We start from the raw sequence: 144,179 nt of genomic DNA on the forward strand, positions 1-144,179 counted from the left end.
GATTTGATCCGCTGATCTAGCACTCAGCTGTAGTAGTTACAAGTACTGCACTCTAACCACTGCGCCACCTCGGCTCGTAATTCCATTTGTGGCCGGCGGTCCCTTTCCTTTTCGCCAACCAATCCGCGGTTTTGGGGGCGCGGCCTCCATTCCCTTCCCCCTTGTCCAATCAAAAGCCGACCTCCCTTCTTCTCCGTGTTACGGTGCCTCTTCTTTTTTTTTTTTTTCCTCCCCGCCCCTCTCGCACGCGCTTGGTCCGCTGATTGGCGGAGGCGGTTGTCCCACCCAGCGGGTGAGGCGGCGGCGGCGGCGGCGGCGGCAACCGCAAGAGTCAAAAAGGCACGCGCGGCGGTTGGCCAATCGGGAGGCGCGAGATCCCGCGGTGGGCGGGGCCGCCTAGCCGAGAGGCGTGGCCGTCGAGAGAATCCCGTTCTGGGGACCATCCGGGGAGAAAGAGGCGGGGCGAAGGAGCGGCGTCCAATGGCAGCTGGCGAGGGGCGGGGCGTTGTTGTGGGGGGCGGAGGGGGAGAGAAAGAGAGAGAGAAGAGCCGAGCCGAGCTGAGGCGAACGAGAGAGAGGCGGTTGGAGCGCCCGCGCGGGGCAGGCTGTGTGGGTGCGCACACGCGCTACGGCCGCTGCCCAAAAATGCACTCGGATGCCGCGGCTGTCAGTAAGTGGGTCGCCGAGCGGGCGCGGCCTGGCAAGCGGCGGAACGAAGGGAGAAAGCGCCCGGTGCCGGCGGAGAGAGAGAGAGAGAGAGAGAGAGAGAGTTCGGAGGGGATGCATTGAACCGGGGGTCGTGTATGTGTGTGTGTGTGAGGGGGGGGCTCCCTTGTGACGCAGTTCGACCGAAGGAAGCTCCGGGCTCCGTTTCCCTTCCCTGCCCTTCTCAACGGCGAGCCTGAGGCGGCGGCGGCGGCGGGGTTGGTGGTGGTGGGTGAGGGAGGAATCCAGGGCCGCCGGTGAGGGGGGGCAAAGAAAGAAACACCCCCCACCTCCTCTCCGCTCTTCTTCTCTCCCTCCCGTTGCATGGTGGGAGTTGGAGTTCTCGCGCTCCGTGGCTGCGAGGCCCGGCCTGGCCCCGCGGACTACAATCCCCAGAATGCCTCCCGCGGACAGCTGTCTGCCTTTCTCTCTCTCTCCCCCCACCACACACACAACCCCTCCCCCCCCACTCCCTCCTTTCTCCACCATTCGCCCCTCTTTTGGGTCAGGTTGGGTCAACAACCCGGGGACGCCCTGCCCCTCTGCAGGTAGGAGATGAGGGGTGTGTGTGTTTGTGTGTGTGTGTGTGTGTCTGCATTGACCCCCCCTTTTTTATTAATTTTTTAAAAATATTTTTTAATCGATATTATGCATTGACTCCCCTTTTTTAATTTATTTATTTATTTATTTTTTAAAGACAGACAAACATTTAATACATCAATCCTCCTTTCCCTGTGATGTGATGCCTCGGTGTTTATCTTCTAGTCTTCTTTTCCATCTTCCCACAAGTTTCTTCTATCTTCACATTCATCCAAACTATTCTAACATTTCATTTCTAAATCGATATTATGCATTGACTCCCCTTTTTATTTTATTTATTTATTTTTTTTAAGGCAGACAAACATTTAATACATCAATCCTCCCTTCCAGTTCTCCCGAAGTGGTGCGAACTGGCTGAATCCCATCACTGCTCCCTTCCCTGTGACACCTCGGTGTTATCTTCTAGTCTTCTTTTCCATCTTCCACAAGTTTCTTCTATCTTCATATTCATCCAAACTATTCTAACGTTTCATTTCTAAATCAATATTATGCATTGACTCCCCTTTTTTTTTATTTTTTTTATTTTTTAAGGCAGACAAACATTTAATACATCAATCCTCCCTTCCAGTGGTGGGATTCAAGTAATTTAACAACCGGTTCTCTGCCCTAATGATTTCTTCCAACAGTCAGTTTGTCAAACTGCTCAGAAAGTTAACAACCAGTTCTCCCGAAGTGGTGCGAACCGGCTGAATCCCATCACTGCTCCTTTCCCTGTGACACCTCGGTGTTATCTTCTAGTCTTCTTTTCCATCTTCCACAAGTTTCTTCTATCTTCATATTCATCCAAACTATTCTAACGTTTCATTTCTAAATATTATGCATTGACTCCCCTTTTTTTTAATTAATTTTTTTTTTAAGACAGACAAACATTTAATACATCAATCCTCCCTTCCAGTGGTGGGATTCAAGTAATTTAACAACCAGTTCTCTGCCCTAATGATTTCTTCCAACAATCACTTTTGCCAAACTGCTCAGAAAGTTAACAACCGGTTCTCCCGAAGTGGTGCGAACCGGCTGAATCCCATCACTGCTCCCTTTCCTGTGACACCTCGGTGTTATATTCTAGTCTTCTTTTCCATCTTCCATAAATTTCTTCTATCTTCATATTCATCCAAACTATTCTAACATTTCATTTCTAAATCAATATTATGCATTGACTGCCCTTGAAGGCATGTGGGGTAGTTGCATGGGGTTGGGGGGGTTGTCCCCCCTTTTTTTTTGAGAGGGGAAGGAAGCTGGGGAGGAGATCCCTTAAAACATGTTTTTCCCTCTGTTCTTTGCCTCTTCGTCTGGTTTTAAGCCTGGACGTTTCCTACTAGGGGATGTGGTTTGCCCTGAATAAACTTCCCCATGGTTTTCCTTATTTAACATTTTTTTTTAAAAAAAATTGAGTTGTCATAAGATAAAATAAGGTACAAAATACAAAAATAAATAGGAAAGCGGTGGGGGGGGGGAAGAGAAGTGAGGAAGGGTTAGGAAAAAGAAAAAGAAGTGTTCGACTTGCGATGCTCTCTGTTGCAGTAAAATAAGGCATTAACAATCAAACCACAACTTTTGGGTTTTTTTGTTTTGTTTTTTTCATAATGATATAAACTAGCCTTTTCTATGAGGGATCTGTCAATCTAATTGGTAAAACCCAAAATCAAAGTGTCATTCTTTTCCCACATCAAGCACAAAGGTCAGAAGCGGTCTCCATGTGGAAACAAAAGTACTTATATTCTTTTCTTTAATCAAAATAGTCAGTTTTGCCATTTCAGCCAACTCCATCAGTTTCTGCAACCATTTGCCCATGGTCCTTCCATTTTTTTTGTGTTTATAATAATCTTGCTGCTGTCAACATATATACTGTCCAAACTTCCCCATAGTTTGATTGACATTGATTAAAGAAAAAAAAGGTGGTGGTGGAAACTGGAGGACGCATTCTTTCCCCTGTCCTTTAATAACTTTCTTTGAGGTCAACAGAAGCCAGTGGTTTATTTCATGATAAAACTTACTTGAAAGTTGCTGTTGAAATTTAATTCGTTGCTGGACAGCCCTTCCAAAAGAGAAATCCTATTGGATTGTTCATTGATCAGGGCTGTTCTAATAGTTGGATAGATTTTTCTAGGTCAGTGGAGAGTTTAAAAAAAAAATTCCTGATTTTACTAGGCTTTGTAAATGGAGAACTTACATTCTTGATTTTATAAAGAGGCTTATCTGAATATGCATGGTAGCCATAGAGCTAAGGGGTTTCTCTATAGCTGGAACAGAATAACAAGCTGGTTGTTGAAGGTTAGTAAAAATTTAACAGTGATGGAGAAGAGACTAGAGCGGCAGAGAAGATCCAAATCAATCTATTCCTCTCTGGCCTCTTGTCACCTGCATTTATTTCTTGTCTATGGTGACCAGTGAGTTTTTAAACACAAGGCTATTACTTGCATCAAGCTTGTCCATGCACAGTACAGGACATAAATATTCTTCTTTAGCATTATGGCAAGTAAAGGATAGTCCACGCTGTAGCCCATAATGTATTTTTCATTGTATGTGAACTTAACAATTCTCTTTCGTTTGTTCTGGGCTGAAAACACTGTATTTATCTTACTTTAAAGGTAAGAATATAATTAATTTGGTGTTGATAAAAATAGGATCTCCAACATGATCGCCAACGTCCGATGACGGATATGGCTCAAGAAGAAGAAGAAGTCGATTGGCGGCTCCTATAGATAAAGGTTAAGTTCTGCAAAATCTCCCTAATGCTTATTCAGAAATAATATTATTTCTTCATGATATTGGTCAGTTTATTTTTATGAATATTCTGTATTCATTAAAAAAAAAAGTATGGAAGGATTTCCTGTAACAACTAGCTGCTTCTGAAATATGTGTGATTTAGTTACACTTTAGTAAATAGAAACCTACTCAAAAAGTAACTTCTTAAATTTTGTCTGTGTAATGTAATCATGTACTACTAGTAAGCATAATTATCCACCCCCTATATCTTGTTAGTAATATATTGTAGATTTATATCAAGTTTCTTTAGTTTTTTAAACTAGGCCCAATACTTTCAACAATAAGTAGCAGTAAACTAATTTAGCTGACATCCATTGAACGGTTGAAGAATAAACATTAAGTGCAGAAGGGACATTGGAGGTTCTTCTGATCTGGACTCTTGAGCAGATTATTGCTGAATGCCTTGAATGCTTGGAAATTGAGAGGAAAGTGGCTATGTTGTAAGATTAGAATGAAGAATGCTTATCTGGAATTAAGGCTCACTAAAAAAAACCAGATTACTTCCAAATAAATTCTCTTTAAGAATTCAAGCTGCAGCCTTACAGTTTTTATGACGGGATAACCCCTACTGAACTTCAAGGACAGACTGGAAGTAATTCTGTGGCTCGATGGTGTTTTCTTTGAGTAGGCATGTGCTGTATAGAAATGCATTCTCATAGTAACATGTAAAATCACACTTCAGCATGCTTATTAAGAAATACTGAACTTAAGCATGACTAGAAATAAAGTACTCTGTTTAGCCTTGCCGATCTTTAATTTGAGGTGCCATTTTAACACATCACATTTTAAGCTAATTTATTTATTTTGTTTTCTGTTAAAAGAAATAGGTTGAAAACCACTTCTGCAAAAGATCTCAAGGGGAAACTTGTTTCAGAGGGCAGGCACTGTTCTAGAGAAGGCTCACTTCCAGGGTCCCAACTGATGGCATTGCTTAATGAAAGGAAAACAATTGGTGGCTTAAACTTATTGTAGGCCTTTACATAAGTGCGAAAACGTCCTGCAAAGAACCAGTTTCCCCCAAAAACGTTCCCTGGTTATCTGGAGACTTAGCATATATAGTACGTGAATAGTTCAGTTTCTATAACAAGCTTATGTAAAATAACACAATGTCAACAACTTCATGATAATTTACATTAATCATTTTAGGCTCAAGGTTAACTCAGCCTTCCATCCTTCTGAGGTCGGTAAAATGAGGACCCGGATAGTTGGTGGCAATATTGTATATTGATCTGATGTGTGTGTGTGTGTGTGTGTACATATGTAAATACAGTATATGTATGGGTATGGATATATATTTTCTTTTGAGAGTGGGCATCAGAATTTCATTTTTTAATGTGTGCCAGTGTTCACAGTAAAAAATAATAATAAAGGTGATCTTATATGTGACCCGTAAAACTGGGAACTGGTTATTTTAAAGTCTACCCCTCATAGTGGCTAGTCTCAGTTTCATTTCAAGAATTTTCAGAAGCCGCATTTCTTAAACATACAAGTTAAGTTTGGAGCTTGTGAAAACTTTGGTGGCTACTCCTAGGTTCTCAAATTGCTTGGCACAGGATGCCAGATTATCTCCTCATTTGGCATCTTTTAGCCTGTCAATTTTGCTGCAAATGGGTTTGAAATGAATACTTTTTAACATTGTCTTACTGGTACTTTTTGAGCCTATTTGCTATTTCGTCATGTTCTTGTATTTTAATGTTATTTTACTGTAATATAGTGTTTTAATGGTGACCTCTTGAGCACTGCTTGTACTGGAGCACCCGGCCATAAATATATTAAAAGTAAAATTAGTAAGTGGAGATAAAGCTTTTTGAGCAGAGAGCAGGGGTAGGTTGCTCTTGTTGGCTCTGAAACTAATTATGGTTTAACCTTGTTGATATTTCGATAGTCCTCCAGATAATACCAATGCTGAAGTTCGAAGTTGAGAAAAACACCCTAGAAGAAGGCAGAGGAACACTATTTTCATAATATCAGGAAATTACACAGATTTATCCAGATAGACACCAGCTCAACTGAAAGTTTTATTTTTGTGCCTTTCTGATATACGGGCTTGACTTTGAGGTTGGAAGCTAAGCGGCACCTTTTCTGATTCATATTTAGATTTCAGGGCTGTGAGGTGGAGGAATGCCAATAGCAAACCAATTTTTTTTTTTTTTAAACGGCTGACACAAAAATATCATGAACAAATCCGTGAATCATCAGGGCCACGCTCAGTTTGAAGGAGAGATGTGGAAGCTTGATTGAAATAAAAAACATTCCAAGCAGACATGGTTAGGCAAGTAAAGATGGCTATAGACAGCAATTCAGAGCATATTTCAGAGCTCCGATGCAATCTTTTCAGGAACCTTTGTCGCATGTAAGCGAATGAAAGTAGCTCAATATAAGAAAGCACCCTTAAGCTTAAGTTAAGCAGGCTTGAACCAGATGGTAATTTCAAGCAATGGCCTTTGCAGAAACATCATCCCCACCCCCACCCTCAGATAGGCAATATTAGCTACCTTTTGGCATCTTTAGGGAACTCCCGAGTTACAAGAGGGGTGCTGGGAGGCCATGTATTTCCTTGAACTGTATAATGCATCTGTTGCCTAAGGAAAACTAGGAGAATCTGAGTTAGGCTGCAACCCTCTGACCACAGAACGAGAGCAGAGAAAATAGCCCAGTTTTGGAGGGGCTAATGTAACATTGAATTATTTTTCCTATGCCCCTTGGAAATAACTGCAGCTCTCCCTCATTGTAAAGCTCTGGTTTTAGGAGACAGAGGAAGGGAAGAAGAAAAGGAAGTTATTGAATGTGAAGTATTCAAAGGCTTCTCTCATATGAGCCCATCCTTCGACAAAATGTAAATCCTGAGTTCCTGAGGTGCTGAAGTATTTCTCCTGTTGCTTGCAATTGTCTTTCCATCCTCATTTCTGCCCAGGTGGCCTATTGCTGATGAAATCTTTAAAATGTTGAAGCACTGTGATGGGATAGAATATAGAATATTCTTTATTGGCCTCGTGTGACTAGACATACAAGGAATTTGTCTCAGTAGGACAAGGAATAAGCTCTCGGTATATATATATACAAGCAACAGAGTGAAAAATGGTCAAATCATAAGATTCGATCATAAATCATAAGATACAACCAACAGTGATAAGTCATAAAAAGCCAACAGAAGTAGGTAATAGGAAAGATAAAAAAGATAATAGTAATGAAGTGCTACTACATGGTTAGATATCCTTTGGCATAAGGCAGTGCTGTGGAATGTGATGTGTTTAGCAGAGTGATGGAATGGAGGAAAAAACTCTCTAGTTGTTCCGGCATGCAATGCTCTATAGTGGCATTCTGAAGGGAGAAGTTGAAATATGTCCAGGATGTGAGGGGTCCGTAGATATTTCCTCAGCCCCCCTTTGTAGCTCGTACAGTATACAGACCCTCAACGGAAGGAAGGCTGGTTGCAGTTGCTTCTTCTGCAGTCCTAACTATCTGTTGAAGTGTGTACCTGTCCTGTTTAGTGGCTGTACAGATACAAACCAGACAGTTTCAGTTACCCAATTCTAATTCTTGTTGACAAATTAACCGCACAAGGAATCCTGTGTATAAACATTGACATCTTCTGTTCCTGTTTTGTGAACGTGTTTGTTTTCAGATGCCCACAGAAACCATTTTAAAAAAATACAGCACATTCAGGATACTTCCGGTACCTAGAACAGTGGTGGGAAAAAATGTCCTTGGCTCTGGCGTTACCTGCATTTAAAATGGAGCCCTGGGTTAATCTAATTGAAATAGATTGTGCTAAACCAACACTTTGTTTGTGTGATTCACACATCTTGCTAATCAAAACAATCTGTTTCAAATTAGAATTTCGATGAACTAGGGCATTTTGCTTTATTCAGTAAATTGTGGTAAAAATCCTGAATTAAACTGTATGAATATAGATGTGTAAAAGAAATGTTTAGCTGCGGCATCAAATCTGTAGTCCCTGTAGTATCCTTATAGTGTAATTTGTTTTGGCATGATCAAAATGTCCTTACTGCAGGGGTGGGTTCTAAATTTTTTTACGATCGGTTCTGTGGGCGTGGCTTATTTTGTGGGCATGGCTTGATGGTCATGTGACAATCCTTTAAGATTTAGCAGAGGTACTGGTCTACCAGGCTTTTAACTGCTTGCAGAGCTGTACCGGTCTACTCATTTGTTTTTGGAGGCACCGGTCTACCCATTTGTTTTTGCAGGCACCGGTCTACTCATTTGTTTTTGGAGGCACCGGTGTACCACCAAACTGCCTTTTACCACTGATCAGCTGTAGGGTGGCCCTTTGAAGCCCCGTGGCAAGAGTTTAAACATTTTTTTTCCTTCTAGCCCATCAGCTGGGACTCAGGAGGCAGCAATAGATTGGGGGTGGGGCCAAATAAAAGGTAAGAATAACGCGGGGGGGCAGAACTGGTTCAGTGACGTCATATCGTCACCGCTACTGGCTTGGCGGAACCTGGAGGAACCCACCACTGCCTTACTGGCAGAATAAATTAATACAAGTCTTGTTTTGATTTAGTCTTCCATTATTGCATTGAACTTGATGAAAAGATCTGAAGTGCAAAGCCCTTGACGTATATGTATATACAGGTAGTCCTCAAGTTACAACCACAATTAAGCCCAACATTTATATTGCAAAGTGAAACATTTGTTAAGTGAGTTTGTCCCATTTTACGACTTTTCTTGCCTCGTTTGTTAAGTGATTCACTGCAGTAGTTAAATTAGTAACACAGTTGTTCAGTGAATCTGACTTCCCCATTGACTTTGCTTGTCAAAAGGTCGCAAAAGGGGATCACATGGCTCCAGGACACTGCAACCGTCGTAAAAGGGAGTCAGTTGTCAAGCATGTGTATAACTTAGGTTGAATTATGAGCCCTTGGTCTCTGGCCCTGATTGTTTGCTTGCAGATGTTTCATTACTCAAATAGATACTGATAACATCATCAGTGCTAGTGAATGTAGGGTTTGTTTATATACAGTGATTTCACCTGCCAATGTTGGTGGGCTGATCTGAATACCAAGGAATATGAAAAATTGCACAATCACTCAAGAATTTTTTTAGATTTACTTTTTGAACACATTTTTTCTTATTTGGAGACAGGGTGGATTTGATTTAAATCGAGTTGATTTAAATCACAATTTAAATCATGATTTAAATCACTAGTAAAAAGGCTTGATTTAAATCAACTCGATTTAAATCATAATTTTTAAAGAGCAACTGTCATCTCTGCTACTCTTTTGACCCACTGTTGACTCACCGATAGTCCTAGTTTTGCAGAATATACAGCCTCCTGCTACATAACTAAGCTCCATTTCATGCTGAATAAACTAAATTATTTATGTATCCTAAATAGAAAACTATCTTACGATAGATTTTTACCCCCAAAGTTTTTTATTAAAATAAATTCGATAAAAATAAAAAAAAATCCGATTTAAATTTAAAAAAATCTGATTTTTTTGATTTTTTTAAAAAAAATCATTGATTTTTATCCACCCTGTTTGGAGAAAGATTGCATTTGCATAGTACTAGAATTCATTTTTTTAAATGTTTTAATTCTGTACACATGTTTTTATTGCACTGTATGCATTATAGTTTTTACTTACAAATAGTTTTCTAGTGCATGCTATAATCATAACTTGTCTGCATATATGGGGATATGGACCCATTTTATAACAGATCATGATAGATTGCCAAATATAATTCATAATGGTTTTAACAGGTAAAGTTCTCTGCATCTTGATGCCAAGGTATCTTGTGGACCATTTTTTCCAGTCTGAACTGATCCATCCAATACCTTCTTCATAGGAGATGTCCTCAACTTACAACAGTTTGTTTAGTGACCGTTCAAAGTTGCAATGGCATTGAAAAAAGACCATTTTTCAGATATATGACAGTGGCAACATCCCCATGGTTATGTGATCAAAGTTCAAAGAAGCTTGACAACTGACTCATATTTATGATGGTCACAGCATCCTGGGATCATGTGATCCTTTTTGTAACCTTCTGACAAGCAAAGTCCATGGAGAAGTCAAATTCACTTAACAACTGTGTTTACTAACTTAACAACTGCAGTGATAACACAACTGTGTCAAGAAAGGTGGTAAAATAGAGCAAAACAACAAATGTCTCGCTTAACAACAGAAATGTTGGACTCAGTTGTGGTTGTAAGTCAAGGACTATCTGTATAGGGGCTGAAACCAAGAAACCTTGGTCCTAACCTAATGGAACTTCCCTTTTCACATTAGATGAACCTCCATCATCATGACCTTCTGGAAAGCATAGAAGACAGAATTATTTTGGAGGAGTTCTAGTGGTTTAGTGTTTTCTTATAATTTTGGATGGTAAACATTGGAAGTGTTAATGTGTTGTTTTTAAAAGAGATAATTTATAGATAATGATTACATAACTGTTGAAACATTATTGTTTTGCTTTGTCTCTTTCTTACTTTTCCTACCATTTACGGTACTTTGTTTTATGTTCTTACCATGGACATTTAATTATTCGTTTTGTGTCATGAGAACTATGGTTTTTATTGCCTTGTAAATTGCCATGAGTCTGAATTGACGATATCATCATCATCTCTTTATAGACAGACACATGTATATTTTTGTTTTTACTCATTGTTTTTTTTATCTAATTGTGTGTTGCCCAAGTTGCTTTCGATGAGATGGGTGGTTATATAAATTTGATTAATAAATAAACTCTCAACGTTGAAGCGAACATGGCTGAAGCCATCTTTTGCTGCCTTACAGTTGCCACGAACCTTGAGATGGGGAAGGGAGGGGGGGAAGTAGATAGACCAGCTACCAGTCAAAACAGAAAGTTTTCTTGTGGGAACCAAGGTCATTTCAACAGGTTGAAGGGGGAGAGGAGTGACCAAGCAGCCTGCCAGCTATTTTCATTGGACAATGTGACCGGTGACATCTGGGATAAGGAACTTTTGCTCTTTTAATTAGGTGAAAAACCTCAGAGTGTTTTTTAGAGTTGGTTTTCACCGGCTGTGCCGATATGATGTATCCAATAAACATGCTCTTTGAGGAATCTATATATCTCGGAGTTCTGCTTTTGGTGGGTGCATTACTGACATAACGCTGACATAAACATATAAATAAAAGACATTAAACTCGGTTTAGCGTAAACCATGGATGAGAGTTCAACCCAAAGATCCCATAACATATAACATAGACATCACGGAAGTATGAAAATAGAGCAAAGAAAGTTCTCTGTTGACTTAACCAGTTTCAGATAGCAAGCCACATCCTGGTTAAGATAAACTAATCATGCTTCTGCCTTAGCCATGATTTAATGTTACATATTTGAGTGTAGACTCAATGCATAGGATATTGTGTCTATTGGGTCTGTATTTGTTCTAATATTTGTGTTTAAGAAGCACAATAGAGCTCTTTCTCAGCATTGCTGATAATTAGGAAGTTTAATCTCTTTTGGGAATGCTTGTCATATTTTTATCTAGCTCTGGCTTAGGGTTGATTGCTGGGAGATATTTTAATGTTTGATTCTGTTTTGTACTGTAAGACTATCGTGCTTAGTTTTCATTTATCTTAAAAGAATGTGAAACTGACTGTTGCCGAGTTAAATTAGTCTTCTCTAATGTGGTAGTCCTGAATTCTGTGGTTTTTTTTAAGAGTGCTTATTTTTACAATACTGTATTACTTTGAAAATGTTTGTGCTACCTGGAGTTCCTCCATATCTACACTTAGTAAATTAAGTGGTGTAGCCTTATTTATTTTGACCATGTTAAATTTTGTCTGCCTTTGATAAAACAGTTCAACTTTGGGTAAACTTAATATGTGTTATGTGAAATGTTAATTTGTTGAGTCTTGTTTTGAGACAGACTATGAGAAATTGTTCTCTTCAAGCTGATATTTTCTTGTTCAGGAAACTTCTTTGGGACTGAAAAGTATTCAGACTAGCCAAACACTTATAAAAAGCAAGCATGGCTGTTCAGTCTTTACAGAATGCGAGCTTCAGAATGCTGGAGGAAAAGAACGTATGTTGCAAACAAAACAAAACAAAACCCTGCTTTGGCTATTTTTTTCCTACTGTTTACTTGCAATTATATTGTTTATTCATATTAACATTTTTTTTTCCTGTACCCAACAACTTCGATTTTTTTATTTTGTATAATGAGGCCATGTTTTGCTTCGCTAGGGAAATCTATTCGAGGCATAACTAGCTATTTAGAGGAGACCATGTTGGGATCAGGGGTCTTTTTGGAAATGATTCAACTGAATTTAAAAATACTTTTTGGAGCTATAGTGGGGTTTTTTTGGGGGGGGGGGTTGATTCAGGGAATTACTCCAAATGTATTATTGGTTGCTTTTAATTTTGAGGATGTATCAACAATCCTTTTTGCTCCCAAGTTCATACTTCGCTCTAGAGCAGTGTTTCTCAACCTTGGTAGCTTGAAGATGGGTGGACTTCAACTCCCAGAATCCCCCAGCCAGCGCTGGCTGGGGGATTCTGGGAGTTGAAGTCCACCCATCTTCAAGCTACCAAGGTTGAGAAACACTGCTCTAGAGCTTCCTGGCTAAAGACACCACTGTTTCTGCAGGTCAAATCGGATCAGAATCTTATGATACTTTTTGTTTATGACATCAACAATAATTTGATCATTCTCTTCAATTCTAGCTAGCCTATACATTTAAAATAGCTGTGCAGAAAAAAAAAATATTCCATATTTTTTTGCAGAACTAATACAATATAAATTTTATGTTATTTTTTTTTCCACTCCTAGATTTTCAGCTGAACTCTCATCTATCAACACTGGCAAATATTCACAAGATTTATCATACTCTTAATAGGCTGGTAATTGCTTACATTTTTGAAAAATCATGGTTAAATAGACATTTAAATATTCTTCCGTTATTATTTTGCAATCGGCAACAAAGACCTGTGTAAATTCAACTGTGTGTACTTTCTTTTGAGCTAATCCTTTCTTCAATATTCATCTTTAGATTAATATTCAAACTTTAGATGCGCAACTGGTATGTTCATTCATTCTTCCATTAAACAAATACCCCCTGAGTCCACATATCTTAGGATTCTTATCCTGCTATTCCTATTACCCTATGTAGTCTTGCCCACTTGTAGGTTGCATATTAGTATAATAAGCATGCTGTAGGATTATCAGAAAAGAATGAAGCCAGAGCCAAAGTCTTTCTTAATAAGTTTTAATACTTTGAGGTTTTAGGTAATAGTTCTATTATTTAGATATATACTTGTTTGTGTGTTTTAATATGATAACTCAATTGAATTTCTGACCCTAAGGACTCTTAGCTTATTCAGAGTTGCTTATTCCTTTCAAAATACATATATAATGTATCGAATTTAAATAAGACATTAAAACACATATCAAGCTATTACTCTGCCCCTTTCTTTTTGGAAGCATTAGGAAGCTTGCGTATCACAATGATATGGTCAATTGTTGAAGCGTTTACAACAGGAGCTGAGAATTATCAAAGCGTTGATTTTTGTCGTGGTTTCACAGATAGAGAAATGAAGCTAATTCATTAATTACTAATGGGAGAAGATGGCAAGGGAGTGAGGATCACAGACAGAAAGCAGAGCTACCTAATTCATTCTTTGCATCTGTCTTCAAGCCAGGGGGAAAAAATAGCACAAACTGCCAAAAACAGAACAGTAAAAGACAAACTAGGAATACAATTTAAAATAGGCAAGAGAATGGTAAAAGAATACCTGTCACTCTAGATGAATTCAGATCACCAGGACTGGATGTATTACATCCCAGAGGTCTGAAGGAGTGGTTAGAGGTGATTTTGGAACCTTTGAACCAGTTCTGTCAATGATCCTGGGACATTGGAGAACCACCAGAGAACTGGAAAAGAGCTGATATAGTTCCCATCTTCAAAAAAAGGGAAAAATCGATCTAGGAAACTACAGTTCAATCAACCTGAAATCAATACTTGGGAAGATCCTGGAAAAGTATAGTATAGTTTACTTTATTGTCATTGCACATGGTACAACGAAATTAAATGCCATCTTCAGTATACATTATAACTATAAATATAAAAACACAAACATACAATCCTTTACATTCTATATAATTGAAATTGAAAACCCAATATTGCGCTATGACTATACCATAGAATTCAATATGGTTATTGCCCTGGGATAGAAGCTGTTTTTCAGCCTATTTGTCTGAAATAATAAAAAGATAACAAACAATTGATCTCCGAACACTTAGAAGCAAGCAAAATTTATAATCGGAAGCGAGTATGCGTTTGTCAAAAACAGATCATGCCAAGCAAATTTTATTTCATTCTTTGACAAAGTGACTAAATTAGTGGACCATTGAAATGCTGTGGACATAGTATTCTTAGATTTCAGTTAGGCATTTGACAAAGTAGACCACAGCCGTCTTCTTAGTAAGTTAGAAAAATGTGGGATAGACGGCATCACCATCAGATGGATTTGTAACTGGCTTACAGACCTCACTCAACGTGTATTCCTTAATGGAACTACATCTATATGGAAAGAAGTAAGCAGTGGGGTACCCCAAGTTCTGTCTTAGACCCAGTACTCTTCAATATCTTCATAAACGATTTAGGTGAGTGAATAAAAGGGAACTCGGTCTGCTGCACCCAAAAAGATCAGGTCAGTTCTAGGCTGCGTTAACGGGGATAGAATCAAGATCACATGAGGTGTTAGCCTCACTTTATAAAACCTTAGTAAGACCGTACCTGGAATATTACGTCCAGTTTTGGACTCCACAATATTAAAAAAAAAATATAGAGACTCTGGAAAAAGTGCAGAGAAGAGGTACAAAGATGATTGGGGGTGGGCGGGCGTGCTAAAACATATAGGAATTGGCTATGCCTAGTCTAGTGAAAAGTAGGCCCAGGGGTGACATGATAGCAGTGTTCCAATATTTGAGAGGCTGCCACAAAGAAGAGGGGACCAACCTATTCTCTAAAGCACCTGAAGGCAAGACAAGGAAAGAACCAACCTAGACCTAAGGAGAAATTTCCTCACAGTGAGAACAATTAACTAGTGGAATGGGTTGCCTTCAAAAGTTGTGAGGGCTCCATCACTGGAGGTTTTTAAGAAATGATTTGGCAGCCAGAATGATACAGGGTCTCCTTGTGCAAGGGAGATTAGAAGATCTCCAAAGACCTTCCAACTTCTGTTAAGCTGCTTTTCGCACTCCCTGCTCTTTGGCTAAACCAGCGCCAGCAATCTTTTCCCCACATGCTTCCAGCTAATGGTAATAACTCCCTTGGACTTCCAATGGGTGAACCAAGAAAAGGAGATAGGTTTAAAACCACGCACGCAGGTCTTTGAGGGAAATAAAACTCCAGCATTGCCTTTGTTCATTTGATGGATCTCATATTTTACAATTCAGAGATTTTCACTCGCATCTTTTCAAATAGACTTGTAGCACATGCTTGAGCTTGCTCTGGACCTTCCTTTACTTGATATAATCCAAAACTTAGGGAGGGCACTTGGTTGCTTAGTATCTGCTCCAAGACTAGACCATTTATATCCCAATTCCTGTATTTAATCCAAAGGAGCATTTAATTCCACTGTTAATATCAGTTACAAAATCAGGCTGCATTCATCTTGCTGACTTTGGGGGGAAAATCAGTCTACAATGTCTTATTCATTATTTGCTTATATGGATAAGTTGTTGGAAAGTGAGATGAAATCTGGAACTTCGTTGAACCCATGCATATTGCAGTAATTAAAGGGAAATAACAGAACAAGAATATTAACGACAATTTTTATGATAAAACACTTAAGAAATTTCATCTAGAATAATTTAAAGCAGAAAGTTCACATGTTTTCCCTCAGATAAGAGAGGCAGTCATAACTTTGACATTTAAATCTGATGAGGGAAAGTAGTAGGCCAGAATAAGATAGCTGTCAATATATGAATCTACAAAGCAATATCGAAACTCCCAGTTAATTAATTTAATTTTTTTTTTTCAGAATTTGACAGAAGATACTAGTCAAGACGATCACCAAACAGGTAAAGTTCTTACGTTTATATGCATTACAGAATTTTTAAGAATGTTGAGTGAAAAGGAAACCTTATTAAGTTTTTATTTGCTAGGCAAATTTGTATCATCCTTTAATTTCTATCAAAATGGAGGAGAAATCCTTCCCAGGATTTATAAAATGATGTGATAGATTGTTTTGAAGGTGTAACAATGTGTATTCCGTTATTTAATATTATAGCAATTACTTTTTATATCTAGTAAAAGTTCAGTTAAAACAGATTGCTGTAGGCTATGTTAAAAACATTTGATTAATCATGGTTTGTTTAATTATCTGCAGTGAATAAATCAGAGTGGCAAGTTCCCATGACATATAAATTATAACCCCCAATACACAAACTGTTGTAACTGAGTTCGCAAAATATGCTAAAAAACCTTCCAAACAATTCCCATTACAGATGCTAATATATTATACATTTGTATATTATATTAGGCCTTTAGGGGCATTGCACATCTGAATGTTCTCTGCTGATGTTTCAGTGTGGTTTAAAAAGTCTTCAGTTTGATTGATAAGTTTTGCGAGAAAGTATAACTTGATGAAATAAGATAATTAAATAACATCTACCTATTTTCATGTCTGTCTCTTTTTCCTACATTCCCTTGCAGGAAACCTGAGATCTTGCAGTTCATCAGACAGCTTTAGCAAAGTGATGCCTCCAAGAAAAAAAAGGCGACCTACAACAGGAGATGATCTGACAGCTAAAAAAAGTAGACACGATGGGTACGTAACCTTTCCTATTCGGTCATTATTCAATTAAGAAACATGACATTTGGAAGAGCAGCGAACCAGGAGAAGATGGTTGAACTTTCAACTCATGAGCAGCTTATTTAAATGAAATTTCTAGGCTTTCTTATGCTCTGCAGCCTGGCATAATATACTGTCATTATTTTAAGAGTTATCGTCAATGCTACTTATTCCTCCATAAGAAGTTATTTAGGAGGACAGATTTCTCCATAGATTTTATAATTTGACCTATGTAGTCTACATACTTTGATTATGGTGGGCGAGTGGCAAGACGATAAAAAACCCTATAAAGCAGAAATCTCACAATGGTGAGCCTCAATTTGTAGTAAGTAAGTGAAGCAGGATTTGGTAAACAAGATTTGTTTCCTGCTTCTGGTTGTACATGAAAATAGTTGGGAAGAAATATTTTGGATCTCAATTCAGCACACAGCATTTCTGTTCATTAAAGCAGCCTAATCTTTTTTCCCCTGGGCTTCAGTGCAAATCAGAAAAAAGATCCTTGTGCTGTAAGGTCGCAGCTGATTTCATAAAGCAGCCGCTTCTTTTTCTAGGATCATGCCATCTGTTGCATCTGTTTAAGGCCTGTCTTGAAAGTGCTTTAAATTTCAGTGTAGAATTTGGAAGTTCATGTAAATGATCTTATAAAATTATTCAGTGTCAGAATTCTGAAAGTGAGTGGGTTGACCAGGGACCAGAAGTTACTTGGAAGGCTTGCAATCTATCGACATTGGCATATCGTTTTATAGAACTGTGAAACGCCCATGTTCTTAAGCTTTTTCTCTATTTTTTTTCAGCGTGTACAGAAAATATGATTCTACCAGAATAAGGTCAGAAGATGATATGTTTTCAAGTAAAAGGTGTTTAGAATGGTTCTATGAATATGCAGGCAAGTGTTCGCATCTGCACATTTCTTAAATATTACTAGCCAAGAATTTGAAAGGAAAAATCAATTTGAAGTATTAAAATAGTCAACTTTTTAATTAAATGAGGATGACTTCAAATAATTGTATCTTTCTCCACAAGTGCATCTTAACTTTTGACTTGAAATTATAGTCAGTTTTGCAGATACTTAATAGATCCATTTTTGAAAATTCAAAGGTGGTTTTGAGGTGCTGTATATTAAACACTTGAAGAGTATTTCTTTTTGGTTAATTGGAGCAGTGGATGTGAATCTGCAATAAAGTAAATAATAACATTTGATTCTGTTTTGAGGAACCTTTGGGCTCTTTGAATATTTGCATGTTGTGACAGCTGTATCTTGTGGGATTGAGATAGAGAAAGGAGTTTTTGATCTTTGGACCTGCACTTCCTCCTGTGTGCTTAAGCAATGTTCAAGAAATCACATCCTTGTAAGAGCTGCTCTTTTGTATGGTCCAGTCATTTGGACTTTACTAATCAAGCGATTGTAACTTTTGAGTAGAAAATAATCTTTGTCATTTACTTGTAGGAACAGATGATGTTGTGGGTCCTGAAGGAATGGAGAAGTTCTGTGAGGACATAGGGGTTGAGCCAGAAAACGTAGGTTCAGGTTCATTTATCGGTGGTAGGGAACCAGTTTGTGCTTCACCCATTTCCATTTTTAAAAAAATGTGATTTATTCGTTCTGTCGCTCTATCCTAAACCTGATGAGGAACTTAGCACATTGATAGTGCTGGCATAGTGTGTTTATCCATTATGTAATTAAATGGCAAATATGGTTCTGTTACCCTCTAGCATGTGGGCAGCTCTAACGCACAACTTCCATTTGTGATTAGATAATTGTGGCTCAGTGGCTAAGACGCTGAGCTTGTCGGTCGAAAGGTCGGCAGTTCAGTGGTTCGAACCCCTAGTACCGCGTAACGGGGTAAACTCCCGTTACTTGTCCCAGCTTCTGCCAACCTAGCAGTTCGAAAGCACGTAAAAAATGCAAGTAGAAAAATAGGGACCACATTTGGTGGGAAGGTAACAGCGTTCCGTGCACTTTTGGCATTGAGTCATGCCGGCCACATGACCACGGAGACGTCTTTGGACAGCACTGGCTCTTCGGCTTTAAAACGGAGATGAGCACCGCCCCCTAGAGCCGGGAACGACTAGCACATATGTGCGAGGGGAACCTTTACGTTTACCTTAATTGTAGCAAATGGTTCCATATGTCCATGCATGCAGGATGTATGTGATAGTGTATAAATGTATACTTTCCAGTTTGTTTAGGAATACATACATCCAGAAACAATGTTGACTTGCATTTGGATGGCATACTTAAAAATTTGCTCTGTTAGCAAGCTATCACAAGAAAATCATTCCTTCACCTACCAATGCAATAAAACATTGGGCATATGTGGAGCAGAAATCAGATGCATTTACCGTTTGACTGTTTTACGCTAATCATGATATGAAAGTGGCCATTGAAATGATTCAATATTATATTTATTATGTTTTCTGAACAGAAGAAATAAATTTCTGGAAGTCATTTTTCCTTTTTATAGTTGTTGTTGTTTTTATTATTATTATTATTTATTGAATTTTTATACCACCCTTCTCCCGAAGGATTCAGGGCAGTGCACAACCACGATAAAACCAATAGTAAATAAAAATTAAAATTAATTAAAACAAATTAAATAATCTGGTCGAGAACATAATTAAAAATTAAAATTTCCCAATTAAAATTAAAAAAATTTTTAGGCCAGCCCAGCTTGCTGGAATAAAAGCGTCTTGAGGGCCCGGCGAAAGATGCAAAGGTCGGGGATCCTCCGTATCTCCGGGGGCAATTCGTTCCAGAGGGCAGGTGCCCCCACAGAGAAGGCTCTCCCCCTGGGGGTCGCCAGTCGACACTGTTTGACCGACGGCACCCTGAGGAGTCCCTCTCTGTGGGAGCGTACTGGTCGATGGGAGGCTATCGGTGGCAGAAGGCAATCTCATAGGTACCCAGGTCCTAAGCCATGGAGCGCTCTAAAGGTGGTAACCAACACCTTGAATCACACCCGAAAGGCCACCAGGAGCCAGTGCAGCTCGCGCAGGCAAGGTGTTACATGGAAGCGCTGCGTCGCTCCCATAATCACCCGCGCGGCCACATTCTGGACCAGTTGAAGCCTTCGGGTGCTCTTCAGATATTTTTGTCTTTCCACTCATCCCTTGAATGCCAACACTGGCAATAATATCCCCTGCCCTTTTTCAAGTCTAAATAGTTGAAAAAAACGGAGCCGTGTATCCCTTCTGCCCTATCCCTGCTTGCCAATACAAGGCTTTGAAAACGAGATGCATTAAGAAAAGCGTCGAAGAAATAAAAATTCTTATGTAAACTTTGGGATCTTTTGTTTATTTTTATACCAGGTAGCCATGCTTGTGTTGGCTTGGAAGTTGGATGCTCAGAACATGGGCTATTTTACATTGCAAGAATGGCTAAAAGGAATGACATCCCTGCAGTAAGTATTATTTCTTTTAACAAATGTGAAATAGCTCCAGTAGCGATCATTGTCCTCTTGTAAAGTTAATCTTGCATTAAAAAAAAAAAAAACTGTACTGTCTTATCCAGTCATTTTGTGAAGATGGATGTAACATCTAAGAGCTGTGGTGCAGTGGTTAAAATGCAGTTGGTACTGCAGGCCAACTCTGCTCACTGCCAGGAGTTCGATCCTGACCGGCTCAAGGTTGACTCAGCCTTCCATCCTTCCGAGGTCGGGTAAAATGAGGACCCAGATTGTTGGGGGCAAGATGCAGACATTTGTAAACAGCTCAGAGAATGCTATAAAGCACTAGGAAGCGGTATGTAAGTCTGACTGTTATTGCTATATTTTTCTGAATATTTATTTATGTGGTTTTATTTACTGTTCATTCCACGAGACTTGAGGCAGATGATAAAGAATAAAAGAAATATATTCAATAAAATTGGGAGCACTCAGTATTTAAAATCTTATACTTTGGGGGCCTAAAACATTGTGGAACAACTGGTTTTTAAGCACTTCCAGTTGTAATCAGAGTCTCACCATGCCATCATGGTGAGACTCACCATGCCCCCCTCCCTGGCCTACTTGCCACTCATCTCACTTGTACAGTTAGCGATGGTTAACTTTTTTGCTGTCGCATGCCAAAAGCGCGGGTCACACGGGGGTGTGTGGTGTGGTCGTGCGCACGCATGCCCACACCCATAATTCAATGCGCCCCCCTCCCGCACAATGCGTGTGCAACCATCACCCTCTTGTTCCCCACGCTTTTGGCATGTGATGGCACGGTGGGCCCAGTAGGCCCGTTTTTTGCCCTCCCAAGGCTCCAGAGTCTTTCTTGGAGCCAGGGGAGGGCAAAAACGGCCTCCTCCCCCGGAGTCCCTCCAGAGGCCGGAAACAACCCATGGGACCGGAAGACCCGTTTTTCGCTCTCCCCAGGCTTGCCGGAGCTGAGCTAGGGAAACGTTCGCGTGCTCAGCGATATGATTCCGCGTGCCACAGTGGTGGGTTTCAATTTTTTTTACTAACGGTTCTGTGGGCGTGGCTTGGTGGGCATGGCAGGGGAAGGATATTGTAAAATCTCCATTCCCACCCCACTCCAGGGGAAGGTTATTGCAAAATCCCCATTTCCTCCCGATCAGCTGTGACTTGGGAGGGAGGAAATAGATGGGGGCGGGGCCAGTCAGAATTTTTACTACCGGTTCTCCGAACTACTCAATATTTCCGCTACCGGTTCTCCAGAACTGGTCGGAACCTGCTGAAACCCACCTCTGGCGTGTCACTTGTGGCACGCGTGCCATAGGTTCACCATCACAGCACTATCTGCTTCCAGAACCTCTACCAGCTAATGATCACTCTTTCCCCTGAAATCCTTCTCCCACTAGGTCCCAAGTAATGAGGGTTGAAGCCCCTTCCCTCCTCCTGGGGGTGGGGAGCAATTTACTGTGCCCCACATGTCTTAGGAGACTGCCCTGGACCTTCCCCTTATGTGTGCAGTAGATGGGTTTCTCTCACATGCTAAGTGAAGAAACTGCTGTTGCGCATTGTCATTTTGTTTTGGAAATAAGACTTTTCACATCTTAAAAACAAGGGATTTACAACTTCTGGGGTGATTTGCAGCAATCTTGGCTCGTAACATTTGAATCGCTGTTCATGACGATTATTAACTTTACAGGTGTGACACAACAGAGAAGCTAAGAAATTCTTTGGATTACTTGAGATCTTTATTAAACGAGCCTATGAATTTTAAGCTTATTTATAGATACGCGTTTGACTTCGCACGTGTGAGTAGCCTGAAATTCTGTTAAATCTTCTAGTAAATCCTGGCCAGAATGAGAAAACCTCAGGGGTGCTTTATTTTCTCTCCTAAATTGTTTGCTCTTGGTTGGAAATGGAGGGAAGAAACAAACCTTGCTTATCTGAAAGGCAAAATACATTACATTCTAGTTCGAAGCATATAGTGAGGAGGAACCCACCTCTGTTTCTGACCCATTGCAGGCCATCAGGATTTGCAAAATACAACCTGTCCAAACCATGCATGTTGTCCCAGAATCTTCCCTTACCAAAATTGTATTTTTTTAAAAATCACGTTAATAATGTCATTGAATGTTCTACCCACCGTTTTTGCCCTCAAACCAATCTTGTATGTCATGAAGTGATGTTATTTTGAAACATTTTCATATCTTCAATATTTAATAGGACAGGAAGGGGAAGTATTAAATATATGGGAAGTTGCCATATGATGTGTTAAATGAAAATTAAAATACTAAAGTGTTAATTTTTTAAATGGTTTCTCTTGGCTCTTCCTGCTTCTGAGATTGTGGAGTCCAGAAGAGGCCTTTAGTCTAAAACATATATATATATCCCTGGTCTTTGAAGTTGATTATTGTAACAATAAAAAATCACTATTCCTTTGTATTATCTTAATCATAGGATGGAACGATATAATGCATGCAGATAGGAATATGTCTCTTAGTATGTGAACAAGTCACTTCCTGGGGTTGGATGTATGTCTTCATACTGAAGATAACATTAAATACTTTAACAAACTCTAGAAAGAGTGCAGAGAAGAGTAACAAAGTTGATAAGGGGTCTAGAGGCTAACCAGTATCATTAATGGTTAAGGGGTCTAGATATTCTTAATCTAATAAAGAGAAGGATTAGGTAGCTGTCTTTTGGTGCTGGAGGGCCTATCACAGGAAGGAGAGGGTCAGCTTATTCTCCAAAATACCAGATTGCAGGACAAGAAGCAATGGATGGAAGTTTGTTAAAAAGAGATCTGGAACAAAGGAGGAATCTCCTGAAGTAAGAACAATTAATTAAAATCTTTAGGAAACCTAGCTTGACTGCACATCCATTGATGAAAACAAAAAACAAAGGAATGCTAGATAAAGATAAGAGCTGGATTAGACTTTTTTGAGGAATAAATTGATGTGGGTTTTAGCTCAACTAAGCAAGATTACAAGTATTTTTTTGTTCCTTCTGACAGGAAAAAGATCAGCGAAGCCTAGATATGAATACTGCCAAGTGTATGCTAGGACTCCTCTTAGGAAAAACATGGCCCCTCTTTCCAGTATTTCATCAGTTCTTAGAGGTACAAGTAGAAAATAACTTTTTCTATGTGTGTTTTTTTAAATGCAGCATTAAAATTAAAATTGAGAATTGACAGTGAATTAATTGAAAATATTGTTACCCAATATTTACAATTACAATTAACACAAATACTTATATATGATTTTTATTTATTTTTTTTGGCTTGGAATTTTTGCTCGAAGTGATGTCCATTAACTTGAGGTTTGCTTCTTAAATTGTGTTTTTATTGTAATGATGTCTTTTACATCAATTACCCTGTTTCCCCCAAAATAAGACATCCCCTGATAATAAGCCCAATCGGGCTTTTGAGCACATGGCAATAAGGCCGAGCGCTTATTTCAGAGTTCAAAAAAATATAAGACAGGGTCTTATTTTCAGGGAAACACGGTAGGTAATTATGCAAATGTAGTAGATGTAAATGATGGACATCTGGATCTAATGGATGGACACTCCATTCTCTAAAGCAGGGGTGTCAAACTCCCGGGGTCAAGGCAGCATCGTGATGTATCATGACTTTTTCCCCCTTTGCTAAACTTGGCGTGGGCGTGACCAGCGCGTGACGCATCTGGCCTGCGGGTCATGAGTTTGACAGCCCTGCTCTAAAGTGATCCATTATATTGAGGCTGATACGGAAAGTATCTATTTGTGATTTCTGAAAAGGAAGAGCAGGCAACAGTATTATGCAGGCTTGCTTACTGTGAAAGAGGCAAAGATTTCTTTAAAATTCCCCGTGCAATGTATCCCAGAAAAATGGATTTTTGATGATACCTTCCTTTCATCTGGTTTTGTCTTGTTTTTGGGGGGGGGGAAGTTAATTTCTGTTATGCTTGGTAGCCTTAAAGATTATTGCTATAATATTTATATTATAGAATATCACACCGTCTACATTACATTTGCAAAATTAGCTTTTGCATTTTAAGATCCCGACGACTTTGTTCAAAAGGCGTTTTGAATAACTGCTGTTTTTGTTTTAAGTAGCAATCTAAGTACAAAGTTATCAACAAGGACCAATGGTGCAATGTTCTGGAATTCAGCAGATCCATTAATCTTGACCTCAGCAATTACGACGAAGACGGAGCATGTACGTATATACGGTCAGGAAAGACAAAGAATCATTTCACATCATATCTGTGATCTCTCTATGCCTTTTTGTGTTTCTGTAATACATATATATATATATATATATTTTACAAAAATGTTTCCTTCTTTCTTTAAGGGCCAGTGTTGCTGGATGAATTTGTGGAGTGGTATAAAGAGAAACAAATGACATAGGAATTTTAACTATGCACAGCTGCTCAAGAGCCTTTGTTACTACAGTTAATGTCAACCATTAGCCATAAACTTCTCTTTGTATATAAAGCGCATGCGGCTTTTCCTGCACTGTATCCCATTTTCAGGGATTTTTTTGGGTGTTTGCTGTTTAACAAGCCAGCTCTGCTTGCTGTGTACCATTGTTCTCTCCGAAAGGCTGCTTTGCATTTTGTCTCTACACTACAGATGGTGAAGTTGCCAGCATCCTCACTGTGACTAATGTGAATATTGCTGTCTAAACTTTGTATATGTGTATAAAAAAAAAAAAAAAAGCTTCATCTAGGAATGATTTCAGCAGGAAAGGTATTATAAAAAATAATTTTGTCGCATTCAAGTAACCATGTAACTTAATTTTTAATTGACTTGGTCTCGGGCCTAGCATTTCAGGGAAAGTGATTGTGGGGGGGGGAGGGGTTTGTCTAGGTAGAACTATTGCTAGTTTAGTAATAGTTGTTTTAGGATGCCAGTTTTTGAAGGAAAATCTTGCAGCATGGTTTCCTTGGCAGTGCCCAACTTCATTTTTATTTAATAAGCAATTATTGGCTACCGTTTTAATTGAAACTCTTAATGAATTGTTACAGCTTGAACAGAGTTGTACACGCCATAGTAACTTCCATTGGGTGATAATAGTCAGATGCTGTAGTTTAGTAAGAGGTACAGGTGATCGAATTAAACATTCTGATTTAAAAGGGTTTTAGACTTGTAATGTGGCATATTCTTCTATTTTACTGTTAGTCTTGTTCCCAGAGTGTTTTGATGATCTGGATAAAGACAGAATGAAGTCTTGTTTCAAAACACAGCCTAAATGTATGAATGTATTTCAGAGACTGGAATCAAAGCTTAGCCTGAAAACTTGGCATGGCTGCGTTTAATGTTCCAGGGATTGAATTTCCTGGCAAAATGCCAATTACAAGCAACATCTAATCAAGCAGCATCACTATTTATTTGGGATCATTTTATCTGTTTGGACTGGAAAGTCCAAAGAAATAGATGAATGAAGTAACTTCCTGTGTCACCTTTTCATCAGTCTTCATAATACAGCTCAATGTACATTTCTATAATTTTTTTTTTTTTACTAAGGTAGCTTATAGACTTATTGAAAATGCACTCAAAAATCCATTGGTCTTTGTTCAATCAACCAAGAGTTCATTGTGAAATTTGCAATAAAACATGAGCTTGCCTTTTCTTTTACAGAAAGTTAAAACTACATGAACATTCAGAATTTAGGAATATAAATTAGCAATAGCAATAGCACTTAGACTTATATACCGCTTTACAGTGCTTTACAGCCCTCTCTAAGCGGTTTACAGAGTCAGCCTATTGCCCCCAACAATCTGGCTCCTCATTTTACCCACCTTGGAAGGATGAAAGGCTGAGTCAACCTTGAGCCTGGTGAGATTTGAACTGCCAGATTGCAGGCAGCCGGCAGGCAGCAGAAGTAGCTTGCAGTACTGCACTCTAACCACTGCACCACCATGGCTCATCCAAATTAAGCTTAAATAACAAATTAGTACAAACCACTTATTTTTATTTTCAAAGTACTGAAGGCATTTGTAAAGAAAAAAAAAAGATGTATATCATAAACAAGCATAGCTTCTTTAGGATTGGACACTTCTAAAGAAACAAAATAAGAAAAATAAAGGACTGGAATCCAAAGAAATCCACATGCAAATGTGAATTCTTCCCAGAACAGGAGCTGTGGGAATGGAGCTTTTCTTTCTTTCTTTTTTTCTTTTGATGCCTTCATGAGCTTCAGAAGGCTTGGGAGCAGGGATTGAGTGGGACAGAACTACACAATCTGTTGACCAGGTAGTAAGACTGGAAATGGATGCAGTTATAGTACTTAGATGGACTTTTCACAGGCTATCACTTCTGTTGTCCATTTCCCGCCCCCCGCCCCCAAAGTAGAGCTGGAAGTTGGCTGTGCCAATCTCTGTTGAGAACAGACAAGTAATACCATGAACCAGTTTGTGCTCCCTCCAATACCTCCTGACCTACCTTATTATTTAGTATAGCCATAGTCAAAACCTGATAACTGTCCAACTGGGAAGATACAAATACTGGATACAAATACTGGATTAGAGGCTAATTTTGTTGAGACCTAAAAGGATTTTCAGTAACAAAAGTAACAGCCAAAGAACTTTATGAGATCTAGTTTTGATAAAGAAAAGTATAAGGTTAACAAACTTGTGTCTAGTTCATTCTTGGGAGTGACTCTCACTTTTTCTATTTGCATGGGAATATTAATATACAAAGCAAAAACACCTGATCAAGTGGTAGGGAGGACACACTTCAAAATTGTACTGTCTTCCATTTAAAAATGAAGTATCAATTGGGGGTCAGTTAAATAATGACCAAAGGGCAGAAACTGTTAAAATAATGGCCAAGGGGTAGAAACTGCAGTCTCTTTTGCTTTGTTCGTGACAGGCCTCTTCTGTTTATCTGTTTATGGCTCCTATTACAAAGTTGATCAAGAGACTTGTGTGTCTTATGTTTTGCTCTCAACAATCACACACACAGAGAGAGAGAGAATTGGCTTTGCCTGTAAAAGCAGGCTCATCTAAAACGTAATTATTAAGGACACTGTGCTCACAACTTTTGTGATATACAAAGGAAAATGAGAAAAGATCCACTTGGTATATGGGTCAGAATTGTATTTTTTGAGTTTTTGAAATTCTGACCTCCCTATTTAACCAATCATGCTCAGAATGGCCCTGATTCCTTGGGGGGGAAATGGCATTTTCTGGAAAACTCTTTATGTAATGCTGTCCGAGTAAAGTTAATCAAAGTTGTTCATTTTGCATACATTTTGAATTTTTGGCATCTTTTTAAAATAGTGTGATTGATTTTGTTGTTGTTAAAGGAAAAAAGGCCGTACATTGAATTGGTTAAAGTTGAAAATATCTTTTCTACAGAATGCTATCAAGATGTGTGTGCATTATTCTAATGTGAAATTCTTAAAGCTTTTTAAATGACCAAGTGAATAAAGATACATGAATGGTCGAATGGCCCATAATAAGACTGTATATTGTCCAGTACCAAAGACTGATGAATCTTTTATGCTTTTTACCTTTCAGGATCAGAAATGGTATTATCAATTCTAATACCTACTATTATTTTTACCATTTTCTTTTTGGGGTCATGGTCAGATAAATTCAAATTGAATACTGAAAATGTAACCATCTGAAAAATTTTTGGTTTGTACAAAACCAAATGATCTGTGCTTTTTGTAAACGTGAGGAACAAAATTGTGAAAGCGTTCCATAAATTTACTTTAGTATAAATTTACATAAAGCATTTAATTAAACGTGAATAGTTTTCTGCTTTCCTTTTTAAATTCATATCAGTCTCATGCTGAGACTTCGCATACATTTTACTACATAAACACATTATCGTTTTAATTCTGTGCTTGTAGTTAAAATTTTCTCCTACTCTCTTAAGTATTGGCAACTTTTCCCCCCTTACCACTTTTAGAGAAACCAGCATATATTGTTGAATTCATAATGGGAGAACTTCTAACAATGCTTAGATATTTGGTAATATTAATTACTGATTCTTAAGTGCTTCATAATAATAAAGATTTGGTTTGTGTCTGAGTAAATGGCAAGTGTTAAAATACCTACTGATAGCCTTAAACTTTGTCCTTCTCATATGGTTGTTTAAATGCATAGTTACTTCACTGATTTACACTGACTTTCTGGGAAACTTTAAAAAAATGTGTTCTGTAATACCCTGTTGTGACAGATGCAGTTTACCTGCTTTTTTGTCTTTAAAGTTTCCATATGGCATACCTGAAGTGCGCACTTTGGCTTACTGCAATTGTGTCACCTCCTTGGAATTTGATAGTGTAGTTGTGTACAAATTATATTATCTCGCTAATAAAAACTTGATTCAGTCTTGATAACATGCATTTTAAAAAAAAATTCTAGAGCGGCATTTTTGAAACTTTTGGCAACTGTAAAGTCCCAACATGTGGACTTCAGTTCCCAGAATTCCCCAGCCACTTCCAGGACACATCTTAAACCTTCCAAGTTTGAAAAAAAATATTGCTCTAGTCTAGAGGTATGTGTGTTGTGCCTACAGCTGTCTATGCCAGCCGATTTTGCCCAAGGAGAGAGCAGGAATTGGTCAATCCCAAAGTACCTATATAGGATGTTATTGGTTCTAATTTGAAGATCACAAGCTAAGTCTACTTCATGTTCCCAATGCATTCTGATTCACGCTGAGTAATGTTTCAGCAGCTACATAACAACACTTATTACACAGGACATGGGCAGTTGGAAGAGAGAATCATTTTAGAGCTACGTACATCCCCATGTACAAGTTTGGGGACAATTCAGAGTTAAACAAAACAGATCAATTTATATTGTTTATTTAAATGGACATTTTACAAATACACGAGGACTTCCTTTGGCACTTGGAAATCCAAACTTCATAGTGACAGGATGAAATCTAAGGCATAAATGCAATCTTTAAAAACCCTGCTTTAAAACATACACAAAGTAGCGCAGTTTAACAAATTAATCCATTTTATATAAATTAGTAGCAAACCTCAAATAAGAACAGCACCACAGTAGAAAAATAAATTGATAAGTGTTCATCGTTCAGTTTAATTTTGAACTGAATATTATTTATTAAATACCATTAATCATATCGAAAAAGATTCTGAATTTTCTTGTTATCTATTCTGTGCCTATAGATGATTTGAATAAGACCAGAAGCTTTTAAGTTAATTGGAATATTAACTCTCATTCTAAGCTGTCAGTATAACACTGCAAAACAGCAAAAATATTCCTTTACAATATGCTCAATAGATTGTAGCAATAAGTACAATAATGTTTTAATCCCAATATTTCATTAAAAAAGCTAATCCCATTAATGCCTGGCCAATGTCCTCCCCCAAAAAGCATGAGGAAGAATTTATCCTATAAGGCTGTATAGTGCTTCAGATTAAATTTAGAAGAGTTACCTCAGAATTTAATATAATTCATAGGAGTGTGAAAGCAGCTATATCTGTTTCCCAGTTCACGCAGCTGCAGTGAGGAAAATTTGGAGGGAGACTTCTGCAATTGCCTAAAATCTGGGAACAGACACAGTTACTTTAATGAGACTCCAACAGATGCGGTTCTTACACTCTTCATTCTGAAACACTGCACATTCCTATTCATCCAATCTTCACAACAGTATCAATACCCTGCCGAGAACATGTTCGATATATGTGTGGGCTTTTTATTAGTACTGCACATTGGTTTACTAAAGAGATATGTTTTATGAATCCAGTATTAAATATTGGAACCTGGCACAGCAAACCAGTCACTTAATTTTTCCTTTGTAAATATCTTTGTAAAAACCCAAAAGTTTACTTGCAAATCTTACTGCAATTCTTTCCTCTTTCATATGGCCTGTTGAAGCCATAAGACCAAAATAATAATACATAATTTAAAAATGTATTATTCTAATCGAAAGCAAACCTTGACATGTTTATTACATATATCCTGTGAATTTTGATGAGAAGTATATCCTATTGCTGAGGTTAAATATTCCAAACACTTCATATACAGGTAGTCTTCGTTTAGTGACTGTTCAAAGTCACAACAGCACTGAAAAAAAGTGAGTTATGACCTTTTTTCACATTTAACAGCCACTGCAGAATCCCAACTGTCGTGTGATCAAAATTTGGATGCTTAACAACTCATTTATGACCGTTGCAGTGTCCCGGGGCCACAAAGCCCCCTTGTGACCTTTTGACAAGCAACATCAATGGGGAAGCCAGATTCATTCAACAGCTGTGTTACTAATTTAACAACCAGTGATTCATTTCACAACTATGGCAAGAAAGATCATAAAATGGAGCAAAACTCATTGAACAACTGTCTTAGCAATAGAAACTTTGGGCTCAACTGGGGGCGTAATTCAAGGACTATTTACTCATATTTGAACATCCTTTTAAGGAAAATCATTATCTACATGTATAATATGTTAAAATGTAATTATGAACAATTAAATACAAAACAATTAAGATACCCAACATCAAATATTAGAATTTGTCAAAGCAGTTGTCAAAGCCTAGTGGCAGATACCATTTTTGTTGTTAAATTTTCATTGTGACATTAAAGCAGTGTTGCTTAACCTTAGCAACTTTAAGATGAACTTCAGAAATCCTGCATTAATACAGTTCATAACAAAATATTCCTCCAAATACAGTTTTTCATATGTTATGAAATGAGTAAATCATGGAACAATAAACTTGCATTTAAAATGTTGCAACTACTATTTTAACGCTGTATTTTTAATAGTTTTAAAGATCATGAGGCTTTCAACTTTTCTTCTTTTAATATTATCTACTTTTAGCCTCTGAGATGTCTTTAAATTCTTCCACAGATAAAAATGATTGCAAACCATAGAACAGAAGCACCTCTAGTGTTATGTGGATTTGAGGATTGGTTTATTTTTTTTATTTTAGCAGTTCTCATACCAATTTCTATAACTTTATGAAACATTTAAACAGGATATAGCTTTAAGGCATGGATGAGAACTGTGGATCGAGAAGAACTGAACATTAAATCAAGGGCTTCCGTAACATTGGAATACTAATTTTTGTCTCGTCCCTACATGGCGTGCAAGTATATACTAACAGTATTCCAATTAAAATTAACTCTGAAATGAAGTAAAAAAAACAACACCCGGATTTCAAAATAACGTTCATCAACAACACTATTACAATTTTATTACACAGGGTGGCTTACAATTAAATTAGGGTTAAATCAAACTACAACAGTAGAACATAGCAGATTTGGTGTTCAATAAATTTATTTGCCCGTGTTAATTTTGTTAATTTAAGAAAATTTATATGACTGCCTACTCACTCTCAGTGACTCTGGGTGTATTAATACTGCTGCATAACAACAGGGCCAAAGAGCTAAGAATGGGGCAGAGAATTGCTCACAAGACTTAATTCCATGCCACAAAATATGTGAAGCTATAGATTAAAACGTTCTCTGTGAACTCCATTAAAGCTGCAAATTTGTCTAGCATCATTTTATTGCACCACATTTCCATTTATCACTTCTCCCCTGTTGCGAGTAGACCACAATTCCCTGCATACTATTACCCTTACCAAGTTCTCACTTCAAGTACCATTCATGCATTGGATAGTCTAGCAGCAACCCGATTTCTGTGATAATCGGTTCCAAATGACAAATTTCTTCATATATGTCAACCTAAGTACTAAAGCCTAGATATCTAGTAGTATTCATTACTTTACCAACAACTTTCAATGTATTCTCTGTATAGAAATTGATTAGGGAAAAGGAATATTTAATATTTAGCAAAATGTAGTTATCGAGACCTGCATAACTTGATAGAAACAAATAGAGGTGTGACCCCTTCAGAAATGAATATAAAGATAACAGTACGAATACTTGAATTCTACTGCTTGCTAAGATGCCCTGCTATATTTGAGGTAACAGTAGCTTTGGCCTAGCAGTTTTAAATATTCCACATTCCTGTACCTTGCTTGTATACACAGCTACATCTCCTCCCTCTGTTCCTGCAGAAGCAGCATTCGGTGCTTCTAAAGTAAAATTGCAGCCACTGTTGCTTCAGCCCATATCAGATAGTGTCAAGTCGTTTGCCTATTAAGCATATAGTCAAAGTTCCAGATGATGCTTTGTGGCTAGCTTCTCATTCGTGCCCTTCCATTGACTAGCCCATTTCAAAACAAGCTGGGGATGGAAAGACCGAGTGAAGAAGGACGCAACATAAGCAGAGAAGATACCTTCAAACTGCTCAATCTCAACTGGCAATAGAGCAGAATTTTATTTGCAGTAAACAAGTGTATTTTCATGCACTCTCGCAAAGCACCTTAAATGTTTTTAATTTTGTTCGGTTTTTGTGGGACCTCTGCCAGAAGCATTTTCAAATGCCATGCCTATGAAACTGACAAACCAAAAGACTTAAAACATTCTAAACTGTGGGATATTTTCCAAAATGAACCAACGGCTCTTTGGGCAGAAGCAGAGGTTAATAATCCTATTATGAGTTTTGCCAAACTCGAATTATTCCCACGAATAATTCCTACTTGGAAAAAACTTGATTTTTTGAACTTTGTAGAAGAAGAGCAACAGCAATAGAATTTAGACATATACCACTTCTCTAAGCGGTTTACAGAGTCCGCATCTTGCCCCCAACAATCTGGGCCCTCATTTTACCCACCTTGGAAGGAGAGAAGGCTGAGTCAACCTTGAGCCCGTGGGAATTGAACTGCCAAACTGCTGTCAGTCATCAGAATTATCCTGCAGTAATGCATTCTAACCACTGTACTACCAGTTCTGGTACTCCAACAACTTGCAGCTGCTCAACCATACATATAGACTCTGTTTCCATAATCAGTTTCCAGAATGACTTGAATTCCCCAGCCAATATTAGAACATGGAATTCAGTGCATCTAAATTTCAGAAAACAGATGCCTCAATATAGTGGGACCAAATAAAGGTCTAAGTATAATGTCTGAGAAATACACATTTGCAAAGGTAAAAGTACCAGAAACAAAAATGAATTATGTATTCATGACGCAAGAGGTCTTTGCCAACAGCTGTAGGGGCCATATTAACAAATCAGCGGAAAGATGCTTCCCTTGGCAAACTCCAAAACAATTCTTCCAAATTATTTTTGAAACATACATAGCCTGTTTGGTAATTTTTTATTCAACAATACCCTGAAGTACACTCTGCATTTCTGTTTAACTGCCTTACTAAAATGCACTTCTACGCAGCAAGGAACATACCTTAAAACATGATTGGCCTAATCAACAGTGCTACATGTGGAGATTGGTGTGTGAGAAGTGCTTCATTTAATATTTCTACAAATAACTAAAAACATCCTTGCAAACATGCAGTGGCTTGAACTTAAATATAGTGATTTTTCTTTCCATAGTACCCACGTTTGCCTTTAATACGTATTACCACAAGGGTTGATAGAGGTTTGGCAACCCATATTACGACTCTTAACTGGAATACGGAATAATGTCCCATCCGAACACATGCAAAGTTTGTAACGTTCCCAGTCACCATTGTTGAATTGTTCCTTGTGAGAAGAATTTGGCAGTCGGGATACGCTGATCATCACACTTCCATTTAGGATAATGGAGTTGTCCTAGGAAAGGAATATGTCTAAATCAATGAACATGTAACAGTCTTCATAGTCTTCTTTTAATATTATCTACTTTCAGCCTCCGAGATGCCTTTAAATTCTTGCACAGATAAAAATGTTAGCAAACCATAGAACAGAAGCACCTATAGTGTTATGTGGACTTGAGGATTTGTTTTTTTTTAAAGTAGTTTTCATATCAATTTCTGTAACTTTATGAAACATTTAAAGAGGATGTAGCTTTAATGCATGGATGAGGACTGTGGATCGAGAAGAACTGAACATTAATTCAAGTGCTTGCACAACATTGTCGATACTTTTAGATCATATGATTCTTTTTCAATTTGCATCAATGGAAGATTTCATGTAGTCCTAGTCTTAAGAGTAGAAACACTTTCCTAACTTATTACATATCCCTTAATATTAAACAGCAATGGAGGGAGAGATCGTGAGATCTTATCATTGGATTGTGTTCTTCCTGCTTGTTTATAGAGTAGGGATGCTTGCAGAATACATTCATAATATAGTCTGGCACTAACTGGCCTTCTCTGGATTTCCTGAATTAATGTGTGGAACAGAATTATCAATCTTCATGCTTTCTGAGTATTATAAGGTTGTTCACAGTTTAAAATACAGGTAGTCCTCACTTAAAGACTGCAATTGAGCCCAGAATTTCTTTCATAATTCATTGTAGTCATTAAGTGGGTTACCATGTGACCTTACTGTTTTACAACCGATTTTACGATGAGGGTATAACTGGTCATCAGGTTATTAAGTAACACTGTTGTTACTAATCCATTCTGAATAGGCATTTTTTTTGTGGGAAGCTGATAAAATCCCACCAGAAACCAACTAAAAAATGATGGAAATTGCAGTCATAAATTCAAGCCATTGCCAGGCACCAAAAATGCAATCATGTGTCTGGAAAGGAGGTACCAATCATAACTGTGATGATGGATCCTAATTTTCTTTTAGGGGTCTGTTGCATTTTTGAACAATTATCAAGCAACTGGTCAATAAGCCAGGACTACCTGTAATATCAAAATTATACATTGTAAGAGACAATATTTTAAATATTTTACAGAAATAATATAAACCACTTTTAATTTTTTAAGTAAGAAGCAATACTATAATATGTAAATTGTCATTATTTGTATGCAGTCGTTGTGCAATTATTAAGCGACCATGAATGTAAAAATAAGAATGGTTTACCAGTAAACACAAGCAAAATAAAGATAGTAGACTGATACATTCGTCCTTATTCAAAATAGATTTTAAAGCAGTTTACTGCCTAGTTGTCTATTTTCTACTCATCAGAAGAGACATATGAGTTACAACTAAATATAGGAACAAACTGGTCTCCAACCTTTCTTTTCTTTTTTGAAAGTGTTCAAGTGGAAGCAGCCATCTGGGGTGACTAATTTGGACTCCTGAAAATTAAAGCGGTTTGGACTTCATGGTCTAAATGGGCCAATCCAATGTTACGTTTGCCTGAAATCGCAATACCTTATTTTATACGGTATTCCTTCCCTCCCTGCAATCTTATAGTTACCTGCATTGTACTCCAAATATTGAGCTTACTTACAGCTACACTACAGGTAGTACTTGACTCACAAGCATTCGTTTAGGACACTGTCTTCTTATTCGTCTGCAAAGACGCTATTTAGTTTTAATATTCAAATATCCTTTATTTGCTTCAAAACATAGCTACAAGTGTTTGGGTGCATATAATTTATTCAGGAATTCAACAGAGCATTGTGTGTATGAAGTAGAAAGCGTTTATGCACAGAACAGATTTAAAGGCCAACTGAAACATTAAAAATACAGTGTGTGTGTTTGGGTATGCATGCAAGTTTACGTTCACAAATGACAAAACTGAGCCAATGTCTGACCAAAGGACATTTCCTTAGTCGAGCGACCACATTATAAAATAGCTGAAAATCCTGGAATTACTTACGGCTTTCAGTTCCAAGTTGCGTCCCATAGAAAACTTTATAGTTTTGCCCATAATAAACACTCCTTCATTTCCACGGACAATAGCACGCCCATCAACTTTTATATTGAGATCACTGGTGGCGTTGCTTGTAATCTAAGAAAAAAAAAGAACATGGCTATACAATGTGTTTACTAAATTAGTATCAAATTTACATTACAGAAATCAAAATATCTTGTGTAAAAGAACCCTTGTTCTTAAACAGTGCTATTCACTATTTGCACATAAATAATTGTTTAGGATTACCAGCTATGGACCTAAAAATGCTCTGAGATCCTAATTTTAAAGTTCTAGATTTCTATTCTTATTCGTCTGCTGTCTTTATTGGTTGTTTGCATTCTTGTTTCAGAAACTTAGTCGCTTTATCTAGAATCAAAATTTGTAGAATAGAATAGAATAGAATAGAATAGAATAGAATAGAATAGAATAGAATAGAATAGAATAGAATAGACTAGAATAGAATAGAATAGAATAGAATAGAATAGAATAGGAAGGGACCTTGGAGGTTTTCTAGTCCAGCCCCCTACTCAAACAGGAGAACCTATACAATTTTAGACAAGTTACTGTACAGTCTCTTCTTAAAAACCTCCAGTGATGGGAACGCCCACGATTTCTGGAGGCAAGCTGTTCCACTGGTTAACTGTCCTTACTGTTAGGAAGTTTCTCCTTAATTCCGGGTTGCTTCTCTCTTTGATCAGTTTCCAACCATTATTTCTTGTCCTGCCCTCTGGTTCTTTGGAGAATAATTTGACCCCCTTTTGAATATTAATTTATTCAAAATTTGTTTATTTGTTTACAGAAACTTAGCTTTATCTAAACATTACAGAGCAGTACCAACTGAATTCTGTATGGTTTCTATTTAAATGATATGCTTAGAATTGGGTTCCTTCATGTCAGTATCATCCCGACACCTGACCTGAATTGCCCTTACTCATTTTTAAAAGGTCTATGAAATGGCTTTTTCTGAGTCTTAGTTCGTTCGTTCTGAGTTAGGGTGGATGGCAAGTCTGTTGCAAGGGTGTTTGGGGGTGGCTTAGTTTAAATGTTTCCTCTTTTGGAAGTCAATCATTATTTTTATTGCTCTATTTTTTTTCTTACAGATAGTCCTCAAGTTACGATCATAATTGAGACCAGAACGTCTGTCACTAAGCAATGTGATTGTTAAATGGGTTGCACCTAATTTTATGACCTTTTTTTTTTGCTGCAGTTGTTAAGTGAATCACATTGTCATCAAGTAATTCTGGCTTCCCCATTGACTCTGCTGGTCGGAAGCAAGGCGGGAAGTGCATAAATGATGAACTACCATTGTAGAAACATGCCAATTGCCAAGTGCCCAAATTGGGCTCATGAGACCATGGGGATGCGGAGATGGTCGTAACTGTGAGGACCATTCTTAATCATTTTTCCCAGCACTGTTTGAAACTTTGAAAGTTGCTAAATAAATAGTCCTAAGTTGAGGATTACCTGCACTGTTTTTAATGGTCATAGACTGCCCAGAGTCTTTACAAAGTTGGGTGACTGTCTACATTTGACAAATAAATAAATTATAATTAATAAAGTAAATAGCGTGTAAAAGTAATTGTAGAATATAGTTGTAGTAAACTGTTTAAATACAGAGGTCTAATCAGTGGTTTAAATGTACAATTATTCCAAGTCTTTCTGTTAACCGGTTAACTAGATACATCTTAGTTATTGTTTGCTTGCTTATTCTATGTGCAGATCATTGCAAATTTATATAAATCTCAATAAAAAATATAAATAAGATTATGAATTTTAGATGTCATTTATTTAAAAAAACCAAACATATTATACGTTTACAGTTGAAAGTGAGCAAAATATAATCCATACCCTTTCTGTAGATGCTTTTTGGACATTTAAAATTTTTACTCCACTTGGCAAATTAAACTCATGGGTATTGTAGTCAGTGCTAAACAAAGTGTTTTGAGTTCGTGGGTCAACGAATTCCATTCCGATATCGCTGGTAATTGAAGTTTTATTTTTCTCCACACTAAGTTTTGTTTCGCCCTGCTGAAATACAATCTTGAAAAAAAGAAAGAGGGTGCTGAATTTAATAACAGAGAATTTATCATACTGCCTTAAATTATTAATTGGTAGTGCTTTTTCATCTTAATAAGCAATTTATCCATTTATTTTAAAAGGTATAAATGCAAGACAGCATCCAACAAATTGCAGTGAAGAAAACAATTAAAACTGAAACAAAGAAAACTGCGATATCCAGCATCATAGAAATAAAAGTCCACGACCAAAAGAATTTCACTAACCAGCAAAGCAAACAAGTGATCAATAACTAAAACCCAGATTTTTGACTATCAGAGATATATTGTATCAGAATAAAGGTCTCTTAGGAGGGTATGTCACAAGTACCATTATTAAGAAGATTCTCCTCTTGGTTAGATTCCAGCCAAACATAATTCAGCAAGATAATATGAAGCCTGTTCTGACCTAGGCTTCCTGAGTCAGTAAAACACGAGTAGTCCCAAAAACCTGTTTTATTTTAACAGCTGTGAATTCTATTCATTCACAGCTGAATCCCAATTAGTTGTAAAGAGTCCTTCGGGATAAGGCTGATAATTACCCACTTTTATCTCCCTTGACACGCTGCCAACGACCTAATTGGCAAAGCCACACGGAGTCCAGAATCAAACAGAACTTCAGACTTTAAACTGCACAGAATTAACAAGGTTGCTTCCTGCAAAGGCCCACGTCCTCTTTTAAGTCTTATGGGAGGGGCCAATCATCTCCAAGCCCTACTCCCAAGTCATCCCTTTTATTTCAGCTGTTCTTGCCTTCTGGCAGCTCTGCGCATGCACGCACTGGGAATAGGCTCCCCCTGTTCCTCTGCCTCACTGAGGTCCGACTCTGGAGGCTCTGGAGGCAGCACGTACCTCCCAGATGGCCCTTTCTCTGCCTCCGACGCAGAGCCCTCGTCCGAACCTTCCCCAGACTCCAGGACTGGCCCATGGTCCTCCCCAGCCTCCTCACTGTCCGCAGGCTGCTGGCAGACCACAACAAAGCCAAACCTTAGATACTGAATGTAATATGCCAGGAGGCACACACTTACTGGCTGATTTTCTCCAACAATCACCAAATCTTCGTTCCGTCGGCCTCCCACTGTGCTCTTATACAATGGATGTATAATTCCCATATCAGAATCTTGTTTAAATCTTAGTAATCCGCTATCATGAAATTCCATGCTATCGCAGCCGTTGGGTCCAATACGAATTACAGCCCAAATTATGACGGTGATCTAAGAAAATAAACATTGTTTGTACAGTTCTGAAAGATTTATGTCGCTTGGGAAATAAATTAACATTTGAACCATTTGTGAAGGTTTTGACTTTCTCCAAAACTTTTGAGAAATGTCTGTGGTACAACAAGCTTGAATGATGTCCATGAAAGGCAACTTCCTATAAACAGTATAGGAAACAATTTATAGGTATTTCTCAACTTACAAACATTCACTTAATGGCCAATGTTATAATGGCACTGAAAAAAGTGACATGATTAGTTTTCATACATACGAACATTGCAGCACCCCCCCCCAGGGGTCATATGATCAAAATTCAGGTGCTTGGCAACTGGCTCATACTTATGACCAGTGGTGGGATTCAAGTAATTTAACAACCAGTTCTCTGCCCTAATGATTTCATCCAACAACCAGTTCACCAAAATGCTCAGAAAGTTAACAATTGGTTCTCCCGAAGTGGTGCGAACTGGCTGAATCCCACCACTGCTTATGACCATTGCTGTATCCCAAGGTCATGTGATCCAGTGGTGGGTTCCAACTGGTGTTACCACCGGTTCTCTTCACGCACGTGCTTTGCGCGCAATCACCACTACCGACTCGCCTGAACCGGGAGCAACCCACCACTGATGTGATCCTTTTTTGCAACTTTCTGACAAGCAAAGTCAATGGGGAAACTAGATTCAATTAACAACAGTGTTACTAACTTAACAACTGCAGTGATTCACTTAACAACTGTGTCCATAAAGGTCATAAAATGGGACAAAATTCACTTAACAACTGTTTCGCTTAGCAACAGAAGTTTGGGCCTCAATTGTGGTCACAAGCCAACTGAGCCTGGTGGCGCAGCAGACTAAAGCACTGTTATTAACATCAAGCTGTCTGCAATTACTGTAAATTCAAATCTCGCCAAGGCTCAAGGTCGACTCAGCCTTCCATCCTTTCTAAGGTGGGTAAAATGAAGACCCGGTTTGTCAGGGCAATAAGCTGACTTTGTATAAATATACAAAAGTATGAAGGCTATTGCTTAACGCATTGTAAGCCGCCCTGAGTCTCCAGAGACGGGCAGCATATAAATCAAATTAAAAAAAAAAAAAAAAGCCAAGGACTACCTGTAAGAGGAATGGCTAAGACTCTTTCTTTCATAAAATGAAAAATAAAAGGTATATTTAAAATATGATTCCCCCCCCCCCCTTGCATTCAATACTTTAGCTATCAATCTTAAGGAGATGTAAATGTTCTAGAATCTAGATGAAATTCTGGAAGACCTGAAAACCATGAGTGAATTATACCTTTGTTACCTCCTGTACTTCAAGGCATTGTACAGCGGGTTGCCTTTGAAGACCACTCGAATTTTGCAGCTGGTTCAAAATGCAGCAGCCCATCTCTTAATGAGTAAGAACCAACCATCATATATTGTGCCAGATTTGTGGGCACTGCATTTGCTCCTATGGAGCTTCTGGGACAATACAAACTGTTGGTTTTGACCTATAAAATCCATAGTGGCTTGGCACCCGGCTACCCGCAGGACAGAAGTGGTATTCAGCAGGTTCGGACCAGTTCTGGAGAATCGGTAGCAGAAATTTTGAGTAGTTCAGAGAACCGGTAAATACCACCTCTGACTGGCTCCACCCGCATCTATTCTCTGCCTCCCGAGTCCCAGCTGATCGGGAGGAAATGGGGATTTTGCAGTAACCTTCCCCTGGAGTGGGGAGGGAATGGAGATTTTACAGTATCCTTCCCCTGGAGTGGGGTGGGAATGGAGATTTTACAGTAGCCTTCCCCTGCCACGCCCACCAAGCCACACCACGCCCACAAAGGCACGCCCACAGAACCGGTAGTAAAAAAATTTGAATCCCACCAATGCCGCAGGATTTTCTGCTTCAAACAGAACCTATCACACATCCAGTGTGAGAGATCTGGGGAGGGCTCAGCAGTCAAACCTTCTGGAACAGCCTCTTCCCAGAGATTTGTAGGATGCCCTCCCACCTAGTATTTAGGAAGTATACGGATCACCTTACAGGTCCAAAATCAGGTGGCAGGCTCAGGTGCAGTTGAGGGAACTTCTATCTGCTGTTTCTTTAGTGCATGGAATTGATAGGTTGACTCGTTCTGTCCCTTGATCTAACTGAATATCGTCAGCTAGAATGCATTTTATAGATTGTTATACTTACGATTAAATTAACAACAGCCAAAATGAAAAGGAGGACTAGAACACAGATCGCCAAATTGCCTTTTCTGCCTCGCAAACCAGTTTTGTGTAGACGATCTTCATCAATCGGGATGTATCCAGCCTTGAAGTTACTGTTATGCTCTTTGTTAATATTTCTGCGTTCCACAGCCTTTTCTCGCATCGATTTCTTCACGGGGCCATTTGAGCTTTGCTATAAATTTCAGCCAAACACACAACATGGGAACCAGATTAGATAATATTTCATTTCTGCCGTAATATGATGATCGCAGAAAGAATTGCTCACTAATATTTAAATGTTTTAAAATGATCAGGAAGCATCTACATGGAGTATACCATTTATTTTATTTACAAAATGATTATGTCCTGGAGAAAGGGAGCAGAAGTTGAAAAATATTTCAACGATCCTTACAGAGCAGGTAGTCCTTGAATTATGACCATGATTGAGCCCAGGAATTTTGGTTCTTAAGTCATGATGGACATAAAGTAGATCACATTATCATTGGACCTCATTTTATAACCTTTTGTTGCAATGATCATAAAGCCAGAATCCAGCTTGCAGTGGTTCACTTAGCAACTGTAGCAAGAAAGGTCGTAACATGGGACAAAACTCACTTAAAAAATGTCTCACTTAACATCATAAATTTTGGGCTGAATTGTGGTTGTAAATTGAGGACTATCTGTCCTCTTGATTTTTTTTTTTTTTTAATGTCATGAAAACGAAATCTTTTCAGCCCCCAACAATGCCTTTCAAAGGGAGTGTTATTCCAGGTCAACCTTTCTCAGTTTTGCAAAGCTCGCCGGCCCTTTTCTGTCCTCTCCAATTCTTGCTATCTGAGTGCGCGGCGGTCTGGATGGGCCGCCCGGTTTTCCACATCTCCTCCACCGTCCTTGTTAGACTTTAGACTTAGAATAACTTTATTGTCACCTTGAATGGACACTAATCGGCATACATTAAAATAAAATTGCATGCAGCTCTCAGAGAGGGTCACTGCTTCCTACATGCACTACATAAACATGACTAAAAAAATAAATACAAAATTATGCATATACCCACATATATTACATGACATGAAGAAACAACACAGTTTACTCTAGATAGACCAGGGGTATCAAACTCAAGGCCTGGGGGCCGGATTTGGCCCGCGGGGTGCTTAGACCTGGCCCATGGGCCCATCCTGGAAACATGGACATGGAGAAACAACACAGTCTAGAGATCAACCAAAATTAGTACCTTTTGGTATAAAATATAAATTGTAATGCAAATAAAGACCATTCATACAAATTAAAACTCTAATTAAACTCAAGATAGCAAAATGCTATACTCTAAGGACTTATCTCATGGTTTGTATCAGGTAGTAACACAAAAAATCAAATCAAATCAAATCAAATCCATGCATACAAAACTATGCATATACCCACATATTTTATATGACATGGAGAAACAACACAGTCTAGAGGTCAACCAAAATTAGTACCTTTTGGTACAAAATATAAATTTAAATGCAAATAAAGACCATTCATACAAATTAAAACTTAATAAACTCAAGACAGCAAAATGCTATATCCTAAGGACTTATCTCATGGTTCCTATCAGGTAGTAACACAAATAATAAAATAAAATAAAATATAATACATGCATGCATACAAAACTATGCCTATACCCACATATAAGGGGCGTGCATAAGCGCCCCAGCGTGCCTACCGTCCCTGTCCTAATGTTTTCTTTTATTCGTATCCTTTTCATGTATTTATGTGACCCCCCTCCTGCGCAAGCTGCACTGGCTCCCGGTGGTCTTCTGGGTGCGCTTCAAGGTTTTGGTTACCACCTTTAGAGCACTCTATGGCATTGGACCGGGGTATTTACGAGACCGCCTTCTGCTACCAATAGCCTCTCACCGACTAGTACGCTCCCATAGAGAGGGGCTTCTCAGGGTGCGGCCGGCCAAAGTGTCGACTGGCGGCCCCCAGGGGGAGAGCCTTCTCTGTGGGGGCACCTACCATCTGGAAGGAGCTCCCCCCAGAGATACGGAGGATCCCGGATCTGCGCACGTTTCATCGGGCTCTCAAAACTTTTTTATTTCAGCAGGCTGGCCTGGCTTAACTCTCCTCTTTTAAATTTTTAATTCGTTTGATTTTATAAATTGGGTGTTTTAATCTGTATTTTGGCCAAAATATTTAATAATTTTAAGGGACTTTTAATATTTGTATTATCTGTATTTTATCTTGGCTGTTCACCGCCCTGAGTCCTCCGGGAGTAGGGCGGTATAGAAATTTGATTAATAAATGAATAATAAATAAATAATTACGTTTACACTTGTACCTGTCATAAAATACATGCTTGACGAAATAAAATAAGTAAAATAAAAATAAAATAAATAAAAATAAGTAAAATAAAAATAAAATAAATAAAATAAAAAATAAAATAAGTAAAATAAAAATTAAAATAAGTAAAATAAAAATAAAATAAAATAAAAATAAAATAAGTAAAATAAAAATAAAATAAAATAAAAATAAAATAAGTAAAATAAAAATAAAATAAGTAAAATAAAATATATTTTACGACACAGAGAAACAATACAGCCTAGGTCCGGCTATATCCATGTACAGGGCGAGAAAAACACGAATTTTGCGGCAGTTTCTTCCACCAGGGAGCCCTGGAGCAACAGGACCGGCCGGGGCTCTGACGAGAGGCCGCCGCTCGTAGCGGTCTATTTTTTGCTTGCACGGAGGGCCGGGCGCGCTTACTTGGGCAGGAATCTCCCTCTCGGACGCCGCTCCGGGCGTGGTCCTCCCTCCGCCAAGGGGCAAGCCGGCCAATACACTCATGTTAAGAATTATTATTATTATTATTATTATTATTATTATTATTATTATTATTATTATTATTATGGCGGGTGAGGGGGGGGCAGAAAGGTGTTTTAAGGATTCCCTCAGGATTCCCTCAGGAAGCGCAAAAACATAACGGGCGGCGAGGTGAGGCGCGCCTCAAAGACGCGCTCGGTTATTACCGGAGCCGCCGAAGCGTTTCTCCTCCCTCCGGCCGCCGACTTAAGGCGCTCCTGAAGGCGGACTTCCAGCGCCCTCCGGCCGCTGCGAGCCCCGCCGAAGCGAGCTCAGACCCGCCATTTGAAACCCAAACTGGGGTTTTGAGGGGAGAGAGAGAGAAGCGGCCGCGACCCGCCGCCGCGGCTCTGCTTTGGCGCCATATTTGCCCATCGCAAATCTTCGCAGAGGGTTTCCCCCTCGGCGGCTTCCCGAATTTCCCTCCCTCCGCCTGGCTACCGACCTGCTCGGAAGCCGCCGTGGACGCCGCTCCGGCGGCTGGAAGAACCGCCATCTTCGGCTCTTGTCCTTCCTTGGCCGGCAGGGGGAGCGAGGCTGGAGCGAAGAGAGGCCGCTCATCGAAAAGCTGACGCGGAATCCCTTCCTCCTCCTCCGGTCGGGGCAGGCGGGTGGTGGGGAAGGGGAGAGCCACGAAAGGCCCCGGGTGGGTCTCTCTCGCCAAGAGAGCCCCCGTGGAGGGAAGCAGCGCAGGCCGAAAAGGAGGAGGAGGAGGAGGTAAAATGCCGGTGGTCCTCGACTTACGGCCTCCACGGAGCCCAGCATTTCTGTTGTTCAGCGAGGCTTCTGTTCAGTGAGTTTTGCCCCCCCCCTTCAACGACCTTCCTTGCCCCAGCTGTTAAGTGAAACACCGCAGTCGATAAAATTAGTAATCCGGTTGTGGAGTGAATCTGGCTTCCGAATAGAATAGAATTAGAGTAGAGTAGAGTAGAGTAGAGTAGAGTAGAGTAGAGTAGAGTAGAGTAGAGTAGAGGAATAGAATAGAATAGAATAGAATAGAATAGAATAGAATAGAATAGAATAGAATAGAATAGAATAAGAGTAGAGTAGAGTAGAGTAGAGTAGAGTAGAGTAGAGTAGAGTAGAGTAGAGTAGAGTAGAGTAGAGTAGAGTAGAGTAGAGTAGAGTAGAGTAGAGTAGAGTAGAGTAGAGTAGAGTAGAGTAGAGTAGAGTAGAAGTAGAGAAGAGTAGAGTAATAGAATAGAATAGAATAGAATAGAATTAGAGTAGAATTAGAGTAGAATAGAATAAAATAGAATTAGAGTAGAATAGAAGTAAAGTAGAATAGAATAGAGTAGAGTAGAATTAGAGTAGAATAGAATAGAATTAGAGTAGAATAGAATAAAATAGAATTAGAGTAGAATAGAAGTAGAATAGAATAGAGTAGAGTAGAGTAGAATTAGAGTAGAATTAGAGTAGAATAGAATAGAATAGAATTAGAATAGAATAGAATTAGAGTAGAATAGAATAAAATAGAATTAGAGTAGAATAGAAGTAAAGTAGAATAGAATAGAGTAGAGTAGAATTAGAGTAGAATAGAATAGAATTAGAGTAGAATAGAATAAAATAGAATTAGAGTAGAATAGAAGTAGAATAGAATAGAGTAGAGTAGAGTAGAATTAGAGTAGAATTAGAGTAGAATAGAATAGAATAGAATTAGAATAGAATAGAATTAGAGTAGAATAGAATAAAATAGAATTAGAGTAGAATAGAAGTAGAGTAGAATAGAGTAGAGTAGAGTAGAGTAGAATTAGAGTAGAATTAGAGTAGAATAGAATAGAATAGAATTAGAGTAGAATAGAATAAAATAGAATTAGAGTAGAATAGAAGTAGAGTAGAATAGAGTAGAGTAGAGTAGAGTAGAATTGGAGTAGAATAGAATAGAATTAGAGTAGAATAGAATAAAATAGAATTAGAGTAGAATAGAATAGAAGTAGAGTAGAATAGAATAGAATAGAATAGAAGTAGAGTAGAGTAGAATTAGAGTAGAATAGGGTAGAGTAGAATAGAGTAGAGTAGGATAGGATAGAGTAGAGTAGAATTAGAGTAGAAGAGAAGTAGAGTAGAAGTAGAGTAGAGTAGAATAGAATTAGAGTAGAAGAGAATAGAATAGAAGTAGAATTAGAGTAGAATTAGAGTAGAATAGGAGTAGAGTAGAATTAGAGTAGAATAGAATAGAATAGAATAGAATAGAATAGAATAGAATAGAATTAGAGGAGAAGAGAAGAGAGAAGAGAAGAGAATTAGAGTAGAATAGAATAGGAGTAGAATAGGAGTAGAATAGAATAGAATAGGAGTAGAGTGGAATGGAATAGAATAGAGTAGAGTAGAGTAGAATAGAATACAATAGGAATAGAATACTTTATTGCCACATGTACACTAATTGGCATTCATTAAAATGAAATTATGTTGCATTACAATTACGTCGAAATTACGTTGCATACAACTTTCAAAGGGTCTCCACCTGTAATAGAAACATAAACATGACAAGATAAATAAATAAATAAATAAATACAAAATTATGCATATATACCCACATACAGAACACAGAGAAACAACACAGTTGAGTTTGGATGTATACATTCCACATTGACTTTGCTTTACACAGTATAATTGTCCACTCTTTTTCATAGTCCTTCTACAGGTAGTCCTCGACCTACGACCACAATGGAGCCCAGCATTTCTGTTTTTCAGCGAGACAACTGTTCAGTGAGTTTTGCCTCATTCTACGACCTTTATTGACCCAGTTGTTAAGTGAAACACCGCAGTGGATAAGTTAGTAATCCGGTGGTTAAGTGAATCTGGCTTCCACATTGACTTTGCTTGTCAGGATCACCTGACCTTGGAACACACAGCAATGGTCATAAGTATGAGCCAGTTGCCAAGCATCTGAATTTTGTTTACATGATAATGGGGATGCTGCAAGGGTCGTAACTCTGAAAAACGGTCCTGAGTAACTTTTTTCAGTCTCGTTGTAGATTTTGAATGGTCACTAAATGAATTGTTGTAAGTGGAGGACTAACTATGAGTTGGAAGGGACCGCAGAGGTCTTCTAGTCCAACCCCTGCTTGAGAAGGAGACCCTATATCATTTCAAATAAATGATTGTCTAGTCTCTTTTTGAAACCACAGCTGTCATGTCACCCCTAGTCCATCTTTTCATTACACTAGGCATGTCCAATTCCTGCAACCAGTTCATATTTTAGCCTCCAGCCCCCTACTCATTTTTGTTACTGTTCTCGGCACTCTTTCCAGAGTCTCTGAAATAAGCCTCCCCCCGAAAATAAGCCCTCCCCAAAAATATTTAAATGCAGAGCTGGAAATCAGGTAAGACAGCAAGAGGAGCCCCATCTTGCTCCATGCGCCCCAAAATAATAAGACCTCCCCAAAAATAAGGCCAAGCGCTTATAGAAATAAAATTATCTATCTATCTATCTATCTATCTATTTATCTATCTATCTATCTATCTATTTCGGGGTTCAAATAAATAAATAAATAAATAGAGCCTTGGTAGTACAGTGGTCTAAAGCACCCTGTTATTAAGAACAGCTGCCTGCAATTACTGCAGGTTCGAATCTCGCCAAGGCTCAAGGTTGACTCAGCCTTCCATCCTTTCTAAGGTAGGTAAATTGAGGAGCCAATTGTGGGGGCAATAAGCTGACTTTGTATAAATATACAAAAGAATGAAGGTTATTGCTTAGCGCATTGTAAGCCGCCCTGAGTCTCCGGAGAAGGGCGGCATATAAATCAAATTAAAATAAATAAATAAATAAATAAATAATTTTATTTCTATCCTGCCATTCTCCCGAAGGACTCAGGGCGGTGTACAGCCTATTAAAAAAACAAAGACAAACATCAGTTAAAAATAATTAAAATTATTACATAATTTCGGCTCAGATTTAAAACCCCAAAAATTTAAAACACCCAATTTAAAAAATCATTACATTGATAGCCCAGCTTGGCGGAATAGCAGGGTCTTGAGGGCACAGCAAAATACACGGAGGTGGGAGATCTTACGCATTTCCGGGGGCAGTTCATTCCACAGGGCTGGGGCTCCCACAGAGAAGGCCCTCCCCCTGGGTGTCGCCAGCTGATCTAACTTGGCCGATGGCACCCTGAGGAGACCCTCTCTGTGGGAGCGAACTGGCCCGTGGGAGGCTGTTGGTGGCAGAAGTCGGTCTCGAAGGTACCCGGGTCCTATGCCATGGAGCGCTTTAAAGGTGGTAACCAACACCTTGAATCGCACCCGGAAGACCACCGGGAGCCAGTGCAGCTCGCGCAGGAGGGGTGTCACGTGGGCACAACGGGTTGCACCCATAACCACCCGCGCGGCCGCATTTTGGACCAGCTGGAGCCTCTGAGTGCTCTTCAAGGGGAGCCCCATGTATATTTTTGTATATTTCAAAAAAATTTAAGACAAGGTCTTGTTTTCGGGAAAACACGGGTATTAAAGGCAGGTGGTGGCACAATCTGAAGTGATTTATCTTGGTCTCATTTTTCTACATCTCAAAACAGTTTCATTTTAACAGGTGCGTAGACTTTTTATATCCTAGATCAGTGTTTCTCAACCTTGGAAGCTTGAAGATGAGTGGACTTCAATTCCCAGAATCCCCCAGCCAGCGCTGCTGGCTGGGGGATTCTGGGAGTTGAAGTCCACCCATCTTCAAGCTACCAAGGTTGAGAAACACTGTCCTAGATGGATGGATGGATGTGGGTGGGTGACTGGATGGATGGATAGATGGATGGATGGATAGATACTTTCAAGATGCAGAGGAGAATAATCAGAACAAGAAGAGGGTCCATTTCCCGCTTCCCTGTAATGTACAGATTAGAATCTTGTGATCTGAAAATTAATGCATTATTTTGAGAGGAAAAAAAAAAGACGCCCGAAATCCTGAGTCATCAGCATGATGCGCGAGGAGAGTCACCTGGGCGCAATACGCGCGTCCGAATCACGCGCGTATCATTCGCGGGCGGCTAGCGGTGGCGGAAGCCTCTTTGGAAAAGCGGAAAGCGCCTCGATCTCTTGCCAGCCGCGAGAGACCCGAGCGGCTCGGCTTTTGCAAGATTTCGTTCGTCGCCTGAACTTCCAACGGGATCCCCCTTCCACCTGGATCCCCATTCCGCAGCATCGCGTAATAAAAGTCGTTCTGTGCGCTTCAACTGACTCCCCACCTGGAAACCAAGGCGAGGCGTCAATCGGTCGGTGGTGGAAGGTGGCAGCGAAGGGAAAGATCCCGCGGGGGGGATCGAGTGATTCGGGAAGCCATCCCCCACCATGTTTTCTTCCCAAGCGACCTCAAAGCTCCCTCTCCTTCCTCCCGGGGTGCTCTCTTGCCTGCTCAAGCCAGCCCGCGTCCCCGAAAAAGGGAGCCCGGGGCAGAAAGCGGAAAAGGGAAGGTGGGGTTTTTTCGGCGTTGCTACAACCAAAAGGAGTGGGCTCTTTCCGCGCAGCCGTGGCGTCCCTGACATCCGAGCAAAGCAAACGTCAGTTTGTTTTAACAATCACTTGGGTATAAAACGCTCCAATCATAAGAGGAGGCTTGCAAGGACAAATCCCAGGCTGAGCCCGTTTGGAGGCCACCATCAGTTAAAGGGCATCTCCTCGTTGGGACCTCCGGGGTGGCGAGAAGCAAAAGCCCCAAGAGGAAGAAATAGCCGCTGCTTCGTTGGAAAAGAAGCCCCGCTTAGCCTTGACTCTTGAACCCTTCGCCCTTCCTGTCGCCATCTCTGGCAGGCATGGCTGACACCTTGAGAAGACTGATCAACAACGAGACCTGCAGGATTTTGCAGGAGAAGCTGGAAAGTTGGTATAAAGACTATTACGTGAGTGTGTAAAAAAACGCAGCGTTGTCTTTCCAGAGGGCATCTAGGGACGAGGCTGGTGTGTGTGTGCGCGCGTATATCTGTGTTGAGTATCTAGCATCCTCTCTCTGTATTTTCTTTAACGCGATCGATGCAATATTATTTTCCCTTCCGGGGAAAGCAAGAGCAGGAAAGAAGGGTGGGAAATATATATATATATATTTCGGGATAATAAGCTTCTAACGCGGCTGCCCGTGTACTGGTTACTGTTTTCCCGGGAAAACAGTTTTTAACACATGTTAAAGGGAAAGAAAAGCCCCGCCACAATCTGATTCGCGATTGGAGCTTTTGAGAAGCGAGTTCATGGCGGGAGATGGATCCGGGCTTTAATGGATCCTTGGAGACCCCTAGCGATTTCCCGGGAAAACAGTAACCAAGGACGCTGGATTTCAGCGCCAAGAGGGAGGGAGGGAGGGAACGTGGTTGGTTGCCACGGTTACGGAATGTAATGGTATATACTGTACCGACAACATCTCGGACCAGCGATTATTTGTAACTATTGATTACTCAAGTTTCTTTTCTTCCTCCCACGCCCCAGTTTGGCACGGATCGCGCTCGGTCGACCTTGGCTGATCTAAAAAGGCGACTTGGACGAGGAAAACATAGGATGAAATGGCTAATATGGGCTGGGCTGGAAAATTGGGGGTGGAAAAATCTCTCCCAGTGATACCAATGGAAAAATCACTTTGGTACCCTTAGTAACTTTGTCTACATGGAGTTGTTCCTGAAGTCACCAGGTGGCAAATACTGAGCTCAGTTTGGATCAGATTTACACCCTTAGTTTATAGTTCCACAGGTGTGTCATTCCCCTCCTCTCCACTTTATTTATTTATTTTATTTATTTATTAGTTCGATTTATATGCTGCCCTTTTCCGGAGACTCAGGGCGGCTTACAATGCATTAAGCAATAGCCTTCATACTTTTGTATATACCTGCTTAGTAGGGCTTTCGGGCGCCCCCAAGCGGTGTTCTTTTTTATACAAAGTCAGCTTATTGCCCCCAGAATCCGGGTCCTCATTTTACCTACCTCGAAAGGATGGAAGGCTGAGTCAACTTTGAGCCTGGTGAGATTTGAACTTGCAGTAATTGCAGGCAGCTGACAGCTAAGTACTACTTTAACAGCACTTAGTCCACTGCACCACTTTAGCTTTTGCATTTCACATGGTTAGAATGATATCCTGTAAAAGCTTTTTAGGTGTTAGATTTTTATTCTGCTGATCCTCCAAGATGCTCAGACCAAAGTAACTTGGAAACCAGCTCTTTCCCCCCCTCAGCCACCTCTCCTTTTGTTCCTGCAACAATCTTCTGAGACGAACTGAGATACAGCAGCTATTCATGGTTAAGAATGGAATCTATTTATCATTTTTACTTTTTTTTTATTAATATCCCATCTTTATTATTTACACAAAAAAATTCAAGGTGGCAAATATAACTAACATTCTGTCCTTTTCTTATTTTTCCCACAACAACAAGCCTTTGAGGTTGGTTTGGGCTGAGCAAGTTTGACTGGCCCAAAGTTACCCAGCCTGCTTTCGTGCCTGAGGGGACTAGAACTCACAGTCTCCTGGTTTCTAGTACCCAGCACCTTAACCACAGGTCCAGACAAGCTCTACCCCTGGAAGTAAATAGTAAATGGCTTAGCAACATCTGCAATTTCTATTACAATTTGTTATAATCCATTTTTTTTAAAAAAATTGTATGCCGCCCTTCTCCAGAGACTCAGGGCGGCTTACAAGGCGTTAAGCAATAGCCTTCATACTTTTGTATATTTTATACAAAGTCAGCTTATTGCCCCTACAAACCGGGTCCTCATTTTACCTGCCTTCGAAAGGATGGAAGGCTGAGTCAACCTTGAGCCTGGTGAGAATTGAACTCGCAGTAATTGCAGGCAGCTGGAAGCTAAACACTACCTTTAACAGTAGCATTAGTCTGCTGCGCCACTCAGGCTCTTCTTAATGATTGCAATGTGATGTATATATTTGTCTTCAGGTCGACCACAGAGAATGACTGTCAGAGCGCATGACAAATCTGTCTTGCTCTACCAGGACCTATTCATTTTTTCCCCTTAGTAGTATTTTAATATTTTATTGATGAATATTAGGACCATTTCAGACTTCTGAATTCATGTGTATCTTTAGGGCAGGAATAGTCTGGGGATGTAATTTGTTTATTTTTTTTTAAATGAGGAAATTAAGGATTTGTTCACCCCTATCCAATTGCATCTGTAGTCTGATAGTTCAATGTATGGGCCGGTTGAATTGAAAGCAATTACACTGTGAAGTGTAGAACAGAGTAGAGTAGAGTAGAGTAGAATAGAGTAGAGTAGAGTAGAGTAGAGTAGAATAGAATAGAATAGAATAGAATAGAATAGAATAGAATAGAATAGAATAGAATAGAATAGAATAGAATAGAATAGAATAGATTCTTTATTGGCCAAGTGTGATTGGACACACAAGGAATATTCCTGATTTAATGTTTTATCTAAGAATCTACATTATGTCACACTTCATTTGATTCCCACCAGGTTTCCTGTCCCATTTGATTGTTTAAAAATTACAGGTAAATGGGAAGAAAAGCACAAACTTTCCATCAATACATTTCAAAAGCCTTTGAAATCCACAAAGTTAGTCATTTTATGAATGAGGGAGTCTCATAAAGTGCCCATTTGTGAGTTTGTCTATCACAGTTCCAAATATGCTGTGGGCAAAAAAAAAAATATTCTCCCTTTTTATGTATTATGTAGCACCACATGGAGTAACTGAGAAATAACATACATAAGATAAATGGAAAATTGTTTTATTTGTTAATGAAATTAATTAGTGTGAATGTAGACTGATTTTCTCTCTCTATTGTACTGTGTTATGATGCAATGGTTCATATCCCAGTCCTTTATTTATTATAATAAACACTGCATACAAGATGCAAGGTGGTATTTTAGTAAATAAGGAAAACTTTCTTATGATCATTATGGCCAAAAGTAAGAAAAAAAATTAGCTCACCCTTTCCCACATTTATTACAATATACCCCCTGTCATTCCTACTCTGCAGAAGTAATGATGTATGGTGTAAAATTGTATTTCTAACTCAGATTTGTTCTATTGCTAAGAATGACTGGTGAAGAAACAATATGGATAAAACTAGATTAATCAAGAACATTTACCTGATTTTCAGATTAACTCGTGTAATAAAAATTTGACTCGGTGCTGCGAAATCATGGAGCTGAACTCCATGATTCAGGGACAGCTGTTTTCGATTCTCAATCAAGCTTGTCAAGAAGGTGAGATTATCTAAAGGACTGCCTGAATATCTGGAAATATTGAATTTGTCAGACCTGAACTCCCTACTTTTACATACACACAAAATATCCCTTCCTGCTTGGAACTGCCTGTATCCTTAGGTATTATCTTAATAATTCTTAGCTCCTTGATTAGAACTTGAATTTTCCACCAATCTTAGATTATGAATCTTACTGTAGATTGCCCCCACATAATAATGATGACTTTATAAAAATGGGCAATATTTAAAATATGAAAAAGGTAAGATTTGACATAATCTTTTTTTACTGAAACTGTTACAATCATTACAGGTAGTCCTCGACTTATGACACAATTGAGCCCACAATGTATATTGCAAAGCAAGGCATTTGTTAAGTGAATTTTGCCCCATTTCACAATCTTTCTTGCCACAGTTGTTAAGTGAATCTGGCTACCCCTTTGACTTTGCTTGTCATAAGATTGCAAAAGGGGAATCACATGACCCTGTTAGGACACTGACATATGAGTCAGTTGTCAAGAGCTGAATTTTCATCAGCTGCGTGACCTTGGGGGATGCTGCAACGTTCATAGGTGTGAAAAACAGTCAAGTCCCTTTTCTCAGTGCTGTAACTTCGAACTGTCATTAAACGAGGACTACCTGTAATGGGAAGAATGCATCTGATGCATTTGTAATGCCAACAAAGGCACTGATATTGTTGGGATATCGGTGAATTTTAGTTGTAAGTCACCATGCTCTTCCAGATTTAGTCTCTTCCTATTGGCCCCATAGTCATTTACTGGGCTCCCCCTTTTGACCCCCAACTCTTTGGATAATCCCATCACCCCTTGAGATCGATATTAAGCCTACTCTGTATTGTACATGAATGGCACGTGTTTCTGAAATGGATTCATACCCAATCATTTAAAGCATTTTGTCATATATATTTTTAATTTATCAACTCAGGTGGCAATTATGAAGGTATGGAAATAATAAAATCTCGTCTCCTCCCATGGTTGGGTACTTGCTTTTCTAGCCCTTCGTCTGGAAGCACCCTGGACACATGTTCTTCTGTATTACAGGTAATTCTTTTATATATCTATATCTATATCTATATATATTTTGTGGCCCGTCAGCGGCCTGTGCAGCTAGTAGCTGATTCTGACAGCGAGGAGGCTGGTGTGGTGCTGCGCCAACAGCCTGTGCAGTTGGCATTCGAGTCGGACAATGAGGAGGCTGGAGAAGATGTGGTGCCAGAGGCGGGGATTCAGCCAGGGCCTTCAGAACCCCCAGAAGCTTCCATGGGTGAAGAGGAAGAAGAGGAGGAGCCTCTTCTCAATGTACGGGCGCGCAGAGCTGCCAAAAGGCAGGAGTGGCTCCTCAGGAGGAGGTCTCCTTGAGAGTAAGGCTTGGGGCTAATTGGCCACTCCCTTAGCCTATTTAAGGACGGACGACGACTGAGGCAATTTGCAGGGAACAACTTAGTTCACTCTCTTTCGTGTCTTGATCTTTTATCAGTTACCTGCAAATTGCTTCTGGGCTTTCTGCCAATCCTAGTAAGATTATGATTATTTATTCTTTGGAGACTTGTAGGCTGTTAAGAAAGTTAATTAACAGCCTTTATTTGAAAAAGACTGATTTAATTTAGTAAACTAAGGTTTGTACAGACTTTGTGTGTGCTGTCGTCAGTTTTTAAAAATGTGCTTGGGTGTTCAGACTTCAAATGTAGAATTTGAAACTGATTGCAAAAAAACACATATGTTTATCTCTGGAGAAATTCTCATTGAAAACACAATTTTATAATGGATCTTCATTTTATCAAAGATTCTTATATTGCAAAAGTCACTTTTTAAGTCATTTTGTTTGGCCAGTGAACATTTACACATAGTTCTAGAAGTATATGTTATTGTAATAATATATATGGCTGTTTTATGGAAGAGTAGTTTTTTATGGCCTCTGTGGTTTCATATTTATATATTTCTGTTGAATATCTTAATGGGAAAAGCAATGTTATAGTTGGGAAAATGGATTTGACAAGGATAGGTAAAATGTATGAAGCAGGAGAATAATTTCAAATGATAGAGGATCTTACTTAGATCAGGGCGGGGAACGATGGCCCTTTTATGACTTGTGGACTTCAACTTCCAGAATTCCTGAGCCAGCCAATTCTAGGAGTTGAAATCCACAAGTCATAAAAGGGCCATCGTTCCAGGGGTGAAATCCAGCAGGTTCTGATAGGTTCTGGAGAACCAGTAGCGGAAATTTTGAGTAGTTCGGAGAACCGGCAAATACCACCTCTGGCTGGCCCCAGATTGGGGGTGGGAATGGAGATTTTGCAATATCCTTCCCCCAGGAGTGGGGAGGGAATGGGAATTTTTCAATATCCTTCCCCTGGAGTGGGGTGGGAATGGAGATTTTGCAGTTTCCTTTCCCTGCCAACCCACCTAGCCACGCCCACCAGGGAAGGATACTGCAAAATCTCCATTCCCTCCCCACTCCAGGGGAAGGATACTGCAAAATCTCCATTCCCACCTCACTCTGGGACCAGGTTCTCCGAACTACTCAAACTTTCCGCTACCGGTTCTCCAGAACCTGCTGGATTTCACCCCTGGTTGCAATGCCTGGATGAAAAATCAATGCTGGTGATTGTGTTGCAACCTCACAACATCTGAATTTTTGCTTGGCCATCCTTGCACCCCACATTAAAATTAATTCAAGATATCTGTATAATTCCTCCCAACATTTCTGGGATATATTCAAATGCCCCTTTCATGTATAATATTTGGACTCTGTATACCTGCTTGTAGGAATCCCTCGAGAAAGACAGACTGCTGAGGGAATTAAGCAGCGTTCGGAGCTTTGAAGTTGAACAGCTGGAAAAAGAACTGAGTGCCACACGGTTACGGCTGAATTTGGTGCAACAAGAGTAGGAAAAAAACCCCCTTTTTTTGTCCTTCTTTAAGTTGAAAATATTGAATCCTGTTGTATACAAATAACTTTGCAGTTATTTACAAGCAGAGGACTTCCAGGTATGATGGGACACAACAGGCAGGATTTTCAGCCAGTGTGGCTAGATTTTATTTTTTTAATCCTGTCTTTATTGTTTTTTTAAATAACTCAGGATGGCAAACATACAGATAGTCTTTGACTTACAACCATTCATTTAGCCACCAAAGTTATAATGGTACTAAAAAAAAGTTAGTTTCAACTGGTCCTCAAATTTATGACCATTGCAGCATCTCCAAAGTCACGTGATCCAAATTTGGGTGCTTGGCAACTGGCATGAATGTATGATGGTTGCAGCCTTACAGGGTCATGGGATTGCTATTTGCGACCTTCCTAGATGTTTTGCAAAGTCAATGGGAAAAGCCAGATTTGCTTAACGTCTGGTTGATTTGCTTAACAACTGCAATGATTCTCTTAAAAACCATGGCATAAGAGTCATAAAATCCAGCATGATTCTCTTAACAACTAGTTTACTTGGTAACAAATTTTGCTCCAGTTATGGTTGTACGTCAAGGATTACCTGTATTTAATACTCCTCCTTCCTCCTATTTTCCCCACCACAATAGATGAGATGGTCTCAGAGAGAATGACTGGCCCAAAGTCATTCAGCCAGCTTTCAGACCTAAGGCAGAACTTGAATACACAGTTACCTGATTTCTAGTCCAGCACCTTAACCACTACACCAAACTACTCCCCCCCTCCTCCTCCTCCTCCTCCTCCTCCTCCTCCTCCTCCTCCTCCTCCTCCTCCTCCTCCTCTTCTTCTTCTTCTTCTTCTTCTTCTTCTTCTTCTTCTTCTTCTTCTTCTTCTTCTTCTTCTTCTTCTTCTTCTTCTTCTTCTTCTTCTTCTTCTTCTTCTTCTTCTTCTTCTTCTTCTCCTTCTCCTTCTCCTCCTCCTCCTCCTCCTCCTCCTCCTCCTCCTCCTCCTCCTCCGTTTTTTGTCATCTCTATCAATCTGGAAAATGCCAAACGAAAAAAGACTGCTTGACATAATCTGGCATGTGTAGATCATATTGTACAATGCAAGGTGCTTACTATACAATTGATGTAACTGCTTTCACTGACTGAAAGTTAAGGTATTTAGTGGGGATGTGATGTGTCTTTTAGTCATTCTTGGTTTCTGTTGACATTTTGGACAAGTCCGTACAATTCTCTCAGCAACATCTTTGGAAGTGGTTTGCCATTGCCTTCCTTCTAGGGCTGAGAGAGACTGACTAGCCCAAAATCATCCAGCTGGTTTCATGGCTAAAGTAGGGTTACAACTCAAGATTGTCCAGTTTCTAGCACAGTGCTTTAAACCAGGGGTCACCAATCTTTCGGACCTCAGAGACCACTAAATTCATAATTTTAAATCCCACGGACCACTAATATGATTTTTAAAAAAAGATAAATAGTACTTAGTGCAATATAAAAAATGCAAATAATTTTTCTGCAGACCACTAAAATTTTCTCATGGACCACTAGTGGTCCAAGGACCACCAGTTGGTGACCACTGCTTTAAACCACTACACCAAACTGGTTCTCAGCAAGTTTATACAACAAGTTGATATACCTAGAGATATAGAGGGGGAAAAAAGCATCTATAAAGGGATTCTCAGATATTGTAGAAAAATATAGCCATTTCCTCATTTTCCCTCAAATAGAAACAATTTTTTTTTAATTTTCATATGAAGGAAGAAAAATTTTTTTGATTCCTTGCAAACTTCATAAATTATGAACTGGACATCAACTATAATTATTAACAATTGATTTATGTTTCTTTATGAGGAGCATATTATATTCAAAAACATCTTGAATTCTACATATATTGTGAGCAAAAGTGACCTAAACATAAATCAATTTATATGGACTTAAATTCTTCTAGAGGGAAAACTACAAATATTTACAAGCACCTAATTCTTTAAAAAAAACAAGTAACAAGAAATGCTGCCTTTAAAAAAAAACTTATAGTTTGTAACCTTTATTGAGCTATTTATTTCTTTTCCAAGATATTTTTAACATAAAATGCAGCAAAACTAACTCATTTTGCCCTTTATGTAATGGGAACTAGTTTTGTGTAAATGTCAATATATATATATATATATATATATATATATATATATATATATATATATATATATATATATATATATATATATATATATATATATATATATCTTAAAATAAAACTATTTTAAGATCTATGAATCTTTCATACAATATATATGAAAGATTCATAGATCTTAAAATAATTTTATTTTCTATTAGGAAAATAAAATAGGAATATTTCCCTTTGAAACCGTAAAAACACTCACATACTGTACTCCAAAATAAAGTACGTTTAGTAATAATATATTTCAGAATCCTTACAAAATTGAATTCAAGTTTTCATGCTTGTAGTATGGTAGAAGCTGATTGGGGACACCTGGTGGTGGTGGGGGAATAAACATATAGTCTGATACATTAAATGAGGAAAATCTTGTTAAATATGTGAACATTTCGAATTATTTAGATCATTACAGCTGATCTATATAAAAGACCCTGAAACAACATGGAAATATCAAAAATTAGATTCTTATATTATAAAACATCCATCATTCTGCATTTCTGGTTTTCCCATCCTTGAATTATGTTAATCTATTTTTATATATAGGATGTTTGTGGGACCACAGGATGTTGGTTAGTCTGCCTGGATATGTTTCTTCATGCCAGGCAGGAATGTCATGGACTAAAAGGCACTGATTTCCCACAATTTGGATTAAATACCATAGTTATTTTTATTATCTATTTATTTATATCCCGTTTTATTATTTTTACAAATAATTTAAGGCGCCGAACACACACACACAATACTATTCCTCCTATTTTCCCACGATAACAACCCAGTGAAGTGAGATGGGCTGAGAGAGAGAGTGACTGGCCCAATGTCACCCATCTGGCTTTCATGGCTAAGGCAGGACTTGAACTCGTGGTCACCTGCTTTCTAGCCTGGTGCCTTAACCACTAGACAAAGCTGGCTTTACAGTTTGACTTAAGAGTTTTAAAATATTTGGATAAAGTAAATGACAACTAATTAGATTTTCTTATTGTCTTGCACTACAAAGTGATGTTCGTAACAAATCAGCATCAACAAAAGTAGGATGGAAAACATAACATAAAGACTAACAGTCAAAAGTGACATAAATTGGTACTTGTTTCAATGTCCTTAATAGGAAAAGCAATTCCAGCACTAGTTTCAGATGCAAATTTCCAGTAAACTACACAGCTGGATGGAAAATAGATCAGCAAAGTGGCTGAGGCAATAGAAATTGAAGCTACATGTACTATATAGGATGAACAAATGTCCAATAAACTGCACAGTAGGATACACAGCTCCTAGCAGAGACAATCACGCAGCATCTAAAAACTACAGAACTCCCACATATACAACCCAAAGTTTGGATCTGGACACAATCAACATCTTCAAAGGAATAAAATTCACAAGGGAAAAAGAAAACAACAATATAATACCCTTCCTGGATATCAGCAGAGGAAACGATGTCAAATTTTAAATTCAAAACAACTGACAATAACTACCCCGTAAGTGTTCCATTGTCAAAGTAACAACCCAACCTCCCACAAGAGGAGTTGTGTACAAACGCACTACATCAGAAAAAGAAAATAGACCCCTTATACAACATCGACAAAAAAGGATACTCATACGGTTTTATTGGAGCCTGACCCTCTACGGCACAAATGACGCAAGCGATAAAGAGAATAATACACTCAAAACATCTTAGAAACTACAGCGGACTGCTACAATCGTATTGCATTATCGTGGCCCACTAACTAAAGCCCTCCAAAACATGTTAAGTAAACCCAAAGACCCAGCAGCTGAAAAAGACAAAACGGGAATACTCTACAATATACAGTGTAAGGATTATAACAGCCACCAGACAGAATAGTTCCATGAACACCAGCTAGCAGTTATCCCAATGGTGGTTTTCAAGAGGCAACTGGACTTTCTGGTTTTTTCTTTGAAGATGTTTCGCTCCTCCTCCAAGAAGCTCCTTCAGCTAGCAGTTAGAAGATACTGTAAATGAAAACTCCTTAATCTTACAACACAAGGACAGACTCAACCATACATAGTTTTAGCCAGGGAAACTTTGAGCCTCCCAGACAGCCATCAATAAACACAGAAAAGGCAAAACATTCAAAAGAAAGAACAAAAAAAAAAAAGCTAAGAAGGAAAAAATAACTGGAACATCTATCTCCTCTTCAGCAACCAAGCAGGGATGAACTTCAGACAAGCAATCAAGCAGAAAACAATAGCCTATCAAGCACCAAGAATTCAAGCTAGATAGACTAGACTAGACTAGACTAGACTAGACTAGACTAGACTAGACTAGACTAGACTAGACTAGAATTGAATTCTTTATTGGCCAAGTGTGATTGGACACACAAGGAATTTGTCTTGGTGCATACGCTCTTGGAGTACATAAAAGAAAAGATACATTCGTCAAGATTCATAAGGTACAACACTTAATGATAGTCATAGGGAAATCTATATTCTCCTCATTAATTCTCAACTTGTGAGTAGTTGGAAATTGTAACTCTCTTGAGATTGCTGAATCATACTTAATGATGAAGGATGTTGAGAATTGGAATTACAATTATATCAGGAGGGCCACAGCCTCACTGTGCTTGTGTCAGCAAGTCCAAGAATCACAATTTTAGAAGGCAACATATTTTAAATGCACACTGTGTTTGGGCAAATAACACAACTTTCTTGAGTCTGTCAGAATTCCATGCATCTTAACCACTTTCTTTTGTTGCTCAGCTGATCAAACATCAGAAGACTTGTTTCCTATTAATAAATTAATTCCTTAAAATAGCTTTGATCTCCTTTTTTTAAATCACACTTAGCAAGAATGATATTTTCCTTCTGTCAAAAACATATGAATTTGCTGAAGATTGTTAGAGTTGAGGAAGGTTTGAAGGAGGAACACAGATTTTACTGGAGGGAAATCTTAAGTTTGTCTTACTTCTCAATGCTCCTCAATGTATGTATAGCAGGATAGCGGGACAGATTGATGAATAAATTTGAAATATATGTTGTAGACATTTGCCTGGAATATTAAAGTGTGTTTCTGTGTGTGTGAAAAGTAAAGACAGTCATCGTGGCAGATAAATTACATTTAAAATGAGAAGGTTATCTCTGTTTACTTGAACATGTAGTAATGGAGATAGCTCTCCCAAGAGATTTATTGGGTCTGCAGTTTTAAAGACACTGCTCCATATTTCATTGGGGGGGGGTTCATATTTTTTTCAAACTAGAAAAAAATAGTGTATTTACATTTAAAGATATATCTTTGGATATTACATTCTCTTGCAGTCTGACAGAAGCTAAATTGTCTCTTGAAGACACAAAGACCAAATCAGCTACTACTCTTTTGGCAGCAGAAGACGAAATTGTTCAGCTAAAAACAGAGTAAGGAAAAAAAAAAAAACACCTTATCATGGAGGGCTATTTATAACTATTACCTATTTGTCAAAATTTTAAATTTTTCTAAAGGTTTTAGATTTTTTCATTTTACAATGGTCATAATTTATTGAGCTGAGTTGCTTTTGGACAGATACAGATGACTTTTCTTACAAGTACCTGTTTTTGAATATTTAGTATGTAAAAAGAAATATATACGATGCCTTACTTTTTGAGTGAAAGAAATGGAGCAACTTGTTACAATATGATTTTAAACTAATTAAGATGCCAGGGTTACAAACAGTCAATCTCAACTTCAAAATCTCAGTACAGTCTGCAAATCTTAGATCGAGGGTATCAAACTCACATTGTCACGGCAGCATCACGTGATGTATCAGGACTTCCCCCCCCCTTCGCTAAACCGGGCATGGGCGTGGCCAGCGCATGACGCATCCAGCTTGCAGGCCGGGAGTTTGACAACCCTGTCTTAGATTGATTAAAAGAAACCAGATCAAACCAACAAACACGTTTTGTGTGCTCTGTGGCCTTGAAATAAAACCAACATAGTTTTATTAGGTTTCTATCCTAGAGTATCACAAGTACTTGATTGGCCAAAAATATTTGGGCATATTCCTTACATTTACACTCTTCTGACTAAACAGATAGAGAAAACTGATGCTGCAAGGCTCTTCATAGAATCATAGAGCTGGAAGAGTCCTTGGAGGTCTTCTAATCCAACCTCCTGTCCAGAGCAGGTGACCTTATCCCATCATGGACAAAGGGTTGCCCAATCTTTTCTTGAAAACCTCCCAACGACGGAGCACCCACAATGAAGATGAAGCATCTTCATCTGATCTCATTTGATCTCACTATCTCATCACCTTAATCCTAAAGTGTTTCTGCATAGTTTGAGATAAAATTCTAGGCTGTTGTTTGTTTGTAGAGCATCATTGCATTGCATTGCATTGGCATCCTTCAGTCTCAAAAGACTATGGTGTCGTGCTCTGGAAAGAGGTCCTAAAACAGCATCTAGTGTGACTAAAAAGGCCAATTCGAGAGTGGCAATCACTTCCACACTGAGGGCAGATATATTCTGTCCCCTGCCCAGCCCCCAGATTTCGCTGGCTCCGGGACTGTCTCTTTGCCTCAGCCTGCCTTTAAAAATGTAATGGTTTTGTTAACTGTTTTCTGCTTTAGCATTTAATGCACTCGTTCAAGTTATTTTTCACTGAAGTTCTTCAAATGTTTAATATCTACTTATCTATTCTAACATAATTGGAACCTTCTATATTGCATTTCTAAACATTTTCCTGGCAAACACATGGCATGATTTTTGTAATTCAGCTGCTCTGCTCTATTAATAAGGACACAGATCCTCTCCACATGTGGACTCCATAATCCTTTACCGTTGGCTAAACTGGCTGAGACTGATGGGGGTTGAAGTTTAAAACATCACATGGACAGTAGATAGGCTAATTATTTTTTTCCAGATGGTGAGGTGGGTTCCTCCCGGTTCGGCCCGGTTCAGCCGAGCCAGTAGCAGTGACGATATGACGTCACTGAACCGGTTCTCTTTGTTCGGGAGTTGGGCCCTCCCGCCCCCGCGTTATTCTTACCTTTTATTTGCCCCCACCCCCAATCTATTGCTGCCTCCCGAGTCCCAGCTGATCGGCTAGAAGGAAAAAAACTGTTTAAACTCTTGCCGCGGGGCTTCAAAGGGCCGCCCTACAGCTGATCAGTGTTAAAAGCAGTGTGGTGGTAGACCGATGGCTCCAAAAACAAATGGGTTTTTGGAGCCCAGGCTCCTTCCTGTCTCAGTTCCTATTGGCTGACCCAGTTGCTATGCCTATTCATTGGCTGACCTTGTTACCATGTCTCTATTCCAGTTCATGACAAGTATGAAGCCAGTCTTCTTCCAGGTCCTATTCCAGTGATGGCGAACCTTTTCGGCACCGAGTGCCCAAACCGGAACTCATGTGCATGTCCATGCGCCGGAGTGCCGAGAACCTGAAAACCAGTTGGCCAGTGCGCATACATGCGCCAGCCAACTAATCTTCTGGTTTCTGGCACTCTCATGCACGCCAGCTAGCTGGTCTTTGTGCGCACCAGAGCACTGGAAACCTGAAGATCAGCTGGCTGGTGTGTGCATGCCTGTTTTTTGGCCTTTTTTTCATGCCATTTTCAGGCCATTTCTCCGGCCATTTTCAGGCTTTTTTCCGGCCGTTTTCTGGGCCATTTTTAGGCCATTTTCTGGCACTTCGGCGCCCGCGAAGAGCAGCTGGTGACAGCGCTGTTGGCTTAGTGACCATTTGAAGTTACAACAGCACTAAAAAAAGGTGACTTATGACCATTTTTCACACCATTGCAGAATCCACATGGCCACACGACTTACATTTGGATGCTTGACTCATATTTATGACGGTTGCAGTGTCTCGGGGTCCCGTGATCCCCTTTTGCAACTTTCTAACCAGCAAAGCCAATGGGGAAGCCAGGTTCACTTAGCAACGGTGTTACTCATTTTAACAACTGCAGTGATTCATTTAACAAATGTGGCAAGAAAAGACATAAACTGAGGCAAATTTCTCACTTGGCAACATAAATTTTGTGCTCAATTGTGGTCGTAACTTGAGGAGTACCTGTAATTTCATACTAAATAATTTTCATGAATTTAGCAAAAATAACACAACCAAGTGAGACTTTATCTTCTAATATTAGGCTGGCCTTACTTATAAAACACTCCATTCCAAAGATGGTGGTTGTTGTATTTTTTACATTAAAAAAAAAACACCCTGTATATTGCTGGAATGGAATTGGAAAAGTTATTGTCTTAGAGCAGGGGTGGGCAAATGTGGCCCTTTTACAACCTGTGGACTTCAACTCCCAGAATTCCTGAGACAGCAGGAATTCTGGGAGTTGAAGTCCACAGGTTGTAAAAGGGCCACATTTGCCCACCCCTGTCTTAGAGAGCTCTGAAAGTTTTTCTATTATATATCTTTAGATATGTATGACTTTCACATTTTTAAAGATCAGAGTTAGAGTTTATTGGCGTATGACATTGAGTTGTCAAGGGGCTGATTGAATGCTGGAAGTTTTCCGTCATTCTGTTCATCATATTCCACACTGTGATTTTAGCAGCCATTGTACTGGAAACTTCTGAACTATTTCGCCTGTGTGCTTCTGTGATGTGTGCAGCAGGGGTGAAATCCATCAGGTTTTGACAGGTTCTGGAGAACCGGTAGCAGAAATTTTGAGTAGTTCGGAGAACCGGCAAATACCACCTCTGGCTAGACCCAGAGCGGGGTGGGAATGGGGATTTTGCAGTATCCTTCCCCCAGAAGTGGGGACGGAATGGGGATTTTGCAGTATCTTTCTCCTGGAGTGGGGTGGGAAATGGGGATTTTGCAGTATCCTTCCCCTGCCACACCACTAAGCCACGCCCACCAAGCCACACCACACCCACCAAGCCACGCCCACAGAACCGGTAGTGAAAAAATTTGGATTTCACCCCTGGTGTGCAGTATTATATTTACTCAGTATTACATTTATTTTTATATGTAGATTGTCGGTGGTTGCTTTGAATCCAAGTGGGTAAAGAAAAATCAGCCAAAGATATGTGGGGAAAGTCGAATTTGCTTGCAGGATAGTGCAATTAAACAATGGTGTGAAATTTTTTAAATGCCTCCTGTTGATTTTTAACGATGTAATCAAACTTATCAGAATCTTGATAAGAGCCTTGGTGGCGCAGCAGACTAAAGCACTGTTAAGTAACACCAGCTGCCTCCAATTACCGCAAGTTCAAATCTCACCAGGCTCAAGGTTGACTCAGCCTTCCATCCTTCCGAGGTAGGTAAAATGAGGACCCAGATTGTGGGGGCAATAAGCTGACTTTGTATAAAAAAAGAACACCGCTTAGGGGCCCCCGAAAGCCCTACTAAGCAGGTATATACAAAAGTATGAAGGCTATTGCTTAACGCATTGTAAGCCACCCTGAGTCTCCGGAGAAGGGCGGCATATAAATTGAACCAATAAATAAAATAAATAAATAAATACAGTCATAATTAAATAGAATTGTTAAATTGTCCTGCAATAAGTTGCTCCATGGCAAGATGGCTGTGGTGAGTTGTCCTGCAGTGAATTGGCTGTGATGAGTTGGCGGTGGCAATTTGTCCCATTCTGTATAACGCATCCCATTCCATTTGAAATCAGTGGGGAAACTACTTATACGGAGCCTCATATGATCGATAAGAGAGGGATAGAGGCTCCCTGTGTAAAGGGAGTGGGAACTTTCCTTGGATTGGAAGGTAAGGCCTATATCAGGGGTCAGCAACCTGTGGCTCCGGAGCCACATGTGGCTCTTTGGGCCCTCTGCTGTGGCTCCCTGTCAGGTGATCCCACCATTGGCTGGCCCCGCCCCTCGCCCTCCCCTCCCAGTCACTCCTCGCCTGGCCTGAGAAGGTAAGGGCGACGGCGGGGGATGGAGAAGCGGCCAGGGCAGAGACAGAGAGATAGATTGAGAAGGGGAGAGAGAGAGAGACAGAGAGAGAGAGAGGGAGGGAGGGAGGGAGGGAGGGGGAGAGAGAGATATGTCAAAAAGATAGTGTGGTTCCTGTGTTTTTTAACAACTGGTTCTCTATGCTAATGACCGGCTGGGTAGGCGTGGCTGGGGGGGGTGTCATGTGACTGGTGGAAGTGAGTGACATCGAGTTGGCCACGCCCGGTGGCTCCCGGTGTTTTCTGTGGGAAACGGGTCCAAATGGCTCTTTGAGTATTTAAAGTTACGGACCCCTGGCCTATATATATAAAGGGGAGTGGGCTGGGAAACCAAGGAAGAGAAAAGGAAACACACCTTTGTGCAAATGAGTAGGATTGGGCAGAGTGGGATAGGAAGACTCGAGTATTGACGGGCAGTAACTTTTGAGTTGACAAGACTAGCTGCTTTCTCCTACCACTTTTGGAATTCAAGTAGATTGGAAGCCTGGGTGGTTTTTTAAATACCTCTAAACAACATGATATGCCTCAATGTTTATAATCTTATAGCTAATAATAGAATGCAGCAGGGTGGATTTGATTTAAATCGAGTTGATTTAAATCACAATTTAAATCATGATTTAAATCACTAGTAAAAAGGCTTGATTTAAATCAACTCGATTTAAATCATAATTTTTAAAGAGCAACTGTCATCTCTGCTACTCCTTTGACCACTGTTGACTCACCGATAGTCCCAGTGTTGCAGAATATACAGCCTCCTGCTACATAACTAAGCTCCATTTCATGCTGAATAAACTAAATTATTTATGTATCTTAAATAGAAAACTATCTTATGGTAGATTTTTACCCCAAAAGTTTTTTATTAAAATAAATTCGATAAAAATCAAAAAAATCCGATTTAAATAAAAAAAAATCTGATTTTTTTGATTTTTTTAAAAAAATCATTGATTTTTATCCACCCTGGAATGCAGAAAGTTCCACATGGCTCTTGTGTGGCTAAGGGATTTTTTTTTTTTAAATGCTAAGGTTTACTTTAAATTGTGAGGATGATTTGTCATCTGTGTAGCAGAAACTCTTGAATTACCTCCCGCTTACCATTTTTTAACCTCCCATGCAGATGTTTCACAGAAGGCAGAACATTATTTCAATATTTCATTTTATCTGATTTATTTTTTTGTGGTTAAGCCTAAAGGCTTCTCGGGCAAAGTCAGATAGCACTTTGGAGAACCTAGAACAGCTGGATGAGTATGAGAATCAGCTTCAGACGTTGAAGGATGAAATTGCTATCCTTCGGGCTGAGAAGTCTCTTCTTCAAAGCAGGTAAGGACTTGTGAAGTTTTGGGGTTTTTTTTTTGCAGTTTATGACAGCCAAAAAGTGAGCTTCTTTTCTCAAAGGGATTCTTCTTTAAGTAGATCTATTCCTACATTCATTTTATTTATTTATTTATTTATTTATTTATTTATTTATTTATTTATTTATTTATTTACCGCCCTTCTCCCGGAGGACTCAGGGCAGTGTACAGCCACAAATAAGAAACATAAAATACAAACATTAAAAACAATTAAAAGAATATATATCTATTTGGCCCCATAATTTAAAAAGTGACAAACCAATTAAAAACATTTACAAAATTTTTTAAGCCAGCCCGGCTTGCTGGAAAAGGAATCTCATTAGAGATTCTTGGTCTTCCTCTATTCCAGTGATGGCTAACCTTTTGGTAGTTGCGTGCCAAAAAAGGGGAGCACGGGGGGTTGTGCGCGCGTGTGCCCACACCCATAATTTAATGCCCCCCTGGTCCCCTATCTCCCCACACATGCATACACTACCCCCGTACATGCGCGCATGACACCCTGTGCATGTGTGCACGACACTCCCCCGCGTATGTGCGCACGACACCCCCTCACACCCCATTTTGGGCCTAGCAGGCCTCCATGAAGCCTCCAGAGGCTGGAACTGGCCCATTTCCAGACTTCTGGTAGGCCCGTTTTTCGCCCTCCCCAGGCTCCAGAGGCTTTCTTGGAGCCTGGGGAGGGCAAAACAGCCTCCCCCCCCAGAGGCCCTCGGGAGGCTGAAAATGCCCTCCCAGAGCCTCCACGCGAGCCCTGTACTTACCTGGCATCCAAAACAGGCTGTGTGGAGACTCCTGAGCGGGGAGGGGCTGCATGGGTGGAGCCAGCCAAAAATCAGCTGACCGGCACACACATGTATGCTGGAACTGAGCTAGGGCAACGGCTCGCGTGCCCGCAGATATGACTCCACGTGCCACCTGTAACATGCGTGCCATAGATTCGCCATCATGGCTCTATTCTATTTGTGATGGACTGGAGAAATGGTTAGATGTTTTCTGGATGAAGAAAGAATGTGTAGATAACAGAATAACAGAGTTGGAAGGGATCTTGTAGGTCATCTAGTTCAATCCCAGCAGGAGACCCTACTCCACCATTTCTGACAGATGGCACTCCAGTCTCTTCTTGAAAGCTTCCAGTGATGGAGCACCCACAACTTTTGAAGGCAACTTCTGTTCCATTGGTTGACTGTTCTCACTGTCAGAAAATGTCTCCTTATTTCTAGATTGAATCTCTCATTCCTTGTCTGGCCTTCAGATGATTTGGAAAATAGGTTGACCCCCCCTTCTCTTTGTGACAGCTCCTCAAATATTGGAAGATTGCTATCATGTCTCCCCTGGTCCTTCTCTTCACTAGACTAGCCATGCTTAGTTCCTGTAACCGTTCTCCATATGTTTTAGCCTCCAGTCCCCTAATCATCTTCGTTGCTCTTCTCTGCACTCTTTCTAGAGTCTCAACATCTTTTTTATATTGTGGTGACCAAAACTGGATGCAGTACTCTAGGTGTTGTCCTACTAAAGCTTTATAGTCTGGTATTAGTACCTCACATGATCTTGATTGAATCCCTCTGTTAATGCAATTTAGGATTGCATTGGCTGCCGCTACACACTGTTGGCTCATGTTTAATTGGTTGTCCAATATGACTCCAACACCCCTCTCACAGTTACTGCTATTAAGTCTGGTTTCTCCCAATCTATATATGTACTTCTGGTTTTTCTTGCCTAAGTGTATGACTTTACTTTTCTCTACACTGAATTTCATTTTGTTAGTCAGGGCCCAGTGTTCAGCCTGTCAAGTTGTTCTGTGCTTGAATATTTTTCCTATCTCTATCCAGTTTCCCACGGTCTGAAAAGCTCATTACAATAATTTATTTATTTATTAAATTTATACACGACCCGTATTACCATGGAGAGCGATACTGGGGATTATTATATTTCCTTGATCTGGGGAAGGAGGCCATATCCATAGATTTGCAATTCAGTTACTCTTGCCTGTCAGTTCAAGATGGAACATCTTCCCCCAAAGAGAAAGAATCGTATCTACTGAAACATATTTTTTTAAAAAAAAAACATCATTAAACATTTCTTGAATTTGGGAATATTCAAGAAACTAATTTGATGCATCAAAGTGTACTAGAATCAAAAGCAGTAAAGTATCTCACTATGATTAAAAAAAATTGGATCATTAACGTAACTTTATAAGCAATAATGATAAAAATGGCTGGTGTTTTAGTAAGACCAATAGAAACAATAATATTATATTCCGAAATTTATTTTTTTTAACTAGAGGTAATCCTCAACCTATGACCACAATTGAGCCCAAAATTTATATTGTTAAGTGAATTTTGCTCCATTTTATGACTTTTCTTGCCATGCTTGTGAAGTGAATCACTGCAGTTGATATGTTAGTAATTTGGTTGTGAAGTGAATCTGGTTTCCCCATTGACTTTGCTTGTCAGAAGGTCACATAAGTCACATTTTTCAATGCCGTTGTAACTTTGAATGGTCACTAAATGAACTGTTGTAAGTCGAGGACTATCTGTACTTGGAGCAAAGGGTTTGTAGCAGTAAAAATTTTGCCCTTCGGCAAATCTGTTTCAGACTTGCACGGAATCGATCTTCTTCTCCGAGACTTACCCGAAGTAGATCGCCTAGTCCACCTCCAGCACGAAATTTTTCGCCCAGCCGAGGGAGACTTACTCATGCTTTGCGCCACACTCGCCTTGTGGAACGATTCAATGACATTTACTCTCAGGAACGCCTAAACGCTCAAACTCTCTTGAGGAGCTACACAGATGATCTGGAAACGGTCCAGAGAATAATCTATACCGCTGTTGTGGTATGACACGCAAGTATTTTTTTTAATGCCATTCATACTCATTACTTTGATAAGTGCAAATGGATCATAAACTGATTAGAACAGTGATGGGTTGCTCCCAGTTCGGTCCGGTTCTATAGAACCAGTAGTAAAACCAGCGGGAGGCTCCGCCCACCCACCACAATGTCATCATGGTTGACCTGCGCATGTGCAGAAGTTTCTGCGCATGTGCAGAAGCGCGCACATGCGCAAGAGAGAAGCGAGAGAGAGAGAGAGAGCTCCTGCTGCAAACCGGTAGTAAAGGTAAGTAGAACCCATCTCTGGGTTAGAAGCTTCAGTGTTGGAACTCCTGGAGTTCCAGATTTCATAATGGAAATCTGAAATGTTGATGTTGGCTCAACAATATGCTTATTGGAGATGTTTTATGAAGAACTAGTTCAATTGCACATGAAGCATAAGAGCCATAATAAGAGCCTTGGTAGTACAGTGGTCTAAGGCACCCTGTTATTAAGCTGGTTATTAAGACCAGATGCCTGCAATTACTGCAGGTTCGAATCTCGCCAAGGCTCAAGGTTGACTCAGCCTTCCATCCTTTCTAAGGTAGGTAAATTGAGGACCCAGTTGTGGGGGCAATAAGCTGACTTTGTATAAATATACAGAAGAATGAAGGCTATTGCTTAGCGCATTGTAAGCTGCCCTGAGTCTCCGGAGAAGGGCGGCATATAAATTAAATTAAAAAAAAAAAAGCAGTGGTGGGTTCCTCCCGGTTCGGCCCGGTTCAGCCGAGCCGATAGCGGTGACGATATGATGTCACTGAACCGGTTCTCTTTGTTCAGGAGCTGGTCCCTCCCGCCCCCCCACCCCCCCTGCGTTATTCTTACCTTTTATTTGATCCACCCCCAATCTATTGCTGCCTCCTGAGTCCCAGCTGATCGGCTAGAAGGAAAAAAACTGTTTAAACTCTTGCCACGGGGCTTCAAAGGGCCGCCCTACAGCTGATCAGTGTTAAAAGGCAGTCTGGTGGTAGACCGGTGCCTCCAAAAACGAATGAGTAGACCAGTACAGCTCTGCAAGCAGTTAAAAGCCTGGTAGACCAGTACCTCTGCTAAATCCTAAAGAATTGTCACATGACCATCAAGCCATGCCCACAGAACCGGTAGTAAAAAAATTTAGAACCCACCCCTGACATGAAGCCTCCACCAGATAATTTATAAGTGGCCACTGCTGGCTTGCTTAGAATTTATTTTATGAACTTGTATTTTTTATGCCCTTTAAAGAAGATCCATGGTTTGTTTCTCTGATTAGTTAACCCAGAAGTCATTAGCAGCTGCCTGAAATCTCTGAAACAAGCAAATAGCTGGCATTGGCTACTACCGGTAAAAAGAATAGCACTTAGCACTAAGACTTATATACCGCTTCACACTGCTTTACAGCCCCCTCTGAGCAGTTTACAGTCAGAATATCACCCCTAACAATCTGGATCTTCATTTTACCCACCTCGGAAGGATGGAAAGCTCACTCAACCCTGAGCGGTCCAGATAGAACTCCTGGCAGTCATCAGAATTAGCCTGCAATACTGCATTCTAACCACTAGGCCAGCAATAGCTAGTATGCATCCTTGAATATATCATTACAAATTATACACCACCTCAGTTGGCATACCATATACAGTAGTGGTCAAAATTGTGGAAACGTTTTGGGAAAAGTGTATTTTATAAAACTAGCTAATAACATCACCTTTTTTGGGGGGAGTAGTACCATAAAATTATATATCAATGGAAAGATAATTTAATCAAGAATGTAAGGCAATAACTTTTATGAAGGATTTGCTATTAGAATAGCAGGTACAGTATAAAGGAGAAAAGTGAAATGCGTAGAAAAAACGAGATATACAATAATTATCACCATAGGAAAAACGAGATGTACAAAAATTATCACCATGTCAGTTAATAGTTGGGTAACCTTTAGCATGTAGCCTTACAATGTCTTCCCATGGAGTGAACCAAGCCTTTTAGTTCTGCAGCTGTTATAATGTGAAACCAAGATTGAAGGATTGCTTCTATTAACTGGGTTTTATTGCTGGGTGGCTTCTGACTAACAAGGCTCCATAGATTTTCAATTAGGTTAAGGTCTGGGCTATTCCCAGGCCATTCCAGCAGTGGAATAGGATTATCTTGAAACTCCAAAAAAAAAAAAAAAAAAAAAAAAAGTGGCGTTATTAGCCATCAACCCTCAAAAATACACTTTTCCCAAAAGGTTTCCACAATTTTGGCCACTACTGTAGTATTTGGGTTGCAAACATCAAGATGGCCATTAGCTGGCAGGAAAGAACATTTTCTGTATCTTTACTGCCATCTAATGTTTGTCCAAATGTTTGCAGCATAGATACTTTATCTTTACAAGATTTTGAAAAAAAAAACAAGAATATACATTGTGTTTACCTTTTATTAATTAGATTATTTTAATTTAGTTAACTTTAATATGGATCATTAATTGTAAAAAATAAAGACTGTCCTTATTTTTTCTCCATAAACATACCATCTAGGGGTGAAATCTACTTACCTTCCTTACCAGTTCGGAAGCACATACGCTGCGTGCATTACATGCGTGCACAGACCTGCGCATGCACAAAAACTGTGCATTCACAGAGGGTAAAAAACACTTTACTTTCTGGTTAATACCAGGAAGTAATGACACACAGGCAGGTGGGCGGAGCTTTGCTCCGCCATCGCTACCGGATCGCCGAACCACCGGCCAAGATCACTACTGGACCAGGCGATCCAGTCCGATCCGGGAGCATTTCACTCCTGATACCATCTATACGTGGTGTTTTGCAACCACTAATCCTATTTGCATCATTCTGTAGATACAAATACGTTTTTGTATATATTTTTTATATTATTAATCAGAATTTTTAAAGCATTGCATCAGTATAACAGAGTTTAAAATAGCATAGATTAACAACTGGGTAAGCTATTTTATCACGAGATTCGATTATCTGTATTGCTTGGGCATCTAAATTTAATTGCTCTTCTCTCCTTTGCAGGAGTCCTTCTACGCAGCAAAGAAGGCCTTCAGACAGTTCAAAATGCGCGTTAGAAAGACACTCTCTCTCAGTTACTCAGGGCCTGAACCCCTTGAAGATATGGTGATGGACTATATCATTCGTCAGGAAGATCTGTATGATGTTCAGTCCAGCGTCAGTGTAAGTCTGGGACAAAGTTATATTGCTCAATAAAACACTGCTGCTTTCATAAACTGCATCTTCAAAGCAATCTACGAGGACAATTCCATACAGACCATTTTACAGTAGTACAACCTTACTGTTGAGAGCATGAGTCATTGTTGTCAGGATATTTTTTCCCCCAAGAAGAGCCACAAGTGGTGTAGCAGACAAGGCTGATGAAGTGTTTCCCAGCCATGGCCTCCACCTGCTGATTTCTAATTAGAAACTATGGATTTTGGTGAAGCATCTGAATGGTAGTCTGGGTTGGAACTATGTCACTGGATATCATCAGCATACTGTTGGTATATCTCCCAAACTGATGGATTTCTGTTCTGACCTACGCTTCCTTGAGTAGCAAGAAGCAGAGTCTTAGTCCCGGTAAAAACCCCTTTTATTTACACGACTGTGAATTACGTACATTCACAGTCAGCACGGCTTTGCAAACAGTCTTTCAGAGGCATATTTATTAACACGCCTTATCTCGCTGGGTAGGCTGCCAGATAACTTAGTTTCCAGAACTTTCCACTTCGGCAAAGACCGACTGAACGAATTGTTTCCTGCAAAAGCCCCCTCCCCGTTCGCTCCTCTTTTGTTTCCTATGGGAGGGGCCAATCACCTCCAAGGTGTGGCTTTACTCCTGAGTCGACCCTGCTTTCTTAGTTGTTCTTGTCTTCTGGCAGCTCTGGCAGCATTACTACCAGTTCTGTGGGCGTGGCTTGGTGGGCATGGTGTGGCTTGGTGGGCATGGCAGGGGAAGGATACTGCAAAATCCCCATTCCCTCCCCACTCCTGGGGGAAGGATATTACAATATCTCCATTCCCACCCCACTCTGGAGCCAGCCAGAGGTGGTATTTGCCGGTTCTCCAAACTGCTCAAAATTTCCGCTACCGGTTCTCCAGAACCTGTTAGAACCTGCTGAATTTCACCCCTGATCTAGGAGTGTTTGGAAGACGGGGTGTCAAAAAGGCAAGATAGCAGCCATAACCAAGTGATTGAATCTTTACCCCTTTACTTAGGATGCATTAGAAAGGGGGCAGGGCTTCAGTTCTGGTTTCATGGCTGCCATCTTGAGCCTTCAGATATCTCTGAAAACATCTCGATTCCTAATTATGTCTGACTCCATTGTCTCTCCAACTGAATAACTGCGGCAGCAGAAAAAATCTTTAAGTCAACCCTTAAAATAATTTTTTTTAGTGAAATAGCACATAGTAACCACTTCATTCATTTAGTTAAGTTCAATGAAAAGTATTACAACATAGTTTCTGATGGATGCCAGTATGTTGATGATGTGAATTTGGAAAAAAAAATAATTAGGAAGCCACTTGATCTTAACCTGGTCATTCCGTCATTTTGTGTTCCAGTTTCAAATGGCCTATCTGCATTTGTTGCTTTTTGGGGGGGGGCGTAATTACTTTTCTGTAGGAAATAACCACGCATATTTTTATATGCTTTCAGGAAGTCATCCGTGCACTGAACATCAGTCCTAAGATTTCTCTTCCAGGAGTTGACTTCATCATGATCGGTAGTTTGATACGAGAGTTATGCCGGATAGCTTTTTCCATGCAGACTCTGGATCCTCCTCTGGATGTTTCTTTTGGTACAGATGGAGAGCTGTTCAGCGAATACAAGTAAGGGAAACAAATCAGGCATGTTCTGCATTCCTAATAAAAAAAAACAACCCCCCAAAAGATGCAGAGGCACATTCACCTCCCTGAATGGAGACGCGATAAATTAAAAACCACACTCAACGTGTAGCCCTTAATGGAACTGCACCTACATGCAGGGGTGGGATTGAAAAATTTTAGCAATCGGTTCTCTGCCCGGTTGCTGGATGAGCGTGGCCATGGGGGCGTGGCCTAGTCAGCTTCCAGCACCGTGGTGGTGGGGGGAGCGTTTTCGCCCTCCCCAGGCTCCGGAGGTTTTCCTTGAGCACCCAGGAGGTTGAAAAAAGGCCTCCCACGAGCTCCGGAGGCCCTCTGGAGGCCAGAAATGGGCCCGTTTCTAGACTTCCAGTACTTCCAGTAGGCCTGTTTTTCACCCTACCAGAGCCTCCACGTGGGCCCTGCACTTACTTGCCATCCAAAATGGGCTGTGTGGAGACTCCTGGGTGGGGCCCGGTGGGCGGGGTCAGCCAGTCCTTGCAACTACCGGTTTGGCGAACCAGATTAATACTAGCATCCGCTTCGCCTGAACCGACTGAATCCCACCTCTGCCTACATGGAGGAAGTAAACAATGGGGTGCCCCAAGGCTCCGTTTTAGGCCACATCTTCATAAACGATTTAGATGAGGGAACAGAAGGGGAACTCATCAAATTTACAGATGATACTAAGCAGGCAGGAATAGCTAATACCTCAGAAGATAGGGTCAAGATCAGGGTGGATTTGATTTAAATCGAGTTGATTTAAATCATGATTTAAATCATGATTTAAATCACTAGTAAAAAGGCTTGATTTGAATCAACTCGATTTAAATCATAATTTTTAAAGAGCAACTGTCATCTCTGCTACTCCTTTGACCCACTGTTGACTCACCGATAGTCCCAGTGTTGCAGAATATACAGCCTCCTGCTACATAACTAAGCTCCATTTCATGCTGAATAAACTAAATTATTTATGTATCTTAAATAGAAAACTATCTTACGATAGATTTTTACCCCAAAAGTTTTTTATTACAATAAATTCGATAAAAATCAAAAAAATCTGATTTAAATCAAAAAAATCTGATTTTTTTGATTTTTTTTTAAAAAAATCATTGATTTTTGTCCACTCTGCTCAAGATTCAGAAGGATCTTGACAGACTTGAACACGGGGCTCTGTCTAACAAAATGAAATTCAATGGTGAGAAAAGTAAGATTTTACACTTAGGCAAGAGAAATCAAATGTACAGGAATAGAATACTGGCTCAATCCCAGTAATTGTGAGAGAGATCTTGGAGTCCTAGTGGACAATCACTTAACGATGAGCCAGCCGTGTGTTGCAGCTGCCAAAAAAGCCAATGCAATCCTAGGCTGCATTAACAGAGGGATAGAATCAAGGTCACGAGAAGTGATACTACTACTTTAAATGTTTGTTAAGACCACACTCGGAATATTGCATCCAGTTTTGGTTGCCACAATTTAATAAAGATGTTGAGACTCTGGAAAGAGTGCAAAAAAGAACAACAAAGGTGATTAGAGACTGGAGGCGAAAACATACGAAGAACGGTTGCAGGAATTGGGTATGTCTAGTCTAGTGAAAAGAAGGACCAGGGGTGACATGATAGCGGTCTTCCAATATTTGAGGGGCTGCCACAAAGAAGAGGGAGTGGTCATCCTATTTACTAAAGTACTAGAAGGCAGGACAAGAAACAATGGATTGAAACTAATCAAGGAGAGAAGCAACCTAGAACTAAGGATAAATTTCCTGACAGTGAGAACAATTAACCAGTGAAACGGTTTGCTTTCAGAAGTTGTGGGTGCACCATCACTGGAGGTTTTTAAGAAGATACTGGACATCCCTTTGTCTGAAAGAATATAGGGTTTCCTGCTTGAGCAGGGGTTCAAGTAGAATACCTACAAGGTCTCTTCCATCTCTGTTATTCTGTTACTTCTGCATGTTATTTAATAAAGGTAAAGGTTCCCCTCACACATATGTGCTAGTCGTTCCCAACTCTAGGGGGTGGTGCTCATCTCCGTTTCAAAGCCGAAGAGCCAGCGCTGTCCAAAGACGTCTCCGTGGTCATGTGGCCGGCATGACTAAACGCCAAAGGTGCATTGAACACTGTTACCTTCCCACCAAAGGGGGTCCCTATTTTTCTACTTGCATTTTTTACATGCTTTCGAACTGCTAGGTTGGCAGAAGCTGGGACAAGTAATGGGAGCTCACCCCATTACGCGGCACTAGGGATTCGAACCGCTAAACTGCCGACCTTTCTGATCAACAACCTCAGCTTCTTAGCCACTGAGCCACCGCGTCCCATTTGCATGTTATTTAGGGAACGTCATAACACCAAGAACGTAGAATTTTGGCATGCTATTTTCTATGCTTTTTTACAAGATAGACCAGACTAATAAAATATAGGTCAGGATTACTTTTATTGCGATGGCTGTAGGAACAAGAGTTTTCATGTGAACCTGTCTGAGATGTTTCTCAAGTTACTGCTTTGGCTCAGGCTTAAGTTCCCCTTATCTGATCACTATCTTGTTAGCAGCTCTTTCCCCCTGTCTGTCAAGCCATTCTTTATGCCAGGGGTCCTCAAACTTGGCAGCTTTAAGACTTGTGGACTTCAACTCCACAAGTCTTAAAGCTGCCAAGTTTGAAGACCTCTGCTTTATGCCCTCCGTGCTTGCCTACAAGGAGACACTTGACATTTTATTGCAAGCATCATCTGACACTTTTCCCTTAGTCCTCATGCCAGAGTAAATATGAGAATTGTTCCGAGTGCCCTGGGGAAACACGAGATGGACAGGTGATAACATAAGGGAAGCTCCTACCTGCAACCTCAGCTGTAACTGAATTTCTTTTGTGTCCGATTAGGTACCGTCGCAGCTATGATTCTGATTTCACAGCTCCACTGGTGGCTTATCATGTCTGGCCAGCTCTCCTGGAAGAGGACTCAGTGATTGTGAAGGGAGAGGCCGTAACTAAAAGAGGTGCTCTGGTAGGCTTTTAAAATGTTTAAACGTAGAGGCTGAGACTCCCAAAGGTGCATTTTTTTTCCTCAGGAGGCAACTGGACTTCCTTGTTTTTTTCCTTTGGAAGATGTTTCGCTTCTCATCCAAGAAGCTTCTTCAGCTCTGGCAGGATAGTGGGCAGTGGTGGGGGGCGAACTGGTAGCAGCGGCGGTGGGAGGCTCTGCCTACCTGCCCAGATGTCATCAAAACGCTCTGCGCATGCGCAGAAGCACCATGCGCTTGCAAAGTGAGCCCACGCGCCCGCGCACTACCAATAGTGAACTGGTAGCGCCAGGATTTGAAACCCACTGCTGATAGTTGTTGTGACCCAGGCCCAAGTAGTTAGTATTAAATACAAACAGTTCGAAAACAAACAGACTTTATTAGAACAGCTGAGAATTAACTCATTCTCAGCGTAGTCCAAACTAAATTAAAGCAAATTCTTCAAAACACCATTCCACAATTTATCACCGACCTTGGTATAATTAGGCAAACTGCCAAAGGCTTTTCTTGGCAAAAGTTCAGAAGCAGAAGACACCGACAAGAAATGAATGCAGTGAAACAAGAAGCAATTCTCTCAATGTTGTTTTCCGGCAAAGAGGCCAAGAGTCGTTGCTGGTCTTTTAAGCCTTATGGGGGGGCCAATCATCTCTTGGCCTTACTCCCTAGTCGTCCTCTCTGCTTTATCTGCTCCTGCCTTCTGGCAGCTCTTCTCATACGTGCACTAGAAACAGGCTCCTCCTGTTCCTCTGCCTCTCTACTGTCAGCCTCTGGAGGCTCCGAAGTCCGCACCTCACTCCCCAATGGCCCTGGCCCCACCTCTGCCTCTGACACAGAGCCCTCATCCCGGCCTTCCCCAGCCTCCAGGACTGGCCCATGTTCTTCCTCAGCCTCATCGCTGTCCGACTCCGCTGCCATCTCCGCAGGCTGCTGGCGGACCACAACAATAGTGGGGAACGGAAGGATTGATTCACTATCCTATCAGAGCTGAAGAAGCTTCTTGGATGAGAAGCGAAACGTCTTCCAAAAAACCCCCAAGAAAGTCCAGTTGCCCCCTGAGGAAAAAAAAAACAACTTTGGGAAATCCATGACCTGGATGACGGAGAATCTCTACAGACTCATAGAGGCTGAGAGCTCTCCATTGGGTGTCACATGCCACAGATGGTATTAACATAGGAGGGTCTGAAAGGGACAATCAAAAAAGGTCACATTTATGATACTGAACTTAATTTATTGTTCAGCCCTATTTGCTCCAAAGGAAAACACTCTGAGATTTAAAACAATCTACCCATCCACAAAAGGAAGCGTTAGACCGAAAAGGATTACAACTCATACAGAAGTCCCAGCAATGCTCAACATTCCTCCTTTTCAGTCTACTTTCACCTCTCTGCTTAAGGTGTCTATGTACAGGTAGACCTCGAGTTACCACAGTTCGTTTTAGTGACCGTTCAAAGTTACAATGGCACTGAAAAATATGACCGTTTTTCACAGTTATGACTTTTCCAGCATCCCCCATGATCACGTGACCAAAATTCAAACGCTTGGCAGCTGGTTCATACTTATGACCGTTGCTGTCTCCCAAGGTCGTGTAATCATCTTTTGCAACCTTCTGGCGAGCAAAGTCCATGGGGAAGCCAGGTTCGCTTAACAACCAGGTTACTAACTTATCAACTGGACTCATTCACTTAACATCTGAGGCAAAAAAGGTCGTAAAATGGGACAAAATTCACTTAACAAATGTTTCACTTAACAACAGAAATTTTCGGATCAATTGTGGTCGTAAGTTGAGGACTACCTGTACTTGCACATTTATATAACACTGATAGGTTCCCAGGGGTGAAATCCAGCAGGTTCTGGAGAACCCGTAGCGGAAATTTTGAGTAGTTCGGAGAACTGGCAAATACCCCTCTGGCTGGCCCCAGAGTGGGGTGGGAATGGAGATTTTGTAGTATCCTTCCCCCAGGAATGGGGGGGGAGAATGGGGATTTTGCAGTATCCTTCCCCTGGAGTGGGGAGGAAATGGAGATTTTGCAGTATCCTTCCCCTGCCACACCCACCAAGCCACTCCCATAGAATCGGTAGTAAAAAAAATTTGGATTTCACCACTGATAAGTACCTTCAGAAAAGTGCACACCAAGAAAAACTAGCCCAGAACCAAAAGACAAATGAATATTAACTGAGTTAACAATGGCTGATTAAAATAAAATGGCCTATTTATAAAATTAAGTGATCCTTCATCTGAAGGTATCAACTAATTTCTAATCCCACATAAGCCACTCTCACAAAACACTCAAGTCGACATACAGAGACTTCAAATCCCAGAATTCCACATGAGCTGGGAATCCCGAATATGGATATTTGGAGGGTGTCAGTTTGGAAAAATATAATATATACTGGATTCAGGCACTATGCTAAGCTGTAACACAGTTCCTTCGGTTTTAGCTCAATATGTTGAGCCAAAATATCTGAAACTCAGATATTTGGGTTTATAAATTTGCTTTGGTATGATGTACAAATCCAGTAAATTGTGAGTTATTCAGCCAGCCTTGGTGAAGCACAATTTGTCAGTTGGATTACAGAAGCGATAAGATTTAGAATTTCAGCTGCGCGTCAAATGGAAGGCTGAAATTTTAAAGTATTTTGCTAGAGAGAAATTCCAGCTCATTTGAATGCTACGATTGGAATTGGAGACTAGAATGTGGGAGAGCAGTATTTCCCAACCTTTACTGGTTCCAGATCTGGGTTCAATTCCCAGAAGTGTTAGCAATGGCCAACCTGGGTGGGGACATCTGGAAGTTGGGGTGTCCAAAGAGTAGGAACAAAAGAAGTCAAGACAGTACATAAAAATAGGTGGAGCTTTGATTTCACAGTCAAAGCCGCAATCTTGATTGCTTCAATCCCACTTTGTGGACCCTTCTGAAATGGACAAGATTTGCCAAGTCCTGCAGTATAGTAAAACAAGAATAAGTCCTTTCTTCCACAATAGTCTCATACCTTGGCCTTCTGCAAAGTCTACTCATTAATAGGATCCCTGCTTAACTGAGATTTATTTCATGGTTTGTATTTTATTTCAGTGGTCTTCCAGAAGCAGGAACAGAAGCCACAGTCGCAGTCGTAGTGTTAGCCCTCTGCCTTGTAGTACAGGCTACTCTCGGAATTTGGTAAAGTAACATAAACTGATCAACATAGTAGTTCAAAATAAGATGCATTCCCAGGAGTATGCACTGAAGGCAACATTATTATTATTATTATTATTATTATTATTATTATTATTATTATTATTATTATTATTATTATTAAACAAGAACAAGACTACTCAAAATATGGGACTGGGAGATAAGGAAATGGTGTGGTTCAAAACACTCAAGATTATGTGTGCAGAATTATTACACTTCCTCAGTCCCATAGTTGTCTGCATGGGTGGAATTCTGCTTGTAAAACAGGTGAAAAACCCAACCCCCATTTGTGGTCCCTAACCCTAAATCTGAGGTGTGCGAACACAATTTGATGGTAAGGAAAACAAATAAGGGAGGAAGGGGAATACCTGAAGACCACTTTAAGGTACCTCCACTATGGTTTGGGATAAGGGAAAGGCAGGGGTGGGCTCCTGGGGGTTCGGCAGGGTTTGGGTGATCCTCTAGCCAAGGATCGCCGGGGTTTGGCAAACCCCCAAATGCCATCCCTGGCTGGCTAATCCTAAACCTACCGGAGATCCCAGATGTTCGGAAACAGGCCTGTTTCCGGCCTCCGGAGGGCCTCCAGACCCCTGGGAAAGCAGTTTTCGCCCTCCCGGAGGCTCAAGGAAATCCTCTGGAGCCTGGGGAGGGCAAAAAACACTCCCCCGCCGTGATGCAGGCGGCCGATTAGGCCACGCCCACCATGGCCACACCATCCAGCAACAGGGCAGCGAATCCGTTGCCAAAGGATCTGAAGCCCACCCCTGGGGAAAGGCAATGTCATGAGGACATTGCATAGAAAAATGGTTAACATGAGGATGAGTTGTTAGGGATTTATAGAAGTCCACTAATCTCCAATGCTCGTTTATAGCTCAACTGTCGCAGATTTTGGCAACCTTATAACTCAAAGCAGGCCATGTGTGGCCCTTCAACGATCATTTTTACAATCTTTGGTGGCCTCATAGAAATGCTTTGTCTCTCCACCTAGCAGTAAACTCTAATCTTTGGAACAAGGCCCCCAAAGATTGAAAATAGTAACCCAAGCCTTACTCTCAAATTTCTCCTTCTAAGAGATCAAAGAAACATCACCCAAGTTTGCCCCAGTCCAACCTCACCTACTTCGAAACCATCATCCCTTCTTCAAAAGTTGTAGGTGACGAAAGGTCCACTCTTCTTACTAAAAACAGGCAATGCAGAGGGGCTTATTGGAAGACGATGGATTGTTCAATTCTAAGTGCAAAATGATTATGTTTTCTTCTGGGTTCAATGGTTTATGCAAGAGAGTTGCAGCTTCCTTGGTCCAGGAGCAGCTGGAAAAGGTATAGGAAGCTTCTTAATGGGGAGCTACAATAAATTGTCTCATCCAGCTGTGGGGCCACCAAAGTGGTGTGATGAAGATGTGGGCCCACTTAGGACGTGAGGCTCATGCCAGCACATTATTCTCCTGGCTCAAGGACTGGTGGACTGCTCTTTAACACAGTTGTCTGGTAGGGCTATTGGAGGCGGAATGCCAACATCTAAATCAGCGTTTCTCAACTTTGGCAGCTTGAAGATATGTGGACTTCAACTCCCAGAATTCTCCAGCCAGCATGGTAGGTGGAGAATTCTGGGAAGTTCAACTATATGATTGTTAAATGGCAGTAGAGCAATACACAACATTCTAACCGATCTAATTTACTTTGGAGAATGAATGCCTTCAGTGATCAAATATATAGGCCTTAAAAGTAGTCTTAGTCAGGGGTGAAACCTACTTACCTTCCCTACTGGTTCAGAAGTGGATCAGGCGGGTGGGCAGAGCTTCATACTGCCATCGCTACCGGTTCACTGAACCACCTGTCGCCATCGCTACCGCTTCAGCCGAACCGGTCTGAACCGGTAGCATTTCACCCCTGGTCTTAGTGCTTCATGCACTAAGAAGTATTCCAGTTGTGGCAATGTAGGCACACTGAGATTATCATTATAAAACAGTACAATTTTTCATTCCATCTAATCTGATGGCGTGTGTTCAATGCAGATTTGTTTTTTCTAGAGTAAAAGGAAAGGAGATGAATCAAAATATCTTTTTTTTGTGTGTGTTTTAGACAATTCGAAGCCGGAGCCCTTCCCCATTAAGGAACGGAAGCCCAAGTAAGTGGGCCTTTTCAGAATGTAGGCCGTCGTGGATTTAAATTCAAATTTAATTTACTATAAAATGATAATCAAGTAAAGAGATAATATATAATTTTCCAGGCTGGTTTTTTTTTTTCCCTTCTTTAAAACCAATGCTCTTTGGTTGCACTGTTTTAACATAAATAGTTTCCCTTAATGATGTTAAGGATAGGGTGTATAGAATTCCTTATGTCATTTTATATCCAGGCATTCCCATATCTCTTAATATTTGCTGCAGTTATTAGCATTCATGGTCCTTTTTTAAGGGTTACAGTATCTTTAGGGAAATAAAACAGCAAATGAGGGATCTATTCAGAACTAAGAAAAATTATTAATAAATGCAGATAATTCTATGCTGCGTATAGGTACTCACTATACTATAAATTACATCAACATGCTAGAGAAAGCCAATTCCAGGTACCGTATTTTTCGGACTATAAGACGCACCTACCTTTTTTGGTGAGGAAAAGAAGAAAAAGAAATCTACCGTATTTTCCGGCGTATAAGACGACTTTTTAACACATGAAAATCTTCTCAAAAGTCGGGGGTCGTCTTATACGCCGGGTGTCGTTCTCCTGTAACCAGGCAGACCAGCCCGAAAGGCTCTGACGAGCTTTAAATGGCTCTGGCGATCCCAGCTCTGACAATCCCAGCTGAGTTCCCTGCAACTCAGCTGGGATCGCCAGAAACCACGTAAAAGGAAAAAAGTTTTTTACCTTTTACTCTGAGGATCCCAGCTCTGACGATCCCAGCTGAGTTCCCTGCAACTCAGCTGGGATCGCCAGAACCATGGCTCTGATGGTCCCAGTTCTGACGGTCGATCCCATCCCAGCTGAGTTCCCTGCAACTCAGCTGGGATGGCCAGAGCCATGTAAAAGGGAAAAAGTTTTCCCCTTCCAGCTTGCTTACCTCAGCTGCTAGTCGCAACGCTTGCCTTGCTTTGCTTGCCTGAATCTATTCAGGCAAGCAAGCAACTCCCTGCCTGCAATCAAGCAAGGAGTTAGTTGTGGACTTCAACTCCCAGAATTCCTCAGCCAGCAAAGCAAAGCTGGCTGAGGAATTCTGGGAGTTGAAGTCTACAAGCCTTAAAGTTGCCAAGGTTGGAGACCCCTGTTCTATTGGGTAAGTTTTTTTCCCCTTTGGGAGCTTTAAAAAAAATAGTCAATTGGGGTTTCTTTAGTTGTTCTTTTTTAGACCTAGCCATTTAAAGTTTAGGAAGTTTTAAATTTAGCTTTCATATAAAAATAAAAATAAAATAAAATAAAACAATATTTGTGCAGCTTTCTGAGATTTAGTGTGTTTCTGTAGTGTTTCACTCCAACTACACAAACACACAAAATCTCACAAAGCTGTATGTGGAATTTTGTATGTGTAAAGTGTGAAAGTTGGTTTTTTGGACTTTCTGTGGCTGTGTGAGGTTCCTGCTTGTTGCAGGGGCCATTTTGGGTCTAGCACAGCTGCTTTTACATTGTGGGTGAGCCAGTTGTGTTGTGTTGTGTGTGTTTAGAGTGTGAAAGTTTTTTTGGGGGGCTTTTTGTGGCTGTGTGAGGTTCCTGCTTGTTACAGGGGCCATTTTGGGTCTAGCACAGCTGCTTTTACATTGTAGGTGAGCCAGTTGATGTTTTTTAATTTTTATTTGGTGTGCATTGGAAGAGGGGCAGTCTTATATGGCGAGTATAGCCCAAACCCTATATTTTAACAGGAAAAGTTGGGGGTCGTCTTATACACCCAGTCGTCTTATACGCCGGAAAATACGGTACCTCTGCCTCCCAGCAATTTTGCCTCGTTGCAGCCAACAGCAAACAGCTTGCTTTACGTATTTTCGTTTTCAGCATAGCTTGATTAGCACAAGAAAAAAAAAATCTGCTCCAGCAATTTACCTCTTTGCAGCAAGCAGCAGAGGCCCGCGCAAAACAGCTGAGAGCAAAACAGCTGAGAGTCGGGAGGCCGAGCCAATCAACTTATGCTAATTAGGCTGTGCTGAAGCAGAAAGGAGCTTTTTCTTCTTGCTGCTTGTAGCAAGGAGGTAAATTGCTGGGAGGCAGAGACCAAATGGTGGGGACCAGTGGATGGGCAGGGCTACATTCAGTGTATAAAATGTACCCAAATTTTCACCCCCTTTTAGGGGGAGGGAAGTGCATCTTATACTCCGAAAAATACTTAACCTTTGGCTAACTAATAGACCAACCCATCTTTCTTGCTCAAAAGTAACAATCAATACACAAGGGAAAACAAGATTGTAAATAGATACTTTACTATTTCTTATTTGAAATAACGTACTGCAGAGTTACTTTGGGGGTGAGAGGAGAATTTATACATAATGCTATATCCATATACATTTTTTTCCTCCAATAGGAAAGTAGATTCTCCAATAGGATATGGGTTTTTTTTGATTCTGTACATCTCGATCAATCTGCTTCTACGGTGCCTTCTCCTGTTCCAGCAGTACCTCAAACTACACTTAAAATAATGTGAACAACTGTTTTGAATGCCTCTGACAAAGATTAGTATGTTTTTATAACGTTGCTTTTTTAAAAAACAAAATGAATGCAACCATGATTTTAAAATTGCATATGCATCTTAAGGTTTCTTGATCTTTAAAGATTGTTTACATAGCTTGTGACATCACTTCCTTTGCGGGAATTCGGAGGGAGAAATAGGATAGGATGCAAACATTCAATATATTGCGTTGAGACTTTTAGGATTTATTTTGAGGACTGCAATATGTTGAGGCTGCATTCATATATCGTATGTATTTGTTTGCATCTGAGTTTTGATTAAACTCTGTGGGACTTAATACAGAGTAGATGTTTTTAAGAGTGCATGGTATGGGTGTCTTTTGAAGTATAATCACAAGATGGTGCTTATTTAGGGCATTTGAAGTCCAACTGTAATAAACGGAATGAAAGATGCCTATTGTTGTTAAGATCAAGCCCAGTAAAAGTATATAGCTATATTTTCATGGAAATATGATAGTAACATTGTGGTTTTTACATAATTATATAACTGCTGATGTAAGAATTAGAAGTTTTATTTCAGCAGTAGACATGTACTCAGTTTCACAATAACAGTGAGTAATTTTTTTTCATTGTTCATGACCGTCTAAATAAAACACCATCTTCATTTTTAAACCTATAAGAAATATGAAACACATTTTCATTAAGAGAATGTTTTACAGGGTTACCTACTGGAACATCCATTTTCTTCTCTTTAAGGAATTGACTCTCTGGCTTCACTTAATGCCAGAACTAATGTGCCCTTAAATCTGTATAATCAGAAGGAACCAGGGGTGGGATTCTACTGGTTCAGACCGGTTCGAGCGAACCGGTAACTCCGACGATCAGCTTGGTGCAAAACTGGTTCGCTCCGATGATCAATTGGGCCCGCCCGCCTGCCCCTGCGCTTTACTTACCTTTATCTTCACAGCTGATTAACATGGCAGAGCAGATTGCTGTGCTTCAGCTGTTTTAATTCCCTAGCACTAACGCGGAAGGTGATTTTTTGTTGAACTGCGCGGGCAGCTTGGTGTGGGTGCGCGCCAAGCGCACGATCACCAAACCAATAATAAACTGGAAGGATCCCACCACTGGAACGAACCCAAATGCTCCATACACTGTTTCATTTTTTTTGTAGAAAAACAAAGGTTTTTGTAGCAGCACCTACAGTTTTAACAAATTTATTCATGAATTCGCTTGGTATTTTACAGTCCCATTCACCATATACATGGCATATACAGATAGTGAAGTATTATTTATACATGTATACCAGTGGTGGGTTCCTCCCGGTTCAGCCCGGTTCGGCTGAGCTGGTAGCGGTGATGATGTGACATCATCGAACCGGTTCTCTTTGTTCGGGAGCTGGGTCCCCCTGCGCTATTCTTACCTTTTATTTGGCCCTGCCCCCAATCTATTCGCTGCCTCCAGAGTCCCAGCTGATCGGCTAGAAGGAAAAAAACTGTTTAAACTCTTGCCACGGGGCTTCAAAGGGCCGCCCTACAGCTGATCAGTGTTAAAAGGCAGTGTGGTGGTAGACCAGTGCCTCCAAGAACAAATGGGTAGACCGGTACAGCTCTGCAAGCAGTTAAAAACCTAGTAGACCAGTACCTCTGCTAAATCCTAAAGAATTGTCACATGACCATCAAACCACGCCCACAAAATAAACCACGCCCACAGAACCAGTAGTAAAAAATTTTAGAACCCACCCCTGATGTATACCTGTGTGCCTTCAAGTCAGTGTTGACTTACCTGGACAAGACCCTGAAGTTTTCTTGGTGATAGTTTTGGAAGTATTGATCATGGCATTTTTCCTCAGGCTGAGAGAGAGAGTGACTGACCCTAAGTCATTCAGCTGGATTGGTGCCTAAGTTTGGGACACAAACTCAGGCTTGGGGGAATGGACAAAGGATTGACGAGAAACAACATTATCTTAAGTAGCAGACATAAACAAAATGTGACAGATCTGAGCTTGCACTGAATTGCTGGTTAAGGGATTCGGTGCAGTGATCTTTACCAAGCAAACATATTTTAGCTAAAAGCAGTGATAGCTGATATTGTTACTTCTAATGTTTGGATCTTTTTTTAAAATCAATTCCTTTTTTTTGTATGGGTATGTGTGTGCATGCTGCTGGATAATCTTTTTGGTTGCTTTTTTTTTTTTTTAAAAATCAAATATATAGTCTCATTATTGTTTTGGACCAAAGATAATTGATTTATAGGGTGTGTATTAAATTTTTAGAAAAAACATGGTTATTATTTTTTAATTAAGACTGAGTCTTTAAGCTTAAAAGCAAAACATATAAACCGAACATTTCTGTATCTGATCTGCAAAAGCTGTAGATGGCAGTAAAGATTTAATTTTTTTGGTATATCATTGCTGCCATCTGGTGGTGGTATGGATCTTTGTATGCCCAAAATGGTAGCCTTAATGAAAGGGCATACACACTCAAGAGAAGAAGTCAATTTAAGGTCCCTGGTCTTCATTATGCCTCATTCTGCTACTTTGAAAGGGACATGGGGTAAAGCTAGTGTAGAAAAATATGATGGTGACATAATTTCAGGTCTATTGCGAAGTCTTTTACACACTCAAGTAAGTGAATTTATCAGGTATCTTTCTAGAGATCATGTTTGCATTTTTGCCTCCTCTTTTTTTTCATAGAAGCTGTGATCCTTGGACTGGGTAGACCTGAGGTTTAATCTTTTCTCCCCTCTGCCTCCCGCTAATAATTGGGGAATTTCTCCAATTCTGAAACTGGCCTATCTCAAAAGGCTGGCTTCTCATTTAGAAAGATGGATCTTTCTAAAGTAATACTACCATGACATCCCATAAGAGAGGAATAATTGCAGTAATGGTTGCAAGATAACTTTGTGGGGAATCTAAAGGTATAAACAGGGTATCTTGTTATTAAAGTTCCTTCAAAAAATATGGTATTCCAACACATCGTTATATGTCAGCCACATTTTAAATACTTTTTAAAAAATTGTATTGCTCTGAACGTGTAATCAGAAACTTGTGTATATTAAGCCACCAATTCTTTAAAATATATTATTCTGGATTCCTGTTGCAAGAACTCAATTGTTTTATTTTTGTGTCTGTGTGTGTTTTAAATCTGTTACTTCTTAGGGAATAATGAAATCTGGTCGCTTGTCTGAAAATATGTTTACAACATACCACTTGAACAGACTGCTAATGTCATATGTCCACAATTACATTTCATATAGTGCCTAAAAATCCTGACTGTTTTTACATAACCAAAAAAAAAAAATGCAATGAGCAATATTTCTGTTTAGCCTCTGAAGACAGTATTAAATAAGCTTATGGATAAATAGACATGTTTGTAATCCAAAAAGTGCATTATTTCATTTTATGGTGACATAAAAATGGCACCGGTGTCTGCAGAGAGGTGAAGAAAAAAAAAAAAAAAAGACAAGATGGCAGCCGTAGCAACTTGATTGAAGAGATGGCATTTCAGTCACTTGCCACGGCCACCTCTTGCCTTTTGTGATTCTTTCCGCCCCCCCGCCCCCCGGGGTCTGTATGTGTAGACATTAGGATATTTTAGCCAGATTATATTAAAGAATGGCTTGGGCAAATAAGAAATAGAATCATGTAATATGTCCTAGTCCAGTAATGGAGAACATTTTAGACATTGAGTGCCCAAACTGTGCATGCACATGCCCAAACTGAAAGGTGTGCGCACACATGTGCGGATGTGTGTATGCACAGATGTGCGCATGCACGCACATGCACAGACATGCACGCACATGTTGTGGTCTGCCAGCAGCCTGCGGAGCTGGCAGCGGAGTCGGACAGTGAGGAGGCTGGGGAGGAACATGGGCCATTCCTGGAGTCTGGGGAAGACTCAGCCGAGGGTTCTGCGTCGGAGGCAGAAATGGGGCCAGGGCCATTGGGGAGTTATGCGCAGACTCCAGAATCAGACATCAGAGAGGCAGAGGAACAGGAGAAGCCTGTTCCTAGTGTGCGCATGCGCAGAGCTGCCAGAAGGCAAGATCACTTAAAACTAAAGGGACGACTCGGGAGTAAGGCCTGGAGATGATTGGCTCCTCCCATAAGGCTTAAAAGAGGAGCAAAGGCACATGGGCCCTTTGCAGGAAAGCAACATTGTTAATTCTGTTCCCAGTCGGCATCTCTGTTTGATTCTGGACTCCGTGTGGCTTTGCCAAGTAGGTCTTTGGCAGAGTGTCAAGAGAGATAAAGGTTGGTGACTATCCTGAAGGACTTCTCCTGAAGGACTTTTTGCAACTAATTGGGACTCAGCTGGGAATGAACGTAATTCACAGCTGTTGCAATAAAAGAGGTTTTTGGGACTACTCGTCCGAAATGATGAGTTTTAATGATTCAGGAAGCCTAGGTCTCAACAGCACATGCACAGACATGTGTGGAGCAGCAGAGACCCGAAGACCAGTTGGCTGGCAGGAGGTGGGGCATCCCAACACTGGCAGCACGGCAGGAGGTAAGATCTTTTTCGTGAGCTTCTGTTTTGTCGTTTGCAGGGAAACAGAAGCTCACGAAAGAAACACCACGGAGATCTGATCTGGGGCGACGGCGCACGTGCCAGCAGAGTGGGCCCTGTGTGCCACCTCTGGCACATGTGCCATCGGTTTGCCATCATGGTCCTAGTCCACATTGGTTAAGGGATGTGGGCTGTGATACTGAACCTGTCACCCGGGGTCTTGAAGAGAACGAGACAGACAGCAGTTTCCCATTGTTGCTCCAGGTGCAACTTTGCACTCTCCTGAAGATCAAAGAGAGAAGAGGAGGGACTAAAAGAATTGATTCCACATTCCTAAAACGTTCTGATAGCCGATTGTTTTTTTTTTTTTGCTACATCGCTTAATGAAAATCTTGGCAAATTACAGCCAGCCATTTTGGCATCCGTTCAGGAGCCAGAACAAAAATGAAATTATTGGGGGGTTTTGTGTGTGTGTATGTGTGTGTGTCAATCCTCTTTTGAGTCCTAGATCCATTTCCTGTCATAGATGCAACGGCATTGCCGCTGTGGGTTTGCGCCTGAAATACTTCGCACCAGGGGTGGCTTCTACTTATTTTTACTATCATTTCGCAACGGGATCGCGCATGCACAGATCACCAATGACAACATCCGGGGCAGTGGGCGGAGCCTCCCGACGGTTTTACTACCGGTTCTTGCGAACCGGTCCGAACCATCCATAAAGCACCCCGATTCAACGCTTACTGTACTATCCATAGGCAGTGTAGTAGTGGCCTTAACAGCGACCCCCCACCAGATGGCGCTCCTGTTCAATACATCCACCATTAATGAGAGGCCATATGTGTGTGACATATAGATTGTGTACTTGGAGGAAGGGCTTCCCCTGAGCACAACTCCTCTCTGCCTGGCATTAAAGTAGCTCCTCTTTCCCTATAACCTGAAAAGTGGCAGCTGCTTTGATGAGACACCTCATTAGGAGGTGCCAGCGCCAAAGGAGATGCCTGCTGTAATGGAGAGCACGGATGGGCTGTATTTGCAAGGGACAAACCAGTTTATATGCACCTCCATTTGCATTTTATATCAACAGCGTAAACCAAACCAAATAAAAGCACACAAATACATGGTTTTTAGACAAAAGTACAGATGTCAAAAATGCAAATGACTGCCGTCCTTGATCACTCACTGATGTGGATTGAATTGCATTCGATTCATTCAATGTGGTAATCCAAAATTTAACTGCATTATGATTAGAGTAGAGTTCCCCAACCTTTCTAGCTTGGCGGCCCTGAGGGGGAGGAGCAGGTGTCGTCATGTGTGCGTGCGCGCACGCAAATGGAGCTGCTAGCGCCCACACGATATGCACAGTGATGGTAACGCAAATGGTGTGTGTGTGCACACAGGCGCGCACTGGCCAGCCATTCTCACAGCATGGTGGCCAATAGGCCACGGCCCGGTAATGGGCTGCAGCAGGGGTGGGTTCTACTTACCTTTACTACCGGTTTGCAACGAGATCACGCTTGCTTACTTCACTCGCGTGTGTGCTTTGCTTCTGCGCGTAAGTTGGAAGATCTGATTGAACTTTTTTTTTTTTTGTCCCACAAGCTTCTTTGGTTTCCCTGCATGTTTCTTCCGTTTGCAAGATCCCGTACCCTTCAGTCTGATAAAATAACCAAGAATTTGATGAATGGCAAAAGTTGGTTAAGAGAACGAGCTGTTGAAGCGCTTAAGCCATTGAGCATAATCCAAAGCACCTGAGAGCAGGACAAGAAGCAATGAGTGGAAACTAATCAAGGAGAGAAGCAACTTAGAGAACTAAGGAGAAATTTCCTGACAGTTAGCACAATTAATCAGTGGAACAACTTGCCACCAGAAGTTGTGAATGCTCCAACACTGGACGTGTTAAGACTCTTTAAGTCTTAACTTAACTCTTTAAGTCCTAACTTTAACACTGGACTCTTTAAGAAAATATTGGACAACCATTTTCCTGAAATCTCCTGCCTGAGCAAGGGGTTGGACTAGAAGACCTCCAAGGTCCCTTCCAACTCTATTCTATTTTGTTCTGTTCTATTTTCTCTTCTATTGTATATTCTCTTCTCTTCTCTTCTCTTCTCTCCTCTCCTCTCCTCTCCTCTCCTCTCCTCTCCTCTCCTCTCCTCTCCTCCCTTCCCTTCCCTTCCCTTCCCTTCTATTCTATTCGACTATGCCAGGGGTCTGCAACCTTAAAACACTCTAAGAGCCATTTGGACCCATTTTCCACAGAAAAGAAAACACCAGGAGCCACAAAACCTGGGTGGGCATGGCCAACTCGATGTCACTCACTTCCACCAGTCACATGATCCCCTAGCCACGCCTACCCATCCAGTCATTAGGGCAGAGAACTGGCTGTTAAGAAACACTGGGAACCACAAAACCCTTTTGACATCTCTCTCTCCCCTCCCTCCCTCCCTCCCTCCCTCTCTCTCTGTATCTCTCTGTCTCTACTCTGGCCACTTCTCCATCCCCCGCCGTTGCCTTTACCTTCTCAGGTCAGGCAAGGAGTGACTGGGAGGGGAGGGTGAGGCCAGCCAGTGGTGGGATCACCTGACAGAGATCCACAGCAGAGGGCCCAAAGAGCCACATGCAGCTCTGGAGCCACCGGTTGCTGACACCCAGACTATGCCATGCTTAAAAAGAAGAAATGGACTGGTTGCACTGGCTAAATAGGAAGATGAGCAGCGACAGCAATATCAATAATTTATTTTAAAGATTTTACCATAGATAGAAGTAGAATGGATAACATGCTCTTGTTCTGTCCCCATCTCACACCCGCACACAAACAGACAGCCGGGGGTTAAATAAACTGGCAGACAACTAATTCTTCCGATAAGAAGCTTGGCAGCAACCCAGTAGCTGCTTGCCAAGAACTTTACTCATAAACGAAATACACACAGTCAAGAATTGTCCGGTTTGTAAAAAAAATCCAAGGCCGATAATGTTGTTTCCAAAGATGCAATGTGACTCTATAGTAGTTAGTTTTGTCCGTCACAGAGTCTGAATGGCCACCTCACCCCCTTTTATATCCTGTGGGGTGTGGTCCAGTGACTCAGCCTAATCTCTGGCACACCTTTTCTTCTGTTGTGCGCGCTTATCTCTGCGACGTTGCTGAGGATCCAGCCAAGACTCATTTCCCTCATCACTGTCCACCTGTGGCTGCGTGGACGTGCTTGGCCCCGGCCCTATCTCTTGCCCTTCGGCGGACACCAAAGGCATTGCCAGAGAGGAGGGTCCTGGAGAGGGAGGCCTTGCCTACTTCTCTCCTTCACTCTCGGAGTCCTCTCCTGCCTATGACACAGGCTCAGGTAACGGAGCCACAACAGCTCTCTTCCCCATGATTCAAATAATTAAGACAATTTCCCCCTCCCTTTATTAAAAGAAAGTCTTAAGAGTATATTTGGACCAGATTCCCCCAGTGTTACTTACTCAACCTGTTTATTATCCATCCGTTAAACATTAGACAACTGATTGCAGGCAGTCCCTGCCTTAACAACCGTAGTCGGGACCAGGATTTCAGCTGCTAAGAATGGCAGGTAAGTACATTATGCCCAATTTTATGGCCTTTTGCCATGGTTGTTACGTGAATCCCTACGGTTTCCACATTGACTTTGCTTGTTGGAAGCTGACTGGAGAAGTCACAAAAGGCAGCCATGTGATCCCAGGATGCGACAACCTGTTCTGCTCCAGCTACGGATCCCAAAGACACCCAGCACACACAAACTCTGAACAAAACTTAGTTTACTCAAATAACTCAGTTTTAGCAAATGCCGGCTGTTAATAAGCATTCTTAACAGCCTGCCGGAATTCCACAGATAAGATAGTCAGAGTCTTACTGGAGTTGGCAGAAAGCCCAGAAAGAAGGTTGCAGAAAAATCCCAACACGATGATTAGCGAACTAAAGTTGTTTCCTGCAGCTTGTTGCAAGCTGCGTTCTTTCTTAAGTAGGCTAAGGGCGTGGCCAATTAGCCCCAAGCCTTGCTCTCGAGGAGACCTCCTCCTGAGGAACCACTCCTGCCTTTTGGCAGCTCTGCGTGCCCATGCATTGAGAAGAGGCTCCTCCTCTTCATCCTCTTCACCTAAAGGAGCCTCTGGAGGTTCTGAAGGCCCTGACTGAATCCCTGCCTCTGGCACCACATCTTCTTCAGCCTCCTCGCTGTCCGACTCGAGCGCCAGCTGCACAGGCTGCTGGCGCAGCATCACACCAGCCTCCTTGTCGTCGGGATCAACAACAATCCACGCAGGCCGCTGGCGGGCCACAGCACAACCGTATATATGCCGGTTGTGCCAAGTGCCTCAATTTCGATCATGTGATTTTTAATAGGAGGACCAGTGGTGGGTTGCTCCTGGTTCGGTCTGGTTCTATAGAACCCGTAGTAAAACCGGTGGGAGGCTCCGCCCACCCGCCACGACATCATCATGGGTGATCTGCGGATGTGCAGAAGCTTCCCGTTGCGAACCGGTAGTAAAAGTAAGTAGGACCCACCCCTGAGGAGGACCAGTTGTTGGTGATTTTTTTTCAGTGGTGGTGTAATTTTGAGCAGTTCCTAAATTAACGGTTGTAAAATGCGGATTACCTGTCCTGAGACGATATCGTGTAAAAGAGGTATTTTCAGTGACATATACCCGTTAGTCAGTTGTTGTAGTTTGGAAGGGTCTGTAACAGGGGCAGGTTTCAAAACCCGTTGCTACCGGTTCACTCATGGGTGTGCGCGCCCGTGCTTACATGCGTGGGTGACACTTCTGCACATGTGCAGAAGCGTCCGGGCAGGTGGGCGTAGCTTCCCGCCGCCGTCGCTACCGGTTCGCTACCGGTTCGCCCAATCCGGGATGAGCCGGTAGCAACCCACCACTGGTCTATAAACATGACCAAGATTACAAGATATTACCTGTATTTTATTTATTTATTTATTTATTTATTTATTGGTTCGATTTATATGCCGCCCTTCTCCGGAGACTCAGGGCGGCTTACAATGCGGTAATTGTTAATTTTAGTCCTGAGATGGCCAGTTATCACAGGTAGCTCTGAGAGAGATCTCTGGATGCCTCCCTGTTGGTCATGGCCTGTATCCAGAAACAAGACCATGGCCCAGATCTCCCCAAGACTATTTCTTTCTTTCCCCTTTTCTTAATGGCCTCAACCCTATCAAGCATATAAACATTGGCAGCTTTGAGAATCATGTTTCTTTCTGAGCTTAATTGAAGCAAGCAGCCAACACTTATGAGCAACCCCAAGTTTAATCCGCAAGAGCTGATTTGGCACGTTCTGTTTTTCTGACAGTATTTGATGCAAATACTAATCAAAGCCAGACCTATTCCAAGTGGACAAATTTATAAGCATTCAGTAAATCAGAAAATGTCTGCCCTCCCTCTTCCTTTCCTCCCTCCCTCTTTCTTTCTTTTTTCTTTCTTTTCTCCCACCCTTCCTTCCTTCTTTCCTCACTCCCTCTCTCTTCTTTTCCTCCCTCCCTCTTCCTTTCTTCTTTTCCTCCCTCTCTCTCCCTCTCTCCCTCCTTCCCTTCCTTCTTTCCTCCCTCCCTCCCTCTTCCTTTCCAGCCTCCCTCTTCCTTTCTTCTTTTCCTCCCTCTCTCCCTCCCTCCCTCCCTCCCTCCCTTCCTCTCTCCCTCCCTCTTCCTTTCTTCCCTCCCTCTTCCTTTCTTCTTTTCCTCCCTCCCTCCTTCCCTCCCTCCCTCCCTTCCTTTCTTCCCTCCCTCCCTCCTTCCCTCTTCCTTTCCAGCCTCCCTCTTCCTTTCTTCTTTTCCTCCCTCCCTCCCTCCCTCCCTCTCTCCCTCCCTCTTCCTTTCCTCCCTCCCTCTTCCTTTCTTCTTTTCCTCCCTCCCTCCTTCCCTCCCTCCCGCCCTCCCTTTCTTCTTTCTTCCCTCCCTCCCTCCCTCTTCCTTTCCCCTCCCTCTTCCTTTCTTCTTTTCCTCCCTCTCTCCCTCCCTCCCTCTTCCTTACCAGCCTCCCTCTTCCTTTCTTCTTTTCCTCCCTCCCTCCTTCCCTCCCTCCCTCCCTTCCTTTCCCCCTCCCTCTTCCTTTCTTCTTTTCCTCCCTCCCTCCCTCCTTCCCTCCCTCCCTCCCTCCCTTTCTTCTTTTTTCCCTCCCTCCCTCCCTCTTCCTTTCCCCCTCCCTCTTCCTTTCTTCTTTTCCTCCCTCTCTCCCTCCCTCCCTCCCTCTTCCTTACCAGCCTCCCTCTTCCTTTCTTCTTTTCCTCCCTCTCTCCCTCCCTCCCTCCCTCCCTCCTTCCCTCCCTCCCTCTTCCTTTCCCCCTCCCTCTTCCTTTCTTCTTTTCCTCCCTCTCTCCCTCCCTCCCTTCCTCTCAATCTTCCTTCCTTCCTTCCTTCCTTCCTTCCTTCCTTCCTTCCTTCCTTCCTTCCTTCCTTCCTTCCTTCCTTCCTTCCTTCCTTCCTTCCCAAATATAGATTTTCTTTTCTTATCCCTTCTTTTTGGAAAACAAGTCAACCTAATATTGGGACCAGCTTCAGTGCTGGAACTGACTGCTGGGTTTTTAGCCAAGGATCTGAAGTCTACATGTGATAGGATTTGATCAGTGGTGAAATCCAATTTTTTTTACTACCGGTTCTGTGGGCGTGGCTTGGTGGGCATGGTAAGGGAAGGATACTGCAAAATTTCCATTCCCACCCCATTCCAGGGGGAAGGATACTGCAAAATCCTCATTTCCTCCCTACTCCTGGGGGAAGGATACTGCAAAATCTCCATTCCCACCCCACTCTGGGGCCAGCGAGAGGTGGTATTTGCTGGTTCTCCAAACTACTCAAAATTTCCGCTACCGGTTCTCCGAACTGCTTAAAATTTCCGCTACCGGTTCTCCAGAACCTGTCAGAACCTGCTGGATTTCACCCCTGGATCTGATATAATTAATGATCTAGACCAGCTTTCCCTAATCTGAGGTCTTCTAGATTTTTGGAACTCCAAGATCCCCTAATTTCCAGCCTTTCCAGCTTATCAAGATGGATTTTTTTTTCCTAAACAAAAGTGTGCAATAGACATGGTTCATTATAGCAATTTTACGGAGTTTCCAAATGTCATTTTGTAGTGAACAGCTGTAGGAAGTTAGCACCCACCCCTTTCCTAGAAGAATGAAATATTTTAAGAAATATTAAAAAGGCAGAATATTATGTTTGCCTGTATGAGAAATGGAGAAGCATGTTTTAAAGACAAAGCAGCTCCCACCTTCCTGCCCCCACCCTTTGTCAATGGGCCATCATCTGCAACACAATAGGACCCATCTAGCAACAGAAACTCACCACATGGCACCTGGGAAGATTACATCAACCAGCAAGGATAGCTAAGATCCCCACCCCCTGGGAGTCTGACAACCAATCAGGATACTCTTTCTGGGCCCCAGGAAGTTCAAAGCCAGAGAGGGCATAAAACCCCGGGGAGTCGCTGCATCTTGCCCCTTTTCTGTTCAGGAACTCAAACCATGTGATCCTGTCCACCATTAAACCATCTTTCCAAGCAGTCTCCATTTTTCCAGTGTCTTTTTCCCCACTTGGAGCTGAACCCAGAAGGATATTTCTTCCTATACAGCCCATGATTTAACTGTTTCTGTCCTGTTTCTTCTCTGAACAGAGATGATTAATTTAGATAGAACACACCGAATCAGAAATGGAAAGCCCTAAAAATATGGAGGACTCATTCTTCTGTGCCCCATGGGTATTTTTTGAGGAGTGGAACTTTGATGTCTATAGTGACGCTCATTATATCTCCCCAATTCTCTTGTCCAAACACCTGAGTTTTAAAGTATGTGTACAAATTGCTTCACATAGTTTTATGCATTTGTTATATATGTGTGTCCGTCAGGGGTGAAATCCAGCAGGTTCTGACAGGTTCTGGAGAACCAGTAGCGGAAATTTTGAGTAGTTTGGAGAACTGGCAAATACCACCTCTGGCTGGCCCCAGAGTGGGGTGGGAATGGAGATTTTGCAATATCCTGTAAGGTCCCAAAATACACTTGAGTCACCAGAATGTCAAAGAGAGAGACTCAAGACGAGGGTTGCAAAAAAGCAGATTTTATTTATGGCCAAAAACAAAATACTGGGTGGAACTATATCCAGAACATACAGATACAATGCATGCGAGGAGATAGCCACACCTTGGGGAAGGTATGGCGTCCTTTTATACCCTCAGAGACGTCAGCTTAGTACCCAATTCTGGCCTCCTAATTTAGGTTCGTGTATTCCTTGTTGCCCTGCAAGGGGGAACAGAAACTTCCCCAATTAGTATTACCTTAAGCATTTCTTTGTTTACTCAATTGGCCACTTAGTCCCCTGGCTCTGGAAGACAGGAGTTTATCCAGATCAAACATAAATTAGGGCTGAGGTGTAAATTATCCCTTTGTTGATGGCTGTAGTTTCAACTGAGATACGTACCATGCTTTTAGATAGCACAGAAAGAAGACTGATATGAGTTCAGGTCAAACGGCAGGGACATATGTTTGACAAATACCAGATACATTACAGAGGCTTAATAACAGAATATGTTTGTTACAGGAGATACAAATATAAAGGCATAATATATGTGATACAAATACAAAGGCATATATGTATTACAGGAACCTAATGGTTACAGAATTTAGTATACCAGTATATCATATTCTAGTATTATTTATTATATCCTTATTATTGTTTCCCTTCAATCCCTTCCTTCCCCCAGGAGGGCCACCATTTTGAAATATCGTAACTGTGATTTTGTTACCAGAATTAAAATGTAGATAGTCCAAGGTCACGGGGAAAAATAAGTAAATCTGCTGAGATTAAGCTTTGGGGATCCTTGTTATTTAATGAGCAAAGCTAATCTTTAATCTCTAATCTGATTTTTGCCTTTGAATCACCCACCTTCACACACCCACCGTAGGTCATGGGAGAGGCATAGGTTGTCCTATAAATATTGTAGCAACATGTCTGTAGAGATTTTCTGTTATTCCGGTCATGGTTGTCCTAAAGGTGCTTTATCAGGAGGCAGCTGGATTTTCTTGTTTTTCTTTTTGAAGACGTTTTGCTTCTCATCCAAGAAGCTTCTTCAGTTCTGACAGGATAATGGGGAAGGGAAGGATTTATATTCTTCAGAAAGAAAAACAAGGAAGTCCAGTTGCCTCCTGAAAAAGCACCTTTGGGACAACCATGACCTGGATAACTGACAATCTCTACAGACTTTTAGCTATACAATTTGGGATGAACCCCCTTTGAACGGTGTGGGCGTATGAACGGATTTTTTCCAGAAAAAAAGTGCAGACTACAGGAACCATTAGCACTACTCAGGTGGGCCTGAGGTGACAGATAAGCCTCCAAATGCTTCAACGACCCTCTAAAAGGATGCAAATGACCAGCTGTCTGCAAGGAATATAAATCCTTCCATTCCCCACTATCCCGTCAGAGCTGAAGAAGCTTCTTGGATGAGAAGCGAAACGCCTTCAAAAGAAAAAAAAAACAAAGTCCAGTTGCCTCCTGAAAAAGCACCTGTCAGGTGTGCCTCCTTTCAATACTCAAGAAAGAAAACCCCCAACTCCATTTTCATTGAGAAAGGTACTTTTACTGAGTATGAACTGAATGCAACCCTAGAAAAGCAAGATCTGAAGCATAGGCGCGAAAATCACCTATAGAAAGCATCCCCTCCCAACTGTCCAGCGTAAATCATCCAATCCACAGGTCCTCCAGGGGTCAATGTGGGAGCACACGTCTGGCAGTGTCATCCTCTTGGTATGCCACGAACGTTGACCTGGAAACATATCTACTTCAAAGAAAGAACTGCAGCGAAGATTCACTTTCGTTTCCTCCAGCATGCTTCCCCCACCAAGATCCCCCTAACTCCCCCTCCCCCATTTCCATGGCAGCCGAGCAAGTAAGCATCGAAAGAGCGGAGGCTGACAGCACCTTTGGGACATCGTAGCAACATAACCCTCATTTCTGGGGACCAGAATGTAAATAGATAAAAGGCCGTTCTGTTTGGGGTAACACAAAACAAGCATTTCCCCTTTTTATTTGTCCTCTGTCACAAACAGCAAGCAGACGCTCTCTTCAGTATATTGCAGAATTCTTTTCTTGAGAATGACTTTTCTTTTGAATGGAAAGGCAGTTTCCATTCCACCTATTGGAAGTTGATCTATACCAGTGATGGCTAACCTTTTTGCCATCGCATGCCAGGAGAGGGGTGTGTGTGTGTGGGGGTCCAGCACATGCATGCCCACACCCATAATTCTATGTGCCCTACCCCTGCACGCATGACCCCTCCCTGCTCCCTCCGCTCCTGGCACGCGATGGACCAGTAGGCCTGTTTTTCTCTCTTACCTGGCTCCAGAGCCTTTCTAGGAGTCTGGGGAGGCCAAAAACAGCCTTCCCCACCTCCAGAGGCCAGAAATGGCCCATTTGCCAACTTCTGGTGGAACCGGAAGGCCCGTTTTTTGTTGTCCCCAGCCTCCAGAGCCTCTCTAGGAGTCCGGAGAGGGCAAAAACGGCCTTCCCCAACCCCCCGGAGGTCTACTTCTGGTGGGCCCAGAAGGCCCGAAAATCAGCTGGCCGGCACATTCCAGAGCTGAGCTTGCATGCCCACTGACATGGCCATCATGTATCTATACTGTTTTGTTCTAGGACTGTACGGCTCCAAGTCTTATTTATTTACTCCAAAAAGGCAACACATTGGTGGTCTGCCCAGTTGAAGGTGAAATAAAGGGTTGGTTTTATTTTATATTAACCTGTGCGGTCAATTACCATGACCAAAGGAGTGGGGGAGGGGATGCTAACACATCTGAATGCATGAATAAATAACTGTTATTTTGCCTGTAGAGAATTATGGGAGATTGTTCTTGTTATCTTTTCTTTTTAAGCCTCCACTTCTGCAGAAGGAATAAGAAGGCAAAAGGAAGGAAAGACGTCGGCTGAGCTGAGAAATAGACGTCTTTTCTTTCAGGCTACGGACTTTCAACCTGAGTGGAATGAAAACTGAATTCTTTTATTTATTTATTTATTTTAATAAACATTGCATCATTAACATCTAAATGACCCAAAATGCAAAGAGTCGCTTTGCATTTGAAAAGGGTGGTCTAATGAAGCTGAACTGACCAAACTCTGTTTTAGAACCCAGATGCCTCCTTGTATTCTGAATTCCCTGAATACCTAAGGAGATGCTTTATGTATTGTAAATTGATTGGAGAACAATTCTCCAGCTGCACCTCGAAGACAGCACCATATTGGCCCATTAACTGAAGAAGGCTTTCTTTTCAGGGATTGGGTCCCAGGCCTGACGGAAGCAAAACATCCACTGGATTAGGCATCTGATGGCCAAAAGGCCAGGTGTCAGAACTGTTTACAGCTGCCTACGTTCATTTATGCACACAGGCCCAGTTGTGGTCTGACAGTGGCCCCAGTGAAAATGCCCGGGGTTGAAATATGGATATTTGCACATGCACAACGAATGTTGCTCACTTCTTACAAGTTGACTTATGCACAAGAGCTGCTGCTTGAAATTTGGCTAAAAAAAAACCCCTGGAAATCATAATCATAAGTTTATTTGTCAAGCATATATTTATTTTTATTTTATTTTTTTATTTTTATTTGATTTATATGCCGCCCTTCTCCGGAGACTCAGGGCGGCTTACAATGCGTTAAGCAGTAGCCTTCATACTTTTGTATATTTAGACAAAGTCAGCTTATTGCCCCCACAAACTGGGTCCTCATTTAACCTACCTTAGAAAGGATGGAAGGCTGAGTCAACCTTGAGCCTGGTAAGATTCGAACCTGCAGAAATTGCAGGCAGCTGTGTTAATAACAGGGTGCATTAAACCACTGTACTACCAAGGCTCTGGTAATGATATATGATAACAGGTAAAAGTATAAACATAATTTGAATACATAAAAAGAGTAAGTAAAAAGGAATATTAGGACAGGGATGGTAGGCACGCTGATGCACTTATGCACGCCCCTTACAGACCTCTTAGGAATGGGGTGAGGTCAACAGTAGTTTAAGGTTAAAGTTTTGGGGGTTTGGGGAAGAAACCACAGAGTCAGGTAGTGCATTCCAGGATTGACCACTCTGTTACTGAAGTCACATTTTCTGCAATCGAGTTTGGAGCGGTTTACCTTGAGTTTGTATCTATTATTTGCTCGTGTATTGTTGTGGTTGAAGCTGAAGTAGTCATTGACAGGAAGGACATTGCGGCAGATAATTTTATGTACTATGCTCAGGTCAGACTGAAGTCGGCATAGTTTTAAGTTGTCTAAGCCCAAAATTTGAAGTCTGGTGGCATAAGGTATTTTACTGCGGTTAGAGGAATGGAGGACTCTTCTCGTAAAATATCTCTGGACTCTCTCGATTGTATTTTGGGGTCGGTGGGCGGAGCCTCCTGCCGGCTTTACTACCAGTTCTATAGAACCGGGGCAACCCACCACTGGTCTATGTATTGTATGAATCCTGAAAATGAGTTAACTTAATAACCAGGTTAAAGTAAAGGTAAAGGTTCCCCTCGCACATGTATGCTAGTCATTCCCGACTCTAGGGGGCGGTGCTCATCTTCATTTCAAAGCCGAAGAGCCAGCGCTATCTGAAGACGTCTCTGTGGTCATGTGGCTGGCATGATTAAATGCCGAAGGTGCACGGAACGCTGTTACCTTCCCACCAAAGGTGGTCCCTATTTTTCTACTTGCATTTTTTACATGCTTTCGAACTGCCAGGTTGGCAGAAGCTGGGACAAGTAACAGGAGCTCACCCCATTACACGGCACTGGGGATTCGAACCGCTGAACTGCCGACCTTTCAATCGACAAGCTCAGCATCTTAGTCACTGAGCCACCTTAATAACCCTTAATAACGAGGTTACATGTAGGTTAGTTTTGCAAGTCAGTTAAGTCACTGTCTTTTTTCACTGCAATGAGGTCATGTTTCTTTCCTGGAACCCTCCAGTTATCTTTAGTCAATTGCTGACTTTTCCAATTTTCACTAAGTAATGTAACGCTATGGTACCCAACCTGCCTCAGGTGTTAATAATTCCTCCACTCATTCATCTCTTCATTCTCAAGAGAGTTGAGAAGCTGCTTGTGACAATATCCATCTAGCTTTTCCAATCTTGGAGAAGGACACATATTGTGTGTTTTCACAATATGTTCAACAAGATGTTAAAGGGGCAGACTTTGATATCTGCCTTTCCTCCTCCTCCTCCTCCTCCTCCTCCTCCTCCTCCTCCTCCTCCTCCTCCTCCTCCTCCTCCTCCTCTTCTTCTTCTTCTTCTTCCCCCCCCCTCCTCCTCCTCCTCCTCCTCCTCCTCCTCCTCCTCCTCCTCCTCCTCCTCCTCCTCCTCCTCCTCCTCCTCCTCCTCTTCTTCTTCTTCTTCTTCTTCTTCTTCTTCTTCTTCTTCTTCTTCTTCTTCTTCTTCTTCTTCTTCTTCTTCTTCTTCTTCTTCTTCTTCTTCTTCTTCTTCTTCTTCTCCTTCTCCTTCTCCTTCTCCTTCTTCTTCTTCTTCCCCTCCTCAGACATTTTTTCTTCTCAATTTAAAGAAACTTTCATTGTAATGGAATTTTGTTTTACATTCTCCATCAGAGGTAAGATGGAGAGTCCTTTATGCCTATATTTATTTTTATTCAATTTACATTTATTCAGAGAAGAGAAACCAGAATGATTAGGGGACTGGAGGTTAAAACATACAATGAACGGTTGCAGGAACTGGGCATGGCTAGTCTAGTGAAGAGAAGGACCAGGGGAGACATGATAGCCGTCTTCCAATATTTGGGGGGCTGCCACAGAGAGGAGGGGGTCAAGCTATTTTCTAAAGCACCCGAAGGCCAGACAAGGAATAATGGATGGAAATTGATCAAGGAGAGATTCAACCTAGAAATAAAGAGGAATTTTCTGACAGTGAGAGCAATCGACCAATGGAACAGAAGTTGCCTTCAGAAGTTGTGGGAGCATCATCACTGGAGCCTTTCAAGAAGAGACTGGACTGCCATCTGTCAGAAATGGTGTAGGGTCTCCTGCTTGGGTGGGGGAGGGGGGTTGGACTAGATGACCTACTAGGTCCCCTCCAACTCTATTAATCTGTAAATGTTTCCCTTCAGGCAAAATATCACCTCTTTTGCCCCTTTTATGAAATAATAATAATGCATGATCATTTGAAAGGAATCGATAGAATTCCCGTAAATTGCCAGAGCATAAATAGTAGATGTGTAGACTTCATTTATGCCTCTTGTTAAAAGAAAAGAAAAGAAAAGAAAAGAAAAGAAAAGAAAAGAAAAGAAAAGAAAAGAAAAGAAAAGAAGAAAAAAAGAAGATAATGGGGGCAGGAAATAGACTTATTTGCCAAAAGAATTCAAGGCAAACCCAGCGAGGAAAATTGAAACGCTCTGTTTCCATTTATTTTTTGCCGTGCCTTTTCAGCTGCAAGATCCAGTTAAAGCCAAATAGTTTGAAACTTATTAGAATTGTCACGGCAATCAAGGATTGCTGTGTTTCCAGTGTAGATACGGATCTATAGCGGTCTTGTGCAATGATAATATACATTTGAGGACCTTTCATTTTCCTTTCAATGAGGCCTTTGAAAGCAACATCTGTTTGTAATGATGGGCCATCTCGCGAGCAGGTACTGCCCAGAGTCATTTTAACATTCAATTGTACAGTAAATTGACATTTCAACACCTTTCTGATCTTTTCGGACTCTCTCTGACTAGAATATTTAAGAAATTGCGTACGACAGCATTTCATCCACATAGGAAAGCAAGGTCAGCCAAAGTTAACGTAGACTGAGGTTGTCTTACTAATGGCCTTTGAAACATAGCCAGGCTTAACTTTCCTAAAAGCAGTTTCTTCATACGGTGTCTTACCAAGACATGAGGTAACACTATAGAATCTTTGTTTCTTCGAATTTCTCTTTTCTCTTGCTGCTGCTGCTGCTGTTCATGTGTTTCTTGTTATAGGAAAGGAATGTCCCTGTGGATCAAACTGTGTGGAGTATATCTCCAATATAGGCTATTTTGTGGGGGAACGGGATTGTTTTGAAATAAAAACATGGAGAGAGGAATCCCACAGGTGCTTTTTCAGGAGGCAACTGGACTTTCTTGTTTTTATTTTGAAGACGTTTCGCTTCTCATCTGAAAAGCTTCTTCAGCTCAGTGTTGTGGTCCGCCAGCAGTCTGCGGAGCTGGCAGCAGAGTCGGACAGTGAGGAGGCTGAGGAGGAACATGGGCCAGTCCTGGAGTCTGAGGAAGGCCCGGACGAAGGCTCTGTGTCGGAGGCAGAGATGGGGCCAGGGCCATCTGGGAGTGATGCGTGGACTCCGGAGCCCCCAGAGTCGGACAGCAGAGAGGCAGAGGAACAGGAGGAGCCTGTTCCTAGTGCACACATGCGCAGAGCTGCCAGAAGGCAAGAGCAGCTAAAGCAAAAGGGACGACTCAGGAGTAAGGCCAGGAGATGATTGGCCCCTCCCATAAGGCTTAAAAGAGAAACAAAGGCACTTGGGGCCTTTTGCAGGAAAGCAACGTTGCCAACTCTGTTTCCAGTCGGCATCTCTTGTTTGATTCATTTTTAGGTCATTTTGGGGCTATTTTTGGGCTGTTTTAGGGCCATTTTCAGGTAATTTTTGGACTGTTTTGGGGCTGTTTTAGGGCCATTTTCAGGCCGTTTTTGGGCTGGTTTTAGGCTGCTTTCCGGGCCATTTTTAGGCTGTTTTTGGGCTGTTTTAGGGCCGTTTCCAGGCCATTTTCAGGCCATTTTTGGGCCATTTTCAGGTCATTTTTGGGCCATTTTCAGGCCATTTTAAGGCTGTTTTTTGGCCATTTTCAGGCCATTTTTGGGCTGTTTTGGAGCTGTTTTAGGGCTGTTTTCCCGGCCATTTTTAGGCTGTTTTCGGCTGTTTTCGGGCCATTTTCAGGCCGTTTTTAGGCCATTTTTAGGCCATTTTTGGGCTGTTTTGGAACTGTTTTAGGACCATTTTCAGGCCGTTTTTAGGCCATTTTTGGACTGTTTTGGAACTGTTTTAGGGCCATTTTCAGGCCATTTTTAGGCCGTTTTTGGACTGTTTTGGGGCTGTTTTAGGGCCATTTTCAGGCCATTTTCAGGCCATTTTTGGGCTGTTTTGGAACTGTTTTAGGGCCATTTTCAGGCCATTTTAGGCTATTTTTGGACTGTTTTTGGCCTGTTTTGGGGCCATTTTCAGGCCGTTTTCAAGCTGGTTTGGGGCTGTTTTCCGGGCCATTTTTAGGCCATTTTTGGGCTGTTTTAGGGCCGTTTTCAGGCCATTTTGGGGCCAAAAACAGCCCAAAAAATGGCATGAAAACAGCCCGAAAAATGGCCAAAAAACAGGCATGCGCGCGCCAGCCAACTGGTCTTTGGGTTTCCGGCACTCTGTTGCACGCACACGCACACATGCATGCGCATTCCAGTTTGAGCACTCGGTGCCGAAAAGGTTCGCCATCACTGTTATAGTGTATTGTAAGGTCTGTGTGTGTGTGTGTGTGTGTGTGTGTGATAGTTTATGTTGTGGATATTCCTTTGGCTTTTTGTCAGACTTTGACAGAAGGTCCTCTTCAGCAGAACTGCCTATCCGAGCCAATGATTTTAAGAACAAGGCCCAACATAGCAAGTTGTTTATTCCCCTGGGCTGTCTTTCTCGTTACAAGAACTTCTTTATTTCTTGAGCAATGACGTTAGCTAGAAACTTTGCCAAGAACAGTTTTCATTCGCTGCATTTATTCTCTCTTTCTGAGCTTACGAGGCCTTGGGTTACAGTGCTCAGCATGACTTCGATATTTCTGAGGTAACTTTTGACAAGGCTCCTATTTATCGGAAAAGGCCAATGCTTTCAGGGTCTCTCCTATCAGTGGGGTATTGGTTGTTTGTTTGTTTTTTTGTATTGTTGGAAGAAATGTCCATCTGGGTTCAGTTCCAAGTGGGGAACTGGATTCGTGGAAGTTGCTTGGAAAGAAGGTTTATTGATGAACAGGATCACATGGCTTGAGATCCTGGGCAGAAAAGGAGACAGATGCTGAGAGTGTCTGGGTTTTATGCCCTCTGTTGGGCTTTGAATTTGAGCTTGTGCTCTGACTCCCATGGGGGCCATGCAGGGGTAACTTTGTAGGTTGTCTTTTGAGTCCCAGGCTTGGTTGACTCTTGCTGGGTGATGATGTAATGAAAGGGCTTTGGGCAATTCCTACTATGGCTCTGCCTGAAGGAGGTAGATCTTTGTTATGTAGAATAGATTGGCCCAGGCCTTAATGGCCCATTGACAAAGGTGGTAGTGGGGAGTTGAGTTTCTGCCTCCCTTTTATGGGAAATATTCTGCCCTTTTAATATTTCCTAAAATATCTCATTTTCCTAGGAGAGGGGTGGGCGCTAACCAGTGGTGGGTTGCTCCCGGTTTGGACCGGTTCGCTAGAACTGGTAGTAAAACTGGCGGGAGGCTCCACCCCCTGACCCGGAGGTCATCATAGGTGATCTGTGCATGCAAAGAGAGCACACGCGCATGGGCGCAATGCGAACCGGTAGTAAACGTAAGTAGAACCTACCCCTGGTGCTTACACCCCCCCTCCCCGTTTTTGAGATATTAGATTTTTAATTGTTTAATGGGTTTTAGTCGTAAGGTTCTTAATTTTTCGGCCAAAGGATATAATTCTTTTAAATTTTTAACTTTTGTATTGGATGTTTTTTACTTGGCTGTGCACCGCCCTGAGTCCGCCAGGAGAAGGGCGGTATACAAATTTAAATAAAATAAAAATAAAATAAAATAAACTTCCTACAACACTACCTTTCCCAGATATCCTTATCAGCAGAGATTAATATGGCAAACTAGAAATACGTTGCTACCAAAAAAAAAACCCCACTATCACCAGCCACGTTCTCCACAACCAAAGTAACAACCCAACCACCCATGAGGGAAGCTGTGTAAGTACACTATTTAGATGAGCACAAACACACTGTAACGACCCTGAACGTCAGAAAAAGGAAGCAGATCATCTATACTATACAACTTCTTCCAACAAAATACATATCTATGCTACTTCATTGTAAGGTACCTTAACACTTAACCCAATATACCGTATTTTTCGGACTATAAGATGCACTTTTTTGTCTCCCAAAAGGGGGTGAAAATGTCTGTGCATCTTATAGACCGAATATTGCTGAAGCTCCGCCCACCCGCCGGCCGTTTTTTGGCCTTTGCACCACAGGTGGGATTCATTTACCTTCCCTACCGGTTTTTAAATGTGAGCGTGTGTGCACGTCCGTGCGCTTTGCTTGCACACGCCTCCTCTGTGCATGCGCACAGCCTTCCGTGCATGCTCTTTGCTCTCACATTATGTCTGGATGGATGGGTGGAGCCTCCCACATTCGCCACTACCAGTTCGCCCAAACCCAACAGAACCGGCTGAATCCCACCTCTGCTCTGCCCACCCCGTTTTCAGGCCTTTTTTTGGCCTTTTTCAGGGCTTTTTTCAGGGCTTTTTCCAGCCTGTTTTCGAGGCTATTTTTTGGCCTGTTTCAAGGCTTTTTTCAGTCCATTTTTGAGGCTTTTTTCCGCCTGTTTTTTTCCAGAAAAAGCCTCAAAAATGGGTCAGAAAAAGGCTGGAAAAGGGCTGAAAATGGGGCGTGTGGAGGCCAAAACCTTTTTCGTTGTTGTTTTCCTCTTCTAAATTTAGGTGCATCTTATAATCAGGTACGTCTTATAGTCCGAAAAATATGGGTAACAAGTTATGGAAAGGATAACAATGTCATACATCAGAAACATCTCAGAAACTATCAACAGACTATTACAAACACATGGCATCACTGTAGCACACAAACCAACTAAAGCCATCCAAAACATCCTAAGTAAACCAAAGACCCGGCAGCCCCAGAAGAAGAAAAAACAGGCATCATCTACAACACACAGTGTAAAGATTGCAACAGGGACAATGCAGGACAAACAGGTAGAACAGTGGTGGGTTCCTCCCGGTTCGGTCCGGTTCTGCTGAGCCGGTAGCGGTGACAATATGACGTCACCGAACCAGTTCTCCCCCCCACCCTCCCACCCCCCACGTTATTCTTACCTTTTATTTGGTCCCATCCCCAATCTATTGCTGCCTCCTGAGTCCCAGCTGATGACTAGAGGGAAAAAAACTGTTTAAACTCTTGCCGGGGGGCTTCAAAGGGCCGTCCTACAGCTGAACAGTGTTAAAAGCAAACAAATGAGTCGGGTTGTAAGTGCGAGGACTGGTCGTAAGTGCGAGGACCTTCCAGAAATGACTCTGACCAGCTAGCCACGCCCACCTAGTCACATGACCTCCAAGCCACACCCACAAAATAAGCCACGCCCACAGAACCGGTAGTAAAAAAATTTAGAACCCACCCCTGAAGTAAGGGTATGGCTAGCTGATGAAAGCTAAAAAGCTTGAAATAGATCTATACTAGTCTCCCTTTATTTCTTTATCAGCAAAAATATAAATTTGGTGTAAAAATGGTTTGTCATGAATGCGACTGCTTGAGGGCTCCTGGATTGGAGCTGAAAGGCGAAAGGGAGCAGAATATATAAGGCAATCCTCAAGACCTCTTCAACGTAACTTGATTACAATAGGAGATGTTTATCCAAGGAAATTACGGCTCCTGGGAAGCCACAGTTCAGATTTCATTATTTTGGCTGCTAGAGAATGGAGAGAGATTCCTAGGAAAGTTTTTTCAAGCATTGAAAGATGTGCACGACTTCAGTCATATTGAGGGAGGCATGTTTCCAATTAGGCACTGTGGTAGCTTCTGCTTAGTCTGACCAGACAGATGGGCATTTCTCAATCTCAGCATGACTTCAACTCCCAGGCGTTGGAGGCAGAGCTGATCAGCTAGCTTTCCATATCAGATAAACGTGCAAGTTGGCCCCCAAACAAAGTATGAGATACTGCTTCTTTCTGTTTGCCAACATATACAAGAAGGCACAGTTATAAGAAGGCTTTGATGAACAAGAACTCATTGTGACAGGTCTACGTGGCTTCGGATACCACAGTTGATCTCAGCCCAAAGGTGGAAATATCTTTTTAAAGTTTTTATTTTTACTGTTGTGGCTTGTCGGCCACCGGCCCCTCCAGTATCTGAATCAGAGGAGGAGGAGGTGTGGGAATCAGAGCCAGCAACAGGACAACCCGAGGGGGAAGAGGGAACGGAGCTGGCAGAGAGAGACAGACAGAGGCAGAGCCTGGGCTGTCCGTCAGCTCTCAGATGGAGAGTCAACAGCCCCCAAGTCTGGAAGTGGCTGATGAGGAAGAGGAGGAATAGCTGAGTCCAGTGCCTGACGCGCGGATGCGCAGAAGGCAGAGGAGAGGAGAGCAGTGGAAATCTATGGGCCGATCCTTGGGACGGAAGAGTCACCGCTGCTAGCAAAGCTCCCATCCTAGCTCTGGGGATAAAAGGCAGAGGGCGGAGATGAATAGATGTGGCAGACAACTATTCATCTCCCTGCCGGACAGACTTGTTAGCCTGCAGTAAGAGAGAGACTTTTTGCCAGGGCTGTTGGTGCTCCTAATAAAGGAATCTTTGAGTTCACTTCAGAGGGTTGTCGTGTTTGGGGAGCTGGATCAGAACATTTACCCTGAATATCTTGTAGGAAGTTAGCACCCACCCCTTTCCTAGAAGAATGAAATATTTTGGGAAATATTAAAAAGGCAGAATATTATGTTTCCCTGTATGAGAAATGGAGAAGCATGTTTTAAAAACAAAGCAGCTCCCACCTTCCTGCCCCCACCCTTTTGTTAATGGGCCAGAGGCAGAAACTCGATCTTTGTCAATGGACCTCATCTGCAACACAATGGGACCCATCTAGACAGAAACTCACCACATGGCACCTGGGAAGATTACTGTCAACTTGCAAAGTTTTCAAGTTGCCATGAGCAGGAGGGAGGGAAAACTGAAGTGAATTCCATACATTCTTTCTGACCACAATCAGAAGGAGGGTGTTAGGTTTCACAGCCAGCCAAAGTGGTTAATTGGAGAATGTGATTTATGACATGGCCAGAGAGGAGGGGAGAGACAGGGTCATAGGGGAATGTAAATCTATGTAGGATCAGTCCTAACTGCATCCGAGTATTGCCAGAATGTTGCTCCTAATAAATGAATATATTTCCTTTGAAGTTTGGATCATGGCTCATGAATTAATTAGGGCATCTTTCGGAAACTTGACAATTACATCAGCCAGCAAGGCTAACTAAGACCTCCACCCCCTGGAAGTCTGACAACCAATCAGGATACTCTTTCTGGGCCCCAGGAAGTTCAAAGCAAGAGAGAGCATAAAACCCAAAAACTCGCTGTATCTGCCCCTTCTGTTCAGGAACTCAAGCCATGTGATCCTGTCCACCATTAAAACATCTTTCCAAGCAGTCTCCATGTTTCCAGTGTCTTTTTCCCCATTTGGAGCAGAACCCAGAAGGATATTTCTTCCAACAATATCCTTTGGGCTTTTTTTCATGACTTATACCCCAACTTCCTTTGACCGTAAGAAAGATTTGATTTGATTTGACAGAGATTCCGTTTCTCTTGGGCACACACAATAGTTAGCTGTAAAATCCAGAGTCTATGGCGATTCTCAGTCATCCAGGTCATGGTTGTCCCAAATGTGCTTTTTTTCAAGAGTCAACTGGACTTTCTTGTTTTTTCTTTGAAGACGTTTCACTTCTCATCTAAGAAGCTTCTCCCTTCTCATCCAAAAATCCAGTCTTATGAGCAAATGATTAAGAGGTTGTTTCCTGTGCGAGGGAGTGAGATCCCTTCAATTTAGGGATCCTGACTTTTATAGATTAAGAGAGTTAGAAGGGACCTTGTAGGTCATCTAGTCCAACCCCCCGCCCAAGCAGGAGACCCTACACCATTTCTGACAAATGGCTGTCCAGTCTTTTCTTGAAAGCCTCCAGTGATGAAGCTCCCACAACTTCTGAAGGCAACTTCTGTTCCATGGGTTGATTGTTCTCACTATCAGAAAATTTCTCTTTATTTCTAGGTTGAATCTCCTTGATCAGTTTCCATCCATTATTCCTTGTCTGGCCTTCAGCTGCTTTAAAAAATAGCTTGATCCCTTCCTCTCTGTGGCAGCCCCCCAAATATTAGAACACTGATATCATGTCTCCCCTGGTCCTTCTCTTCACTAGACTAGCCATTCCCAGTTCCTGTAACTGTTCTTTTAACTGAAAGGAACTGTGGCCAATTTGGGATTTTTTTTGTTACCCTTCCTTGAGGATACACCTGCATTAACAAACAATTGATAGCCAGGATGAAAAAGGGTTGTTAGCTTTTAAAGCAAGAAAATACAGTTATTTAACTTGTTAATGAGAAATAAGGACTCTATCAAAGAAAATAAACTCTACTTACTTCCTTTCTTCTCTTTATTTCCTTTGAACTAATCCATCGCAAACTAAAATTGGAAAACCTTTTTATTATCTCATATAGCTAGACAATAGAGGCCCTCCTAATTATCCATATGTCATTGTTATTCTTTGATATATATCTCATATTTACACTTACTACTTGGACATTTGACATATATGGACATTTGTATTCACTTTTTTTTGTTTTATATTGCTGTTTTCTAGCCTTAGGGCTGTAATAAAAGTTATTTTATTTGATTTAGTTATCCAGACTCTCCAGATTATGATGTCAATATTTGGCTCTCAAAAGATCACAGAACTGATTTCTCCTTCAAGGCATCTTTTGTTTTCTATGAGGAAAGAAAATTGCCCCAAATATCTTTGAAATGAATTGTCTTTTAAATGGGATTAACTTTGGCCTGACTTCAAACAGAACTTGTAGTAAAAGATAAACTAGTCAACATGAGTTATGTTGCCAGCTCTAATCTAGTTTAATTGTGATTGATATTATAGCTATGTTCTTCCCACCAATGGCTTATGGAATCTTCTAGAATCATCCATCCATCACTGTGCCAAAACAATGTAAAGAAAATAAGCTTTATATCTCTTCAGTGATGGATAGATGGTGCTGTGAACATTTTATAAAACATGGGGAAATCTTATGTCTTCTTAAATACATTTAATCCAGACTTAATTCTAAAGAGGATCATTGAGATTTTAATTACAAGTAGTTTTCAGTGTATGACCATTCATTTAATGACTGTTTGAGGTTACAGTGATGCTGAAAACAGTGACTTACAACTCGTCCTTGCACTTATGACTGTCCCAGGATCCACATGGTCATGTAACCAAAATTCATGAGCCAGAATGTATTTATTTATTTATTTATTCTTATTTATGTATTCAATTTCTGACTCTGGGATGGAGTTTTTTTTTTTAAATGACCATGACAGGGTCCTGGGCTCATATAATCACCTAAGCAGAGTACATAAAATCATCTGCTTACAATGTCCTACCAGCCAATGTATACTTCAGCTTCAACCCAAAATACAAACTTAAAGTGAACCGCTCCAAACTAGACTGCAGAAAATATGACTTCAGTAACAGAGTTGTCAATGCCTGGAATGTACTACCTGACTCTGTGGTTTCTTCCCCAAATCCCCAAAACTTTAACCTTAGACTGTCTACTGTTGACTTCACCCCATTCCTAAGAGGTCTGTAAGGGGCGTGCATAAGCGCAGCAGCGTGCCTTCCGTCCCTGTCCTAATGTTTTCTCTCATTCGTATCCTTTTCATGTATTTATAATTATGTTTACACTTGTATCTGTCATAAAATATATGCTTGACGAAATAAAATAAAAATAAAATAAATGTTTCATAATTTAAACAAAGGAAACTGCGATACCATCTCTTCTGTGCCACATGATGGCAGTATTTTACCGGTTCACAAAATTTATCCGTTGATGACATGGTTCTTGCAAGCTTGAAGGGGAGTTTTCTCCAAACAATTAAAAGCAGAAAGATCTGTCTACTGAGAGGTCAGTGCCATTAAATTCAATGGGACCAGAGCCGTACATTTTACATTGTGTGGCCTCTTGATCTTTGCACAGACCTGGAACTGGGTATGTCTAGTTTAATGAAAAAGAGGACTATGGGAGACATGATAGCAGTGTTCTAATATCTCAGGGGCTGCCACAAAGAAGGAGTCAAACTATTCTCCAAGGCACCTGAGGGCAGGACAAGAAGCAATGGGTGAAAACTAATCAAGGAGAGAAGCGACTTAGAACTAAGGAGAAATTTCCTGACAGTGAGAACAACTAATCAGTGGACAACTTGCCTCCAGAAGTTGTGAATGCTCCAACACTGGAAATTTTTAAGAAGAGATGGGAAAACATTTGTCTGAAATGGTGTAGGGTTTCCTGCCTAAGCAGAGGGTTGGACGAGAAGACCTCCAAGGTCTCTTCCAACTCTGTTATTCTATTCTATTCAGACCCCATTCCTCTAGTTTTTACATTCCACAAAAGTAAACCTTTTCTTTGAATTTAAAAATCAGGATTTTAATTGTTAATTGCCTTTCCTGCTTTTCAGGACCACAATTTATGTTTTTGTTGGTCTGCTGTCACCTTGCCTGACCACATTTCCTTTTAGGATTATGAGAATTTGTTAGCTTGAGCCTAGAATGGTGGAATAAATTTGAGGTTTACTAACAATTGTACACAATTGAACGGAAGGAAGAAGCCCCAGATGTTGTGAAAAAGCTCAGCGTGGGGTTATCAAGTTAGAAGGAAAGGCAGTTCAGTCCAGAGATGGGTTTCAGCAGGTTCTGACCAGTTCTGGAGAACCGGTAGTGGAAATTTTGAGTAGCTTGCAGAACCGGTAAATACCACCTCTGATTTAAAATGTCCAATTTGGGTATAAATCAGAGGATTTGTTTGTGGATAAAGGATTTTCTGATGGATAGGCCACAGTCATTAAGGATGGGATCTCACCATTCTGTCCTACTATCGCAGCACCATTGAGAGTGTCCTGACATACGGCATTCTTGCATGGCATGGGATCAGCTCTGTAGCGGACAAAAAAGCTCTACAGAGAATCATTAAAACTGCCCAGAATATCATTGGGCTCCAGCTACCAGCCCTGGACAACATCTTCGCATCTCACTGTTTGAGGAAATTGCACAACATTCTCAGAGACTCTTCCCATCCTGCTTACAATCTTTTTGGACTATTGCCTTCTGGCAGAAGATACAGAACGATTAAAACTCGGATCACACGTCTTCTGAATAGTTTTTATCCCAGAGCTATAATTGCACTCAACAATGAACTAAAAGGGCCACCATCAGTGAGCTGTTGGACAGCATTACTTGGTCTGTTGTGTGGACGCTTGGATGGTTGAGGGGTGGGAAATTGTGGTGGGTGGGAGTGTGTCTGGGGATTGTCATGTGGCTTGGTCTCTGGGTGTTATGTGAATTTCATTGTATGGGTATACCAGTGGTGGGTTGCCCCCGGTTCGGACTGGTTCTATAGAACTGGTAGTAAAACCGGCGGGAAGCTCCGCCCACTGACCCTGACGTCATCAGAAGCTTCCGCGCATGCACAGAAGCAAAGCGAGCACAGCGAGTGCGCGAGCGCGATCCTGTTGCGTACCGGTAGTAAAGGTAAGTAGAACCCACCCCTGGGGTATACTGTGTATATACATACAATGACAATAAATTATTAAATAAATTAAATGATTGGCCCCGCCCCCATCTATTCTCTGCCTGCCCAGTCCCAGCTGGTCAGGAGGGAATGGGGATTTTGCAGGATCCTTCCCCTGACACGCCCACCAAGTCACACCACGCCCACCAAGCCACGCCCACAGAACCGGTAGTAAAAAAAAAATGGATTTCTCCACTGGTTCAGACTCTGAAAACTGGACAGAAATTCAGCCCTAAAGGAACAGACGTGTAGGGTTAATAACTTGTAGAATTCATGAGGAACTCCTCTGAGGAACGGACTGTACAAGGTTTCAATAGTGGCGCAGCAGACTAAAGTGCTGTTAAAGTAGCACTTAGCTGCCAGGTGCCTGCAATTACTGCGAGTTCAATTCTCACCAGGCTCAAGGTTGACTCAGCCTTCCATCCTTCCGAGGTAGGTAAAATGAGGACCCAGATTGTGGGGGCAATAAGCTGACTTTGTATAAAAAAGAACACCGCTTAGGGGGGCCTGAAAGCCCTACTAAGCAGGTATATACAAAAGTATGAAGGCTATTGCTTAACGCATTGTAAGCCGCCCTGAGTCTCCGGAGAAGGGCAGCATATAAATCGAACCAATAAATAAATAAATAAATAAATAATAAATAAATAAATAAATAAATAAATAAATAAATAAATAATATGAGGTAAAATAGATTAGCCAGAACAATCTCTTGTATTTCCTTTTCAGAGGGAGAAAGGAAAAGAAAATTGCTTGCAGGTTGATGGATGGAGGATATAATTCAAGGAAAAACAGATCACGGTGCCTCTTTCCCTTCTTGAAGGCCCCATCTCTATGGCACCGCTGAAATTTGCAAATCTCAGTTACAAGCAAAGCAATTTGCCTTTTGCGCTTAAGAACACATGCAAATAAAGTGTACAGAATGACAGAATAACAGAGTTGGAAGGGACTTTGGAGATCTTCTAGTCCAACCCCCTGCTCAGGCTGGAAACCCTATACCCATGATGGCGAACCTATGCCACGCATGCCACAGGTGGCACTCAGAGTTATATCGGTGGGCACGCGAGCGTCGCCCTAACTCAACTCCAGCGAGCAGGCACGCACCAGCCAGCTGATTTTCGGGCCTTCTGGGCCCACTGGAAGTCAGCAAACAGGCTGTTTCCGGCCTCTGGGGGAGTGGGGAAGGCTGTTTTTGCCCTCCCCAGGCTCCAAGAAAGCCTCTGGAACCTGGGGAGGGTGAAAAACAGGCCTACCGGGCCTGTGCCATGGTGTGCCAAAAACAGGAGTGCGGGGGGTCACACACGCATGCCTGGGGGGGGGGCAGGGCACATTGAATTATGGGTGTGGGCACGTGCCCACATGACCCCCCCATGCTCCCCCCCACTTTTGGCACACGACGGGAAAAAGGTTAGCCATAACTGCCCTATACTGTTTCAGACAAATGATTGTCTAATCTCTTCTTAAAAACTTGCAGTGTTGGAGCATTCACAACTTCTGGAGGCAAGTCGTTCCACTGATTAATTGTTCTAAATGTCAGGAAATTTCTCCTTAGTTCTAAGTTGCTTCTCTCCTTGATTAGTTTCCAGGAGAGAAGGAGAGAAGCAACCTAGAACTAAGGAGAAATTTCCTGACAGTTAGAGATAGTCCTCGGCTTACAAATTCATTTAGTAACCATTCAAAGTTACAACGCCACTGAAAAAAGTGACATGAAATTAGCACCCACCCCTCTCCTAGGAAATGAGATATTTTGGGAAATATTAAAAGGGCAGAATATTTCCCCTAAATGGGAGGCAGAAACTCAGCCCCCCCCCCTTTGTCAATGGGCCATTAAGGCCTGGGCCAGACTATTCTACATAACAAAGATCTAAATCCTTCAGGCAGAGCCATAGTAGGAATTGCACAAAGCCCTTTCATTACATCATCACCTAGCAAGAGTCAACCAAGCCTGGGACTCAAAAACACAACCTACAACGTTACCTCTGCATGGCCCCCATGGGAGTCTAACAACCAATCAGAGCACAAGCTCAAATTCAAATCCCAACAGAGGGCATAAATCTCTCTCTCTCTCTCTCTCTCTCTCCACTCCATGTGCCCTTTTCCCCCAGGATCTCAAACCATGTGGATCTGTCCACCATTAAAAACCATCTTTCCAAACAGCCTCCATGTTTCCAGTCTCTTTCTCCCCACTTGGAACTGAACCCAGATGGACATTTCTTCCAACAATACAAAATACAAAATAAAATAGGAAAACAGTGGGGAGGAAGACGGGGTGGAAGAAAAGCGAAGGAGGATTAGGGAAAAGAAAAAAAAAAACATTGCTACAGCTTCTAACCATTCAGTAACCATAATAAATTAGTCACGTTAGTTATCTGGTGGAAGAAAACAATATCTCAAGGGGAAGAAGACCAAGGATGATAATATCTGAGTTACAAAAAAAAAAGCATCTCTATTGCTTTTTATTTGGCTCTGGGCATGGGTTTTTGTGCTGTGCAGGTGTTTATTTTACTAAATCATTTCCCTGGGAATAATAAAATGTCGGTTAACGTGAGTAAAAGAAAATAAAAACCCAACTTGGAAAATTCCCAGTTTCAAGCAGAGCGTGGTTTTTATGACCTTCGAGGTTAAATTGCTGTTCGTGGGCTGCCAAGGAAGGGAGGGAGAAAGAATGAAGGGCCCAATGGCATCCTAGGAAAATGTATTTAAAGCAGTGGTGAAATCCAATTTTTTTACTACCAGTTCTGTGGGCATGGCTTGGTGGGCGTGGTGTGGCTTGGTGGGCGTGGCAGGGGAAGGATACTGCAAAATCTCCGTTCCCTCCCCACTCCTGGGGGAAGGATACTGCAAAATCCCCATTCCCTCCCCACTCCTGGGGGAAGGATACTGCAAAATCTCCATTCCCACTCCACTATGGGGCCAGCCAGTGGTGGTATTTGCTGGTTCTCTGAACTACTCAAAATTTCCGCTACCGGTTCTCTGAACTGCTCAAAATTTCCGCTACCGGTTCTCCGAACTACTCAAAATTTCCGCTACCGGTTCTCCGAACTACTCAAAATTTCCGCTACCGGTTTTCCAAACTGCTCAAAATTTCCGCTACCAGTTCTCCGGAACCTGTTGGATTTCATCCCTGATTTAAAGGTCCAGCTTGTTAGATCTTCTCATTTGAGTGTGCAAAGTTGGAAATATAGAATTTTATTTTATTTTTTGGCAAATGGACTCTGAGCTTCGGCTAGGAGTGATTTGCTCTTCCTTCAGCAGGCTGGCACAGACCTTAAGCCCAATTCTGCGTGTTCCTCAATTAGCATAAAAACCTAAGATGTGGGTGTAGCCAACTCAACTCACTTACGTCGATGGGCGCTTCGCCTTAGCTGTTACAATGTAACAAGGCTTAACCAGAGAGGCAGTTTCTGTAAGCAGGGCAATAAAGATTAGGCTAGAAATAACAGCAGAATGTTTCCTTCCTGCCTTCCTTATAGGATTAGCCCTGTAAAGTGGGAAAAAAACAAAATAAGATTTCTTCCAACAATCGTTTCTCCGAACTGCTTAGAAAGTTAACAACCAGTTCTCCCAGATAGGTGTGAACTGGCTGAATCCCATCACTGCTTACAACTAATCTTCACACTTACAAGGATTGCAGCATCCCCTCAGTCACGTGATCAATATTTGCATGTATTTACGGCAGTTGCGTTGTCCGGATGTGTGTGTGTCTGTGTGTCACATGATCACCGCTTGCTTACCAGTTGACCTTCAACATGCAAAGTCTACGTGAGAAGCTGAATTGGCTTAATGCCCATGTGAATCACTGAACAATTGCAGCTGTTTGCTTAAGAAACATGGCAACAAAGATGGTAAAATCAGACACAATTCACTTAACAACACTTTGCATATCAATTGAAATCCTGTTCCCAGTTTTGGTTGTAAATCAAGGATTACCTATATTGTAACAAGGGCAGAGATTTGAATACAGTCATGTATCTGAGATGGGTGCCCGTTACACTTACTAAATAAATAAAAAATATAGAATTCCTACATTCCAGGGATCATTTGTCCATGGGATTTGAATACCTACCACTGAATACCTAGACCATTTGTCTATCAATGCCATGTTCCCAATTCTCATGGGCATCTTCTCCTATGACAATTTCGTATCTTCCATGAATCAACGCCCCTCGTTATGAAGTATTTCTACCATTTTTTTCTTCTGTTTTCTTTATTATTCCCATATTTTGAAACCAGAAGTTCACAATTTCGCATTTTGGGTCAGCGTAACTGTTATTGGTGGTCCAAGACACCAGAACAGGTTTCAAGGGTGAGAGGCATGTTCCTCAAATGATATTTGGGCTGATAATTAGATCGAAGAAAAAATGCATTTGGTTGCAATGTGGATTCCAGCAACTAATATTTACAAAAGATCTTTGGGTTTGCCCAGAGCAAATACTTGGAGTTCATTTTTTTAAAAAAATACAAGTAAGGAACTCTTCTTTATTTAAAGTGAAAATATCTACTCATTTGTTGGGAAAGTATCTGGAGCTGTGGAAAGAGAACACAACATTTCATCTTTTGTGGTAAAAGGTAATTCATAGACAGGATAATTTTACTGGCATGTTTAAGGACTGCTACCATATATTTGATGCCACTAGATGTCAGGAAAACTGCATGTTTCAATTGACGAGTAAGATAAACATATGTTAATAAAATGCAAATGTGTATATTTGATATTACTGAGGAGGGTTTTGGTCTGTCTTCAAAATGATGCCTTTTCCAGCAGCACATGTAAAAAATAGGTGGTGCTTCCATCACACCAGTGGTGGGTTGCCCCCGGTTCGGACCGGTTCTATAGAACCGGTAGTAAAACCAGAGGGAGGCTCCACCCATCAACCCCAACGTCATCAGAACACTTCTGTGTAGAAGAGCGAGCGCATTATGTGCGGCCCCATTGCGAACCGGTAGAAAAGGTAAGTAGAACCCACCCCAGCATCACATGGGTGTGGCCATCTTGCATTTTTGGACCTCCCGGGATGCCTCTGACAGCATCAGTTCAGGACTATTTCACACAGACATACAGAGTCTTGGACAGAGCTAATACAGCTTTTAATGGATTACATTGTATGCTCAATAATCAGTCACGGGAGGTACGCAGGAGATACATGCACAACTGGGTTTTGTGTAGGAAGAAGAATGTAAAAATAGATGCTTGTCTCAGAAGGTGGAGCCACATGATTTTATGATTTCATCTGTACATGGGCGGGCTATCCGAACCAAATAATTCTCTTTTAGAAGTGAAAGCGCAAGAAAATAAGCTTGGGAGTCAGGGGTACCTGCAGTGTTGAATATGCAAGTAGGAGTGAGTCTTACATCAGACTTCACTCATTGGTTCATTTTCCCCGGCGGGAAAATGAACAGGCGTCAGTGGCTGACATGCTGGACAGCTCCTGGTAAAAGGAGCTGCAGCCTTGGGCAGTTCTCAGTTCGTAGTTATTTTGTTCTTGTTCCCTGTTGCCTGAAATAAACTGTTGTTTTACTTCACTACACTGCCTCTCTTTTCGTGTCCGGACTTAACATGCACAATAAATAAAAAACCAGGATCCATGAACACCACTGCCTGGCAGTCAAACGCCACGATCCCAAATCTTTAATCTCTACCCACACCAACACGAAAGAGCACCAATTTGATTGGAGCAACACAAAAATCATCGGCCACGCTACCACCCGCCACGCTCATGAGTTCATCGAAACCTGGCACTCCACAAGCTGTTCCATCAAGAGATACACTGACCTACAACCGGCCTACGAGACCCTCAGAATGCAAATCAACCACACAGCCAACCAGAGAAAGCACTGACCTCAACCAAACCACACAATGGTCCCCCCCATCAGCAGTTCACCTCCCGATGACCTTGACCGGATGTAACCTCCGTATCACAAGAACCCATTACAAGACTCATGATGACTCACAGCTGACCCTTTACAAGGCTTGTCAAAAGACCCTCACTTAACACATCTGCTGTGGTCCACCGGCAGCCTGAGGTGCTGGCAGTGGAGTCGGACAGCGATGAGGCTGAGGAAGAACATGGGCCAGTCCTGGAGGCTGGGGAAGGCCCAGATGAGGGCTCTGCGTCAGAGGCAGAGATGGGGCCAGGGCCATCAGGGAGTGATGTGCGGACTTCAGAGCCTCCAGAGGCTGACAGCAGAGAGGCAGAGGAACAGGAGGAGCCTGTTTCTAGTGCACGTATGAGAAGAGTTGCCAGAAGGCAGGAGTAGATAAAGCAAGAGGACGACTCAGGAGTAAGGCCAAGAGATGATTGACTCCTCCCATAAGGTTTAAAAGACCAGCAACGGCTCTTGGCCTCTTTGCCGGAAAACAACATTGAGAGAATTGCTTCTTGTTTCACTGTATTCATTTCTTGTTGGCGTCTTCTGCTGCTGAACTTTTGCTAAGAAAAAAAGCCTTTGGCAGTTTGTCTAATTATACCAAGGTCGGTGATAAATTGTGGAATGGTGCTTTGAAGAATTTGCTTTAATTTAGTTTGGACTATGCTGAGAATGAGTTAATTCTCAGCTGTTCTAATAAAGTCTGTTTGTTTTCGAACTGTTTGCATTTAATACTAACTACTTGGGCCTGGGTCACAACAACACCCACACCTGAAGCCCTTATAAACAGAACGCTGACACTGACACCCCCTAAACCCCGTTGAAGATGTTATCAGCCTGGTAACGAAATGTATAAGCAGGGCCGGCTCCCAGTGAGCAGATGGCCAATTTAGACCACAGCAAGATGCTCTTCACCCACTCTTGGTTCACTCCTTTGACCCAAATAAGAACAAAGTAAAGTGTTTGCTGTATCAACTAAACCCCAAAATAGGAATTCTATTGACCTCACCTGGTATTGTGTGGGCCTAGAAAAGAATGTACTTCTTTCTTAATCTATGGAGGCTTAAATTGCTTGATAGCTTCCAAGTTCCCTGGTTCAGGTTTAATCTCACCATTTCCCACTAAGGATCCTAAGGTATTTCAACTCATTAAAACTTAGGTAAAGGTAAAGGTTCCCCTCGCACATATGTGCTAGTCCTTCCTGACTCTAGGGGGTGGTGCTCATCTCTGTTTCAAAGCCGAAGAGCCAGCGCTGTCCAAAGACGTCTCCCTGGTCATGTGGCCGGCATGACTCAACGCCAAAGGCGCACGGAACGCTGTTACCTTCCCACCAAAGCTGGTCCCTATTTTTCTACTTGCATTTTTTACGTGCTTTCAAACTGCTAGGTTGGCAGAAGCTGGGACAAGGAACGGGAGCTCCCACCCGGCACGCGGTACTAGGGATTCGAACTGCTGAACTGCTGACCTTTTGATCGACAAGCTCAAGCGTCTTAGCTCCTGAGCCACTGCGTCCCTTTTATTAAACCTTAATAAAACCTTAAACCTTAAATTAAATTAATTAAATTAAAATTAAATTAAATTAAACATTAAATTAAATTAATTAAAGATTAAACCTTAGACAGCAAGAAAGTGGATTTTACTAGGAGCTTAGTGGCCTTTTAGCACATAAAATGTGAGCAGGGAGTCCACAGAATTCAAAGCAATAAACACACAAATTAAGCAAACGCTGATAAGGCTTATTAAACAAAACCTAACAGGAAAATATAAATAACTGCATAGGACACTCCGGGAAGGGTGGGGAAGGCTGTTTTCACCCTCCCCAGGCTCCAAGAAAGGCTCTGGAGCCTGGGAAGGATGAAAAAAACAAAATGCAGTAGGACAGCCTCATGTTCAAAGGCATCTGGAGATGTTCCCCAGATTACTTAACTAAAGTGCCATACTCTTTTCAGTTTGGTCTTTTTTTGAGGATTGCCTCTTAGCTGCGATTCAGAGAATATATATCTTTCGGTACTCAGCACTTCTGTTCTTTTGAAAATGGATCTTCTCAAAGGTGCCACCTGCATTCCATCATGCACGAACGGAGAAAAGAAACTTGATTGACCGTACCAGTCTCGCTCCCTACACCAGGTGGCTAACCTTGCGATCAAAGATCTGAGATCATTCTATGCTGGTGTCATTGATTAAACATCCTAGATAAACACTTACCTCACTCCGGCCAGATATCAGGTCCCCAAAAGCCAAGGCCTAAAATATAAGATTTGTATTATCCCACTGGCATCTGCTTTGCAGCCTTCGTGCACTGAAAGAGGGAGAAAATGTGCCGACGGAAAGGATTGCCTTCTTCCAGCTGTTTGCCTTTGTTCCACAACTCCACTACAGAAGCCCAGCACAAGTGATGAAGAGGAGCTGAAACAACAGAATAACAGAGTTGGAAGGGACCTTGGAGGTCTTCTAGTCCAACCCCCTGCTCAGGCAGGAAACCCTATACCACAAGTGGTGGCCCAATATCTTCTTAAAAACCTCCAGTGTAGGAGCACACACATTGTCATGCCTCCATCGGAGCCTGAATCCGCAGAGGAAGATGGGCTGGAACTGGAGCAGACGGAGATCGGGGGGGGGGAGTGACTTTGTTGGCTTGGGAGAAAAATGGGGAGGAGCAGGCCCAGTCAGGCCAGGGGCTTTCAGGATTGGGACAGCTTGTAGACAGGGAGGAAGTGGGGGCAAGATGATCAAGAGAGGCTAAGCAGTGAACATGAGAGACAGAGCTCAGGCAATGAGCAAGGACCACCCCCTCCTGATCCTCGAGCACGAAGAGTGGAGAGAAGGCGAGAACAGCGCAGATTGATCCAACTACTCAGGAGGAGAGAACCCTGCCCCTCTTCACGCCTGGGGACTGAGACTTAAGGAGATGCTGTGGGGGGGGGGGGGCTTTTGTCGGGAACAAATGCTGAATTCCTGGTGTGTTGAATGCCGACGTTTGAACTTTCCTGGATTCCTTGCATTCTTTCTGGATTTCTGGATTACTTGTCTGGCTCCTTTGCTTCCAGGACTCCTCAACTTGCCCTGCTGGATTTGTTGCTTTGCAGCCATGGTGCTCACAGCATTGGGCTGGACTATTTGCAGCCAGAGGCTGCTTGAGGTGCGTGTGTGTCATCACTTTGCTCTGGGACTTGCCAGAAACGTGGGAGCATTTGGGGAAATATGGAGCAATAAAGGGGCGGTTTGAACTGCCAGCTGCCTGTGTTACCTCTGTGCCATGTCCCGGGTCATCACACACAACTTCTGGAGGCAATTCCTTCCATTGATTGCAGGTACTCCTTGACTTACAACAGTTCATTTAGTGACCATTCAAAGTTACAACAGCACTGAAAAAAATGACTTATGACCGCTTTCTCCAGTTATCACCTTTGCAGCAACCCCATGATCATGTGATCAAAATTCAGATGCTTGGCAACCGGTTCATACTTATGACCGTTGCTGCATCCCAGGGTCATGTGATTATTTTTTGCAACCTTCTGACAAGTCAAGTCAATGGGGAAGCCAGATTCACTTAACAACCAGGTTACTAACTTATCAACTGCAGTGATTCACCTAATAACTGTAGCAAGACATGTCGTAAAATGGGGCAAAATTCACTTAACAAATTCTCACTTAACAACATAAATTTTGGGCTCAGTTGTGGTCCTACATTGAGGACTACCTGTAATTGTTCTCACTATCAGAAAATTCCTCCTTAGTTCTAGGTCAGGGGTGTCAAACTTGCGGCCTGCGGGCTGGACGCGTCATGCGCTGGCCACGCCCACCTCTGTTTTAGCGAAGGTGGGAAAAGTCACAATACGTCACATTGTCACCACGACATTCACGTTGTCCAACGTGAGTTTGACACCCCTATTCTAGGCTGTATCTCTCTAAATTTTATGCTTGTCTTCCCACTTATGACTTATGACTGTATGACCGTATTATTTATTTATTTATTTATTATTCGTATTTCTATGCCGCCCACTCTCCGAGGACTCTGGGCGGCTTACACCAAAGACACTATACTAAATAGCATATTGCCCCCTAACAATCTGGGTCCTCATTTTACCCACCTCGGAAGGATGGAAGGCTGAGTCAACCTTGAGCCGATGAGATTTGATCCGCTGATCTGCTGAACTAGCAGTCAGCTGAAGTAGCTGCAGTACTGCACCCTAACCACTGTGCCATCTTAACCTTGTTGCTGGTATCCTTACGATTTATATTGAATTTGATTGTTTCCTGATTGCTTATTTGTACCCTATGACTATCATTAAGTGTTGTATCTTATGATTCTTGACGAACGTATCTTGTCTTTTATGTACACTGAGAGCATATACACCAAAGACAAATTCCTTGTGTGTCCAATCACACTTGGCCAATAAAAATTCTATTCTATTCTATTCTATTCTATTCTATTCTATTCTATTCTATTCTATTCTATTCTATTCTATTCTATTCTATTCTATTCTATTCTAATTATCCACTATCAAGACCTATCTAGGATTGAATCCTGACAGCGTCAAGGTTCCAAGTAATAGATCCATTGCAAGCAAGAACTCAGAGGCCGGTGAGTTCCTCAAAGAATAGCTTTATTGGAAACATCATATTGGCACATATCTGGTGAAAACCAACTCTGAGGAGCCCTTTGGTTTTCACCTAATTAAAAGTAAAAAAAAAATTTCTTAACCCCAAACAATCAGTCACGTGGCCCAATCAAGGCAGCGTCCTCTGGTCTGGTGACATCACTCCTCCTTCCCTTGGCTAGATGTGAGAATGTCCTTGGTTCCCAAGAGAAAGTATTTTGTTTTGACCACACAACCCCAGCTATCTCTAATCCTCCCTCCCTATCCCTCGGATTCAGTGTGGCAGCACTGAAGCTCCAAGATGGCTTCAGTCAGGTCAGCTTCAGGGTTGACAGACAGTCTATTTGTAGTGATTCACAACTGAGGTTTTTAAAAATAAAAATCCAGATCCTCAATTGCAGGGGTGTCGAACTCAAGGCCCGGGGGCTGGATCCGGCCTGTGGGGTGCTTAGATCTGGTCTGCGGGGCTGTCCTAGGAACAGCAAAGGATCAGCCACGGTGCCTCTGATAGTGAAAATGGAGCTCAGGAGAGCCGCACGTGGCCCTCCCAGGCTCTATTTTCAGCTGCGACAACCTCCTGCCACCCTCTGCCAGTGAAAATGGAGCTTGTGGGGGCCACACACAGCTGAAAATGCAACTCTGGAGCCCATTTTCACTGGCAGAGCGCATGGGCCACCACAGTCGCCCCTGACACAAGAAACGGCAAGCTGGCCACGCCCACCCCACCCCCGAGGTCAAACACAACCCTGATGCAACCCTTAATGAAATCGAGTTTGACACTCCTGCTCTATTGCATCAACCATATAAGAGGGGTTTTTTTATAAAAAATTATCTATATACCATTCATTTGGTTACATTGTTCCATTATTGTCCTTCCAACATGGTCCAATTTACCCACATGGCCAAGTGTGGAAAAGGCCCTGGAATGTTTATCAGGAAAAAACGTATAAAAAAGACATAAGTAAGTTCTCAATTTTAAAACTGTAGAAGAATAATACTTAAAATATATATGCAGAAGGTAGGTATGTCTAGTCCCGTGATGGCGAACCTATGGCACATGTGCTACAGGTGGCACGCGGAGCTATATCGGTGGGCACGTGAGTGTTGCCCTAGCTCAGCTCTGGTGCACATGTGTGCGCCGGCCACCTGATTTTCGGGCCTTCTGGGCCCACCGGAAGTCGGGAAACAGGCTGTTTCCGGCCTCCAGAGGGCCTCCGGGGGGTGGGGAAGGCCGTTTTCACCCTCCCCAGGCTCCTAGAAAGGCTCTGGAGCCTGGGGAGAGTAAAAAACGGGCCTTCCGGTCCCATCGGGAGTGGGCAAACGGGCCATTTCTGGCCTACTGAGGGCCCCCGGGAGGGGTGGGGAAGGCTGTTTTCACCCTCCCCAGGCTCCAAGAAAGCCTCTGGAACCTGGGGAGGATGAAAAACGGGCCTACTGGGCCCACTGTGCCATCACATGGAAAAAGTCGGGGGAGTGCGGGGGGAGTCACACATGCATGCGCAGGAGGGTGGGGCACATTGCATTATGGGTGTGGGCACGCACACACATGACCCCCCTGCTCTCCCCCCGCTTTTGGCATGCTACGGCAAAAAGTTTAGCCATCACTGGTCCAGTCTAACAGTGGGGACAAAAGAACAGGAAGTAGATATTCCATTTCTCTCCTCTAAACCCCTTTTATCTTGGAAATGTCAGCAACTTCATTTTCTATTTTAAAATTGCCCTTCTAAAAAGTAATCTTCTTAAGGGCACTGCAATTAGCATGTTTGGATAATTACCAAATTTGGCAAAGGACAGCTTCATTATAACGATGTCTTAAATCACTGCAATGATTTTTCCAGGCCAGCATACCAGCTTGCAACAGATGCAATCACCTTCTTCAAGGTGATGGAAATGAGGCATTCGAGCAATCCAGGTGTCCTCAAATGCCACCTCGGTTCATTTTACTGAATAATAATAATAAAAAAAAGACAATTAAGGAGGACCAACTACATGCGTTGGAAATGATGTCTTGTTATCAATCAATACAAGGAGCTGCTGATTTTTGGGGGGAAGTCTGACCTTGAAAAAATGGAAGAAACCAACTTTCAACATGATCTCTTAAATACACATAAAGAACTTTTAGTACCTTGCAGGAAGATATATCCAAAATATAATAACAAAAGATATCTAAAATGCTCACTTTTATCAATGTGCTTTTAAAAATTGCCTTTTCCATGTTTATTTTTCAAGGAGAAATTCAAATTGCATTTTGTTGTTAGTTGTGAAGTTGTGTCCAACCCATTGCAACTCCATGGACAACATTCCTCCAGGCCTTCCTGTCCTCTACCACTCCAACAACTATTTTGCTTTCTTGCCTTTCTTTTTCTTTGGGATGGTTTCAGTTGCTACCTCTTGTACAATGTTGTGAACCTCCGTCCATAGTTCTTCAGGCACTCTGTCTATCAGATCTAATTCGTTAAATCTGTTTGTCACCTCTACTGTATATTCATCAGGGATATGATTTAGTTCATACCTGAGTGGCTTAGTGCTTTTCCTTACTTTCTTCAATTTAAGGCTAAATTTTGCAACGAGAAGCTCACGATCTGAGCAGTGGTGGGTTTCAATTTTTTTTTACTACCGGTTCTGTGGGTGTGGCTTTGTGGGTGTGGCCTTGTGGGCATGGCAGGGGAAGGATGCTGCAAACTCTTCATTCCCTCCCCACTCCAGGGGAAGATTACTGCAAAATCCCCATTTCCTCCCAATCAACTGGGACTTGGGAGGCAGAGAATAGATGGGGGTGGGACCAGTGGTGGGTTCCTCCCGGTTCGGTACGGTTCGGCTGAGTCGGTAGCGGTGACGATATGACATCAAACCGGTTCTCCCCCCCTGCCCTCCCACCCCCCACCCCCACGTTATTCTTACCTTTTATTTGGTCCCACCCCCAATCTATTTCTGCCTCCTGAGTCCCAGCTGATGACTAGAGGGAAAAAAACTGTTTAAACTCTTGCCGCGGGGCTTCAAAGGGCCGTCCTACAGCTGATCAGTGTTAAAAGCAAACAAATGAGTAGGGTCGTAAGTACGAGGACTGGTCGTAAGTACGAGGACCTTCCAGAAATGACTCTGACCAGCTAGCCACGCCCACCTAGTCACATAACCTCCAAGCCACACCCACAAAATAAGCCACGCCCACAGAACCGGTAGTAAAAAAATTTAGAACCCACCCCTGGGTGGGACCAGTCAGAATTTTTACTACTGGTTCTCTGAACTACTCAAAATTTCCACTACTGGTTCTCCAGAACTGGTCAGAACCTGTTGAAACCCACCTCTGGTGGGGTTGCTTTGAAGCATGTTCAGGACATGTGCCAAAGGACTGGAATACTCCTCTCAAAAAAGTTTAGTGAGTGGCTAATGGAATGCCGCATTAAATAAATTATGGAAGACCATAGAAAAGGTTACTTCCTATAAAGATGAATTATTGTTTGGGACAGATAACCTAAATCTATTCCACAGGTTTCCTAAAATCATTAAATTCATTCCGAAGGTAGCAATGTATAAAAGAGTCCTTAATTTCGAAATGAAGCTGGAAAATACGTTGCATTCTGGATTTGCAAAATAATTTATTCATATTCCATAGTAAGAATGCCATTTCAATAGGTTTCCAGATTTGGAATTTAACTGCTTAATATTATTTTCCCTATTTACTCTTCGAGCTAAACGTTTACAAGAAATGAAAGTAATATCTTAGAGAAACAAAGCAGATAAACCACTGGTTTATAGGAGGGTAGGTAACTTTTTTTTGACCCAGAGTCAAAATAATCATTTTCAAATTATCATAATTTTAGGCTTTGCAAATTCTACAAACTGTAGGTAGCAGAATGGTGACTGTTAATGTACCCATAAGGATGAAAAGGAGCTAATACCTCAAAAGAGGAAAAGATAGCAAAACAAAACATAGATTTGCATGACGTTTGCTAATTTATATCTTATATGTAATATGTAAGAGCCTTGATAGTACAGGGGTTTAGTGCACCCTGTAATTAACACAGCTGCCTGCAATTTACTGCTGGTTCGAATCTCTCCAAGGCTCAAGGTTGACTCAGCCTTCCATCCTTTCTAAGGTAGGTGAAATGAGGACCCAGTTTGTGGGGGCAATAAGCTGACTTTGTATAAAAACATACAAAAGAATGAAGGCTATTGCTTAACGCATTGTAAGCCGCCCTGAGTCTCCGGAGAAGGGCGGCATATAAATCAAATTAAAAAAAAAAAATATGTGAAAGTTTAGGTATAATTTACTATAATGCAAACAGGAATACAGCACATTTCAGTTGTAATAAGGAAAGCTGAGTAGAACAGGAGAGATTCATCCAGTCTGAAGTCTGGTTGGTAAATCTAGATGGGACATTTCAAAATCCCCTCTTTACATTTCTTTTATTAAATCAGATTTGGACTGGTCCACCATTCAACCATACACCTGTCCAATGGCTGCTGGGGAAAAAAATCTCCTATAGAAATACAACGGAAACTTCTGTCACTAAGTGATGAGGGCTTAAAATAACTATAAAGTGTGTCTATTTTTATTTATTATGTATCACTCCTTTGAACTCTGGTGCTGGAGAAGACTCCTGCGAGTCCCTTGGACTGCAAGTCGATCAAACCAGTCAGTCCTAGAGGAGATCAATCCTGACTGCTCTTTAGAAGGCCAGATCCTGAAGATGAAACTCAAATACTTTGGCACCTAATGAGAAGGAAGGAAGGACTCAGTGGAGAAGAGCCTAATGGTGGGAACAATTGAGGGCCAAAGAAGAAAGGGACGGCAGAGAACGAGGTGGCTGGATGGAGTCACTGAAGCAGTCGGTGTGAGCTTAAATGGACTCCAGAGGATGGTAGAGGACAGGAAGGCCTGGAGGAACATTGTCCATGGGGTCGCGATGGGTCGGACACCACATTGCAACTAACAACAACAATCACTCCTTTCTTATTTTTACAAATAACTCAAAATGGCAAACATATCCTACCCACTTTCCTCCTCTTATTTTCCCAGAACAACCTTTGAGGTGAGTTAAACTGAGAGAGAGTGACAAGCCAAGGTCACCCAATCATCTGTCATGGCTAAGGTGGGACTTGAACTCATGGTCTCCTGCTTTTTAGCCTGGTACCTTAACCACTAGACCAAACTGTCTTTATTATGAAGTCCCATCCTAGCCATGAAAGCAACTGAGCACTATAATATAATACATTGATGGATTATTTAATTACTTCCAACTCTGAAATAGATAGCTTTGATTTAAAAAACAAAAACAAAATTCAATATCTTTCATTATTTAACATTTAAATTAAACATCAGACAACACAGTATCAACAGTAGAATCCTTCAAGTTTCTAGGTTCTATCATATCTCAAGACTTAAAATGGGCAGCTAACATCAAAAACGTCATCAAAAAAGCTCAACAAAGAATGTTCTTTCTGTGCCAACTCAGGAAGCTCAAACTGCCCAAGGAACTGCTGATCGAGTCCTACAGAGGAATTATTGAGTCTGTCATCTGCACCTCCATAACTGTCTGGTTTGGTTCTGCAACCCAACAAGACAGACACCGACTTCGGAGGATAATTAGAACTGCAGAAAAAACAATGGCTACCAACCTGCCTTCCATGGAGGACCTACATAGTGCACAGGTCAAAAAGAGGGCTGTGAAAATATCTACAGACCCCTCGCATCCTGGACATAAATTGTTTCAACTTCTACCCTCAAAACGATGCTATAGAGCACTGCACACCAGCACAACTAAACACAAGGACAGTTTTTTCCCGAATGCCATCACTCTGCTAAACAACTAATTCCCACAACACTGTCAAATAATTTACTAAGACTGTATTATTGTTATTCTTCCCTTCCTTACTAGTATCTAACTCTTCCCACTTATTACCATAACCATGTTGCTTTTATCTTTCAATTTATATTGTTTTTATTTGTTTCCAATATGATTTGATAGCTTATTAGTAACCTTGACTATCACTAAGTGTTGTATCTTTTTATTCTTGATGAATGTGTTTTATTCTCCTTGTGTACACTCAGAGCATATACACCAAGGACAAATTCCTTGTGTGTCCAATCACACTTGGCCAATAAAGAATTCTATTCTATTCTATTCTATTCTATTCTATTCTATTCTATTCTATTCTATTCTATTCTATTCTATTCTATTCTATTCTACTCTACTCTACTCTACTCTACTCTACTCTACTCTACTCTACTCTACTCTACTCTACTCTACTCTATTCTATTCTATTCACCATTTTGCCATTCTTCTTTACATCTTTCACTGAAGTGTTTGTATCTGTGGTGTAAGAGATTGTTGCCTTGGTTTAATGTATGTGACTAGAAGGAAGTAAAATCAGGAAAATTGTTCATTTTTAGTTCACAATGGGGGTGGGGGTGGGGTTGGGGGGGCTAGAATGAAATCAAGATCCAAGCAACAAAACAAATAGAAAACACTTACATCTGTTTAGCAGTATTGAAAATTGTTTAATACTCATGTTTGGGTTAGAAAAATTCTTTATAGGCTCCATCTCAGGCGATTGCTATGTTGGTCTCAGTTTTCCAAGCTATGATTGCAGGCTGTTTATATCTACAGGATAACAAGCTCATCTGGATAACGAGCAGTTTTGTTTCCTTTTGGAAGCCATGGTGTGTTCTGGTGTTCTTTTACAACTCTGAACGTGAGTCTTTCTTCTTCTTCTATTTTTCCAAAACAAACATCACATTCAGAGCAAATGAAAAAGTAAATCTGTTTGCTATTTTTTTTAAAAAAAGAAAAATGCAAACAAAGCAAGCAAAAAATTAATGCAAGGTCTCGGGATACGATGAACCATGTCCTTGAAGAAGGAGTTTATTTATTTATTTATTTTAAAAAACCTTTTAATGAAGATTTGGATTACAATAAGTGGGAGTTTAACACATGCTAAGTTTTTTTTTTTTTAAACCACTCACTTCGGTTTTATTTTTTTTAAAAAATGTATTATTTTGATCTCCCCAGATACATTGGTATGGATCAGGGGTCAGCAACCTGCGGCTCTGGAGCCGCATGTGGCTCTTTCATCCCTCTGCTGCGGCTCCCTGTCGCTCAAAACATGCGTCACAACCACCAATGTGTGACACCCGCCGGCACGTGATTTATTGAGCTTTTTGACCCATTTTTTTTCAGAGTTCAAAATGTTTTTGTTGAAATAAAGAATTGTTCTCTCTGTAGCAGTTCATTGATTACATAAATGCAGTTTTTTATACATAGCATAAAGGTAAAAAATGATATATGCAGCATTAACTTGTTTCTCCGAAAATAAGACATCCCCTGATATTAAGCCCAATCGGGCTTTTGAATGCAGGTGCTAAAATAAGCCTGCCCCTGAAAATAAGCCCTTCCCGAAAATATTTAAATGCAGAGCTGAAAATCAGGTAAGACAGCAAGAGGAGCCCCATCTTGCTCCACGTGCCCCAAAATAATAAGACCTCCCTGAAAATAAGGCCAAGCGCTTATTTTGGGGTTCAAAAAAATATAAGACAGGGTCTTATTTTGGGGGAAACACGGTATCTTCATTTTAGATGTCAAAAGGTTTTTGTGGCTCCCGGTGTTTTCTTTTCTGTGGGAAATGGGTCCACATGGCTCTTTGAGTGTTTAAGGTTGCCAATCCCTGGTATGGATGAAAGGTTTCAATCAAAACCTTTTGATTCAACAGCCATTCATTTTAGTGAACTTTTGCACAGCCTTCATTTCTGGTTACAGAAATTGTAAGCTTTCCCTGTCAGGTAGAAATGAGAAGCCGTGAAAATCAATAGAACAATTTTAAGGATGTTTAGCCTTGTTTAGGATTAGCTCCACATGGATTTGGTAATTAATTTGCCATGGAAATTTTTGTGTTTGTAAAAATATTTCAAATTTAGGTTGGACCTGTATGGGAGTTTATGATTGTAATTAAAATTGATTTGATTGATTTGAGTTGGGACTTCCACACAATTTCCAAATAATAACTTTGGGACCAGACGTGGACCTCAAATTTAACTCTGTTTCTAAACTGTGGTGTAGAACAAGTTTGGAGTAAGAACCCCGGTGATCGCTTCTCCTAAAAAAAGCTGCTTTTCAACCTTTTAAATAAAAATCTTCATTTGTATTTGTATTTATTAAACTTCTATACCGCCCTTCTCCCGAAGGACTCAGGGCGGTGTACAGCCATATTAAAACAAACATATACTCACAAAATTTAAAAACAATTTAAAATAAATATATAAATTTGGCCCTTATGTTAAAAGCTACAGACACCCAATTTAAAATTCATTTTCTAAGCCATCCATTTGTAAGGAAGATTGCAAAACAGGTCGCTTAATTTCATTGATATCTTTTTTTACTGTCCACAACGCTATGTGATTTTCCAAATGGGAAAAAAGTAAAGTTTTCTTTGAGTAGAGATTGATTCCTGATGGGAATTTTCTTGGCAGTGTTACAAAATTAGAATTGCTGCTGAATTCTTCCATGGTATTTATTGTACTTCCAGTGCCTGGGAGTCTCCCATCGAAGTTCTCACCAGGTCAAACGTCCCTCAGTTTATAAACCCAGAGAAAACAAGATTAACTTTTCTGCAAAACACACTAAGACGAGACAGGGCTGATTTAGTTGTGGTCACAGCTGCCATCTTGATTTTTTTTAAAAAATCCTTGCTGCAGATGCCATGGGCTCAGCTCAAAAAGTTCACAGATCTCTGGTGCAATGTAAGTAGTTTGCTGCAGGAATAATCCACACAGACTGCCAGGCATGTTCAAATGGGCTTGATAGTGGGAATTTATGCCCCAAATGAGGACAAAGTAATCGTACAAATAAAGAAGATAGAGTTATGATACAGAAGGATCTTGACAGTCTTAAACATTGGGTGCTATCTAGCAAAATGAAATTCAATGGTGAAAAAAGTAAGTTTCTACATTTAGGCAAGAAACCCCAAATGCACAGATATAGTATAGGTCAGGGGTCAACAACCTGCGGCTCTGGGGCCACGTGTGGCTCTTTCATCCCTCTGCTGTGGCTCCCTGTCACTCAAAATATGCGTTACAACCACCAATGTGCGACACCCGCTGGCACGCAATTTATTGAGCTTTTCAACCCCAGGTAGGCCAACCATAGATAAATCCAAAAAAAAGAAAAGTTTCAGAAGAAAACAAAATGTTTAATTCAACTACATATGCTAGTTTTGTGGCCACTCAAGAAATAGTCAGGCACAGGAAGGGTTTTGTGGCTCCCGGTGTTTTCTTTTCTGTGGGAAATGGGTCCAAGTGGCTCTTTGAGTGTTTAAGGTTGCAGATCCCTGGTCTAATATATAGTTGTAATACAGGGGTGTCGAACTCAAGGCCCAGGAGTCGGATCTGGCCCACGGAATGCTTAGATCTTGCCCGCAGGGCTGCCCTGGAAACAGCAAAGGCTCGGCCAGTGATGCCTTTGGCAGCAAAAATGGAGCTCGAGCTCTGTTTTCACTGGCAGAGGGTTGCAGGAAGCAGTCGCAGCTGAAAATGGAGCTCAGAAACCCATTTTCACTGGCAGAGCACTTGGGCCACCACAGGAGCCCCCAAGTGATGTTGAGGTGGCCATGCCCACCCTGACCACGCCCCCCCTGTGCCCCCCCCCGAGGTCCAACACAACCCTGATGCGGCCCTCAATGAAATTGAGTTTGACACCCCTGTTCCAGTACCTGGAGAGAGACAGGATTTGACATTTAAAAAAACCTATAAACTATAATATACAATGAGTACAAATTATTCACAACAATTCTAGTGGAAAGACTGAAAATAATATTGCAAGAATTTATTTATGTGGATCAATGTGGGTATTGGACAAAAAATGTTTGACATTTTGGAATATTTGGAGCAACATAATGAAAAATCCCTAGTGAGCTCCCGTTACTTCTCCCCACTTCTGCCAACCTAGCAGTTCGAAAGGATGTAAAAAATGCAAGTAGAAAAATAGGGACCACCTTTGGTGGGAAGGTAACAGCGTTCCGTGTGTCTTTGGCGTTTAGTTATGCCAGTCACATGACCACGGAGACGTCTTCGGACAGCGTTGGCTCTTCAGCTTTGAAACAGAGATGAACACCACCCCCTAGAGTCGGGAACAACTAGCACATATGTGCAAGGGGAACCTTTAGCTTTTTAATGAAAAATAGGCTGCATTGATTTTCTTAAACCCAGAGAGTCTTTGACGGCACTATTTTGTTCAAGGTTTTCAAAGAATACTTTTGGAAAGAACTTTATGAAATGGGCAAGATCAATTTGTACTTTACAGAAAGCACAAAAATTATTAATCGAGATCTAATAAAACCCCGTGAGATGCAAAAAGGAACAAGACAGGATGTCCACCAGCTGTCTCTCTTGTTTATTTTGGTTCTTGAAATACTGGATAGAGATTTAAGACAAAATGAGAGGATTGTGAGAATAAAAACTAAAAAAGGGCTTTTGCAGTTAGCTTGGGGTTGTTTCTGGAAGTTTCTTTAAGGGGAATTGAAATATTAATGGTAAATTACAAGAATGCCATACATTAGCTGTTTATAATATATTATAACTGTTATTATAACTGTTTATAATTAATAAATAGATGAACACCAAGGAGCCTTGGTGGCACAGCGGACTAAAGTGCTGTTAAGTAGCACTTAGCTGCCAGCTGAGAGGGCGGCATATAAATCGAACCAATAAATAAATAAATAAATAAATAAATAAATAAATAAATAAATAAACAAACAAACATGAGAAAAATACTATGAAAATACAAGATCAGACAGAATGGAACGCGGGTTTAAAAATTAAGATATTGATGAACCAACTGTTGGAAGAAAGTCAGGAAATTTGGTTTTTGTGTATGACAACTGCAGTGTATTTTATGTATAAAGATGGAAAGATCTGGCATTATCTACAATGGAGGAATGGTTGATGGAAATGATGGAACTTGCTGAGATAGCTAAGTTGACTTATTTTGAATAGAAAAAAAGAAAATATCTATATTTATTACTGACTACAACTCTTACATACTTTTTGTCAGAAACAGAAAAAAATGAGCTTATGATTCATTATTTTGATGCTTAGAGAAGCTACATTATAAAAAGAGAAGAATTGTGTCGTAATCATACAGTAAGAAGCAAATTTATAATTCTTAGGGTATAACTGCTATAAAAAGACTGGAACCTACTTCTTTGTGGCTTTTCTACTTACTTATTTTCTATTTCTATTTTCTTTTTTTCTTTCTTGTGCTTTTAGCTTCCTTTTTGTTTTCTTTCTTTCTTATCTTACTTTATAAAGTTTCTATTAGTTTTTATCTTTCTGGTTTTTTTTAAAAAAAGAAACCTGCATAATTTAAATAGCAGCTAATTTATCTGTATTGCAAACAGTTGCATTGGGGATTTTTTGTTTTGTTTCATATACTCTGCACTTCATATATGATGTAAAAAGGACCTTTTGACCTGTTGCATTAACTTTTGATCGTTTAACTATGCCCATCCATCCACACCACTGAATAAATTCTTACGAATTGTCCCTTCCCCAGCTCATTTCTGAGCATTAAATCACAGCTTAAAATGGCAGCTGATTCCTGGGAGTCCAGTTAGACATGACAAGGGAGCTTATAACTATTGTTGACCAATATCCCTTTTGCCTTACTCTTCCTCAGTAAAAGCTTTGTAAAAATAACATGGGAGATGAAATCACAATGTTTGAAATTACTTCGAAATTGGACAAATTAACCTTAGAGTTACAGGATAAGGAGGACTCAAAATATTTTATAATATGGAATAGATGGTACCAGTGGATAAATCAGAGGAGGCCAAATGGGTAGAGATGAAATTTAGAGGACATTAATATAATTAAAAAATGCACTGTCAGATAGATAGAAAATGAAATATGTCACTGTAGGTTTGTATATATGTATATATAATAATAGAAATTAGTTAGTAGTTGAAGTTGTTTATTGTATATGTATATGTAAATTTGTTTCTTGATTAAGTTAACTTTTAACTTAATCAAGCTTTTGTATGTTTTAAATGTTTTTAAGAATGAATAAAGTTTTGCTTTTTAAAATTTAAAAAAAAAAATGAAATTACTTCGAACTTACAAGTAGCAGACAAAGAACTGATTTGGGGAGGAGTTGTCCAGATGCGTCATATCTTGGATATCACCAGACAGGAGGTGAGGGTTAGAAACATTAATAGACTCCGAGTAAAGGAGACAATAATCACTTGGGCTAAAAACTGTGGATATGCAATAGAATTAGATAAATGGCAGAAACTGTGGGACAGAAATATTAAATTGACTATATCAACTGCATATAAAGAAAATCTGTATAAAATGTTTTATAGATGGCATTTTGCACCGGCAAGACTGGCAAAAATGTATAAAGATAGCTCTGCTTCGAAGTATAATCAATCATCTGGTTCATACTGCCATATGTGGTGGACATGCCCAAAAGTTAAAAAATACTGGACGAAAATACATACTTGGTTGGAAAAAATGACAAAGCAACATATAGACTTGAAACCAGAGATATTTTTGTTGGGCATTCAACTGGAAAAATATGATAAAAAGATTAAATATCTGGTTTTACATATACTAACCGCAACTAGAATTGTATTTGCACAGCAATGGAAAAATGATGAGATTCCATCTGAGGGGAATGTAATTAAGAAAATACTAGAATGTGCAGAAATGGCTAGACTAACACTCACTATTAACGATAAAGAAGAAACTGAATATTTTTTGATATGGGATGTATTTTATCAATGGCTAGACAACAGAAACAGAAGTTAGAAAGGAGGAGATATAAAAAGAGGAAATGTTCATGTGGAGAGTTGTTAAAGAAGATGATGTTAAGTATTATTGTTATTATATTATTATATTATTAATATTATGGTGATGAATACTACAATAAATATGTGGATTATGAGTGGTTAAAAATAACTGTACCCAGATCACACACCATTTGATGGAAAATGAATGTTATATAAATAAAACAAATAAAATATGAAAAAATAGATTCCTAATTTTTGGGCACTAAAATGTGGGAATTCACTTAGGCCAACTTGTCCTTTGGTAGAGAAAATAATAGGAAGACAATATTCTGCATATTCCATTTTCAGCTCCTGGAAAAAAGGCAGGATATAAATGTAATGAAAAAATAACATTCCAAAGCCAAAGTCTTCAATTTCCTTCTTCTCCTTTTTGAGATCATTTTTAAAACCATTTGTCTCATTTGTTTCCTTTTGTTATTTTCAAGTTTGGAAGTTTTTTAAGTTAATTTTGTGTTTTTATTTTTTCCCCCCTTCTTTTCTAATGGCTAGATGTTTTTCTGGAGAATTGACACAGCCTTTATCATTTCCTTTTTTTTTTATGGCTATGATCAACATTTATATTTATTCAATACACCAATGGAGTTTTCAGCATTCTTCCCGCTGATCGTTGATTTTCTGTCATTAAGGCATTAATGTAATTGCTATTTTTTGCTCATCTCACTGTTCCTTTTGTAAAATTTGCTTCATACAACATACTTAGATGAGTTAAAGAACTGGGGACTTCAATTGCACAGTTTCAGGTTTGTAAATTTGATGTTGTGTGAACCCAGCTCGTTTGGTTAGCATATCAATCAATGTGTTATGTGAATTCTAGAACAATTAATCGGTGGAACGACTTGGCCTCCAGAAGTTATGAATGCTCCAACACTGAAAGTCTATAAGAAGAGATTGGACAACCATTTGTCTGAAACAGTACAGGGTTTCCTGCCTGAGTAGGGGGTTGGACTAGAAGACCTCCAAGGTCCCTCTCAATTCTGCTCTTTTTTTCTGTCTCTGTTCTGAAATTATCTAATTTGGCAATCTATTTATGGATTGTTTCTGTTGAAGATGACAAGTCTGTTTTCACTCTGTGCAATTTATTGGATTATTTTTCTATTCTAAGAATTAACTGTTGCACGGAAAACAGCTGGAATCAAAATAAAAGATTTTGATATATTCCCCCCAACTGCATTCCAGCTAATGTTGATGCTTCCTCAAGTTCTGGGTTTCTTACAGATTACTGATGAAAATGGCACAACCTTTCTTCTAGGCGCCAAGTGGCCTGAAACTTCACCAGTTTTTCAGTTAAAATTCCAGCAAGTGCGAATGTTTCTGGCGGGATGGGATGGTGTCAAATGTTGTAAGACTTATATATCCCTGTTCTCCTCCTTTGAAGACGAGCGCTTTGTTGCAATTGGAAAAAGACGTTTGAACAAATCTTGAATCTTTTCGAAGATATAAAACAGATGATATTCTGGTTTGTTCTATTACTCATAATAGTTACGGGGTTTCACATAATTTTACCACTGGTTCGCCGTGCACTGAAAATGCGTGCGCACGCCTTCTTGCACATGCTCGCAACATTCCACGCATGTGCTTTGCTCGCGTGCGTGCCTTGCACGCATGCACGTGGCTTAAGAAACGTGGCTAAATAGGATGGCATAGTGCCGGGGTGAGTGGCCGGGCCCATCCACATGTCGCCATTACCGGTTTGCACAAACTGGTCTGAACCGGCTGAATATCACTACTAGTTATCAGATCAAATAAAACAGGATCAAAGATAAACAATGGGTGGAAACTAATCAAGGAGAGAAGCAACTTAAAACTAAGGAGAAATTTCCTGACAGTTAGAACAATTAATCAGTGGAACAACTTGCCTGCAGAAGTTGTGGGTGCTCGAACACTGGAAATTTTTAAGAAGAGATTGGATAACCATTTGTCTGAAGTGGTGTAGGGTTTCCTGCCTAAGCAGGTGGTTGGACTAGAAGACCTCCAAGGTCCCTTCCAACTCTGTTATTCTAAGAAAAGAGCAGACAGATTTGTTTTTTGTCTCGGCAAGAGGCATATTGGATGGCTCAAAAAAAAAACCCCATATAAATTAGGATTTTCATATATTCTTAAATTTTAAAAAAATGCATTCTAAAATAAAATAATTATTTATTTTAACCACCTAATCTCTGTAAGCATTTAATATACAATACAGAAAACTCCTTGGTCCCCTAATCTTGTTCTTGAACACACCTTAGCTCTACCAAGGTAGTTTTTTGGGAGCCACCACTGCAAGCATCAGCCAGAATAGCAGGGCCTTCAGGGATGTCCATATAACACACAGATCTGTTCTCACAATAACTCACCATATGTCCCTTGGCATTTTCTCCAGCTATTGGTACTGAGACGCATCTTAATATGGAACTGGTCTCTGTCTGTCTTGTTGGGTTGCAGAGCCAAACCAGACAGTTATGGAGGTGCAGATGACAGATTCAATAATTCCTCCGTTGAACTGGATCAGCAACTCTTTGGGCAGTTTGAGCTTTCTAAGTTGGCGCAAATGGACAATAATTTGGAAATTTTTGGTGCCCCCCCCCTCTATAAAAATGTAAGAAAATCAACCAAGAGAATGCAAATTAGAAAACAGCAGTGCAATTAAAACTAAAATAGATTTTTTTTTCCTCCAGTGTGAAAGTAGCTTGAACATTTTCTGCCATTCAAATAAACGTTTTGGAAAGCGGTAGATGTACGTCAAAATCACATTAATCATCCTTCAAAATACCCATCTCTCATCTTGCACAAAATACACTGTATTAATAGCAAGGGTATCTGTGATGTAATACTTGGCATATACAGCTCTGAAAGATCCATCAGAATTATTTAGATATAATGAGAGCAGATCTGGATTAATGGAGAAAGATGACAGGAGATGGGCTTGTTTAGAGCTATGAATATGCTGCCACTTTCAATACCTGAAAAATTGTCAAGTTTTCAGTCTAAAATGCAGGATGTGGAAGAAGGGAGTTAAGTTACAAGTAGGCACATTCCAATTAAATATCAGGAAAAAAACAGTTGATGACGCAACCCTTTTTAAGAGAAACGATGAGCTCCCTTTCACTGGATTAATGGAGACTAATCAGCTATTTGTTGGGAATGCTTTAATTTAGATTTCTGCACCGAGCAAGGATTGGACACAATGTCCTAAATGTCCCCTCTGAAATTCTATGTTTGTAATAATTATTTAATAACCAATGTTTATTAGGCTCTCTCTCTTTCCATGGGGGAGGGGGATCATTCATTCAATCATTCATTCATTCATTCATTCATTCATTCATTCATTCATTCATTCATTCATTCATTCATCTATATTTGCAACCAACCCCAATCCTAATAGACTTTAGGTGGGCAAACAGAAAAGTATGTGTCAAAAAATATAGAAGCAAAAAACAAGAGCAACATAAATGTTAATCTAAATTGCTATGAGCACCCACCATCAACTTGGGCCTAGAATAGAATAGAATAGAATAGAATAGAATAGAATAGAATAGAATAGAATAGAATAGAATAGAACAGAACAGAACAGAACAGAACAGAACAGAACAGAACAGAACAGAATAGAATAGAATAGAATTCTTTATTGGCCAAGTGTGATTGGACACACAAGGAATTTGTCTTTGTTGGAAGTATAGGAAGTTAGCACTCACCCCTCTCCTAGAAAAATGAAATATTTTAGGATATACTAAAAAGGCAGAATATTTTCCGTAAAAGAGAAGTAGAAACTCAGAGAAGCAGAAACTCAGCCCCCCACCTTTGTCAATAGGCCATTAAGGCCTGAGCCAGTTTATTCTACATAACAAAGATCTACCTCCTTCAGGCAGAGCCATTTAATTGCCCTTTATTGCACCACCCACCAAATTTCAACCAAACTTGGCACACAGACAACCTAAAAGGCTAGCTATGATCTCTGGCAGCAACCAGTCAGGATACTCTTCCTGGACCCCAGGAAGTTCAAAGCCAGAGAGGGCATAAAACCAAGGTACGCTCAGCATCTTGCCCCCTTTTTTCAGGAACTCAAACTTTTGTTCAGGAACTCAAACCATGTGATCCTGTCCACCATTAAACCATCTTTCCAAGCAGTCTCCATGTTTCCAGTGTCTTTTTCCCCACTTGGAGCTGAACCCAGAAGGATATTTCTTCCTACAGAAGCTTGTTGGAACAGAGTAAATTTTATTTGTTTTCAAATGCCAGAGAGGTAGGAGCCACACATACCATTTTGGAAAAGAATGTTTCTGAAATGGGAGCCATCCTTGTCATCTCATCCACACCCCAAGTCCCATTCAGCAGGGAATCCCAACAGGGCTGTACTTCATGTATGGATCCCTGTTTAATCACGTTAAGGACTTCCGAGGAAGGAATGGAGAACTGAAGATGGCTCCATGAAACATGGAGTCAACAACTACAACAGAATGAAGAACCAGCGAGTAGGCCATCTCTTTAAAATTCCTCTACAGAGAAGAAGACTTGAGATCACCCACAAGACTCCATGTAGTTGCTCCTTGACTGTTTGATTCCACCCTATAAAGGTTGCTGTCCGTACATTATAAAGGTTAGATCAGAAGATTCATCGGGTAGAAGACCATAAGATGGCTACTGAAAGATCGGCAAAATTGGAGACATATTGATGTTACAACACTGCTTGGAGAACCCCAAGCAAGTTTCTTCATGGCTACAATATATGCATCTTGGAGCTCAGTTCTCTTGGGGTTGTGAGATACCGGTAGAATGTAGTCGATTCCCAGGAGGGAGGGAATTCATTGAGAAGAGCAAGAGATAACTCATTTCAGATAGTTTGTGTG

The 144,179-nt window shown here is 41.1% G+C and overlaps 3 protein-coding genes across 17 annotated transcripts; 2 read left to right on the forward strand and 1 right to left on the reverse strand.

Annotated features, from left to right (window-relative positions):
- Positions 1-412: 412 nt before the first annotated feature.
- On the forward strand, positions 413-27,996 carry DCUN1D4 (defective in cullin neddylation 1 domain containing 4). Of its 2 annotated transcripts, XM_087875319.1 has the most exons (12): positions 508-670; positions 3,930-4,013; positions 12,833-12,903; positions 16,048-16,087; positions 16,722-16,836; positions 17,655-17,746; positions 18,308-18,378; positions 20,170-20,261; positions 21,955-22,063; positions 23,269-23,373; positions 24,351-24,453; positions 24,589-27,996. In XM_087875319.1, exons 5-12 carry the CDS (start codon positions 16,766-16,768, stop codon positions 24,642-24,644), a joined length of 699 nt encoding a protein of 232 aa, XP_087731445.1. In that variant the 5' UTR covers positions 508-670; positions 3,930-4,013; positions 12,833-12,903; positions 16,048-16,087; positions 16,722-16,765; the 3' UTR covers positions 24,645-27,996. The 2 variants fall into 2 exon arrangements, with proteins under 2 accessions (XP_087731444.1, XP_087731445.1); XM_087875318.1 differs by lacking the exon at positions 3,930-4,013 and having other exon boundaries at positions 413-670.
- A 1,043-nt stretch (positions 27,997-29,039) lies between these two features.
- Positions 29,040-49,420, reverse strand: SGCB (sarcoglycan beta). 2 transcript variants are annotated; one of them, XM_034411329.3, is made up of 6 exons: positions 49,298-49,420; positions 41,263-41,472; positions 38,906-39,091; positions 37,672-37,863; positions 35,788-35,919; positions 29,040-33,836 (listed from the first exon to the last, which is right to left on the reverse strand). In XM_034411329.3, the coding sequence occupies exons 1-6, from the start codon at positions 49,400-49,402 to the stop codon at positions 33,633-33,635; spliced, it is 1,029 nt and encodes a 342-aa protein (XP_034267220.1). In that variant the 5' UTR covers positions 49,403-49,420; the 3' UTR covers positions 29,040-33,632. The 2 variants fall into 2 exon arrangements, with proteins under 2 accessions (XP_034267220.1, XP_034267221.1); XM_034411330.3 differs by lacking the exon at positions 49,298-49,420 and adding an exon at positions 44,569-44,714.
- SPATA18 (spermatogenesis associated 18) lies at positions 44,753-89,105 on the forward strand. 13 transcript variants are annotated; one of them, XR_015729265.1, is made up of 14 exons: positions 44,777-44,916; positions 46,757-46,832; positions 53,159-53,264; positions 54,206-54,321; positions 56,047-56,165; positions 61,598-61,693; positions 67,358-67,492; positions 70,120-70,357; positions 73,383-73,541; positions 75,019-75,191; positions 78,079-78,194; positions 81,290-81,376; positions 83,473-83,518; positions 85,895-89,105. XR_015729265.1 is itself a non-coding variant. In XM_087875308.1 (14 exons), the coding sequence occupies exons 1-14, from the start codon at positions 44,846-44,848 to the stop codon at positions 85,900-85,902; spliced, it is 1,554 nt and encodes a 517-aa protein (XP_087731434.1). In that variant the 5' UTR covers positions 44,779-44,845; the 3' UTR covers positions 85,903-89,105. The 13 variants fall into 13 exon arrangements, 12 of the variants coding, with proteins under 12 accessions (XP_087731443.1, XP_087731438.1, XP_087731442.1 ...); XM_087875308.1 differs by having other exon boundaries at positions 44,779-44,916; positions 78,079-78,202; XM_087875317.1 differs by lacking the exon at positions 85,895-89,105 and having other exon boundaries at positions 44,753-44,916; positions 78,079-78,202; positions 83,473-83,609.
- Positions 89,106-144,179: the final 55,074 nt, after the last annotated feature.

The sequence above is a fragment of the Pantherophis guttatus genome, chromosome 8, assembly GCF_059756535.1.
Source record: "Pantherophis guttatus breed Tessera chromosome 8, ASM5975653v1, whole genome shotgun sequence".
Lineage (NCBI taxonomy): Eukaryota > Metazoa > Chordata > Lepidosauria > Squamata > Colubridae > Pantherophis > Pantherophis guttatus.

Bases quoted from the DNA above. Each gene is read 5' to 3' on its own strand.
- SGCB (XM_034411329.3), bottom strand. From the start codon at position 49,402: ATGGTGGGGGATGGCTTCCCGAATCACTCGATCCCCCCCGCGGGATCT. The intron at 39,092-41,262 runs GTAAGTATAACA...TTATTTTCTTAG, and splicing joins TGGCTGTTGTTAATTTAATC to ATCACCGTCATAATTTGGGC. The intron at 37,864-38,905 runs GTAAGTGTGTGC...CTTTTTTTCAAG, and splicing joins TTGTTGGAGAAAATCAGCCA to ATTGTATTTCAGCAGGGCGA.
- SPATA18 (XM_087875317.1), top strand. From the start codon at position 44,846: ATGCCGGTGGTCCTCGACTTACGGCCTCCACGGAGCCCAGCATTTCTG. The intron at 46,833-53,158 runs GTGAGTTTTGCC...CCTGATTTTCAG, and splicing joins TTCAGCGAGACAACTGTTCA to ATTAACTCGTGTAATAAAAA. The intron at 70,358-73,382 runs GTATGACACGCA...TCTCCTTTGCAG, and splicing joins TAATCTATACCGCTGTTGTG to GAGTCCTTCTACGCAGCAAA.
- DCUN1D4 (XM_087875318.1), top strand. From the start codon at position 481: ATGGCAGCTGGCGAGGGGCGGGGCGTTGTTGTGGGGGGCGGAGGGGGA. The intron at 17,747-18,307 runs GCAAGTGTTCGC...ATTTACTTGTAG, and splicing joins ATGGTTCTATGAATATGCAG to GAACAGATGATGTTGTGGGT. The intron at 23,374-24,350 runs GTACAAGTAGAA...TGTTTTAAGTAG, and splicing joins TATTTCATCAGTTCTTAGAG to CAATCTAAGTACAAAGTTAT.